The sequence below is a fragment of the Vipera berus genome (assembly GCF_964194415.1).
Source record: "Vipera berus genome assembly, chromosome: 3".
NCBI classification, from domain to species: domain Eukaryota; kingdom Metazoa; phylum Chordata; class Lepidosauria; order Squamata; family Viperidae; genus Vipera; species Vipera berus.
The window spans coordinates 46,323,484-46,445,976 of NC_138204.1; the positions used below are offsets into that span (position 1 = coordinate 46,323,484).

Genomic DNA, 122,493 nt, shown 5'->3' on the forward strand with positions numbered 1-122,493 from the left:
GCCTCAAACAGGAAAAGAAAACAGAAAGCCCAAGAAGGTATAAAAACCCAATACTCCCAGCAACATGTAGTCAGCTTTCCGAGAGTCATGCTTTTGTTTGGCTCTACTTTTCAATAAACTACAACCTTCTTTCTAAAGCAGTCTCCATTTTGTTTATTCCCAGCTTGGACTGGACCCTGGTGAAGATTTTTCTTTCAACAATTAAAAACCTCCATCCCAACTTTTGAAACTTTATTATCCCTCTCCCCAAAGATGGAAGAGCGGTGGTTTAATGGCCAAAATGTATAATCTCGATCTATCATTCCTGAATGGAAGCAGATAATTTCTTGGATCTCCACAAGATTTGCCATATTGTATCATTTAATTGCTTATCTGACTCTGACTCCCAAACTTCTTTTCAGCCTAATGTAGGTTACTGTACTTGTATCAAATTTCCAACAAACCTGAGTTTTGATGTTGCTTCTTCATGAAATAATTGATGAATGATATTTCAAAATTAGATAGCAGGCAGTGTTTAACAAATTGCAACACTCTCTTAAACTCATAGAAATGAAATTTTGTGAGACCTCTATCTCTTCCTTACCATAAGTTACCAATTTTTATAAACATTTGTTATTGCACATAAACTCTTATTTTTCAAGTATACTATTCTATCTTGGTTATGAAAACCTGGTTGTATCATCAGGGAAATTAGTCAGGAAACAACTGGCATAAATAAATTACCCCAATGTGTAACCTTTTGAGTCTTTCCGAATTTTTTATCATCACTATGGTAAAGAAGTAAAAAAACTTTGAAAATACCAACTATTTTAGCGAGAAGTTCAAAATCAATCTCAAGATGAAAACTGTAGGTGTATGTCTTCATCCGTAGCCTCCTTTCTTGGTTTCAGGTTAAGAACGTATTTCTGGTACATTCTCACTTTTGTTTAATTTTTAAACTGAAAGGTTTTTTTTAGAATTGCTGGATTTCTTCAACCAATTGAAATAGTACTAAGGAGAGTATAGAGTTGTTGAAACATAAAGTGGAAATTACTATTTCAGTACAACTCTAATGTGATTTCTTTATGATTCAACTTAGATAGGATTTAGAGTAAACAAATAACTCCTACAATGCCAGACGCTTACTCATTAGTAAGTAGAATACATTCAATGAGTCAGATTTCCAGTGAACTACAATACAGTATATAGATTCCCTTTATACTGTATTTTATTTGCTCCTCGGTGTAATTTTATTTTTGTCCACTTGGGAGCAGTGGAAACAATAAAGAATGTTAAAATAAAATTCAATATTATAAATGTAAATAATTTCAATAAATTTAAATAAATAAAAGTATAAATGTTATTGCAATTGTACAATACTACTACCAGATCTAGTCTGCATAAGTCCAGAATGACTATACACAGTATTAACATCCTTATGAAACCAAGTGACTAAGGACAAGATGTTTTTAAGCATTTTGCCTGTTAATACATCCTCATCCTCATCATCAAGCAGGCATTTCAGATAGAAATATGAAAACAGTATGAAAGGCTGCTAGACAAGAAAATTGCAGAAGTGTACTAAATGGCATCCTTATTGTGTACACAGAACTCTATCTATCTATCTATCTATCTATCTATCTATCTATCTATCTATCTATCTATCTATCTATCTATCTATCTATCATCTCCTACATGTTTCATGGGTGGGCTTCACTTCTAAGTAAGCTCTGTGTGCACAACAAGGATGCCATTTAGTAGACTTTTGCAGTTTTCTTGTCTAGCAGCCTTTCATACTGTTTTCAGATTTCTATCTGAAATGCCTGCTTGATGATGATGATGATGATGATGATGATGATGATGATGATGATGATGATATCCATTCAGTCATGTCTGACTTCAAAATTCTGTTGGCCAGGTCTTCTGATCTTGCACTACTTTTTGAGTTTTTCTATGCTTTGGTTGGTGTCAGCTTTGATGATGTCCAGCCACTGTGTTCTTTGGCAGCGTGATTTTCTTTTACCATTAACTCTTCCAAACATAATTGCTCTCTCAAGTGGAAATGTCTACTTAGTTATATGAAATTTCTCAGTCCCTTCGCCTATGAGGAAAAGTACAAGCTGCATTCAATCACTGCAAGATAAATGATAAAAATACCATTTTAGAATATATGTTAATTTGAAAAAAATGAATTATTCTTGTTTTCAGGATGGCTCAGGTTATCTTTGTGTATATATTACATAGTTAAATACTTGAAAGCAATAATCCAAATCTTTCTTTCCAGATTAATGGAATGTACACCTATGAACAAAACAAAATGCTCTATTCCTTTCTGTTGTGTATGTAAATAGTTGCAAGCAAGGGATTTTGCAGACTGCACCAGAGCTAGGTTTGAGCGGGAGATTCCGGTGCAATCATTGGCTGCAGTTAGCAAGAAGCGGGAGAATAAACACCTCTGATTGGTTACAGTTCAAATAGTTCCACTATAAAAGGTTGCAACACTTGACAGTTGACAGTTGACAGTTGTGTATTCAATAAACTCGTTCATTGCAAAAACCACTCTGAGTCCTCGTCTATCAGAACAAAACAATTGGCGACGAAGGTGGGATAGACAGAAGACCAGAGAATCGGCGAATTGTTGCGCAAAGGCGGCAGATTCGAAAACGAGTCACAGTCAACCGGCGGCCGCGGTGAAATAAAAAAAATTTCTCCGAATGGCGCAAATAGGGTCCTTGAAGGAATTCGACCCAAACTTCCCCGAGGATTGGGAAGAATACATCGGTCAAGTGGAAGGGTTCCTGCTAGTAAACGGAATCACCGATGACCGGAAAAAGGCGGCAGCATTATTGACAATTTGTGGCACACCGGTCTACAGAATCGCTGTCGGACTGTGTCAACCGCAACCAGTCTCTAGCGTGCCTTATGCCGACCTTTTAGCCAAACTAAAGGTCCACTTCACCCCCAGGAGGTCTGAGCTCTTTTGGCGCCGCATCTTTGAGAAAAGGAACCAGAGACCGGGGGAATCCATTCAAAAATTTGTCGCTGCCGTCAGGGAAGCCGCAGTACGGTGCAAATACGATAACTTAGAGATAAGAATTCGGGACCGAGTTGTAGTGGGCTTGCGTGACGAGCAGCTTCAAAACAGGATAATCGCCAAACCCACCGGCGATCTGCAGGAGGTGATAGACGAACTCCTAACGTACGAGTCTACCGGGTATCGCGACCCCCCCCACAGTAGCATGGCAGCGGCGTCCGAGATCAACCAAGAGGGCTATGTGGACTGCGGGGAGGTGGACCAACAGTGGGAAGACGACATCGCCGAAGTCTCGAGGCGATTCGGAAAATTGGCGCCAAGATCGCCCAGAAGTGAGGGGCCTGATCCAAACCGCCGACAACAACCCGCAACTCCGCAAAGACAGGCGACCGCGCCACAACGACCATGGAGGGACACCGCAACCAGACCGAGAGACAACGACAGCCAAAACCGGTGCGGCAGCTGCGGAGGCAACCATCCCCGAGCATCTTGCCGATTCCGAAATGCAAAGTGCAGGGCGTGCGGGAAGACGGGCCACATCCAGGCCATCTGTAGGAGCCGCGCTCGGGACAACCGCCTGCACGAAGTCGATGTGTGGCCCGAAGGTAGGGTAACCCCTTACGTTAGTGGCAAAGAGACCCCTAGTCCCCGGGTTAAAATTCAAAATCTAGGGGAGGTGGCGCATGTCTACCGCCGGAAAAAAGGGAAAAACAGCAATTTTCCAGAAGGAAAATTAAAAATCATAGTCCATCTGCAAGGGGTTCCTTGCAGAATGGAAATAGATTCAGGGGCTTCAGTGTCAATAATCTCCAGTGAAACCCTGGAGAGGATTGAACAATTAAGTGGAAGGAAAATTCCACTTAGTTCCACAAAAATTCAGTTAACTGACTTTCAAAAAAGCCCCATAAAAATAAAAGGAAAGGTTAGCCTTAGAGTAAAATTTAAAGGCTTTAAAGGGGTCTTAGATTTAATAGTTACTGAGGGGCATAGGACTAGCCTAATTGGCCTTAACTGGTTCCCAGCCCTGGGCATTTGGGTAGGGGGAATAAATTCAGTAATTAAAAATAAGACCCTCGAATCAGTCTGCAATGAATTTGCAGACGTATTCGATGGGTCTTTGGGTAAATATAAAGGGCCCCCGATTAAATTTAACTTAGACCCCTCAGTGAAACCTATCAGGCTTAAGGCCCGTAGGGTGCCTTTCGCTCTAAAGGAAAAAATCGAGGCCGAGCTCGACAGGCTAGTAGGCCAAGGGGTCCTAGAACCTGTTGAGGGCGGCCTGTGGGAAACGCCGATTGTCACACCCCTCAAACCTAATGGGGATGTGAGAATCTGCGCTGACTATAAGGCCACCCTGAACATTGGAATGAAAAAGCATGCTTACCCGGTCCCGACGGTGAAGCAGGTCCTCGCGACGATCCAGGACGGCGCCATGTTTGCCAAGTTAGACTTGGCGCATGCGTACTTACAATTGACAGTCTCTGAAGAGGCTGCAGAAGCACAAACGATTGTTACCCACAAGGGGGCGTTCCGGGTCCACAGACTGCAATTTGGTATCGCAGCAGCTCCAGGCATCTTCCAAGAAGTGATGGAGAGGACCTTAAAGGGCATACCTGGTGTATGCCCTTACTTTGATGATGTCCTGATAGCTGGGAAAGATGAAGAAATGTTAGTAGAGCGGCTGGAACAGGTACTGGGCAGATTTAGGAGGGCTGGATTGAAATTAAAAAAGGAAAAGTGTTCCATTGGGGTTAAGTCCACTGATTTTTTGGGCTTCAGGATAGACAAGAATGGAATACATCCTACCCCTGACAAAATTAAGGCAATTAAATGGGCTCCTGAGCCAAGGAACAAGGCTGAACTACAAGCTTTCCTTGGGTTGGTAAATTTTTACCATACGTTTGTACCTCACAAGGCTGCCATTGCAGAACCCCTCCACAGACTTTTAGATAAGAAGGCTCCTTGGCAGTGGCAGAATAAACATAGAGTTAGTTTCCAAACGTTAAAAGACATTCTTTCCAGCCAATCAACTGTAACCCACTTTATAGAGAATAAACCCATTTACCTAGCGTGTGATGCTTCACCTTATGGTGTGGGGGCCGTGATCAGCCATTTAGACAACCAAGGGATACAAAGACCAATCGCATATTACTCCCGGACACTAACCAAGGCCGAGAGGAATTATGCGCAGATTGATAGGGAAGCATTGGCAATTGTGGCAGGAGTAAAGAAGTTCCATGACTACCTTTACGGTAGGAACTTCACCATACTGACTGACCACAAACCCCTGTTGGGACTGTTTACCACAGATAAACAGACTCCCCAAATTATGTCACCCCGAATGCTGAGGTGGTCCATTTTCCTCTCAGCATATTCATTTTCTCTTCAATACAGACCGGGCAAAGACATGGGTCATGCTGACGCCCTGAGCAGGTTGCCCTTGAACATCACTGAGGATGACCCTGCCCCTGCGGGACAAATCATGTCCCTACAGGACATCCCAGACTGGCCCTTAACAGCTAAAGATATAGCTGTGGCAACAAACACTGACCCTACTTTAAAGAGAATAATGGCCTGGGTTCTAAGTGGGTGGCCTAATGCCAATCCGGATGCCCAGTACATTCCATATTTCAGAAGGAAAGATGAACTGTCAGTTCATTTGGGTTGTTTATTGTGGGGAAACCGTGTGGTTATTCCTGAAATTCACAGGCCAGCCATTCTATTAGAATTACATGAAGGCCACCCAGGAATAGTACGCATGAAGGCGTTGGCTAGGAGCCACTTGTGGTGGCCTGGGTTGGACAACAACATTGAGGAATGCGTTGCCAATTGCCATCTGTGCCAACGCTCTAGGCCAGAACAACAACACATTCGTACGCATAAGTGGGAGTTAGCGAGGAATCCTTGGTCCAGGATTCATATTGATTTCGCTGGACCATTCCAAGGGTTAACGTTTCTGGTGGTTGTTGACAGCTTCTCTAGATGGCTAGAGGTAGTACCAGTCAGTTCTACGACTTCTGGTAGAACAATACAGGTATTAAGGGGCCTCTTTGCCACTCATGGGTTACCGGATGTAATCGTGTCTGATAACGGGCCACAATTCACCTCTGTTGAATTCCAGGATTTCCTCAAGGCCAACTCGATTAAGCACAAGACATCAGCACCCTTCCACCCATCCTCCAACGGCTTGGCAGAACGTAATGTGAGGACCACAAAAGACGCTTTAAAAAGGATCATCAGAGGTGACTGGCATCAAAGACTGGCCGAGTTCTTGCTGACCCAACACACGACCCCATGTACTGCCACGGGCAAAAGTCCAGCTGAAATGAGGTGGGGAAGAAGACTAACAACCAAATTGGACAGATTACACCCTGACAGACTTCCAGCAAGCGCTGAACCGGACATTCCTAATAGAACATTTAAAGTGGGGGATCTAATTTGGGCTAGGAACTATGCACCAGGGGACAAATGGTTTCCAGGGGTGGTCACTGAAATTTTAGGGCCCCTGTCATACACTATTGAGGGGGAAGGGAATAGGGTCTGCAAGAGACACATAGACCAGTTGAGGAAGAGAAATAGTGGGTGCGCACCAGAAGAAGGGGATCTAGGCATATTTGGGGGGAACACTACACCTGGGTTCAGTGATAACAACCTGCCAGATAGTGGGGTTGCTGATTTGCACAACAACTCAGTCCCGGGTAACCTCCAACAGCAATATAGTCAGTATGATTGGGAAATACCCCTGCGGAGTAGGCCAGGATCAGACAATATTCTAACACAACCAAACCCACGAAACAGCAATAGGATAGTATCAGAGCCAGTTAATCAAGAGCACGGGTCCAATGGAGACAATCAGCCAAGCAGACAATCCGGTAAGGGTGTCCTTAGCAGTCAGGGCAATAGATACCCTTCTAGAATCCATAGGCCACCAAAATACTTGAAGGATTTTGTTCAGAAATAACAACAACTGGGGGGTAAGGGGTGTTGTGTATGTAAATAGTTGCAAGCAAGGGATTTTGCAGACTGCACCAGAGCTAGGTTTGAGCGGGAGATTCCGGTGCAATCATTGGCTGCAGTTAGCAAGAAGCGGGAGAATAAACACCTCTGATTGGTTACAGTTCAAATAGTTCCACTATAAAAGGTTGCAACACTTGACAGTTGACAGTTGACAGTTGTGTATTCAATAAACTCGTTCATTGCAAAAACCACTCTGAGTCCTCGTCTATCAGAACAAAACACTTTCAATTCAACATCAGAGAAAGAAAGGGTCTCAAAAGTTAATTATTATTCAACCATAACCATCAAAGTCAGGTCATCAATCACTCGTGGGAATGACAGCAACTTCAGGTGACCATAGAAGAGATCAGCCAAATGGTTGAATACTGATCATACTTAGTTTCAAACACATAAGGGTCCTTTTTCTCAATGTAACATTACCATTTCATTTTAATTACAGTAATGCATTCCGGGAACAAGTTTCCACAATGATATTGTAGGTGTACAGTTAATACAGTTAATATTAATCCTAATTCTAGTGCTAATTCATGCTTTGGGAATTACTTCTCAGCATGGATTCAGTCAAGATACACTTCCTTTGTCCCTGACGTTTATTTAGAATAGAACAGAATAGAGCTGGAAGGGACCTTGAAGGTCTTCTAGTCCAGCCACCTGCCTACACCGTCTCAGACAGGTGAATGTCCAGTCTCTTCTTAAAAATCACCAGTGATGGAGCGCCCACGATCTCTGAAGGCAAGCTGTCCCACTGGTTGATTGTCCTCACTGTCAGGAAGTTTCTCCTTAGTTCCAGGTTGCTTCTCTGTTTGATCAGTTTCCAACCATTGTTTCTCGTCGTTCCCTCTGGTGCTTTGGTGAACAACCTGGCCCCCTCTGCCTTGTGGCAGCCCCTCAGATACTGGAACACTGCTATCATGTCTTCCCTATTTCTTCTTTTCTTTAGACTAGCCAAACCCAAGTCCCGTAGCCGTTCTTTGTATGTTTTAGTCTCCAGGCCTTTGATCATCTTAGTTTGTTTGTTTTTTAGTTTATTTATTACACTATCTTTATTATTTTATTTTTATGATGGCCAGGAGTGCTCCTTTATTTGAAGGTGCTCTAGATAACATTCTCTTTCAACTCCCAGTTCTTGGGGTACCATATCAGATTTTCTTTAAAAATTAGTTCCTCTTCCCTTTCCGTTTCCCACTCTTGGGTCTCTTTCCCATCCCCTATATTATTTCTCATCCTGAATTCCAAGTAACGTCATTATATTCCTCTTCACAACCTGTTTTCCTTGTTACCTTCTGGGAAGAGGCTCCATGGTATCCGAAGCAGAACATCCAGATTCAGTCACAGCTTTGTTCCATATAGTATTAACCTTGTGAACTCTAAAGCTTCCTCCTTCCGTTACGTATTCAAGATGGACAGTGAATAATATTTATATGTGACTTATATGTAAGGGTGTATGTCTATACATATGCTGTATATGGTATGTTTTAAATGTGTGTTATGTATGTGTACACTTTGAGAGGAAGCAACTAAATTTCATTTTTTTAATGTGTGCCATTGTGACGCGGTGGCTCAGTGGGTTAGGACGCTGAGCTTTTGTCGACCATGGTCGGCAGTTTGGCGGGTCGAATCCCGAGTGCCGCGTAACAGAGTGAGCGCCTGTTACTCGTCCCAGCTTCTGCCAACCTAGTAGTTCGAAAGCAGGTAAAAATGCAAGTAGAAAAATAGGGACCACTACGGTGGGAAGGTAACAGCGTTCCATGCGCCTTTGGCGTCCAGTCATGCCGGCCACATGACCACGGAGACGTCCTCGGACAAGTGCTGGCTCTTCGGCTTTGAAACGGAGATGAGCACCGGCCCCTAGAGTCGGAAACGACTAGCATGCATGTGCGAGGGAACTTTTACCTTTACCTATTGTGCCCACAAGAAAAAAATGACAATAAAGGTTAATCTAATCTAATCTTTGTTGTTTTTCTTTAAAACTTTTTTTATTACGTAGGATGTTAAAAGATCTTCTGTACTTTCATTTCTCCAGAAACCATTTAAGAGAGGAAGGAAGATGTTGTAGGAGTAAGAATGAACCTACACAGATTTTTCAGAAGAAAAAAAAAAGTTGTATTGCTTTGATTTAGTCTTTGATGCAGGTTTCTCCTATTTATCTGATGAAATGATTTTCACAATAGATATTTTAAGGTATCAGAGCACTCTCTCTTGTTTTGTAAGCTAGTACAACTGGTTTTCCATACCTTTATTCTTATTTATTTGATTGGACCTATTCTTCATGTGACATCTGGATCTAATATAATGTCTATTAAAACTTGTGTTCTGGAAACTAAAAATATTTTACTGTTTTGGAAACCAAAAATATGATGCCTAACTGGTTTCATATGATACAAAAGAAGCTGAAAACTAACAGAGATAGCCGGAGCTGGCAGTTAACGCAAAAGGACTGACATGAGGCTGATAACAGTGCAGCATAAAATTGCATCATTTATTTTATTCCCAATTTTTTTTAAAAAAATATTAACAGCTTATAGTTTTCTTGTACAATTGAGCATTCATTTTTTCCCAAGGCGTTTTGCACAAAATGATACGGATTTTGCTCCAAAACTGCAGGCGTTTTCTCGTTTTATGACAAGCTTAAATGAGATGCCTCAGAAGAAGAGAGTACGGCAAAGGGGAAAAAAAAGTCGCGAGCCAACTTTCTCATTTACAGTAATTTTCTGCGTGTTTGAAAAGCCACTAGGAGAAAGAAAACTTCCTGTGGCGTTCGAAACCATCTTCCCAGGGAATAAAGCAGGGGTCTTCAAACTTGGCCCTTTTATGACTTGTGGACTTCAACTCCCAGAATTCCTCAGCCAGCAAAGCTGGCTGAGGAATTCTGGGAGTTGAAGTCCACAAGTCATAAAAGGGCCAAGTTTGAAGACCCCTGGAATAAAGCAAAGGCTTTTTTTTCCCCCAGGCAACCTTAGCGTGTGCCCAGGTTTGTTAAAAATCAACCTCCATCGCCTCGAGGCTGGAATGGGAGGCGGGGTTTGGGTCCTCCAAACTTAAAAGAGACGGAAAACCGAGTTGCTTTTCTGCGTTCCACAAACGCAGCCGGAGCGCCCGAAGTTGGCTCCGGACGGCGGCGAGCTCATCGAGTCGACGCACGAGGTCCCCAGAAGGGGGCGCGTTTCCTCTTCCCTCCCTTTCCCCCTCCATTGTCTCGCTGGTTCGCATCGCCTTTCTCCCCGCCTCGTTCGCTCTGCTCAGAGACGCATTTGCAAGCCCAATGGGTTCATTTCAGCAGCGGCAGCTAACTTTCCGAAACGGCTGATTTTTCCTGCTTGGAATTTTTCATGCCCAGCTGCTGGAGGATTAGCGGATCGTCCGGAGGGCTATCCCGGAATTATCTCCCAGGGGAGCCCGTAAAGACAGAGGCGTTGTGGCAGCGAAAGGCAAGCGGAATTCTCTCGTTCGGCAACTGCTGCAAGAGGATCAGGAAATCAGGTAAGAAAACGACTAGCTGCAGAGGGCAGGGAATGAACTCGGGGGAATGCCTTTGTGAAAGGGGCTGGAGCAGGAAGGCAGTCCTTGCAGCTGATCCACGAGGGTGAAATCCGCACTAGGAAAAACGTGAAAATAAGGGCGGGGAGGGAACTGTTGCAGCCCAGAGTCGTTTAAACCTGGACGAGCAGGTTGTAGACATGGAGGTTGATTCCAGCTTGCTAGTGAATGGCAGAGAGGCGGATCTTGCCCAGTTCCTGGAACAACCTCGTCCTAGCAGCTGCAGAGGTAGATGGGTGTTTTTTGTTTTTTTTAAAAAAATGGTTTTAAAAGGATGTGCTTAGATTTAGAAGTAAAGATCCTCTCCCGAGTTAATGCTTCTACCGCATCCTATCTCAAAGCTAGTGGCTGAGAGTGACGTGGGGAGATAAGATCACAAAAGGGGTGCGGTGAAGAGTAAAAAAACCTAATACTTTGAATGTGGACCGCATTGTTACTCTTCTGCTGAACCTTTTCAAGCTGGTTCAAAGTCCTAATACAATTCACCCTCCCCCTTCCTTAAACAAATATCTGAAGTAGCCTTCTCCAGCCAGCATTCTGGTATCCTCATGAATAGGCTAGACTACAGCCCCCATCATCCACAATTGGGCATCAGAGGGAGGGAGGCTAAAAAGAAATGAAGATGAATTCCTTATATTTGAGGAAGAATGCAAGGTTAGGATTTGGTTCACAGAGTTGTCAGCATATTGTTGGAATTTCCCACCAAAAAAGAGATTCTTTCATAACTATTCCAGGAGTTCTATACATCTGCATTATGAATATTATTAACCCTTAAAGTCTAGTGCGATTTATTAGGATTTTACATTAGTCCTAATTAAAAAGATGAACAGCAGGATAAAATCCTCAATTACAGAGTGAGCACTAATTTTATTTGCAGAAGGAAAACAGGAGCTCTTGACCTTTTTTTTTTTTTTAAAAAAAAATGCCTCTTTGGACCAGACACAGGTTGCTTGTAACTCATTTTCTTTATGCTCTCCAGCCCAGCTTTGTAAAAGTTAAAATAAAAACAGGAATGTGAAACAGGATTTGGAGTTTATAAGTACAAGGCTATGTATTTAACAGGTAGATGAAAAAGAAACCCTGTGGCCTTGATTTAAGCCCATGGACATTATGTCCTTCACAACTATTTCTCTTTAACTGTATGATCTCTTCTTCACTGTAGTGTTAGTAGCCTTGTATTTTAGTACTGCATTATGTCATTACAATGTAACATTGAAGCAGTTCTAGAGATGTATTACTCTTCATTTTAGTGATTACTGAGAAGGTAATCACCTTAGCACAAATAGTTGCTTTAGGTGTTTTTTTTAATCTATTGGCTTAAAAGCCAAAAAAAAAAAAATTAAATTCTGATTATATGTTACAATGCTTTCCTACTTCCTAAGCTTTACGCCATCTTTCCTTCAAGCATACAAATAATCTCATCACATGTAATAAATGTATTTATTAGCCCCAAAGGCATAATACAATCCTCTAGGCAATGTAAATAAAAACTATACTATTCAACAAAGACAATTCTAGGATTCCTCTAATTGGTGGTAATGACATGCGACAGAGGGAGAAAGAGAAGAGCCCTGGGAAGTTTTGCTATTGATTTCCACCAATCTTTAGAAGAGGCCAGTCTCTTTATTATATAGGTTCCCCCCCCCAATTTTAAGGCCAACTTAGAAGAGTTTTATCTGCAGTGAAATCTGCTTGGTGATGAAGAATGCTGCCCCTCCCCAACTGATAGAGCTGTACGGGTCAGGGCTCACAGCTACATTGCCATGGATTTTTAGCAAACAAAAGACATAACATGACTGGATCAAGCTGAACAGTTCCATTTATTTCAAGGAGAAGTAGCAAGCATTTGGCTTAGAATAGCAATGGATTTTAAATCCATCCAAAACTTCATGTGAGTCTTTTGCCAATCTGATACTCTCCGGTGTCTTGGACCAACTACACCTGGTTCAGTCAGCATGAGTCTATGAAGTACATGACTGTTGGGTACGCAAAGACTGCCATATTTATCAGCCAGTATGCTGTCATCTAAGGCAGTGGCCCCCAGCCTTATAGGCACAAGGGACTGGTGCTGTGGAGAAAGGTTTTTCCGTGGACCAGAGGGGGTGTGGTTTTGCATACTGCCTGCATCCCACGAATGGGTCGTGTTTCTGAGGCCCAGTTTCTGGTATGCCATGGACCGGTGCTGATCCATGGACCAGAAGTTGGGAACCCCTGATCTAGTGGTTCAGATAGGAAGATTATTTTTTCTCCCCCCCCCCATTAAACACCTGTTGTTTAGGTAGTAGAAGCGAATCTACTAAGTTGGAGGAAGTGAAAATTGATGCAGATATAAATGCTGAAAATTCGCCTCCCCAGACTGGGGGGTGGTATGGGGCTTGTTGCTATATCATTTGCCCTTTTTTGTCGTTCTTAAACAGGAATTCTCTTTCACTTTTCTCTCCTCTGTCTAGTTATCTTTTCCTCTAGTTTATCCAGATCTGTTCTTTCCTTCTGCCATCTGCATCCTGATTCCCCCTTCCCCCCTTTTTTTTCTATTTCTGTTGGCAGTGGAAGGGGCCTATATGTGTGTGTGTGTGTGTGTGTGTGTGTGTGTGCTTCTGTTTGTGTGGACAGACTGGTTCGTTTATAGAGGCAGAAGATCAATTTAATGAATGGATTATCTTATTTTACAGGCATTGAATGTTATTTAATCATTAATTTAATCAATATCTATTTTACCTTGGAGTTTCCCTTTGTGGAGATAGGTGTGCAAGGATGCACATTCCCACATACATATCCAAGTACATACAGTTCCTTTGCCAGAGGGAAGGAATCTTAAGGATTGATTTCAGCTGCATCTGGCAACACCCAGGTTCTCTACAAGGGAAATCTGGCATTGCATAAAATTTCTGGAGGAATGTATTATTTGATGTTTCTGCTTAATGATTCTTATGGGTGGATGAGTAGAGGGAATTGTTTTAATTTCAGGATTATCTTCCTTTTGGGTAAAGGTGAAATATTGTTAGACATTTTAAGATTTACAGTAGGCAATCAATATGATAGGCTTGTCAGCTACTCCATAGCACAGCTTGTCCATTCATTGCATGCAAGATAGTAGTTGCTTTGCATGCCACAAAAATTCCAGTTTTGGGGCTTCTGCAGAAATGGCTGGGAAAGACAGAAGCCTGGAAGGTCATTACTACCAGTGTAGAGCTGATTCCACAAGCTTGCTAGTCAATCTGTTTTTAAACATTAAAAGTGTAACTAGGAGCAGGTGTGGTAGTGAATATTTGCTGGTGGCTGCCTACTCTAGAAATATCCAAAGAAGAATTTTTGTATACAAGAGTATTAGAATAATAGCCTGGATTCTACCCTTGGAGAAGGATTTCTGTTAATGGCAGTGTTTAAATGGATAATGCTGTACTAGGCAGAATTGACTGCAGCACTTTGATGTATTTTTATTCAGTAGGAATCCCTGAACAGACATGGAGTACCATGTTAATTATTGGAAAGGGATGGTCTGTGCCACCTAAAATATTATGAATGAATGATTCTGTTATTGGACAGAAGTTTGTTCCTGGAGGCACTGTTTGAACAATGTTGCACCTATAAAGAGGAACACTTTTGTTTTCTTTTATACTGAGATAAAGGGAACAGACACCTTGCAAAAAAGCTGATATATTAGTTTTGTGCTGATACATTCAAGAAAGACCGTTCCAAGTTAAATACCGGCTGCTTCGACTGGGAACTAACTCAAAGAAGAGCTTTTGTGCGCTCTCTCTCTCTCTCTCTCTCTCTCTCTCTCTCTCTCTCTCTCTCTCTCTCTCTCTGTGTGTGTGTGTGTGTGTGTGTGTTTTTGTGTGTATGCATATGCAGCACAGCTTCCTCCAACATGATGCTGTCCAGAATATTTAGATGTGAAATACCCATCAGCTTTAGGCAACATAGCAAATGATCTAGTATTATGGCAGATGTGGAGTCAAGCATTTGAAAGGCTATTTAAGTTGTTCTGAGGAAAACAGCTGTTTATGGGCTCAACAAGACATAATTTTGCCTTTGTATTTTTTTTTCTTCTGTTCACCAGCTACAGAATGAACCTAAATTGTTAGGCTTTCCTTATCTGGCCAGGGATGATGGAGAATACAAGTGCTGTTTGTTCATGTGATCTGTTCCATAGGTACAGGGAAGAAGGTTAATCACTTTCTCCACAGCTTCTCTAAGAACTCTGACAAAACAGCTGCAAGTCATAATAAGACTGGTTGGTGAGGACAATTGTGTTAGATGAACTGGAGATAATTTGCTTGGGTGAAATGGCTGCTGGTCATGTGCAAAAGTCTGGCCTGTGAAAAGACCAGTTGGGGATGAGAACAATATCAAGCATAAAAATTAATTAATTACATAAGAAATTGCTTATTACAGCCATAAGGCCAGAAGCAATTACTTAATGTTTTAGATATGCCAATAATTTAGCTAATTAAAAGTATTTGTGTTTATAATTAAATTTGAAGACACGTTCCTCTATTTTTAATGCTTAGGATATATTTCTGCATCACTGCAGTCTCAACTACTCCTGTAATTTGTACTAATGTGCTATTTTACATTTATATGTATGCAAATACACTTGTCCTTTGGCTCATCATAGTACTCAACTAGATTTTCAAGGTTCCTTAGCAGGTGAAGCATACTGTGTCCATCTGGAAAGAAATGCCAATTATTTTGATGTTTATACACTGAGGAGTAATCAGGATTTGGCTGTGACTGTCATTACAGAGCAGTTGGAAATGTTGATCCTGTGCAAAACTGGCCCCCTTTGTGTCTTTGCCCGAGAGATGCAGCTAACTGTTTCCGCAGTGCAAATTGTCATGCGTGTCTGATTTGGGCCGAAATCTCTGCATAGAAAATGAAAGCTGTGCAGAATTTAATTCTGAGAAGTCATAGAGTGACCCAGCAGTGAAGCTCACATTTGCTTAGCTTAGGAGTGCAACTGACATGAATGAGTTGACTCTGGCAAATCTTTCAAGAGGTTGTATGATACCAAGAATTTTTAAAATTGTTTTTGCAAGAGATGAGAAATGCTGCAGGAGATGCTATGTACCCTCTAAAACTTTCTATTTAATTTTATAATACAGAAAATACTAGAACAGAGCTTTTCAATTTTTTCACCCATTGTACCACTTTTAAGATATGGCAACATCCGAGTACCACCAGTCGCCCAGCAAGGTGTCAAAAACTTGATGGCAAAAAAAGGAAAAAAGTGATGAAGTACAGGTAGTCCTCGACTTACAACAGTTTGCTTAATGACTGTTCAAAGTTGCAATGGCACTGAAAAAAGTGCCCCCCAAGCCACAGCCAAGCAAGACACCTGCCTGCTTGCCCAGCGGTGCTCTTCCTCCTGTCCGTGGTTTTCATTGTTGTGAGCATTTCTGTTGAGGATTGGGAGCGGGGGTGGGGTGGGGGTGTTTGGTTTTTATTCCCCACCCCCTGCTGGGTGGTTACAGCAGGTTCTGGTCACTTCACATGACTCTGTGACACTATGACTGTCATAAATGTGAATCATTTGCCAAGCATCTGAATGTAAATCACAAGACCCTGGAGATGCTGCAACATTCCAGCTGATCGGTGCTTCGTCTGGGCTCAGAAGCGCCAGAATCAGCGCTGAGCTACAGCTGGAGCCTGGTGCTAATCCTGGTGCTTCTGCTGAGCCCTGACAGCCCCAAAGAAGCGCTGATCCTGGCGCTTCCGCTGAACCCTGACAGCCCTGCAGCTCCAGCCATCTCTCGCTCAGGCTTGTGCAGTGCTGCCACCGGTTCAGCTCATTCCCCTCCCCCGCTAGTTTTCTAGGATGGTCGCGTATCACCTGCCAAGTGCCGGTGTACCACAGGTGGTACCCGTACCACTGGTTGAAAAGCCCTGTACTAGAATATGGGGTCAAACATTCAACATACATGGTGAATGAATTAGAACAAATGAAAATAACTTCTTACCTACAAATAGTCTATCTTTTGAATTCACGGCCACAGTACATAGCAATGGTCCCTAGCATGGCCTTAATGGTTAATGGGAGAAAAGACAAATTTGTGGGAGATAAGGCAACACTGGATATTTCAGTAGTTTTGTTTTCTATATAGTTCTTCCACTTGCAGGCTTCTTTAAACTAGCTGCTGAGGTTATGAGCTTGAGGATGCTCTTGTACTTGTGCCTTGCATATGGGCTTTACGTTGTCATTTGATCCAATCCAATCCAGGTTTTCTAATATTTTTATAAGATTAAAATAATGCAATGCAAAATATATTACCTTAATTAATTCTAAGAATTAGCTTATTAAGCTAATGAAGCTTAATATGTTGCCTGTTTAGCCCTAGAGCAGGCATGTCAAACTGCTGGGCCACGGGCCGGATGCATCATACTGAACCTGCGTGCACCCCATTGCTGGCAATGGGGAAAAAGTCGCGATACATCGCGCAACATTATCTGACGTCGCGGGTTTGACGTGCCTGCCCTAGAGTATAGTATGGCATTGTTCTGATGGTGCATAAATAATGTTGTTAAACTCCCTGATTGAGAAGTATTTTAAAAGAGGTATTCTGATGTTAATTCCAAACAGATATATTTCTAGATTTGCAAAAATATAATTAGGCATCTAACTCTGAAAGCAAAAAGAAGAAAATGGCTGCATCTCCATCTGTTGTCAATGCAAAAACATCCGATGGTACGAGCGTTGACATATGTTCTGTTAGGAAGGATGGGCAGGCTGTGTGATAGTTACTTTAAATCAATTACTTTGTAATGTTTTCTTACAAAGCAGTGTAATTACTTAAGCATATTTGGATATCCCAGTATGAACCAGATACTTTAGATGCCTCAAAGAAGGCAAAGCTGCTGAAAATAAGCTGGTTTTGAAATTATATCAGACACTGAAAAATGTTTTCAAAATTGAAATTACTGATATTTACGACTTATGGAACAATTAGAATATCTAGGAGTAGAATATCAGTGGATCCAAGGTTGCTTTTTTGAACTTGAAGTTGAAATTAATCCAACAGAAAATTTTATTCCAAGTCTATTGGTCTTTCTATTTTTTTCTTTTTGTTTGCTTTGCTGTTATAATTTCATAATTGATTTGTTGGATATTACTATTTTTATGTATCCTTTTTCCATATCTATCTTTTAAAAATTGCAATTAAAATTATTAAATAAGCCTTAACAAAATCAAAACACTCAGGAATTTCCTTTTTGGGGGGCTAGAATCTTGTTTAGTCTTAGTGCTGCTCTGATTTCATAATTTTGGGAATCAGGTGGTTTTGTACCTCCCTACATCCTCCCTCACAGTGGCTGCAAGTGATCTTCATGCTTGGCAGTTCGTGCTGCCAGTGGGGAGAGGGGGAGTGGAGAATGGGGAACAGGCTTGACTGTGAATTCCCACAGACTTCAGTACAATCTTTCTGCTTGACTTCCCATGTCTGTCTCCTGAGCAGAGCAGGTGGTGCTCAGCTGCTATAAATACAAGAGATTCTGGCCTCAGGCTGTTCACATTTGGGCTGCTGTAGCACACAACTATTCAGACACATGTGCCTTCTACCAGATGGGTTATAACCCTCCCCCCACCACCACCACTCACTTTTAAAGGGCTTCCTTTCATGTGGTTTCCTGCAGTTATAAGCCAAAATGGGGCAGGGAGGGGAACCAGAGAGCTACAGAGGACAGGCGTCTGAATTTGCTGCTACTTCTGTAGAGGATCTTTTTTTTTCTACATTATCTTAGCATCCTAAGATAAGACATTGCATGCCTGCATTGGATATTAGATGGTCAGCTATTTTTTTTTAAAAAAATAAATAAAATAATGCTGCTGAACTTTCTGGGCAATTGGCCTAGATTCACAGCAGATCAAAAAGCTTATCAAAAGACAGAATTCAATACATTTGGAGGTCTGAGGTACCTGTGCTTCTGAAATAGACTGCTTATGTATGTATTTAAATAAAGAATTTCTGTAACAAATGTTAAACAGCTCCCATAATGGCGAATGGGGCACACAGTGAGGCTCTTCTGAGGTCTGCAAGATCCCAAAATAAAATATTTTTAAAAATAACAAGATCACAACCATTGCATAAACATGGTGCAGCAGCAGAGGAAATATTTTCTCATTCCCATCAGCCATTATTCAGAACTGAATAATTCTGATTCCATTTCTTCCCTTTTGTAATTTTCACGTTTTCCACATTGTGTAGAGCAAATTCAGTGTCAGTACCTTTAAAATATCTTGGATGTATTTTTTTAATGGTTTTGTAAAAAAAAAAAGGATCCATCTGAGTATGATTTATTGATCTCATTTACATTTATTTTAGACAAAGTTTTGCCTATTCTCAAGCCATTTGATTCCTCAGAATACTATATATGCAGGGATTTTTGTTAGATCCACAGAGTTGGCATGGCTTGTAGCAGGTATGAATGAATTTGCAAGCATAGAAACAAACATTATTTTATTCCAGAAGGGGATAACTGTCTAGGCAGCATAGCACTCAATGGGCAAAAGCTTTGTGCTGCATGGGAAGATTCTGCTGTGTCCCCCCCTCCCCCCGATTTAAATTGCTCTTAAATCAGAAGAAAAGTAATTTTATGGGATGTTATCCTCTGATCTACAAAGGAAGACTGCATTACTCTGTAATGGGGATTGATCTTGATCAAGGTGTATGCCTTGTGGAATTCTTGCCTTGAGTCCCAATGTCCCCTTCATTTTTATAGGATGATCATGCAAAGTGTACAGTACATGGCCCCAAACCATGCTTCTTGCTTAAAATCACTATTTACAAAGCATAATTATCCGTAGATGTACAGTACACTTGGTGATGACCATGCATTGTTTGTGTTGGAGATGTAAATTGTTTCCTTCTAGTTTTATTTGCTTATTCATTTATTTGTATCCCACCTTTATTACTTTTACAATTAGCTTAAGACGGCAACACATCTTCCTCCTCCTCTTTAGTTCCTCCTTCCAGTTACACTGGAATTGGACATACCCCCATCCTAGAGATTTCAATCACTAGTTAATTTGTCCCTGTGACAATGTCTTCCTGAAAATTCTATCCTCTATAGGAATTATTTAAGGGTTCTATTAAAAAACCCTTATAACACACAGTATGTTCATATGTTACAAATATCCTCTAATGTGATTTAGCTCCATTTTGCCTTAACAGTTGTACAAACATAAATTATAGTTTATTATTTTGGCTTATTTGGTAAATCATGATTAACCATTCCGTGACTTAAGATGATAAAGGTACCAAAATGTCAGTTTGTGGTTTGTGTCTCTAAATTGCTGCTATCTCTTCAATGTGTTTAGATATAATGTGTGATGAAGAGACAGACCTTTTATTAATTACAATACAGTTAGACTGCATGTTTTCCAATACATTCCTTAAGAATATGAAGCTCTTGCCTTAGTTTAAATCCTATTATAAGCCAATTAGGAGTTTAGATTATCCTCCAAGGGTAAGCATCCTCATTCATTTGGTCATTATGATTTTTCTATTCTAATGACTGGTGCTTTTTTAATAAACAAGTACTATGGATTTGTCTCGCCTAGATGCTGAACCCAGACAAGCTTAGCTGGATGTTGCTACTTGCTAAAACTTACCGTATACATACAATTCAGAATCCCTAAGAAGGGAATGGCTACCAACTAGGTAGTAGCATCTGGCTAAACTTGACTGATTTAGAAAAGTCAAGCAGAGTCAGGCTTGGGGGGTTGTCGAATGGGACCTCATCAGGAAATCCTAGAGCTGTAAATTACATAAAAAGTAAAAAAAAACAGCCTGAGAAGAACCATTCCATATGGCTTCCCAGAAAACCACATGAATCTGTCCATGAATTATTGAGACCCGTGTTCACCTTGGAGGGAACTTTATCTCTAATTGTTATGAACTTGCAATTCAACCTGAAGAATACTGTCACAGGCAAAATTACTCCTTATAACCTTAGTAATTGTTAATTTAAATATTCATTTCCCAGATTCTAATGAGATGGCTTTCAACAAGAAGTGGAGGATCATTATCAATCCTAAAAAAGGACCTAGCTATTGATGAAATCCAAAAATTGCTCCTAATATCATGCTTGCTAAAATAAAAGGCAATTGTCATTGGCCCACGTTTTTCTGAAAATGACTAGAATATAGTGTGCTCTATAAATTATAGTTAGGGTTAGGTTAGTGTTTATCTCACACACACACACACAGAGAGAGAGAGAGAGAGAGAGAGAGAGAGAGAGAGAGAGAGAGAGAGAGAGAAGGTTCTCATTTATATGAATATTTTAAGAGAGAGAGAGAAGGTTCTCATTTATATGAATATTTTGACCTGACAGATAAATTCTGAATGAGTGAAAGGATGCAGGTGCTTGCATTCCCTCTTTGTATTGTTCCAATTATGAGACAATATATTAGAAAATGGAAAGGACTACCTACTTAGTTATTTTCAATTTTGTATTTCCCTTTTTCAATAGCTTTTCAAAAAGGGGTTAAAACATATAAGATGGCTGATGTAGAACAGACAAGCAATATTGACTCTTCTAGGAAATGAGGCTGTTGTTTTTTATGAAGTCAGAGAAATGGTCCATTTACTTCTGTGTGGCCTACGCTGACTAGCTCTGACTTAAATATGCAAGTAAAGCACATGCTCTGCCATTGAACTATATCCCCCCCATCCAATGAAATAACTGTTTTGTTAATAAGATTTATATTCACCCTTATCCAGAAACCGCACTCACCAGAATGTCTTTTCACATGCTTTTTGGAGATGGAACCAAGACTGAAGTGGTAATGTGTCATCGATTTGTTAAGTGTGGAGCAAGCAGGCCTCCCCAAGAGAATATACTAATTAAAAACAGGAAGGCAAAACAATCTTCCCTTGGAGCTGATTTCCTGGTCTAGTCTACCTAGTGGGATTGATACCAGTCTTAAAATAGGTCGAACTGGGGAGTTCTTAATCCTTCTATCTAGGACCTTGCTACTAAGCCCAACTTTAGAAATGTATTTATTTAGCATATGGTAAGCCCAGCTTTAGGGACGCGGTGGCTCAGTGGGTTAGGACGCTGAGCTTGTCGATCAGAAGGTCGGCAGTTTGGCGGGTCAAATCCCGAGTGCCGCATAACAGAGTGAGCGCCTGTTACTCGTCCCAGCTTCTGCCAACCTAGCAGTTCGAAAGCACGTAAAAATGCAAGTAGAAGAATAGGGACCACTCCGGTGGGAAGGTAACAGCGTTCCGTGCGCCTTTGGCGTGTAGTCATGCCGGCCACATGACCACGGAGACATCCTCGGACAAGCGCTGGCTCTTCGGCTTTGAAACGGAGATGAGCACCGGCCCCTAGAGTCGGAAACGACTAGCACGCATGTGCAGGGGAACCTTTACCTTTACCTTTAAGCCCAGCTTTAGGAAAATAGATAGAAAGGTACCTTAGATCTTACTGTATAAAGTCCAGAAATACCAAACTTAACAAGTGTTATGCCAATCCTGAAACGCAGGGAGTATACATGGATTCTTACACAAAGTGATTTTAATGAGAAATTCCTTTTTAAAACTAAAAAAGAAAAACCCAATAAGGCCAACCATCATATCAAAAGGATATTTGAACAGTAGTTTTTACCTTGTTTTTCATTATTTACATACTGTAGGTGCCCAGTGATTTGTTTATTTATTTTATTTTTTATTTTAATTCCATTTATATCCCGCCCTTCTCCGAAGACTCAGGGCGGCTTACAAGCTTAGCAGTTAATATATTTTTAAAGTGTTAGGTCATCTGTGCCCTGTATTTGTTCCTATTTTCCCTTGCTTGGTCAGGGTGGATCTTGCTTAGTCAGTCTGCTTGTGAGGTGCCATATGGTTTCAGAGTGACTCACCAGATGGGTGGCTTTTTCACCATCTCAGTTAAGATATTTAGTTGCACTACCGTAGATACTTGTGCTCTTTGTACACTGTAGCTTTACTACATCTGGTAGTTGGAGTAGTCCTTTTCTCCTTGAAGCTGAGGCATTTATTGGAATAAGCTGAGAACAGTTTCTAGGCAGTTCCTATAGAAGTACATGGTTTTGGAGGATATGCATGGCAACTAAATTTCTAACCTGGAATGTTAATGGATTAAATTCACCGCAGAAGAGGAAGAAAGTTTTTCAATACTTAAAACAATTTAAGATAGATGTTATATGTTTGCAAGAAACGCATATTAGAGTTTTGGATCAAAAGTATTTATTGAACTCGAGACTGGGTACGCAATTTGTTGCCTCTGCAGAGAATAAGAAAAATGGAGTGGTTGTTTATGTTAAAAGTGCCTTAACAGCAGACTTAATTGAAGCAGATAAGCATGGACGATATGTTATGATTGAGCTGTTGTTAGAAGGTAAAAAGACGCTTTTAGTTGGATTATATGCACCTAACCAACAACAAGCTGATTTTTTTAGCTTACTTCACACAAAGATTACCCAGTTGGATTATAAATCTTTTATTTTTATGGGAGATTGGAATGGTGTTTTGGATGTACAGCTGGATAAGGCTGGAGTTTTTAAGCGCATTCCAAGTCATGCAAGACTGCCTAAATCCTTTTTTGAAATGAAGGATGACTTGGAATTACGAGATATTTGGCGTGAGAGACACTTCCAAGAGAAGGATTATACCTTTTATTCTGACAGACACCAATCTTTTTCAAGGATTGATTTTATTTTGTTGACTAATGACTTTTTTCTGAGATCTAAAAAGGTGAAGATTTGTGCGAGAATTATCTCTGACCACAGCCCAGTTTGGTTGGAGATTGATGAGGAGAAGAGAGACAGACGCTCGTGGCGTGTAAATGAGAATTTGTTTAGAAATCAGAAAAATGTGGAAGAATGTAAACAGCGGATGAAGGATTTTTTTGAGATTAATATGAATAAGGGTACTTCTATGGACATGGTTTGGGATGCTAGCAAGGCCTATATGAGAGGGGTGTTGATATATATGAACAATAGACATAGACGTGCAGTGGAAATTAGAAGGAAACAACTGGAGAATGAAATAAAGGAAAAAGAAAAGGCTTTGATTTTGAATCCAGAGGATGTGAAGATTAAGGAGGCTATTAGATTGCTAAGAGGACAATTTGATAAATTAATGGCAGATCAAGTGGCAACTAATCTGCGGTTTGCTAGGCATAATACTTTTTGCAACGCTAATAAACCAGGCAGATGGTTAGCTTATAGACTGAGAAAAAAGCAAAGGGCCTCTAATATGGATAAGATTGAATATAAAGGAAGGGTTGTGTTTCAACAGAATCTTATTAAGGATGCTTTTCTGGATTTTTATTCGAAATTATATACTAAGGAGGAAATTAATATAAAAGATATTGATATATATTTGGAGAATGCTAGCATCCCGGTTCTTACGCAAGTACAAAAAGAGGGGATTAATCAACTGATTACAGAAGAGGAAATTTTTACAGCTATTAAGGAACTGAAGGTGGATAAAGCACCAGGCACTGATGGCTTGACTGCGGCCTATTATAAAAACTTGCAATTAGAGATGATAAAACCGTTAAAGGAACTGTTCCAGACAATCCAGAGGGGGGGAGAGGTGCCCCCGTCTTGGAGAACAGCTTTTATTTCTTTGATTCCGAAGGAAGACCAGGATGCTACTCAAGTTAAAAATTATAGACCGATATCGCTTTTAAATACAGACTATAAGATATTTGCTAAGGTCTTGGCTAATAGACTGATGAGGGTCCTGCAACAGGTGATTCACGGGGACCAAACGGGGTTTATTAGTGGTAGGCAAATGAAAAATAATGTGAGACATATAGTTGATGTGTTAGAGTTTTTGGAAAGGCACAACCAGATCTCTGCAGCGCTAATCTTTTTAGATGCTGAAAAGGCTTTTGATCAATTGAATTGGCAATTTTTGTTGAAAGTCTTAGATAAAATGGATTTTGGCGAAAATTTTTTGCAGCCGATTAGGGCATTATATCAAAAACAAACTGCCCGAATCATAGTTAATAATAGCTTGACAGCAGTATGTAATATTGAGAAGGGCACAAGGCAAGGGTGTCCGTTATCGCCCTTGTTATTTGTGTTAACATTGGAGATACTATTGACCAAGATTCGGAATTCAGAAAAAATTAAGGGAATTCAAGTTGGAGATCAGGACTATAGATTGAGAGCATTTGCCGATGATCTGGTTGTTACAGTGACCCAGCCAGAGAACTCTGTTGTGGACCTGATGGAGATAATAACACAATATGGCAAAGTTTCTGGATTTAAAGTAAATATACAGAAAACTAAAATTTTGGCTAGAAATATGACAGTTTCACAGAAGGCTCTCTTAGAAGGATTAACTGGATTTGAGATTGTTAAAAGGGTTAAATATCTGGGGGTGATTTTGTCGCCCTCTAATACAAAGCTATATAAAAATAACTATGAAAAATTATGGGGAAAAATTCAAAAAGAATTGGAGAGTTGGCAAAAATTGCAATTGTCTTTGTTGGGACGGATTGCAGCAGTGAAAATGAATGTCCTGCCCAAATTTTTATTTTTATTTCAAATGATACCGATTCTTAAGAAAGATTCTAATTTGGAGGAATGGCAGCGTGGTATCAATAAATTTGTCTGGGCAGGGAAAAAGCCACGAGTTAAACTTAAGATTATGCAGGATACTCGTGAGAGAGGTGGCCTTAAGCTGCCCAATTTGAAATTATATTATGAAGCTGCTGCATTAGTAGGAATAAGCGATTGGATTAATTTGACGCAATTGAGGTTATTAAATCTTGAGGGCCATGATCTGTTGTTTGGCTGGCATGCATATTTGTTGTATGATAAGAAGGTAGATATTGTGTTCAGGATGCATATTTTAAGACAGGCATTGCTGAGAGTTTGGAAGAAGTATAGACATAAGTTAAGCAGCAAGATACCATTGTGGGCAATTCCAAAACACGCAATAGAAAATATACATGCTGGCTTTAAACATGATGTGACTACGTACAAGGAGATTTTAAGTTTGGAAAGGAATATTTGGTGCTTGAAAGCATATAGCCTGTTGCGAGAAGAGAAGGTTGTCCAAACTTGGTTTCAATATATTCAGTTACGGGCCAGGTGGAAAGAAGACCAGAAAAATGGATTTATAATGACTGATGAAAATTTGATAAAGCAAATTAGAAACCAGGGACCAGCACATATTAAACGGATATATCTTGCATTGCTGGAGATTGATTCAGAAACGGAGCTTGTTAAAGATTGCATGATAAAATGGGCCCAAAACATTCAGGAAGTTATTACAATGGACACCTGGGAGAAGATTTGGGTGAGGAATGTAAAATTTACTCAAGCTCAAAATTTAAGAGAGAACTTTTATAAAATGTTTTATAGATGGCATTTAGATCCCAAAAAGCTTGCAAGTATGTATCCGAAATACCAGCCTAAATGTTGGAGATGTGGTGATGAAGATGCAACATATTTTCATATATGGTGGACATGTAAGAAGGTTAAGGCTTTTTGGATAAAAGTCTGGTGGAATATGCAGAAGATTTTTAAACGGAGGATAAAGTTTTGTCCGCAATTTTTTTTGTTGGGAATAATTGTTGACGCTACAGTTGTGGACTCTAAGCTGATGTTGAACTTAGTTACGGCAGCAAGATTTTTGATAGGTCAATATTGGAAGAAAGAGGTACTGCCGACTATAGAAGAATGGACTTTAAAGGTTTCCGACCTGGCAGAGATGGCGAAGATTTCAGCCTATTTGAAAGATCATTCGCAAGAACGTTATATTATGGAATGGAGAAAATGGATTGAGTTTATCCAGAACAAGTATAGGGTTAAGAAGTTTTATGTAGCATTCGAATGAGTCTTCTTTCGTTCCTTTTTCTTTCTTTTATGCTAGTTTTTTTTTTATATACATTTATTATGGTTAAGGTGTGTTTTATCCTATATAAGCTAGAGAGTGATGGATTTTAGAATCTATAGTCTTTAGTATATGGTAGTTTATGATTGCTTTTTTACATACATATACCTTGTATTTAGCTCTGGGAAGTCGGGGGGGGAGGGGGGGTGGAGGGAGGAGGGGAGGGAGGGACGTTGGGGGGAGGTAGGGGGGGTAGAGGGAGGGGGAAGGGTTTTTTTTTTTTTTTTTTTTTTTTCTAATGGAAAACTGTATTTTAAAACTTTTCAATAAAAAAAAAAAAAAAAAAAAAAAAGAAGTACATGGTTTTATTATCTCCATTTTTACACTGGTACAGACCTCTCTACAAGTAACAAAGTCCACCTTTATTTTGTTTTTCCTGCGATTTCCAATAAGATAATTAACAGTTCATACTAATAACTGGATTATTGTTCATATGCCTTAGAGACATAGAAAACCAACCACAAAAGTCATTGATTTTTTGGATAGAGGATGATTTTCTCAAAAACTTTAGACAAAAAATGCTGATTAATTGCTATCAACAACTATCAGTCTAGAAAACTTTAGGTTTAGTATAAAAATGATACTGATTCACTTGCTATTAAATGATGTATCCCATTCTTTAAATATCGTCAGTGACTGATTTTATGAAAGCATTGAATTTGACTCATTTGAATCCAAATTGGCACTTGTGTCCATTTTATAAAATGTATGCAGAAGTAGCAAGATTGCCATTGATAACTAAATCTTCAATTTCATAAAATCTGCAACCTTCCTATTCCTTGTATAAAGCAAATTGATTCTCCTGATTAAAGATAATCAAGAAATGAAAGGAGTTACTAATGGGTTCCAAGAAGACTTAGAACAGAATATACAAATTATTCCTCTTTCCACAGTGGTTATGTACTTAATTTATTAGCAATATATTTATATTTATAATCGCTAATAATTTATTTTATTGATACTTTGATGCAGAGGGGAATTGTTATAATTAAGCTGAGGAAAGGGGGAAACAAATTAAATAGACTTTTAAAAGCAAAATTTCCTTTTTTAAACATGCAAAACAGAGATGAATACCGGACAGGATATGTTCTTATTGAAATCTCTTCCTTCTTCCCTGATAAACAAGGCTGTTGGTCTGTAAAATTAGAATGAGGCCATCTCTAGGGATGGAAATAATCTTACAGGAGTTGTTACCTTAGGGAAGAGTAGACTCAGGAAAATAAGAGCTTTTTGTTACAGCTGTTCTCTACAGCATTGTGGTTAATAGTTCAGCTCATTTAAAAATGTACTGGTTTTCATGGTTTCCAATAGGAATCAGGTCCAACATTTTTGCTAGAAAACTGAATATTGCAGCATTTTGAACTGCATCCCCTTGTAGATCCGGATGGCCCTGACCTATTAATCAAGAGCCTTGTGTAATCAAGAGCCAGTCCTTAACTGTTTCCCCATGCTCTGAAGCCTGAAGGCTAGGCAAGCTCTGCTGTTGATGTGGCTTTATGATTGGGAGTTATTGTTTGCCTTGTGTACCGATAAAGGAGAATATTTGTAGCTCATGACTGAAATGTGGGGTCCTTAGTGCTCTCTGAGCTTGGTTGTTTTCTTGCAAATGTTTCATTACCCAAACTAATAGCATCGTCACTGCTAGCAAGGAATGGTGTTTACTCTCAATTTGTATTCTAGTGGCTTGCCCTATCTGTGTTGGAGATTCTTTGGTTGAACTGTTTACTGTTAGTTTGTTGGCAGTTCCTTGATTGGGGTATTGTTTACTTCTTTGTTGGTCTGATATTAATCTTGGTGTTAATCTATATGCTCATCTGAGTGTTAATTGCTGGTGGGGAGGTATTTTGGTCTTTTTGTTCCTTTTTTGGCTTGTCAATTGTATCTTTTTCACTGTATGTAGAAATTATTTATGTGTCTATTCATAGCTAATTTGTCAAAGTGCCAGGCTTCCAGGAATTCTCTAGCATTTTTGGACTTGGCTTGGTGTGGGATGGTCACAGTTAACCAGTTAAGTCTGATTAATGATCATGTGATATTAAAAGAGTGTCTTTAATTTCATGTCTTCTGACTACTAGTTGGTATTCATGGATGCGTTCTGCTAGTCTTCTGCCTGTTTGTCTAACATAGTGGCTGTTGTAGTCTGTATACAATATGCTGTAGATGATTCCTGTTTTTGTTGTTTTTTTCTAGGCAAACTCCATTCCTTGCTAGCACTACTACCCTCTAGTTTGGGTAATGAAACATCTGCAAGAAAACAGCCAAACTCAGAGAGCACCAAGGACCTCTAATTTACCTTGTGTGCTATGGGTTATTCTCAAAACTGTTGGTTTTAACTTTTTTATGCCACCAAGAGTCCTAGGTGTAAAGTGGGCAGCCATATTTGAATAAAACTTTAAAAAAAACCTTTTTTGTGGTATAAAGTCACAGATGTGAAAACATATTATAAATTCAGTTATGGAGCCTACAGTTTAATAAAACCAAATTGTGGCTACTTTCTTATTGTTCTGTCGAACAGTACCCTATGAATAGGCTAGAAAGGGTCACAGACAGAAACTCAGTTCTTTCCACTACCCTGGAGCCACAGATTGCCCATCACAGGCTTAGAATGACAATTGTTTGAAAGAAAGACCATCCATGGTAAATTTCTTTCTCCAATCTAAAATATGAACAGGGGCCCTGCTCCATTTATCCATCCAGCCTAATGTGATCACTCAGGAATGGACCTTCTCATGATATTTATTTTTATACCATCTTTGTTATTTTTAGAAATAACTAAAGGTGGCAAACATCTTCGTTCCTCCTCTTATTTTTCCTACGCCAACAACCCTGTAAGTGGTTGGGCTGACGAGCCCAAAGTCACCCATTTGGCTTTTATGCCTAAGGCAGGACTAGAACCCACAGTCTTTATAGTCTGATGCCTTAACCACTGGACCACACTGGCTTTACTGTAGATGTCTATTTTATAGTTATTTTTCCCTACCAGCAAATATATATTTATTCTATTATGCTTTTTGATTTTTAATTGCCATGGACCTTTGTAATCATTCATAATCTTACTTTTTAATTTTTAAAATTTTAAAATTTTAATTTTTAATTTTTACTATCTAACATTTATTTTTTAGTATCTTTAGCTGTTTTTATGTTGCAATTCTGAACCTTTTTGGTTAGAGTGATACCTGATTGATTCAACTGAAAATGCAAAGGGTGGAATCTGAAGTATTTTATCTGTATTATTGAACAATAGAACATTTCTTCTTTCCTCTGCTCTCAACAACCAAGAAAATTCTCCACTGTATAGTTGTTTAAAACTAAGTCTCACATTTGATCTCTGTTCAAAATTTTGTGTCCTATATTTTTATGATACTAATGTTGCTGACATAACAACCCACTTTACCTCAGCTGCAATTTGGTACTAGCTCCTAATTCATCAGCTGAACCCTATTGCAACAGAGTTGGCCATTTAACTCAGTAGAAAGAATGAGGTTGATTCAGACATTCTGTAGGGAAGCTTTCCAACTCTTAAGCCCCTGTGAGTTCTATTCGTTGACTTCACACGTCAAGCTAACCATTACTTGTTTTCATCATGGCTTAAGACACAAAAACCTGGTTTATGTAGCACACTAAGCCATAAGCCATGGTTTATAAACTATAATTTCTGGTTCATATAATCCAGGGGTGTCAAACTGCTGGCCTGCAGGCCGGATGCATCATAGCAAAAATGCGCCCATCCCATTGCCGGCAATGGCAAAAAAGTCATGATACATTGTGACACATCACGTGACATTGTGAGTTTGACACCCTTGATATAATCCCTTAAACCCAAACCACACATATCATACTATGGTTTGATTATACATAATTAAATATATGTTGTTATTATGTATTCATAAAGCATAAGCTTTAGTTATTCTGCTTTGTGTAGAGCCGCACCTTACTTCACTTTGCTTTATGGATTTTAGAGGACATCACGGGACATCACTTCTCTTTGGCGTTGCCATATTTTGTGCATGTTTTAGCATTTGTTGCCTTCATTTGCCCAGCTGGTATTTTTCCCCTCTAAATCTTGAGCTGTTAATGTGTTGCTGTGTTACTGCCTAAGAACAGTGTTAACAGAATGTTAACTGGGTCCTTCCTTTTATGTTAATCACAGCAACTATGATTATTAATTAAGTGCCTAGAGCATAAATTGATGGAATATCTTGACAAGGCTAAGGAGTTTACACTTTCATTGACACCTGCAAAACAAACCAATTCTTTCAATCCTTGCCAGGCTTCCCTTAAAGTGTTTTTAACACATGCTTTAACAACTTCATCTCATTTTCCATTACTACAAATTGAGCAACACATACATATATTTACATTTTCAGATGTGCTTATTTATCTGCTATTTATTACAGTGTTATTCTCTGCAAAAGAAGTTGAAAGTGCACACTTGTTCCCCACTTCCTTATATTTACAACAATAATATATACGTCTAGAATTGAGGCTTCAGAATACTGATTGAGACCACATGCTTTTGCTAGTCCTCAAAGCAGATCTGAAGTTTTACAAGTTGTACAATGGAATTTTATTCCATTTTTTATAGTGTATAATTTCTATTCTTCCTTGAAATGACTGGAAAGTTTTATACAGATAAAAAAATAAATAGAATTGAACAACATAAGGCAGAATTTGAAACTGAATTATTATGTACAGATGATGAACATGTGATTGCTAAAATGTATAAATTTCTGTTGAGATTTGAAATGGAAGAACGTGTTAAAAAGTACATGATAAAATTGGCTAAGAATCTGGTCATAATGAATAGATCAATGTTAGAAGACTGAAATTCACACTGTGTTCTAATTTAAGAGAGAACTTTTATAAAAGGATGTATCATTGGTACATATGATTATAGAAATTATCTAAAATATAGAAAGGTGCTTGGAAATATGTAAAACATGAAGGGAGTTGCATAGTGGACTTGTAAAAAATAAAAAATGGATACAAATACACATCATGATGCAAATAATTTTTAAGATTAATATTCAGATGAAAACAGACCTGTTTTTATTGGATTTATGAACAGTCAATTAGAAAAGACTTCGGGGATATTGGTTTTGTATATGGCAATTGCAGTGAGACTATTGTATGCACAAAAATAGAAAGACATTAAAATATCCACAATGGAGTAGATTGTGAAGATGGTGGAATCTGCAGAAATGGCAGAGTTGATCTTTTTGATCAGGAATAAAGCAATAAGTACTTTCATAAAAGACTAGAAAACTCTTATGGACATTTTGGTAAAAATGGGAAAAATGAATTGGTGATTTATGGTTTCAAGCATAAAATATTTATTCAGACAGTATAAAGTTAAATTATGGAATTCAGTTTTTCAAGATATGATAGCAACTTGAAAAGTTTTTAGGATAAGATTAGATCAATTCATAGAGATTGAAGTACGGTATATGTTATGGTAACTATTTTTATGCACTATATCAGAAAAAATATGTCTCTGAACTCTGGAAATATAAAGAGATGGTGCCTCTTGTCAAGGTATAAATCACCTTAGTAGAGGGCGAAGGACCGTGCTGTTTGCACATTCAGATTCAATGTTTGCACATTCAGATTCAATGTTGATGGCCTTGAATCTGAATGTGCAAACTACTTTGCTTACCATTCAATTCATCTATGGTTGAATCAATAAATACTTCTAAGCTTTTTTTCTCTTGCTAGTAAGCACTTAAATGTCTACTATATCTTGGGATCACATACCTTACCACATTCTGCAGGAGAAACCTATAAACTTGAATTACTTGATGAATTACTGAACATGAACATAATAATTCAGGATTGGTTTCCTAGGAGGGTAAATATTTGTTGACTGTTTGGTGATTGTGATAGCCATAGCAGCATGTTTTCTCCAGTGCTGATCAAACACATGAAAACCTTTCAGTAAAGCAGACAGATATTAATGAAACTCACTCTTATTGCCATGTTCTTCTGGTCTCTTCACTTGCAGGTGGCTGGTGGCACAGTATGCCTTTGTTCCTAAAACCTGAATTGAGCATCCAGTAGTCCCTGGTTTCAGCATTAGTTTTCCAAGAGATGTCTGCAACCAGAGGAAATGGAGAGCACTGGCAATCTTTGGAGTCTGTGGGGATTAGCCGTAAGGAGCTGGCTCTTGCAGAAGCCCTGCAGATGGAGTATGATGCCCTGTCCCGCCTGAGGCAAGACAAGGAGGAGAACCAGACAAAGCAAAACACTGATCAACCTCTGATTTCTTGGGATGATCCCATTCTGGATTACAACATACCTGCTATAAGGAATGACTGCCGTAATATTAAGGTCATGCGAGGCCTCTCTGGCTCAGACTCAACTCTCAATTATAATTCGCTCTCTGACCAAGAAGTTTCAAGAGCTTTGGGGACCAACACTACCTCATCCAGATTGGTGCCTGAAGCAGAAAGTCAACCTTGGTTGAAAAATCCTCTGTCTAGTGACTATTTGTACATCTTTGAAAGCACAGGGAGAGACTTCCTCGATGATCCCCTCAATAGTACACCTTGCCAGCACAGCAATGGTGGTCGGTCACCCAAGAAGCTTTCTCCTCCCCCACTGCCACCTCGTATTACCATCTGGAACACTTCTGAAGCAAATCAAGCTTCCCTCAAAGGACCCCAACCCAATAATATCAACATGTTCTCCTCATCTCATGAGAGAGCTGATGGAAAATTGTTAGGTCGTAGAATCTCGGAGGAAGACCAGTATAGCACAGTAGATTATGATGGCATCAATGATGCTATCACCCGACTCAACCTCAAGTCCACTTATGATGCAGATCTTCTGAGAGAAGCCACTTGGAGTTGGAAGGAAGGTAGAAGCATTTTTGAGAAAGAAAGCAGTGGGAAGCCAGTTGCTCGCAGCAAGACCATGCCTCCTCAAGTCCCTCCCAGGACTTATGTCTCCAGATTTGGTGGGTGGAAGAATGCTGCTCTCAACAAGAACCGGAGGATATCAGCAGATCCAGTAAGACCATTTCATGTAAACAAAAAGATTTGTGTTTAGGGATTCTGAGTCCTTCTGCCAGAATGTGGTTGAGAGCATCACATAACCTTCTTAATGTTCTATATATCTATGCTTTATGTATGGATATTCAGTTCAATTCTTTTTTTTTTGGAGGTAATAAAAGAAATATTTTTAAAACTATTTTTAGTCTTCTAAATCAATCCATGGGAGTTGTATCATGAACGACTCATAATTTATAGTATTTCTGCATCAGTTCTTAGGGCATGAACAATATCTGTTCCAATAAATCATCCAAACCAACTGCAATTCTACCAGTTAATATAAAATTAAAGAGACTCTCTTCCAGCTCCATCATTTGGCAATCTATAATATACAATTGAAAATAGATAAAATTGCCATGTAGATCCATACAAGGTAGTTCACCAGGACCCTACTGAAATAACAATTTAAGTTTCTTATTCCAGTCTAAATGTTGGCTCTGGAATTCACTTCCCACTTGTATGTTTGGCTGCACCGAAGCTTGACACAATATATGTCAGCAGCCTTAACTGTTTCCCTTGGAAGGGAAGGACCATATATGTCAGTGAACCTATTTATATGATCCACACAGTGGCACTTTGAGGAAAGGCAGTGTCCAGTTAAAACGCCGTGAAAAGAGGAGTTTGTCCTGGCTGTTTACTATTTCCGAAACTACAGAACATACGTAACAGTCTGATATTTTAGAAATAGAATGTATTTAAATTGCTACCGTATTAGCACACAAGTATCAGGAATACTGTGTACAATATATGCCAGCATTTTCTTTTCACTACTTTTAATAAGTATGTTACAGCAGCATTCGGAGGAATAGGAAAAAAAATTCTTTAGCCATGAGTCATGGGAAGTATTTTTACCAGTTCATATGGGATTGTGAGTGGACAGTGTCATATTTTTGAATATAAGAGTAAATGAGAAATACCTCTGAAACATAAAGAATATAAATACAAACAACTTCTCCAAACTTTTGGGGATTAACTTTCTGTGCATCTAAAAATGGCAGAAGCTTGCAAAGATCACGTAAGTCATTCTCTAATTTTGATGTACAAAAGAACATTAAGACTGCCCATGAATGCCTATTGTGTTCTGTGCCCACCTCCCCACATTTCTCTGTCTATTTAATGGGTTAATTGCTCTGACAGTGGATCTTTTGTTTGCTTTGAAGAAGTGAACGGAAGCCCTGGGTCCATGTGTGCATTCCATTTGGTTGAGCTTGGCATTCAGTGTTCTATCCCTACTTCTCTCTCATCCAACTGTGACATTTGGGAAAGAGGAACAAAATGAAACATTTTGAGAATCCTTCTTTAACAATTGTTCTGCTTGGCTGGGCTTTTAGTTACAGTATTATGAGGTTTGGGAAGGTTTTTTTTATTTTTAGTTTAAAAGTTACACAATATTTATTTATTTATTTATTGATTGATTGATTGATTGATTGATTGAATTTATAATTTAAAAAGAGCCTTGGTGGAGCAGTGGGCTAATGCCTCCTTAAGTAACACCAGCTGCCTGCAATTAGTGCAGGTTCGCATCCCACCAGGCTCAAGGTTGACTCAGCCTTCCATCCTTCTGAGGTAGGTAAAATGAGGACCCAGATTGTTGGGGGCAATAAGCTGACTTTGTAAAAATGCCGCTGGGGGGGGGACGAAAGCCCTAATAAGCAGGTATATACATAGAATGAAGGCTATTGCTAAGCACATTGTGCTTTAGATTGTAAGCCGCCCTGAGTCTTCGGAGAAGGGTGGGATATAAATGGGATTAAAAATAAAAAAAATAAAATAAAAATATACCGTCCTATTCCCAAAGGACTCAAATATACTCTGCCCCACCACATATATATCCGGAAGGAGTCTGAAAATGCAAATGTAATACCTATGCTGGATACCATGTGCAATCTTTATTTAATCTATAAAAACAATCATGATATGTTTATTCAGAAGTAATTGCAGACTGAAAAACAGAACTTGTATATGTATCTGAACAATTCTCATCTGAAAGAGAATTTTGAGTTGAAATTCAAGCCTTATATCATGTAAAGCAGGGATGTCAAACTCGCAACGTCACGTGTCGCAAAGTATCACAACTTTTTTTCCATTGCCAACAATGGGGTGGGCGCGGTTTCACTGTGATGCATCCGGCCTACAGGCTGGCAGTTTGACACCCTTGATGTAGAGTAAATAGTAAAATCTTATTTCTGCAGTAGACATTGGGGAAAAAAACCAGTGCACTTACAATTCATTACAAATGTAAATCTTCTACATCTTCTGTTTTGCTACAGATATAGTATAAGCTGAGTGAGTGACTTTGAGCCAGTCACACATACTCAACCCAATCCACCTCACACAATTATTGTTGTGGGGAAAATAGGATGAGGAAGGAATATTAAGTATGTCTACTGCCTTCAGCTATTTATAAAAATAATAAAGGCTGGATAAAAATAAATAAATAATAAAGCCTAAGGTCAAGTCATATCCTGATTAGACATTGGATCAGTCCATATTCTCTGATCCTCACAATTTGTAAGCCAGAAAAAAATGGCAAAAACATTTATAGCCTAATAAGACCTTTGTTAACTTAAAGGGAAATAATTGTGTTTATGTTATATATAAAACAAAGCCAAAAGTTGCTCCTGCCACATTCTTTGGTATATCTTTAACTACTATGTAAAATAAATGGTTTAGATGCACATGGGGTGAGAAATATATACTCAGAATTTTAATTTATTGATGGTGGTGTTTCGTTTATTTCTCCCTACTCCCCATCCACTTTTGGAATCAGGGCACTTCTCGGCATTATCCCGTGTCCAGTGGTTATGAACTATTTGAGGTGTCTGAGGAAAAAGACGAAGAGGTTGCTGCATTCTGCCATATGCTTGATGTGTGAGTACCAGCCTATGATAGAAAATAACTCCTCATAGTGCCTTTCCTTGCCTTTTTCTCTGCCTAACATTTCTTCTGCAATCAAATTGTGCTTGTGTGTGATTTTCTCTGTCTGTCCATGTAACCAATGACCTAATCATGTAGACCAATTTATTGCTTAATTCTTGATCCTTTAAACCAGGGGTCGGCAACCTAAAAAAGGAAAAGAGCCACTGGGAACCGGTTCCATCACAAATTAAAAAAAGTGGGAGCCGCGTGCGTGTGTCCATGCACGCGCATGCGCAAAAAAAGTTTTGCGCATGCGCAAAACGGTTTTTTGCGCATGCGCGGACTCACGCGGTTGCCATTTTTTTAAAAAAGTGAGATGGAACCGGTTCCCGGTTGCCCGACGGCGACGGCCCGTCTGCAAAGCTGCCGCTTTCAGCAGCTTTGCAGACGGGCCGCGGCAGCTTCCTCAAAGAGCAGCGCCCCTGCCCATTCGGAGAGGTGCGCGCGCACCTCTCAGAATGGGCAGGGGCGCTGCTCTTTGAGGAAGCTGTAGCGGCCCGTCTGCAAAGCTGCCGCTTTCGGCAGCTTCAGAGACGGGCCGCTACAGCTTCCTCAAAGAGCGGCATCTCTGCCCGTTCGCGCGGAGGTACGCGCGCACCTCTCCAAAGGTTTGGGGAGGTGCGCGCGCACCTCCGCCCATTCGGGGAGGTGCGCATGCACCTCTCCAAACGGGCGGTGCCACTCTCCATTTGGAGAGGTGCGCGCGCACCACTGCCCGTTCAAAGAGGTGCGCGCGCACCGGGCGGCTGGGAGCCGCAGGAGACGGCTCAAAGAGCCGCATGCGGCTCCGGAGCCGCGGGTTGCCGACCTGTGTTTTAAACCAAAAACATGCTTTTGGTTTAAAGATTATGTTAGATTGTATTTAAGTAATTGCTTCACTGAGCGGTATCTTAACCTGCAAGTGATTGGATGAACCTAGGGGAGATTCTGATTCCTGCCATAGTTCTCAATCATGTAGGAGTGATAGAGGAGAGAAGGCATTTGTCCATACTTTGTAAATCAAGGAACTGACGAATGTCACAAGTAAAATTCAGTGTGTTACCATAATAGTTCAGTCTGGTGCAGCTTCATTCTGTGGTTTTTAGTCTAAGGGAGACACTGTTTTCAGAAGGAAGTCAAACTAATATCTTTCATAGACACTTGCTCTACCTGCATGAAAATCTTTCTGTTTTGCTATCCTTTTACAAAATGTAACCATTTTTCTCTCCATGGTGTTTGTCATTCTTTTTCAGCATGTTTAAAACTAACACCTTGTCTAGATTAGCACTAACAGAGTCTACATTAGCACTAACCTGCTCTCTGGGGATCCTCAATTGAGTATTTGTGGAAATAATAATGTCCCAATATTTTGAGTCACATAATTTCAGTGTTTAAGGACTAATCCATTTCCAGGCCATACACACATTTATGTGATTCCATGGTGCATTGGAAATGTATGGTGTATTTAGATGGGAGTCTCAGACAGGGTGTTAACACAATTATATAGTATCTTAGAAAAGATGAAAAGAACAAATGTGAAAACCCAATTTAGCAAAGTCTTAATATCATGAATTAAATGATATGAATTAAAAATGTGGAACAAATGAGAAAATTAAATGCAGATATTTTTAAATGATGAAAAAACCCACACAAAAGTCTATCAGCATGGCACATAATTATACTTATTATAGTAGTTTATATACTAATTGTACCCATTTTGTCTTGTCCACAGATTGAGATCTGGCTTTGGTACCAAGGATTACTCCCTCACAGGTTATGTCTGGAGCACTGTCAATCTAAGCCCTGAACATCTTGGCCATGGGATTAGCTTGAAGGTGACCGTAGTTTACGATAGTCTACAAGAACCTCTCACATTCACTTGTGACTGTAAGTTTTTGGCTTGTAGTAGGAATTTTCTTCAATCTGTGCCAGTAGTGAACATGAATGTATGTATCATGAATCATAGTCTTTACCATGCTTCAGCATATTTGTATTTATATTATTCTTTTGTTTAATGAAGCCAGGACTTGTACAATTACTTTAGTTTGATCTGGTTAAGCTAAAAAACCCCATTTTTTTTGTTAATTACAAGGTATCTGCACATTAAAATATACTTTACTTATTGATACTATTATAGTATTTAATCTGAAATTGCTGAGGGTAGATTTTTACAACAGATATTATTTTCCTTTTCAATAACCGAAAGTCTATCTAATGTTTTTATAAGTTATTATTTGGCTTTCCTAATTCATTCATTTAGAGCAGGGGTGTCAAACTCAATTTCATTGAGGGCCGCATCAGCATTTCGGTTGCCCTCAGGGGGCTGGGTGGGTATGGCCAGGGGTGTGTGGCCTACTGGATGGGCGTGGCTAGAGTGCGTATGGCCTACTGGGTGAGCATGGCCAGCTCTACATCGTTCGCATCAAGGGTGCCTATGGGGGCCTGGACAGGAGTGGGACAGATCTAAGGGTCTCTGGTGGAAGGAGGGTCTCTAGGCCAGGGCCAAGGCAGTGGGGGCCATTCCCTCACTGTTTCCAGGATGGCTTCGCGGGCCACATGAAACCACTTTGCGGGCTAGATCCAGGCCCCGGGCCTTGTGTCTGACATGTCTGATTTAGAGGTTTTAGTCTGATAGCATTAGTGGGCTGTATGGAGAGACATTGACTCTGATTCTTGCACACTGGATAGTACACTATATATTTTATTGGGAGGATATGTAGTTGGATGAATCTCTGACTTAGTCCTGCACTAATACTTTCTCCTTTTTAACTCAATAAACTAATTAGCCATTCTCTAAATATGAAGAGTCATGTTTTCCAATAAAACCAGTTCTACTTGAAATGCAATTCTTTGTTCTTCTTTGGTGATCCATATATTTCAGACTTTTCTCGGGCAATAATTTTCATCTTTTTAAGGCAAGATTACTAACTGAATTACATCTGATGAAATGGGATCCATTTCCATTTCATAATGTAAATGTGTTTTATTTTCTTTCTGAATTTCTTAGGATATTTTTATCCTGCAGACATGTTAGTTTATGATTCATGCCTTATCTTCTGGGAACTCTGGGGTTTGTTTTTTGTTTTTTTGTTTTTTGCCAGAGGGAAATTGTTGTTAGGACCATGCTAAAATTTCCAGCTTTCAATTAAGTATCAAACTAGCATAGAATACTTATTTTTATAAATTGGCCAGATTTGACTATTTGGTGTCTTGCCTCATCAAACTATCCCTCTTCCTCTTTTCCTTTATTATTTTTTGTTAGGAAAAAAATGTAATTTAACTGCTGAAATGTGTTTTTTTTAAGTCTGTGACCTTTTGTAGATCCTAATTTATATTTTAAGATTTATGCCAGGCTCTCCCAAGATGACGCTGTTTAGATATAATGAATTATAACCATTCATCATTTCTCTCCTGTTGTCCCTACCATGCGCACCTACAATTATAACTTCTGTAATTAGCATACAGCACAACAGCCACAAATAATAGGAATTAAAGTCCAAAATTTCTGAAACATACTAGAATAACTATCTCTATAGAAAACTACATACAAATTATTTTTTTATTATTCTACTTTTTAGAATTGACAAATTTTTTATTGTCTTGGATACTCTGATCTTTTGACTACAGTCATGACTCCACTAAAAAGAATATAAAATAAATGTAGGTAGTATCTTTATTTGGATACCACATCAGTTTAAAGGAATAGATGCTTTGTTGCCTTGGTAAGCAGTAGCATCTGGCTGATCTTGGTTGATCTAAAGAAGCCAGGTTAGTCCTGGTTAGTATTTGGATTGAGAGCCACCTGGAAATTCCAGGTTGTTGGTTAGAAGAAGAACAGGAACCTATTTCCATAATATTGCCAAGAAAGCATAGATAAGTAACCATGGCTAACTCAAGGACAGATTTATTTAATCTTTTTTATATGGTTTATTGGTGTCAGTTTGCATTCCCATGATGGAAATGGCATGAATTCTTCACTGATGCCAGAAGAAATGAAGCAAGTGGAATAATTATGTCTAAAAGGGGATGATAGATATGAGGAATTCCATGGAATTTTTGCCTTGGAAATCATTATGCTGACTATTCTTTCCTTTCCTCCCTCTTGCCTATCCTTGCAGGTTCCTCCACAGTGGACTTACTCATATACCAGACCTTGTGTTACACTCACGATGAATTATGTGACATTGATGTGGATGATTTTGTTCTCAAAATATGTGGTGTAGAGGAATTCCTCCAAAAGTGAGTGGTAATATAAAAACTTAGGTTGTAATCAGTGGAATTTGGTTTTGAATAGACATATGAAATATTGTCATTGGCCTGATTATTTTTGTTTCTGTTTTGCCTTCATTATCATTTTTATGCTTTAACCAGTGAACAGTAAAGAATTAACATGACAAGGATTGCTGCTTTAACTGTCTTTATAACTGTCATTTCCATACTAATTGTTTATAGCGTCTTTTAACATCATCTGACTATTAACTATGCCAAAGTAACAGTAATGAAGATAGGTTTTATATTGCTATGCAGGTGGTCCTTGACTTACAGCCACAAATAGGACTGGAATCTTGGTGTTTGAGCAAAGCAGTCATTAAGCAAGATTTCATTGACTGCTTCACTTGAGGACTGGCATTTCCTGTTGCAGTTGTTAAGCAGTCTTGCAGATTGTTAAGTGGACAGAGTCCCAGATGAGTGTGGAATCTCTCAGGATGGGAGGCTCAGTTCAGGCCCTGTGGGAGTTCTGTCCATTCAGAAGCTTAAAATTGTAAAACTTCAAGGAGGATTTTTAGCTCCTGAGTAGAGAGATACTTGCATGGGCTGTGCCAGGCCCCAGGGCCTCCTCCACCCCGCTCCTTGAGGCACTCCGTACTCTGTACCCTAAGCACCCTACCTCTCTATTCAGGGTCTGACAATTCTGCTTGGATTTTGGCTCCCCCTCTTCTCTGGGGATGGCCTTAAAGAACAGCCTGGTGAAGGATGTCAGTTCTTTGCCTTTTTGGATTACTGAAATCCAAGCAGGCAAGGAAGTGAAATCGTTTGGCAGGTAGTTTGTTCAGCCAGCACCCAGAGGGAGTCCTCTTTGCAGGTATTGGCGGCTTGCAAGCTTCCCTGCCAGCTTTCCCATTGACCTTCTGTGGAAGCCAACAGAGAAGAATGTATTGTGGGGTGCTTGGCAGCTAGTTACAAATGTGAACAGGTTGCCAAGCACCAAGATGACAATCACATGACTGCAGGGGATGGGGATGTGACATTCTGTGACAGTGGGGAAGTACTTTCGAGGTCATAAAGCACCATTTCCTAGGCCATCTTTAATTTGAACTGTCATAAATTGAGGACTATCTAGTTTGCAGGTGTTTACATATTTCTTAAGTTACTTAGCATAAACCCACAAAATCATGTGTTAGACTTCTGAAGACTAAAAGTTACAACATATTATAGAAAAGCTATGATTTGAATTTGTTAGTGTTTCCATGACATTAATCCAAATTACACAGCTTCCATGCTGAATACTCCTAAAATACTCTGGAATTATTTTAACATTGGTAGTGTTGTGTTGAGGATATTTAAGTTTGCATTTTCTAAAATAATTTGGTCTACAAGAGATATTAGTAGGCTTTGGAAAATACAATTAATGTTTGGTTTAGGAAATGCAGGCTTAGTAGGAGAGCTATTTCAAGACATGCTGTGACAGCACTGATGCTTAAACACATTAATGTATGAGTCAAATAAGTTGCTTGGGGAAAAAAATCCACCTTCAGTTTATACTTTAAAATTTGAGCAACTGCAATATATGGGATGTCTATGGAGATTCTTATCCAGGTCATAGTTGTTCCAAAGGTGCTTTTGCTAAAAGGCAACTGGACTTTTTTGTAATACAGTATGTGGGAAATCTATAAATTTCTTTTTTTGCAATCAAATAATTATAGCTAAAAACTGGGGCTATTCTGTTTTTTTGCATGTCCATTGACAAAGATAGTCAAGGGATAGTTAACGATGCTGGTGTGCAAGCAGAGAACTACTCAAACTTTTTTTTGGTTTCTAGCAAGTTTTGATTGATAAATTGTGTCAGTCAAAAGGAGACATGAATATCCTCTTACATTTTGTTTTTGAACAACAAAAATCACTTCTTTTTCATTTCGTTGGAATGATGTTGTTTTTTTTAAAGTAAATGGAATAATGAAAATGCCATATGTTTTCAAGGGAAAATCAGTAAACATCCTGATTGGTGAACTGTCAGTCAACTAACTAGGAGCTAGTATTCAGCAGACCATTTAGACTAATCTTCAGTCTTTCTTGACCTTGGTATGCTGTATTTCTAACCAGACAAATTACTCATTTATACACTGAGACGTTCAGAGCAGCCTTGTAGTTTTAAACTTAAGAGCTTGTGGTCCAATTACAGCAGCTGAATATGCAGCCTGGCAAGAGCAAACTGATTATTACTGAGACCAGTTCATTAAGGAATGGTCTCTAAAACCACAGCGGTCTTAGGAGAGAACCATTCAGTACGTCAGAGAGAGACAGAGAGCATATGCACTAAAAAGAAACAAACCTCCCAAATTCTGCAATTATGGGTAACTGTGACTGTTTTTTAAATGCATTCTTGTGGAAGTCTACAACCATCAACATACTCAAACTGAAGCCTGGCTTTCTCTTCATTGGTGAAAGGCAATAAGTGGATGCATGCACATATATGTGTGCCTAAATGACTAAGAGATCTCAAGTCTATCACTGTGGGAATCACTTAATGCATTAATACATTTCAATACACATTTTGAGCATTGGAAATATCTCATGGATGCCATCAGTACTAAGGCTTCTTGTAGAAAGAATTGAGTGAGCCATTGTAGAGGAATAGAAGAGTGTCCTGGACTTTAAGCCAAAGGAATAATAGAAATTCTCCCAATGATTTCTTACTGAGATTTTGAAATACTATTTTTACATGGTAGAGATGTAATAAGCTATAAGCAAAAGAAATCTTCCTTTTATGTAACATCACTTAATTAAAAACAGAAGCAAGAGATTTGCAGCAGCAGAAGAAAAAAAAAATGACACTGCCAACCTAGAACCCACAGGCGCCTCTTATTTTGTTTTGATTCTCCTTCCAGCAAAATCTGGCACCGCATTTATGGAAAGGAAAAGCCCTGTTTTATTACTGGATTCCATATCATAAAGGAGGGGAAGAAGCAAAGCTGCTTTTACCAACATATGCCTTCCAGATGTGTTGAAACTACGCTTCCCAGAATTCCCAGTCAACATCTGCTTTATTGGCTGAGAATGGTAGGATTTGTACTACCATCATTTTAGGAAGGCAATTGTTGAGGAAAACAGCTGTAAAGTGTACTGCTGTATGCCCATCTTCTTGCTGTTGCAGAAGCCATTAGATGACAAGGCATTAGGCTGGGACTAAAGAGATCAGCTTAAGTCCAAATCTCTGCTTAAAATGGTTCTTGGATCCCTCCTACATATAATGTCTGTCTGATCATGGCATTGCTCTCTTACTGTTCTTACTCTGATATTTTATTCTTTCCCTTCTTGCAAATTTGGAGCTCTAATTCATTCTTCCTAGATTAGCCTTTTTTATTTTCGTGTTTTGTGCTATGCTGAACTACAAACCCCATCCCCCAGTCAGCCTGGCCAATATTCATGCCTGCTTAGAGTAATGGAAAATGCACTTCAATAAAGCAGAGTACTAGATTAGGGAGAAATGGTTTAAAATGACCTTTTTTAGTCCCAGCTAGAGGAAGCTGTTTGTTTTACTCAGATACACAAGTAATGATGAGATGCATCCATTACCAGGGGCAATTTGAACAGTGAATTTTGCTTCCTATTTTACAAAATGGCAGTATACAACCTGTTACTCACTTGCTAAATTGTGATTTTTGTATAAGACGGTTGACACTTTCTCCTCTGCTTAATGCAAGGGAAACTGCTGTCTATCGTGCTTGTATACAAGGGCAGCTTTGTTAGCCTGCAGGGAAGGCATCCTTCTGCCTTCCTTTTCTTGCCTAAACACCACCTCACAGAATCCTTCCCATGTGTGGTGCCTTATGCCTCTGTCAAAAGAGAAAAAAGCAGCAGCTTTTGTATTTGAAAACTAAATCATGTTGGCTGTAGACTGCCATTTATTGTCCCTGTTTTGAAGGTCAAGCACATTAATCTGTACTTTGTGGGTGTTCCTTGAATACTAATAAATGTACAAATGCTCAGTGTTTTTAGGGAGACTAAACAGTCAGTCAAAGCTATGTATGTATAGCCTGTAAAAGCTGCTCCTACACCACTGTGTGTGCACACGCACATTGAAATGAGCTGTCTTGCCCCTTCTCTGCCCTGCCACACATCCGCCTCCTTGGCAGGACACTGAGTGCCGGATGAGGAGAGCAGAAGTTCCTTGTTGCCCCTCCATCCACATGGAAATAGCTTTGATGAGCTGGTATACAAATGCCCTGTTCTATTAGCAATGCCCCAAATGATCCTTAAAAAACATGTTTTTCCTAAGCTGTTCTAGAATGTTTTGCTTAGCTCTAATTTTGTTCTCACTGCCTAATACAACCTGGAGAAGGATTAGCAAAGCTGAGAGTAGATAACAGCAATGATTCACATGCCTTTCACCCTAAAGCTGTTTTGACCTGCTTAAATGAGAGTTGCGAATAATGTAGTGATAATCAGCCCTATGATGTGGGTCAACCCATTATTTATTTATGTATTACAACACTTTTATCTTGTCACAGTCAAGTGACTCTTAAGGATTAACACAGCATAGAAAAAGTGCTGAAAGGATCCACAGTGGGAGCAATATCAGCATGAAATGAAAAGAACATAATGATAAAATAGCAGCTCAGTAATAAAAGAGGCCCAAAATACCACTGAAATGGTTCAGTGTACTTAGAATGCTCTCCAGAACAGTTCTTTTTTCAGCATCTTTCTCAATGCAGTCAGGAAGGGGGCAGCCTGATCTTCACCGGGAGGCTGTTCCATAGAACCAGTTACTGGTACTAAGAAGCTGAAAATCTTGGCCCAACTCCCTTTCCCTCCTAAAAGTGGGACATAAGAGGAGTTTCTCCCTAGAGGACCTGATAGGCTGGGTTGACCCTGGTTGGTCCAGGTGGTCATACCTAGGGCCCAAGCCATAAAGGGTTTCATATGTTAAAACTGGTAGATTAAGCCTAGAAGCTAATTGGTCTCCAGTTCAGAGTCTGTAGCAAAGGGACTTCCACCAGATGTTTCTAGCTAGCATAAGGGCAATCTGATCGGATGGTAATTAAAGCATGAGTTTCTGTTGGAAGATGTTCTTGCTCCTTGTAATGGTGCAACTAACGTGCCAACTGAAAGTCACAGTTTCTACCTGTAGCAACCAGAGCCATGAATCTAGAAAGATCCAAAAGTCATGAATTTGTTCTATCAAGGGTAATTTCTGCCTGCTCCAAGCTAACGTTTGTGTTGATGGAAGACCTCAGTAGACAAGTAATGCCTGTTATGTGGGAACTCGGCTTCAGTCAGGTCTGTCCCATCCAGATCCTGGGAATCTAACCTTTTCCCTATAGCCCAAGGGGTAATATAAAGTCATTTATGATTAGCATACTGATGACAATGCATCCCATATTGCTGGAAAACCTCACCCATCATATTCATGTACCTGTTTAGTAGCAATTTAGTAAAATATTAGGGTTCATTGTATCAAAACAAATAAGGCACCAAAAATAAGACAAACAAATATTCCCCTTCTTGCTGTCGAGCAGGGTGAGCAAGTATTCTGGTGTTAGAATACTTGCTCACCTCAGTGGAGAAATGCATGTTAAGCATTTTCTTTAACCAGAGCAATGTCATGTAGCCTCTCTGTCATTGGCACAGAAATGTATAGGAAAGAGTGAATGAAAGGAAATCTTCACTGTCATGTGACCCCTGAACTATAGTTCCCACATCCTGGTAGATCCTTGCTGCTGCAAATGCATTAGAAATTATCAGAGGCAGAATTTCCTGCTGATTTTTGGCAGGAAATAATATAAAACAATGGGGAAAAGTTATGCGAAATGTCAAGTAAATTTAACATGACAAGAAAGGGAGGTGGTTTGGCATGTACAGATTCTCCCCAATAATGGGAGGGAAAGAAGGCCCCCTAACTTACACTCACATTAAATACCCTCTCAAATACTGATAATAAAACAATAATTTTAAAAGACTGGCACCTGATGGTAAAAAGCAATCCATCTCTGCTTTAAATTATCCTTGCCCTTCTTGTATTTCAGCCTGTATAATAATTTTTTTTGTTCGCTTGTTACAATAATGTATGGTGTTGATGGCAACATTGAAACCAAAGGCAAATTATAGCACAAATATTTTGGAGTGAATCAAATGATTTTATCTACCAGGTGTTAAAAATAGTCTTCCCAGCAATCCTGCAAGTGCTCTCTCAGCTCTTCCCCACACAGTGGAGAATGGGTTGCCCTGAACTGGGCTGCCAGGCAACACTCATAGGACACAATGTTGCTCACACTTGGCTATCTCCAGGGGAGCACCCCAAACAACCCTCAGTTTCCCACCCCCCAAAAAAAACCCAACAGCAACCCTCCTACCCACCCCCATCCCAACCTTGGAGAAGAGGCACCCACTACCCCCTGAGCCCAGCTACATCTAAGTAATACACACCAGGTATATAGAGGGATACAAGGCTTTGTGCATAAACTAATTTTCTGAATAGCTGACCTCTTCTTTCAGACAACTGTCCCCAGGGTAACTTTGCTGCAGTTTTGGCTTAAAGCTTAAGCAACAATTTTATAGCTTCTTTTGCTTACTCAGCAATTACCAATAAATTGTTTTTATCCTCAAACCAGAAATGCTGTTGCATATACCCTTTTAGAGTATTCCAACGTTGAACACAGATGAAAGGGAAGAATGCCTTGTGCATGTACAAAATGTTGCCCTCATCTTACAAAATGCATTAACAGCAATATTGAAAGATAAAATGAGAGAGTGTTGTTCTGAAAATATATTCTAAACAAAGGAACAGTGTATTCTGTTTTGTTTTTATAAAAAACATTTTTTAAAAAACATTTGAGGAGAACCCTGGGAAATTGACAACTTTCTTCACCAGCTTTTAAGCAAATATTTTTTTAGTGAGGAAAAGAAAAAAAGGAATAGACATGGTAAGACATCGTAATGGGGACATCATAACTCAGACATCTTGCCTGTTTCCATAAATCTATGTAACTGTCATAATTCACAACCCTGTAATGCTGCTTAAATTACTTGTGATGCTTTTTTTCCACAAGGACTACCCAGTTAGCATTCTGCAAAGCCCAACATGTAGGAGTGATGTTTTCCTAAAATACAAGTCAAACTGCATATCTTGTTCTTGGAAATACAAGGAATGCTTCTTCTTGATTTAGTTGAAAACCCAGATTTATCACAATATTTGAAGTTGCTCTTAGCTACTAAGTTCTCACCTGCAATACTTTTTTTATTTTATTCAAAAACAAAAAGTTAAAATACAAAACTCCAGAATATACACATATGTATATTGTGTATGTTTATATGTGTTAATTATTTTAATGTACTTTTTTCAGTGTTTTGTTTGTTTGTTACCTGCAAGACTGAATGTGTGGTGGCTTAAATGTACATATCTTGCATCTTTTCCCTTTTTTGTTAAGATTGTGCCCCTATAGAGCAAGCTAATAATTCAGTTGGCCTGTGATGAATAATTTTTGTCTTATGCATTCCAGTGTTAGTATTAAAGGCAAGGGTATATGTAAAAATAGATGTTGTAATATATACAAATGCTTCTTATCAGATTCTAGACCTCATCATTTCCCCCATTATTATTAAAAAGCAAATTCATGAGACTAAACTAGATTTGAAATTGATTTGCTGCTGATTAAAGATTGTCCTTGACTTACAACCATAATGAGCTTGGAATTTCAGTTATAAGTCATTGTGCTCCTAACTTGAGGCACCATGTGCCATGAGGCATGATTTATGACCATTTTTGCAAGCAAGTCACCACAGTCATTAAGTGAATTACTGTGGTACCTCAGAACTCATCGTTGATTGCTTTGGGGAGGTGCAATGAGTACCAAAAATGATGAGTACCAAACACATTTTCCCATAAGGAATAATGTAGTGACAAAACAATTGACAAGTTCTAGCTTGTGTGTCAAGTATCAAATAAACTATGAGTACTGGGACAAAATTTTCACATCAAAATACATTGAGTATCAAATTTGGTGAGTTTCAAAGCAGTTTAGTACCAAGATTATGTGGTTGTTAAACAAATCCAGCATATCCAATAGGCATTTTCTATCAGAAAATGGCAAAAAATGTCACAAATCGCAGAACACATGATCACAGAACACTGCAGCAAGTCATAAATGTGAGGTAATTACCAAGTGCCCAAACTACAATCACATGACCATGGGGGAGGGAAGGTGGAAGTCATAACTTCAAGAATGGATTGTAAAAGTCCAATGTAAGTTTGAATGGTAGTTAAATGACCAGTTGTAACTTGAGGACTACCTGTATTTGGATAATTGGGAAAGAGCTTAGAATCTGGAATGTAGAAATTTGCCTAATAACGGATAGATTTCCTTGGCTATCTTGTTATTTGGCCTGCTCTAACAAGCAACATTTATCCTGAATCTCTGGCAGGAAGTCTTTGATATTACCTCTTATATTTGATTATTTTACCCTGCCCTTTGGGAGCCCCTTTTATTACAGCTGGTCTAAAGATGCAGGTTTGGACTTCCCATCAGTTGTCCTTGAAATTGGATAAATAAATAAACAAGGAAATAAATTCATATTCTTTATGAAAAAGCATATGCTAAAACACTGTTGTCCTTTATTATCAATGGGCCGAAGCAATTCTTTCTCACTTCCCCAAATGATCAAAAAACACCCAGGGAGTACATGTTTGGATGATCTTACAATAGACTATCTCCTTGCTTCTGTAGGATGCAGAATGATTGTGGGGCGAAGTACCAGTGGAGCAAGGCAAGGAGAAAGGACCAAAAGCCCCTGGTGCCTCCTTTCCAGCCTTTGGATGATAGATGGGCAGTCCAGAATTACATACTTAATAATTAGTTGAGTCCTAATTCACTGTGTCCAAGAACAGAGGGGCATACTATGTGATTAAAATTTAAAAATTATCTTTTGAAGCAATTAGTATATGTGAATTAAATGTTACCAGTGTGTCAAATGAATGTTTCTTACAAGTCTGTTGTAGCACTTCCTTGAAAGAAAATACTATTCTGGTAGCACATCTGACATTTTAAAAATCTTCTTTTCCCAGACTTTGAGTTTTGTTTTATTCTGCTTTTCTTTCTCCCCTTTAGAAGCAACACACCCTCTCTTTCTCTTCCCCCCCCCACCCCTGACAATCACTTTTTTGTAATGACAGCTGTGCTGGATGGGCAGGCCAGGATGTAGGGTGGAGAGAGATAAGTACTAACTTTCCTTTTAGACTAGGAGGTAAAAGGGCCAGATGTCCTGTTACAGAGACCATAAGGTGACCACCCCTTTCCTCCAGAGCCCTTCCAACCATTCATTTTTCTGGAAGAAAAACTAAATAGGCCACATAGCCTGTCTCAGGTCTTCTAAGTCAGCCTGATGTCTTTGATAACTCAGAGCAGAGGAATGGCTTTATTATTTGCAAATTCTGTGATTTCTATACAAAGAAGGTATCTTATTCCTGTTCTTGTCCATCCCCTTAGAGAGCAAAATGACTTGGTCTGATCTTGAATGTAGGTCAATAGAACAGTAGGGTGTTGTATTAAACTTTCTATTCCTAGGCTTCATTCTAATGCAAGCAGAAGCTCAAAATTTGTTTCCAGGACTTCATAACATTTGGTTTTAGCAGAAGCATCTAAATCTCAAATTATTTTAGTAGATACAAGTGTCAGGGAAATTGTGGTGTAGTCATCTTTGGTTTCATGTTCCTTTTTCTGTCAGGTTATTTTTTTTTCTTTATTTTAAATCACATACTACAAAAATTAAACCAAGTATCTTTTCTTTTTAAAAGGCACGTTTTAACTGCTATGTTTTTTTTTACTGGACAATGAAAAACTGTGTGTGTATCATTGCAGAAGCAACATGGATTATGTAATTTGTTTCACTTGTGTTCCATTGCAGTTAGAAGTTACTTTACATAATTCATGTCAAAATTTGCACAATGGGATCATGACCTACAGTATATCTGGCACCTATGGGTAGGCCACTATATATCTGGTTAATAGGAATTTCAGAAATCTTTGCTGGTGGAATAATCTCAGTAATATACAAGGAAAAAAAGTCCTTTACTTACATTTTCTATATTTATTTTTTATCATTCCAGCAAACAGCCACTAGGAAATCATGAATATATTCAACACTGCAGAAAGTTTGACATAGATATCCAGTTGCAACTGATGAAGAGGAAGGCTGTTCGCAATGACCTGGCTAGGACGGTAAATGTCTGGCTTATAAAAATGAAAACAGACTCTGACAAAATGGTTACATCAGTCAATGTATATGGCCAGTTATTTTACAAAAAAGGGCTCTGGGTGGCATATAAGGGTTAAAAACAATTGACCAACAACCATAATGTCCAAGGTCACTAATACAACCCAACTCATAACCACCAGAGCTTGTCTAACCATCTGCCCCAAATTACCTGAGGGAACAGCCAGGTCTTTAATAGCTTACAAATAGCTAAAAGGACTGGGGCCATCTGGATCACCAAAGGGATGTTGAGCAGGTGCTTCCGCAGAGAAAGCTTTACTCTGGGGTCCAATAAGATGACATTATCTAATGAAAGGGTCCTGAAATATGCCCTCCATGCTAGATTAGTGAGTAGGCAGACAGTATGGAAATCAGGTTGTCCTGCAAATAGGCTGGCATTATGCCATGCAGGCTTTATAGGTAATGACCAGCACCTCCTAGAAATCCACTGGGAGCTAGTGCAGTGGTGCTATTATATAGGCCTACAAAGAAACACCAACAGCTGCAGCTTTTGAATGCTTTTCAGCTCCATTGCAGAGCGCATTACAGTAATCCAAATGGGAGTTTTACTGAGGTATGAGTCACTGTGAGCAAAGCCTCCTGGTCCAGGAATTGGTGCATGAGATAAACCTGTACAAATATCCTCCTAGACATGCCTACCATTGATTCTTCAAGCAGGAGACATGAGTGTAGGAGAAGCTCTAAGTTGAACACTAAGATGAAAAATCTCTGGATCATTGTGGGGAGGGGTAGTGGTTGGGGGCTTTAAAACTACTTGGTCTTGCCAGGGTTAAGCAGAAGCCTTTAATCCAAACCCCAACACCCTCATGGCATTGGATAAGAATCTTGATGGCATCACCTGGCTGCCTCAAGGCAAAGATTTACAGTTTCATTATCGAACAGTAGCACAGGCAGCTTTGCAGCAGGCAGCCTTAGCAAGTGTAACAGAGAGGTGTTGAATACTATTGAGCCACTGCCTTCCTTAATGTAGGTGAATGATGACCAAAGCCCTTCTACACTCAACCACTATGTTCATCTCCAGGAGAGGCCAATCAAGCAGACCATCACGAGGTAAAACAAATATGAATGAAACTGCAGTGTAGTTTGCAGAGAAAATATATAAAATAGAACTTTTGTGGACTGTATAGGCTAATATCAAATGACAAAAAGACAGATAAAGAGACATAGCACTATTTGAGTTCTTAATGTGGGCCAGCCATGTTTGCAGGCCATATGGGGAAAATCTGGTAGGACATATGGCTAGCACGGAAATGTTCCATGTTCAGAATGTTCCATGTTCAAATATGGCTGAGAAAAACTCATGACTGAAAACGTGAAGAATTGCCAATCAGGACAAACAGTTCTGAGCTAGAAATGTACATGCAGGCTTTGATTTGACATAAATCAATCCTCCACATGAAACAAACTTTTTTCCATTTTCCATACTGAGCTGTTCATTGTTGCTTCTTCCTATAGGCAGGCCCTGACCCTTCTTTTTGATACCTTCCACAATGAGGTGGATGCATTCTTAGCAACTGAGGTAAGATGGTAGTCTTCAGATTTGGGGAGGTGGGAGGCAATATCTTGATGGCAAGCTCAGTTTCAGGAAATGGCAAGCACATTGGACCCTCTCATGGCTGGATAGGTCAGTAGCAGTTCCACAGCATAACCTCAGAGCCCTGTGCTGAAATCAGAGTGGTAAATCTCAGCAGCAGAGTAGCAGCTGTTGAGACCAAATGGTTGGCTTGGGTTGATGCTGCTACTACTGCTATGTTTATCATCCTCAAAGTAAAGGGCATGGAGTGGAGAGGTTGCCACACATGAGTAAGTTTCATTGTTGCTACCACTATTAAGGAGCCCATCCTGACTGGGTACTCCTGAGGTCTTGCCAGATTTGGTGCTAGTCTTGCCTGAATTATGCTTTTTAATAATATTTTGAAGATCGTACTTTGCTGTATTATTTGATGTGAATGATTGTTGCTAGAAATGTAAGTATTATATTTTTGTAATCTCTAGGATATGACATTACCCATTCAAAAGGTCACAATGGGTAGCCTAGCAGTTCTTCACCCCTTCTAAGCTACTCTCATCTCTAGTTTCCAACAACCACCTCATTGTAAGGCTTACAGTTTTCAGAATTTGTACCATTGTGTTTATGTTCTTGCTTCTTGGCAGAGCTTGTTTGAATAACAGCAGAATAAGAAGTTTCTGGACTTTGTTTATTAATTTATTATTCAAATTTGTATAGTCGCCCATCTTAGTGTTATATAATAAAGATATGCAGCCTTTGGGGGACTGAATGCGACATTCAGTCTTCCAGAACATATCTAGGGCTGCCTGCCCACAGTAGACAGGTCTAGAATGCATGAACAATTGTAGTACGTTAGTCAGCCCCAAGGTTGGCTCTTGAAGAAACATATAGTACATGCTTGCAGAAGAGGTGCATCACTGTTTGGGCAGCACCAGTAAAAATTAAAATCAGACATGAACAATGAGAAGACAGCAGCTGAACCTGGGCTGCCATGGCTGTATTTTAGTAATGGTGGGCAGGATGGATATAAGAAACAATGGGTGGTAAAGTGGCAGTGTGCAAGTGTTGCAAGAAGGTTCTCAATATTACTGTGCAAGATATTTCAACATAAAATGACTGATTCTCATTCCTGTAATTCATAGGTTTACTGCTACATTGGTGGCACATTTGTAGAGCCCAGAGGCTCCATCCAGGCTTTTGGGGATAAGGGGGCAGGTACGCGGTGGCTCAGTGGGTTAGGACGCTGAGCTTGTTGATCAGAAGGTCGGCAGTTTGGTGGGTCGAATCCCGAGTGCCGCGTAACAGAGTGAGCGCCTGTTACTCGTCCCAGCTTCTGCCAACCTAGCAGTTCGAAAGCACGTAAAAATGCAAGTAGAAAAATAGGGACCGCTACGGTGGGAAGGTAACAGCGTTCCGTGTGCCTTTGGCATCTAGTCATGCCAGCCACATGACCACGGAGACGTCCTCGGACAAGCGCTGGCTCTTCGGCTTTGAAACGGAGATGAGCACCGGCCCCTAGAGTCGAAAACGACGCACGCATGTGCGGGGGAACCTTTACCTTTACCTTTTTACCTGCTATTTATGGGTTGCACATCTCTATTATAAAGCAGTATAACATCTGATATCTTCTGTGTGCTTTGCTTATTCTTTTGAAGATACCAAAATAGCATTATAGTAATAAAACAAATATGTTTTGTGATAGTGTGAAGAAAAGAAGTGATAAACATATTTCACCCACTGTGGTTTCCTCCAGTCTATTCCCCTACATCTCATTGCTCACAGTTTGTTTTATTTCCTTTCTGAAACTGATTAGAGAAGGGTTTTTTTTAGTGCTTCTTTAATGGTGCCATGTCTGCTTATAAAGATAGGCATTTAACACAGTTCTTGCTCAATCTACGTACATTTTCCTCATTCCATCTTGACTACTTTATGGGAGTCACGGTTGGGGCTGTCAGCATAAGGGTGCTTGGGATAGCAGCCAAGAGGCTGTACTACATAGCAGTATGAACTATCAGTCAAAAGCAGGAAAAAAGAAAAGAAAAAGAAAAGAAAAAAGTTGGGTGTAGAGAAGTGAGTCTCAGGTTCTATTTTTTACAATTGTCAGCAGAGAGGTAGAAAGTTCCTCTTTGTTTCAGTTTTCCTTCCTTTTAGAGATAGTTGTATATGTATGCATAAATGGGTTTTGTTTTTGCTGCCAGGTTCAGATCTTTGTGAAGCTTTGGCCTTTGCCCAGCTTGTTCTTTCCAGTTAGAATAATCTGTGTTATTCAGCTTTTGATGCAGAGATTAGAATGTTTGTTCTAGATTCATATGAGTCACTGAAGTAAGGGATAGGGAAGCAAGATCCTTGGAGTTCTTGCAGAAATAGCTACATGGTCAGCACTGCCACTGCATTTAAATATTCTCCTTATCTTTATCTTGTATTTTCTTGCTGTTACAACAGTTACTTTATGTTCGTAAGGACACAACTGAATAGCTATGATACAAAAAAGGGGAAAGAGGGAATTGAGGAAGAAGAACATGAATTTAGAGCGGCAGATCCTTTTAAGGAGATATACGGAAATCTTCAAAAAAAAATTAAATATGAAGTTAGCATTTCCTTTGACTCTTCCTGTTTCAAAACCTATTGTCATGGTTCCGACAGATGAAACCCTTCAAAAGAACTGAGGCATTGTTTTCCTTAAAGAATCCTTTATTCGGGAAACAAAGTATCGGAACTACATAGTTGAACCCAAAACCTAAATTCCCCTCCCCTGGTTACAAAGTAACAAAGTACAATTTCCACCCCCAATAAACAGTCATAAATGGCATTCCCCAATTAGCTTGAACCGCGGGCTTGCTCTCCAGCCCCCAAAATGTTAACAGGTCTGGACCCAGTTTGTCCTTGGATTCCCACCACAGAGTTATTATTATTATGACTAACTGAACTCTCATTCCAATCCCCCCTCCCAGCACCAACTAATTCTAAAAACAGAGAAATTGGCTGCATTTTCATCTGTTGTCAAAGCAAGAACATCTGATGTTAGCAGCGTTGACCCCTATATGTTAAGAACTTACAGAAGTATAAAGAACTGTATAGAATATGACCCTACTCAATTGAATGGGACTTACTTCATAAACTTGCATTAACAGAATTTGTATCTTAATGACTCACTCACTATGTCATAGAAGTCATAGAATAAGAGTTGGAAGGGACCTTGGAAGTCTTCTAGTCCAACTGCTTGAGCAGGAGACCTATACCATTATAAATAAATGGTTGTTCAATCTCTTCTTGAAAATCTCCTGTGATGGAGCACCCACAACTTCTAGAGGCGAGCTGTTCCAGTGATTAATTGTTGTCACTCTAGGAAATTTCTCCTTAATTCTAGGTTGTATCATTCTTTAATAATTTTTCATCTTCTCTTGCCCTCAAATGCTTTGGAGAATAAGTCAACCCCCTCTTCTCTATGACAGCCTCTCAAGTAACTGCTACCATGTCATCCCTAGGCCTTCTCTTTTCTAGAGTAGACCTACCTACTATACAGTAGTTTCCACACCAGTTCACCATACAGTTAGGCCCCAGGTCCCTATTCATCTTTGTTACCTACAAAGAAAACTTGCTAAAAGCCATAGACAGACTCAAAATAAAGGGGTAAAACTAATTACATTTGTTTAAAGCAGACATGTCAAACTCGTGACATCATGCAACGTATCAGGACGGTTTTGCCATTGCCGGCAATGGGTTGGGCGTGCCTTCTGTATGACGCATCTAGCCCATGGGCCAGCAGTTTGACACCCCTGGTTTAAAGGAATGAAACCTACGGAAGCCAACACTTTGGACTCATTGCTAGCCTTTGTGAAACAGACTAAATAACCAAAGCACACAAACTGAGCCTCTGAATTACAAAACACTGTAAAAACTGTATAAAAATTCTTATGGTAATCCATTCAAGCTGCCAGCTGATCAGGAACTCACTGGTTTCCAAAATAAACCCACCTCCTTTCCGACATGCTCGTCTCCCGCCTTTTCATTTTTTCATCATTGCATTCTCCTGGCTGGAGAAAACGAACCAGGGGACCTTTTCTTACAGCAACAGCTGCTTCTTCTTCCCTGTCTCTTTTTCCTCCCTGCCTGCTGAGCTCTCCTTCCACAGTTTTTTCTCTGTCCCCTTCTTTTTCCCTGTTGTCTGTTTTCCCCTTTCCTGCCAAAACCACGTCCTTTTATATCCTCTCCTCTCTCCACCCCCTTTTCTTCAATTCACCTCCAGCTCTGCACTGCTTCTGGAAGCGCCAATCAGCTGGAGCCCTGCCTGCGCTCCTGGGGCTTCTGCCAAGCCCCAACAGTCCTCAAGCTCCAGCTGCCTCTCCCTCAGGCTTGGGTCACTTCAGCTCATTCTTCTCCCCCACTACACTTCTCTAGGACAGTCACATACCACTTGTCAGTGGTACTAGGATACCTAGATCCCTCTCACAGATACTGATGTTGGACCAGGTATCACCTATTCTGTATTTGTATGTTTGGGGGTTTTTTTTGCCTAAGTGTAAGACCTTACTTTTTTCACCACCAAATTACATTTTTTTGGACAGGACCCAGTGTTCAAATCTGCCAAGATCCTTCTGAGTTTGACCCTATGTTCTAAAGTGTTGGCTATTGCTCCCAGTTTGGTGTTGTCTAGACATTTCATGAATTCCCCTTTTTACCCCTCATTAAACAATTTATGAATAACCTGAAGAATCCTGGGCCTAAGGCAGAACCATGAGGTACCTCACTGCATGCTTCCTTCCATTTAGATATAGTTCCATTGAGAACTGAACACTTGAGTGTAATTGGTCAGCTAGTTGTGAATCCATCTAGTGGTGATGCTGTCTATCTCACATTTTTCTGTGTTACCAAGAAGTAGGCTGTGGTCTACTTTGTCAAATGCCTTACTGAAGTCTAAGTAAACTATGTCCACAATATTTGCCTTATCCATTAATTTAGTCACTTTGTCAAATAATGCACTAAGATTTGTCTGGCATGATCTGTTTTTAACAAACCCATATTGGTTTTTAGTAAAAGCTTTGCTCATTTCTATGTGTTCCCAGATCCATTGCTTAATTATCTTTTCCAGGATTTCCCCAAGTATTGACATCAGACCAATGAATCTGTAGTTTCCTGGATCCATTTCCCCTCCTTTTGAAGATTAGAACCACATGAGCTCTTTTGCAGTTCTCTGGTAGTTTCCCATTGCTCCAGGAGTTTTAAACATTTGATTTAGTGGTTCTGAGATCATGTCTGCCAGCTCCTTCAGAATCCTGGGATGCAATCCATCTGTTCCTGGCGATTTGAACTCATCGGGAGTGGATAGATATTCTCTTACCATTTTCTTTGACTTGTATTTCTATTCTGTCTTCTATGGTACTGCTTTTGATTGGTTAGTCTCTCCCCCCTTTTTGTAAAGATAGATACAATTAAGCAGTTCCCACTTTCTCCCTGCTAATTGTCACCTCCTTGCCATCTTCTCCCATTAGTGGACTGATCATGATTGTATCACTATGATAATGTATCTCTATGCTCAAAATGTTTAAGGTCAGAACCTGCATCATTAGATTAATAAAGAGTTGGTGGTTTTATAAAGAAATGTGTGCATGGTGAAGGAAAAAATAATACTGAACAGAAAATAAATTATAGTGCAAAATTAAGCATATTTGTTTAATCTATCCTTCTATCCAATCTAAGAAAGAAACAATTGATAAGCTACTTGGGACAAATATTATACAGCTTTTATGTAAGTTGTATATATGAGAATGAGAGAAACATTGGATGTTTAACTATTTCTTATTCTGTTTTAGAGTTTATCCATAAACAATTTCAAACGCTTATAGAATCCTAAACAATTTATATTTGATTTTGTAAAGATTAAGCTGTTAAGTCCTCTGTAAAAAGGAAAAATAATGCTTTTATAGAAATTTCACAGAAATTGCTGTGAAAGTGATTCCAGTTTCTACAGAGCACAGTTTTTACACTTTGCATCTTATTTTTCCTGTTTGATTCACTTCTATTCCTTTCTTTCTGGTTTTGCTTTATGGAATCCTATTTTTTCAAGTGCTGCCCAGTGAAGGAAAAGAATTATAAATCTTTCTTCCACATCCTCAGCAAATCTGATCCTTGCAAACTACCATATTTTCCGGCGTATAAGACGACTAGGCGTATAAGACTACCCCCGACTTTTGAGAAGATTTTCATGGGTTAAAAAGTAGTTTTCCCTATGTGGTGCTCCTCAGGTGCCTTAGAGTTAACAATGCTCAAAATTGTTCTGGCTGAGAATTTTAATTTTCACACATCTGGAGAATGCCAAGCTATGGAAAGACTGATTTAACCAAAATGTTTTGATTCTCAGCATCTTAGGCAAAAAGAGACAATGACGCTTTTATCTTAGCTGTTTGGATATACAGAGTCTTGATGTTTAACATTCATTGTTTGCTTCTGATCTTTCTAAATAAACAGCCTATTTTTATTTGGGCACAGCTTAGCAAGCCATTAAACTGTGACCTTATTTTTATTTTATAAATGTCCTCAGTAGCAGAATCTTCTAGATATGTCCAGCTCTCTCCAGTTGACTGACATACAAAAAAGATGCATTTCTAGTATGTTGTGAGCTTTAGCACACTTGTAGTTATGAGGCAATGTAGGAATACAGTACTATTGACTTGACTGGCTCATGTAGATTTTATTTGCATATTTGTAACACTCACACTTATTAATAACACTCTTTGGTAGTCCCAAAGGTGCTTTTTCCAAAAGGCAACTGGCCTTTCTTGGTGTTTTTTTCCTTTGAAAATGTTTTCACTTCTCATCCAAACAAGCTTCTTTAGTTGAACTAAGAAGCTTCTTGGATGAGAAGCAAAACATTTGCACAGGGGGGAAAAAATAACCACCAAGAAAGTTCAGTTGCCTTTTGGTAAAAAACACAACCATGACCTGCATGACTGAGAATCTCCACAGGCATTCTCTTTGGTATGATTGTGCCTGTCTAGACAAAGTGAACAAACTGCTTCTGCCAGACATAAGTAGGAAGTCAGAGCTGCTTCTCAATTAGGTGAAGGTTTATCAAGAGCTTTTGGCCTCAAGATCAGCTTTGCTCTGCCTCGCCTAAACCTTGTCTCCTCTCACCTTGGTGCCCCCTTCTACTTCAGCCACACGCACTGGCTGTTTCGGCCAGGAGCGACGAGCATTGTGGCCCAACACTTCGGGAAGGCACCAGGTCTGAAAGAAGGCGGTTCTTTCCATAGGTTAGTTAATGAACAGGGCGGCGGAGGAGTGGGGGGGGAAGAAACAAGCTCAGCCCTGCGCCGCAAGTTTAAGATTCACACACACACCCTCCCCAAGGCCGCCTTCTACTTCAGGGCGGAGGGGCGACCCCGGGCTGCTGAAGCCCCAGCGCCAGCTTTCCGCTGTGGTCTGCCTGTCGCAATTCCTGAGCTGTGCCTTCCCGGGTGGGTGTTGCTGTAGGTCTGCCGCGGCACCACGCCCTGAAATCAAACTCCCAGGGTCAGGTGAAGCTTAGCTCTGCACGAACATGTCAGGTCGGCCTCCGCCTGGCTTCCCACGCTCCCTTGAGCTCTCGTGCTCGCGGAGCGCCAGCGGCTCGGCACGCGCTTAACTCCCGCTCCCTTCCTCCCCCCCCAAAAAGGGCTGCTGCCCTAGGATGCCGGTAAGCTGGAGCCTCAGCCTCGGTTGGGCTGGTCGGTTTATTTATGAGGAGGCCGTCTTTCACCGTTCTCGAGCGCTGGATTTGTCCATTTCCACTAACGTCTCCGCTCCCGAGGATTGATTTACTATTTTCCAGTGTATAAGACGACTGGGCGTATAAGACGACCCCTGACGTTTGAGAAGATTTTCATGGGTTAAAAAGTCTTATACGCCGGAAAATACGGTATATACAACAGAACCTTCTCTGGACTCTTATCCAATAAATACCTGCATTCTACAGACATAGGTGCAATAAACAACAGTGCCTCTTAGTGGCAATTCTTTCTATGGTTTCTGGAGCAATCACTTGAATTAAATTGATGGAAGATGTTAGTAGTATTACATGTCTTCCAAATTCTACATGAAGGAGTTGAAACGCATTAAATGTAGAATTTGGAAGTCAAGTGATGCTACCTTTTTCTTTTTAAATTCAAGTATGACTTCAGATATGTCTTTATGTTGAAATGCATATGTTGAAAGACGTATCTGAAGCCATATCTGAATTTAAGACAGAAAAGGTGGTAATAATTTTTTCACAACATTCTGTTTAGTTTTTGGTCACAAAGATAGTGAAGAGAAAAAAGGACCATCTCAAGTTTAACTAAGTTACTGCCTTTTATTTGTTGAAACTGATACATTTCTTTTATATATTTTCTGTGCTAAAGCTCACAAAAGCTCAGTAGGGTTTGTCAGAGGTGAGAAAAAGGGACAGACTCTTCTTTTCTAAATTAGAATGTTTACTGTAGTGGTACTTTTAGGCAAATAATATATGCATATTTCCAATAGATACAATGGCCTTGATTTAACTAACTATATATATAGGTAGTACTACATAAATAACTCCAAACAGAAACACTTACCTGTTTCACTCCCTCCTGCCCTCCTTGACTCATGCAACTTCATTGAGTGCTTTCATTTATTTGTGAGAATAGGAAGAGAGAAAAATAAGTTTCTCTCTTTGATTTTGACACCTTTGCCAAGGTATCCTGCTCTGAAGACGTTCTTGCTGTTGCTTTTGGGAAGAAATCTCCCAATGATATCATAGGAGAGGAAATACTTGAATTCCACATCCGTGCCTGCTAGATCTTGATGATTGTCAGGCTCCTAAGCCAAGTGTTAACACAAAGATATAAATAACATAATTGTAGCTCATTCTTTTCAATGTTTCAATTATTCATCCAGGGAGATTTCCCACTGAAAGCAGAGCGGGTAGTCCAGTCTGTCATGGCCATTTGCAATGCTTTGGCTGCTGTAGAATCCCAAGAAATCACTGCAGCCCTGAATCAGCTACCACCTTGTCCATCTCGCATGCAGCCCAAAATCCAGAAGGTAAGAAATAAGAGTCTGAAGTTCAGAAACAGCGAGCTTGAATCTGAACATTAGAACCAAATAGATGAAAATGACAGGAGGGGAATTCAATGTATGCGAAGATAGGAGAAGAGATGCTACTGCAGCTGCTTTCCCCCCCCCTTTTAACTACAGTAATGGTATGTTGCATTCTATCCACTTACTTTCTTGAACTGTTTTGCTCTCTGCAAAGGAACCATTGTTCTTTCTACCTCTTTTAGAGAAGGTGAATTTATTTACCTACCAACATAGCTTTCTGTGCCTCTCCAGGCAAGACACTGATTAATATGTGTATAAGGTGAGAGCTTAAGTAACTGAAGCTCAATCCATTTTGGATACTTTCTTCTATGTTATAAATGCTGGTTCCAGCATGGCGCTGAGCTTAAAATAAATCACGTTATGATTTAGTGTAATGTGTAAACCCAGACCAGCTAATGGAATAGTTTAAGATTAATTAAGTGATTGGTAACTTATGGCTATAACAAGATAGAAAGGGGAATATTCCCTCATTCTTCACGACTGGTAACTTAAGGCCATAACAAGATAGAAAGAGGAATATTCCTTCATTCTTCACTATCTTGACCTGCATGACAGATATGGTGTATGGCTGAACTTTAAGCCATTAGCATTAGAAGAACAAATGGAACTTGAGGCAGACCCTCATAGAGGATCTATTTAAAAAGTAGCATTTCCAGTCTGAACCTTTTTGAGCTTATGGACAATAATCTGATCAAAAGAAATACCCATTTCCCAGGAGATAATTAAAAAATGTATCTGGAAATATGCTTACTTAAGACATTAGAAATTATCTCTGAGTTTACATTGACAAGTCAAACTGCGAGCCTGCCTCAGTTGCATAAATGGGTAAAGAATCAAGCCAAACTCTGTAGATAAATAATTTTAGCAATGTTCTTCCAGATATGTAGATTTCCGTATGTAAATCCCCAGCCCTCTTAGTTGTTGCTAAGAATTCTGGGAGTTGGTCCATCTGGAGGACCTTAAGTTGTAGAATTTTAGCATTGAGAATAAAAAGATCCACTTAACATTGGAGCAAAACAGTAGGATGAGTGAACCTAACTATTTGCTATGAGGATTTAATGAATAAACTCAGTTAGGATTCCTCATTACCTCATGGGTTGTTTTCGGAACTGAAACATGTCTGTGTACTGTATATAAGGTGGTTGACTCATTAACATTAACTATTTTCAATTTTGTTTTTCCTTTCTGAACAGGATCCAAATGTTTTGGCCATGAGGGAGAACAGAGGTAAAAATTTCCTCTCTAATTTGTGAATTCTGGAGTTTTTAATATGTTGTTTCCTATAACAACAAAAAGCAACAACAGTGATATCAACAACAATCATGGTGTATATTAATTTTCGGAGTCCTTTGAGTTTTTGTTTAGAATGAGTACATAAAATGGAAAATTCCTTTGAGCAAGCTCTTTGGACAGCTGATTTATCTTGGTCATAGAAAACAATAGTGGAAGATTCTCAAAAAATGCTAATTATACCTTTGTGAGGCGATGTTTGTTAGTTATAATATTTATTTTATTTATTTATTTTATTAGATTTATATACCGCCCCTCTCCAAGGACTCGGGGTGGTGTACAGGGCAATTAAAACGCTAACAACACACAAAGTATAAAAATTAAAATAAAATTAAATCAATAGCCCTAAGTAATAAATACATTCTAAAATTTAAAATTTTTAAAATTTAAACTCTAAAATCCAATCCTTCAGTCCAGGCCGGCCTGTTCAAACAACCAAGTCTTCAGGTTGCGGCGAAACGAGTGAAGGTCGGGAGCCATCCGAAGCTCAACTGGAAGCTGATTCCAGAGGGCAGGCGCGCCCACAGAGAATGCTCTCCCCCTGGGAGCTGCCAGTTGACATTACCTGACCGACGGCACCCTGAGGAGGCCCTCTCTGTGGGAGCGCACAGGGCGATGGGAAGTTAACGCCGGCAAGAGGTGCTCCCGTAAATAACCCGGACCCATGCCATTTAGGGCTTTATAGGTCATCACCAGCACCTTGAATCTCACTCGGAAGACAACTGGAAGCCAATGCAGCTCGCAGAGCAGAGGTGTTACATGGGAGTATCGGGAGACCCCCATCACAACTTGCGCGGCTGCATTCTGCACCAGCTGGAGCCTCCGAGTGGTATTCAAGGGCAGCCCCATGTAGAGAGCGTTGCAGTAGTCTATCCGAGAGGTCACGAGCGCATGAGTGACTGTGCGAAGGGCATCCCGGTCCAAACAGGGCCGCAAGTGGCACACCAGGCGAACCTGGGCAAAAGCCCCCCCTAGTCACAGCTCCTATATGATCTTCAAAATTGAGCTGTGAATCAAGGAGGACACCCAAGTTGCGAGCCCTATCTACGGGGGGTAACACCTCACCCCCTATAGATAAAGATGGAATAGAATGGACAACCCGAGATGCCAATACGCACAGCCACTCGGTCTTGTCGGGATTTAGACGAAGCCTGTTCCTCCCCATCCAGACCCTCACCGCCTCCAGGCAACGGGACATCACGGAGAGGGCATCACTGAGTTGATCTGGGGTGGAAATAAAAAGCTGGGTATCATCAGCGTACTGATGATACCCCACCCCAAAACCACGAATGATCTCGCCCAGCGGCTTCATATAGATGTTGAACAGGAGAGGCGAGAGGACCGACCCCTGAGGGACTCCACAAACGAGAGGCCTCGAGGCCGACCTCTGCCCCCCTGTCAACACCGACTGCGAACGACCCAGAAGGTAGGAGGAGAACCACTGTAAAACAGTGCCACCCACTCCCAACCCCCTGAGGCGCCGCAGTAAGATACCATGGTCGATGGTATCAAAAGCCGCTGAGAGGTCTAATAGGACTAGGACAGAGGAGCAACCCCTGTCCCGAGCCCGCCAGAGATCGTTCATCAGTGCAACCAATGCCATCTCCGTGCTGTACCCGGGCCTAAAGCCCGATTGGTAAGGGTCCAGATAATCCGCTTCCTCCAGGAACAGAGGGAGTTGATGCGCCACCACACTCTCAACAACCTTCGCCAAAAAGCGAAGGTTGGAGACCGGACGATAGTTATTTAAAATAGCTGGGTCAAAGGGCAGGCTTCTTGAGGAGGGGCCTCACCACCGCCTCCTTCAAGGCAGCGGGGAAGCTGCCCTCTCTCAAAGAAGCAGTTATCACTGCCTGGAGCCAGCCTCGTGTCCCCTCCCGTGCTGGATAAACCAGCCAGGAGGGGCACGGGTCCAGTAAAGTGGTGGAACAAGTGGTGGAACTCAGCCTCCCCATGATCCTGTCCACTTCTTCCGGAGTCACAGGATCAAATTCTTCCCAAATAATATTCCCAAGACCGCTCGATTCCCCGTCGTCAGACTCTGCCCAGTCGGAGTCCAATCCGGCCCGAATCTGAGCGATATGAGAGTTCTTTGAAATAAGAATTCTTATTAAAAGTTGTTTTTTTTTTAATCAAAAGCAGTGATACTGTGATATTGGTTAAAACTTCTACCATTTTCTCAATTGAACTAGATTCAGTTTTCACCCATAGGGCAAGCCTTATGAATACTGGCTTGTTTTGAACATTAGACACATCACAGCTTTATAGAAAAGGAGCATTTCAGGGAAGAAAAGAGTAGTGTTCAGTTCAGTGTTAAAGAATTTGGCATTGCCCTTGCTTTTGTTCTTGTTGTTGTTGTTTGCTTCCTTGTTCATTTGATTTTTTTTGTGGCCTAGCAAAACTGTTTTTTATATAGATGTTAACTGTAAGTGATAATATGGACATTAGTCAAACAATTACAGGCAGAAAAGAGGGCAGCCTCTTTTCACAACAAATCATTAGGATGTGTTACTTAAGATATGAGAAATTGTCTTTTGGAAGCCATGAGTTGGGTAAAGATGAATCAGGAGTCAACATGAATACTCTTAGACTAATTTCGCACACTCTGATAAGACATGGTTTCTTTAACCAGCTTGCCTAAAAAAACATACTTGGCTGAGTTTGCTTAAATATTAAGCAAAAAACAAACTGCCTTCAATGACAGTTGCAGGATTCAGACGTGCTAAACCAAAAATAAACCATGTTATGTGAAGCAATACAAGTAAGCAAGTAAACAATTTATTTGTTATTTCCAAATGTTTTTAATTTTTTATGCAATTTTTTTCTGAATTCTAACAATATCTAAATAAAATCCTCTCTCCAACAGAGAAAATTGTAGAAGCTTTGACAGCCTCTATCTTGGATCTGGTGGAGCTCTATTGCAATACTTTTAATGCAGACTTCCAGACAGTGGTACATGGGAACAGAAAGCATGCATTCTCCCAAGAGGCCCGACTGCTTTCCTGTTCGCTGTCTTTCACAGTCTATGCTACTCATCGTATACCCATCACCTGGGCTACAAGGTAAGTAAGAACATATTTTTTATAGAAACTTGGCAATGTTTGTCAAAGGACAATAGCATTTTAAGCTAGACCTAGGGACTAGGTTGGAGACATCAATCTTTAAGCCCACCTTCAAATGAGGAGTCTTGCTGGGTGACCTTGGGCCACAAAGTGCCTTTTAGCTTTGTCTGCATCACATGGATAACAGTGGAAAGGGGATTGCGAAAAAGATGAAATGGAATAATAAAATAATAATGTACAAGTCTACAGCTGTTGGAGGGATATGGGGATGCTTCAATCCCACTTTGAAGTGGCCAGTCAATTGTATCAACAGACAGTCCTTTCTGGCATATGAGAGAGGGCATCTCTCGTGGTTCCCAAGCTATGGAATGTGTCCCCAAGGAAATATCTTTGGTCCCTTTTCCCAGTTTTAAAAAGAATGCCAAAAACACATTTCTACTATTAAGTTTTTAGTTTTTAACTAAATTGATTTTAATGATAATGATACTGATCTTAAGTTAATTGTATTGTCATGCTTTTATGTTTTGTAGATTTCTTTTTAATTGTTCTAAGTTGGCTTGAATGTTGCATGAGATATAAATCTAATAAAATAACCAGAATTGTAGAATACTGTTTTCTATGAAAATCACCAGTGTTCATTTTTGCTATTGCGGGGTAGAAATCAAAGACAGCATCCATAAGAGAACTGTATATATTTAATAGTACATATTCTGCTCCCTTCCCCATGACAAGCTGTTAAACGTACCTTTAAATAGGGTCTATTCCCCTTGAAAGAAAGAGGCTAGTTGGTCAGATGAGCAACTAAGAGCTATATACTAGATTCTTTGTTCTCCTGCAAATCTTGTTCTGGAAACTCCCTGGGATACTCCACTAGCATAGTCCACAGGCACCCTCATTCTGGGGATAGGCTCTAGAGACAGTGACAGATAGCTGTTTCTCAGCCTGGGCTTCTCCTCTTCAGCCAAGACTGCTAGTGGAGGGGACTCACCTAATGGATATAGAGACAATACGAAGTGTGGGGGGTGGGGGTGGATGCTTCTTTGTAAACACTCTTTGCTCATGTGTTTTCATTCCAATAAAAACAGGGAAGCAGTGCCTGGGAGTAATCCACCTCCCCAGCAGAAGGAACACGTGGGAGGAGGTTGTCGAAGTTAGCTGCCCTCCCTCCGGGAACCTCTTGCTTTTGTTCCATCCTTAATGTATTCCACTGAATGAGTGACTCTGAACAAAAGCAGTAGCCTGGGAAATCCAAGCCTGTCCTGACCTTTGTTACTCAGTAAGCCCTCCTAGCATCATCGCTCGGCACCTGTCACAGGGCTGGCCCTCTGACAGAGCACCCTGTGATGGCATTCTAAAAGGCGTATGTCCCTCCACTGGCTGAGGAAGAAGTAGGAAAACATTTCTCAAAAGATGATAACCCAGGAAACACCCTGTTTGTGGGGGTGAAAATCTGTGGGAGAATTGTCCCTTTCTAGCCGTCTTCCTCCTCCTCCTCCTCCTCCGTTCAAGTATCTGAGCTGAAAAGTGTCTCATAAGGCATCTTTCCGCGGGATCTGGATCTGTTCAAAGTGTGACTTAATTTAGGTTAAAAAAAACTGGTTTGCTTTAAGCAACCCAATCCTGGCCACGACTTGAATTTAATGTGTTGTGTAGAATTTCTGTGCCCAAAGATGCCCCTTTGTTTAGATGCCAGAAAGAAAGACTCGGGATTCTTAAGAATAACAGGAAAGATTATAAACTTTAGAATCTTGAAAACGGAAGAGGATATTATTTTGGTTTGTCATACAGTCAGCCACATGTTTAGATTGGATTTAGCATTTTTATCCACCTATCAAGTCCTTCTCAAGGATATGGGATAAACAGGTAAAAAAACCTGATGGTGTTAGAAATAAGGTCACAGGAGGTAAGTTTTCCGAGTAAAGTTGCAATTGCTAATGATTTTGTCGATCCCGGGGGTGTTCAAGTGGTTATTTCCTCAAGCATATTAATCATACACACATGTGCCCACCCACCCAGGGAGAGAGGGAGGGAGCTGCTAGTTTTATAAAGCTTTATAAAGCATGAAGACATTTGTCTCTTGACCTCCAGTATTTTCATTAGTATGTCACATAACCAATCATACAAAACAAAACCAGTATTATTTTGGTATGGAGGAAACGGGAAATTCTGTGATATTATAAACGTAGGTGTAGTATTATTATTAATTGTCCTCTTCATCTCAAACATACAAAAGTGGCTAATAATAGCTTTTAAAATTAAAAAAAATGTAGGGAAATTTATTGACAGAACTGATGCTAACCGGGCAACACACTTTCTAATTCTCATGGCCCTCTCTCAAACCAACTTCGGATAAAAGATCTTTCAAGGCTTCTGAAAATTTCTTGGCCTTTAATGAGTCTCAGGTGGAGAAAGGAAATTATTGCTGAAAGTCTTCTACTAATTGGGGATTCCTCTGGTTGCATGAATAATCTTTGGGCACATTATAGACCGAACATGAACCATCTGGAGTTTACTTTTATTAATTGCCCCTTCAAGGTTACCAAACTGAATAGGACATTTCTGGGCTTGGGAATAAAATAAAGTCTCACCTGTGAATCAGTTGCTGAACAAGAAATAAATCAGAGACATTTCTTTTCATGTGAACCTCCTGATTTTTCTGCATTGCAGTTATGTTTCTGAAAGCCTCCATTTTCCTTTTCTTTGTTTTGCATTGTGAGATGATGAGAATTTGCTCATCTGACTTTCATTGCCATCCATCTTTCTACAGCTATGAAGATTTCTACCTCTCCTGCTCACTCATCCATGGGGGAAAGGAGCTTTGCCCCTCTCTGCAAACCCGAAAAGCTCGTGTATACAAGTACTTCTTTCATCTAATCATCTGGGACCAACAGTAAGGCATCATCTCTTTAATCTCCATTTGAAGTATAAAAATGGGAGAGATTGTGTACATTCTTAATGTACAAAAGGGTGGATTTTTTAAAAATGGTTTTCTGTGTAACAACTACTGCTCAGTGGTAAAGGATATGGTATGCCAGTCCCCAGCATCTCCCAAGAAAGCTAAACCCATTTTTAAAATCTCGAGACCATGTGTCAGGAACCCCACAATGTCAGTGAACATTGGAATAGTTATAACTGAATCATCAACATACTGATAGGGTGTGTGGGTGTGCACGCGCACGCACAAGGATCCCTTCAGCTCATTCTTGATTCCTGGTGACCACATAAACAAGTCTATGCATTGGCAGCATTTTCAGAAATAGCTTGCTGCTGCTTTCTTCTTGGGGCTGGGTGATAGTGACTGGCCTAGTCACCCAGTGGGATTAATGCTAAAACTGAAATAAAACTCACATTTTCATGTCTTGCAGCTTGGTACTTTAACCACTAGGCCAAACTGGCTTCAGGCTGGCAATGCCTCATCCTAAACTGGCAGATAACCTCTTCTATAGTGTATATTAAATACAGTGGGGGAAATAGAAACAGGCCCTGTGGCATCTCTCATTGGAGTACTCAGAAGCTCAACTATTCTATCCCCTTGTGCAATAGTGTTTATAGGAGTTCTGGCGGCACAGTCATTAGAATGCAATATTGCAGGTAAACTCTACCCACAGTCTGGAGTTCGGTTCTGATGGGGATTGAGGTTGACTCAGCCTTCCAGCCTTCCGAGGTTGGTAAAATGACCAAGATTGTTGGGGGCAATATGCTAAACCGGTCAGAGAATGCTATAAAGTACAATGAAGTGGTATATAAGTCTAAGTGCTATTGCTATCACTGTTGTTCACTCAGGCAGGGCCTAAACCCCTGGAAAACTGCAATCCACCATCAATCTTCCAGAAGAATACCATTATTAGTGCTATCAAATCCTTCTGAGAATTCCAACAGGGCCAAGAGCTGTATATTCCAGACCTGACAAAGATAATCTGCCAGAGCCAGTGCTGTTTCTGGCCTATAGTCAGAAACAGTTTGATCCCAGAACACTTTCTTCCTTCATCAGAACACAAGGTGATTTTAGAATGAGCTGGTCCACCCCAAAATTTAACTTTAGAATGGGCTAGTCCACCCCAAAATAATAATAATGTTGAAGTTAGACAATGTCAAATACATTATGTCATCCAGTAGCAAAACAAAGCAGCCTTTATAAAATACATAGTGCCTAACCATCCATTGAACTCAAATTCATGCACTGATAGTTACTATTTATCCTCCTTTTTAATGAAAATTCTGCTTTATGTAATGAGCAGAGAAGCAATATAGGGAGGTGATTGTTATCTATTTTCTATCTGTTATTTTTCTATTCCACATCAGGGCTTCCACAGTGCTGCAGATCTGCTTTTTGAGGGCACAAATAGAAGCAACTCTACAATGGGACTTATATTTCTAATATTCCAATGCTACGATCTAAAATTGTTCTAAAACATACAAAAAACATAAAAAATCAGAGGGCCCTATGTGGCTTGAAAACTGGAGGTTTCTCTTCCATGCTCTGAAGTAATTGAGGTATTATCAAATAACCAAAATCCCCTATCAATAACAAGTTTACAAAGCACGTAGCACATATTACTTTTAAATGAAGCTATTGTTCCATGGCTTCTGTACTATGGTCTTTTATTTTTTACATGGGTAACCAATGTGTGGCTTTCCCACCAAGTATCTCTTGGAAACTAGCTTGCAATATTGGAAGAGGAGGAATGTAAACACAAAGAAAGAGGCTTTCAGGCATGGCTTTCAGTGGCTTTTTGGCACATGTCCACGATGTGTTTGCAAACTTCAATCTGATTTTAAAAGGGTTTTTTTTTGGGGGGGGGGGTTGTTTTTGTTTTGTTTTGGTGAAAGGGGATGGGTAGGCTCACAGAGAAACAGATGGTGCAGAAGTGACAAACTGGCCTGCTAAGTATAATTTGCCCCTAACTGCTTTTGTGATTCTGCAAAATAAACCCTGCATGCTTGGACAGTTCTTCCCAAGGGCAGATGTCTTCATTTGAGAATCTGACAAAATAACTTCCGAGGGATATTGGATTGCAAAGCAACAGAGAGGGACAGGTTTCTTCTGTGACGGTCTCTGCCAGTGGATATATAGTGCACTTTGGAGTTGTCAAGGTGGGGGATAAGAGAACTTGATCCAAAAATAGCTCAGACAGCAAGAAGTTTGCTGCCCACTGTTCAGCTGCAGATAACACTTAGTACTTTTATTAGGCCATCAGAACAGGCAGTATGAAAGCCTCAAGACACACTGGAGACCACCATGGAAAGTGTGGCCTAAATTTCTCTTGGTAGGAGTGCTTTATTCAAGCAACTAAAACGGACTAAACTCCAGAGCGAAAAAGCTGGAATGAGGCGCCTACCATGTAGCTGTTTCTGCCTACCCCTAGCTAGCTGCCAGAAGGGTTTACAGACATGAAAAGTTTTGTATAGCACCTTTGGACTGTCTTTGGGTCACTATGAGGCTTCCCTGAACAGGACTACCCTCCAGCCTTGCTTATACTACAGGATCAGCCTAGGATTCGGTTGGAAAACCTCTTCTTAAGGTAGCTGTATAGAATGGAGGAATGGAAACTTTGGAAGGAGGTTAGTGTGCCCTGCCCTTCTTTAATTCAGCCCAGAAACCTCCATATGGAAATTTGGCATAGAGGGGACTTACGTGGACTTACGTTTTTTGCAGTGGTGATTCCCTCCTATCTGAATTTGGTTTCAGTGGTGTTTAGCTACAAAGTCCATTTTATATGGTAGAACTCACCTCTGATATCTGGGTAGCATTAATAAATGTATTTCTAAGCATATGCTATATGTCATTTTCTCAGCATTAATAATCACTTGTCAGTTATTGAAGACAGGACTTCTAGGCAAAAGAGATAGTGTTTTCCGCATTTTTTTCACCACTTAAAATGTTTGAGGGATGTGATTCTCTACTTGATATCTTAATGACTACCAGCACTATCATTTTTTATTTAAAATGAAATACCACAGTTGTTCATTTGCTATAATGTTGAATGCTTAACTTGCACAGCCTTAAATTAACTCTTGATTCAGCTGTGGAGCTGGCTGTGATCAAATTACTTCCTTCAATTCATTCAGTTCCTGTAAGATTATAATAGTATTGAGAAAAGGCAAAGTAAAGCTTTCAACTCTTTAATCCTGCTAAACTGTATATTGAATAACAAAATGTTTAGTGAAGTGTGAGGATAATTGTCATGTTTGTTTCAATGGCTAGGCAGCTATTTAGTTCTTTATATAAGACTTCATGTCCTACAATTATAAATTCTAGTATGCGTATTAGAAATCTCTAGTTCAGATGCTAATCCTTTGTCATATAAACATTGCACTGTATATTGTTGCCCCAGAAGAACACAAAACTTTTTCTTTCCTAGTAATTTAGCCTTTTGTCTCTGAGCCTCAAGAAGAAAAATCCTAAATAGTAAAAATCTCCTCTTCTTCTTAGCCTTTTTCCATATGAAGAATTAACTTTTTCTTTCTGCCAGAAAAGAGTCACTTCAGCCAAGAACTCATGTTGTCTTACCATGCTTTCCCCACTCACCCCTCTTCCAGTGCTGTGCAGCAGAAGCTTAGATGAGATACTGATGTTGCAGCAGTGATAGTCTTTCAGCGTGACCTACTTCTTCTTTGGCAGCAGCTATTCTCCGGAAATATTCTTGTTTTAGCAAAGAATCTATATCATTTGGAGCCTGGGTGGGCATGTCCCAGACCACTGCCCTACTTTTGCTTTGCACATTCTTTGATAAAGGGATTTAATACATTAAATACATTAATACAAACATTATAGTTAACTAGCACAAAACAGAGTAGAAGAGGGAAAGAATAATTTGTCACAATTTAAGTCTGTCAGACAGACTTAAGTTTTGAGAAAGCTGGCTTGAGAAAGTGTTACACCACATGCACCAGTGTGCTCATCTTTTGTGATACCTGCCCATCCAATTCAGTCTGCCATTTAATATGTTGCAATGTCCCAGAGCAGACTTTCTCAGCCTGAGTGCCCCCAAGATTAGACACTTGTAACACCCAGATTTATCTAGCCAGCATACCCAATGGAGAATTATATTCCAGAACAATGTTAAATGGGGAATACTGGGAGAAATTAATAGGAAAAGTACAAGTACTTATTTTACTTTAGGCTTGCTGAAAGGAAGCCAAAACAGACCATGTTGCTTTAGCACTTGCTTGCAATTGTCACATCTTTAGGGTTGGGACCTGCTAGCTAACATGCATACATGGCAGATTGAAACAGGTTTAACTATTTCCTTATCTAGGAAATGCTGAACTTTCTCAGCATCTTCACCAAACAATGATCTTCAGAATCACAAGAGAGATCATAAAATTAGAACACAACATTGTCCGTGAAACTCTAATTTGTCAGATATATGATGCACTGAAATCCAGCCACTTGAGTGTACTATGATCTAACACCTCTACACTATTATTTCATCTCCTGTGCTAATTGATTTATTGCATTTCAGTTGTTTGAGGTGTTACTTACCCTTTGAAACCCAAGGAATAACAATAAAAGTTAGTGAGTTCAAATGAGGCTTGGCTTCCCTATATCCTCTGAGGTAATGAAGTAGCCTAGACCCTCCCTAGACAAGAGAGATAAAATGGCATTTATTTGTATTCTCTCACATTTATAAGGATTCAGATTTGAGTAATGAATTATCTTTGCCATATATTTTGTCTAAGCCTCCCTAATCTTTTCCAATGGCCATTGAATGAAGAAAGGAATGAAGGAGGGGATAAAGGGGAACATAAACCTAGTAAAGATGAATTATGGATAAAAGATTGGATTAAGATAAGATAGATAAGATAACCTTTATTGTCACTTTTTACTGGGGACATGCACACATTAAAAATGAAATTTTGTTGCCTGCTCTGAAAGAAAATATATATCAATCCATACAAATACATAACACACATATACACGTGCTATATACATACATACATACACAGAGAGAGAGACATACCTATACCTATATATTAATCACTGTCCATTTTGTATATAGCAGAAAGAGGAAACTTGAGAGTTCATAAGGTTGATGCCATATGGAACAAAATTGAATATTTTGATTGAACCCTGATTGTCATGAAAAAGCCTTTTGCTACTCTCTTTTTTAGTATTAGGTACCTATTAGTACTGTATAGTAAAATGGAAATCACAGAATATGCAAAGGTCTGGAATATGTGATTATTCAGAAGCTGCTGAGCTACAGCTTCATGAAACCCCCTTCTAGGAGGTTTATGTAGTGTGAATTTTAATTCAGCAGCATCTGTAGGGCCATAGGTTCCCTAGTTCTGGGACTGCTCTGAGCAGCTAGTGAGATAATTATTTTCTGTGATGAAAATTCTATAGTGGAAATTCAACAAAGCATTGCATTTGAAAACAGAAGTGTGAAACTATAATTTTAAGCTAATTTATTGTAATCTCTTCCAGGATATGTTTTCCAGTTCAGATGAATCGTCTGCCACGAGAGACTCTTCTGACCGCCACGCTCTTTGCTATTCCACTCCCACCTCCTGGGAGCTCTTCAGAGACAAACAAGCAGCGCCGCATCCCAGAAGCATTGGGCTGGGTCACTACCCCTCTCTTCAACTTTCGGCAGTAAGTGTGCCTGCTCCTATTGCTTTTGTGGGAAGAATAGTGAATGCCACTCAGGCTAAACAAAGCAGCTTTTCAGAACATCTTTTGAGATGAATTCTAAGGAGTTCACTGTATTATAGTAAGCATAGAAAAGGAATCTGGTTGTAAAACTGAAAAACGCTTCTCAATTAAAGTTCAACTCATCCTAAAATATTCACTTAAATTGGCAGATGAATGCATACTGTATAACGATAACCATATATATTCATTAGATACATTGATATGAAGGGAAAAAATTGCTAGGTCAAAAGGACATGATTTAATACCTTATTTTTAATTGAATCATTGGTGAATTGAATCAAACTTTCAAATAATAAATGACCCAATGTTTCCTATTAATTGTTAGCTTTTTGTTGCTTAACACCTAAGACAGGAGTCCCCAACACTTGGTCCGTGGACTAGTACCAGACTGCAGCATGCCAGGAACTGATCTGCACAAACAAGCAGAGCCCCATCCGTGGGATGCAGGCAACACACAAAACCACACACTTTCCGGTCCACGGAAAAACCTTTCTCCACTGAACTGGTCCCTGGTGCCCAAAACATTGGGGATCTCTGACCTAAGCCACAGATATGGAGACACATAAGGAGTTGGGAGCGTATGTGATGCATGTGTCCATGAAAAGATTGCCAAGAGAGACTTGCCAAGTCACAAAATAGCCATAATGGTTGGGATGGTCATTCATAAAACAATACTTTAGTGGATTAGCCCCTCTTACCATATGCTCTATCATCCCAGCATAATTTTCAAGAGACATTCCTCCAAAGAAATAGGATGTCTTCTGAGTTATTTTTTCTTTTAAAAAATGTTTTACAAAATCAGATGTGTCAGGAAGCTTGGTGAGTTCTAGAAAAATGTTTGAGTGCATGTTAGTTCCTACAGGCATCAAGTTACCTACTTCTAATCTGGATCTATTTTGTTGGTAACTATCCATTCAGGGAAGAAACAGTGGCCCAGAAAAAGCTGGCCAGGATGGCTCAAATGACTGTATGATTACCCAAGAGATATAAATATAGCAGCCAACTTTCCCCTGTATGTTTTTTGCTGCAAACGTAATCCAAGATTATTTTTAGATTTTGTCCTGTATAACACAAAATCAAGATATAAATACCTGTCAATTTACGGAACTGAAAAAAACTTCTTAAATATTAGAATAATCTATCTTGTGGTAAAACAGTGGTTCAACAGTGGAGCCAAATTACCAGAAGAATGGAGAGCTTTCCTCAGCTGAATATGTTCAACAAAGGCTGGACCACCATTTTGGGAGATACTTCATTTGGGCTCCATTCCCATTAGTCTGAATAAATAAATATTGGTCAACTACACCTGCAAATAATAATTATATTCAACAAGCTTGGATAAAAGATCTGTTTCTATACCTCTTTAATGAGCATTTTGAACCTCCTTGCAAACAGTGACATTAATATTGCTAGTATAAGAAAGCAGTTTGAGTTTGTTTTGGTAGATTCTGCTGCAATTGCTTCCTCTTCTAAATTAATGTGCTTTATACAGGATCCCAGCCTACTATTGGTGAGTTTGCTTCTGTTTTTTTTCTTCTTTTCTTCACAGAGTCCTGACCTGTGGAAGGAAACTCCTAGGTTTGTGGCCCGCAACCCAAGGTCCTTCTAGTGCCAGATCAAGTGTTCCCAATTTTAACCAGCCAGATAGTGTTATTCTACAAGTGAGTTTCCTGCTATAGTTATGGTTTTTATGACCTAAATTCAGACAAGAGGAAGTTATAATGACACTGTGTCCACAGTCTGCTATTGAAAACATCCAAGTACAAGCACCCCTACTGGGCTTCATTTAGAGTTCCACTCTCCAGAAGTATATAATAACTGACCTGTGGAAATTTTGTTCTTATTCAGGTGTTTAGTGATGATTATGTTGCATGACTTTCAAAACAGAATATCTTTGATTAATCTTAGTTGCAGTCCAAAAGTATCAGCATAGCAGTCCAGTTTTTCAAAAGGAGAAATGAAGACTCTATTCTTCTCCATATGTTGTTTAAACAGTAGTGCAACATAGCAATTAAGATGTCAGATTAGGACTGGGAATTCCAAAGTTCTGGTCAATCCTCAGTCATAAATGCTTACTGATTTCTTTGGGTCAGCCTGCATCACAGGGAGTAGTAGCAGGGAGAAATGAAGGGATATTCCCATAGAATCTGCATTAAGCTCTTGAGAAAAGTCAGGATGTCAAATATAACAAATAATCACCACTACACAAATAACTAGCATCTTTCAAAGCTCTCTATGCTGGGTGGGACTGGTGGGAGTATCATGCCATCATCTGGAGGGCCATATCTATCCTATCCATGATGTAGTAGGATACAGGGATAGCAATGCTGAAGGAATCCTCATTAGTTCTTTGGGTTTCAGGATTTACTTTTTGAATGAGGGAAGCAGAGACTCCATTATGAGCCAAGGAATGAAGAGAAGGAAGCTGCATTTAAATGAAAAATAAAATGTTGCGAGAATTTGCTCTTAGTATGAATAGTGTTTTACCCAAACCCAATAAAAGAAGAATGCATATCTTTCCACAAATACAAGCAGATTTGCACTTGTTAATTTCAAAGAACTGCATATCTTAAATTTAAATATCTCAAGGATTGCCACATAGAAAAGGGAGCGGATGTCTGCACAGTATTGCCCTAGAGGGCAAGACCAGAACAAATGGCTTAACAGTAGAAGAGGCTGCCAAATGAAGTGTGAGTTCTCCATCAGGCAGAGAAGGATGAAGTTGCTTTAGGGCAGGAGTTTTCATATATGATCAGCCTGTGAAATCTTATTTTTTTAAAAAATTACAGCTCCTGATCATGAAGCAAAGCTTTAGAAAATTTGGTGTGTTTGAATGAATTTTTTCTTCCTTTAGTTTATCATCAAGTCCTCTCAGGGCAGTTTGAAAAATCCTACTCTGGGAGATTCTGCACTGAGTAGAGAATTAGATCAGATGACCTTCATGGTCACTCCAACTCTATGATTCTTTGATTAATTTGTGTTCATAGATGGCCATTTAAAAACTGTTACATTTTCAGTACAAAAAAAGCATCTTAAGGCCATGAAGACTTGGTTTTGCACCCAGGTTGGGGCCCCAGGTGTGTTAAGGACCCAATTGCTTACCTATATTAACATCCATGGTTAGAATTCTAGTTGGTTCCATATATATTTCATTTGAATTGTTTGAATTGTTTTTAATTTGTTTTGATGTTCTGTGATGTACACCTCCCCGAGTCACTTGTTGTGATAGCTTGAAATCTGTGATTAAAGTCCTTGATGCTAGTTCTGTCCTGAAGCTAAAACTTGGTATCCATAAACTTCAACAAATGTCTTTTCAAATAGCTAACTTTGCTCTGGCAAACCTCAAATAAATTTCTGCCTCTACTAATCAGAGAGTCAGTCGTGCTATTCTCTTCTGTTGGATTTTTGTTTAGGAAACCTAAGATCATTATTATTAAGTTACCCTTTAATACTCTTTCTTGTGAATACATGAGGGGAAAAAAACAATGCTGGAGTATAAGAAGCTCGATATAATTGTTTGCTCTTTCATAGAACTGTTTTCCTTTATGAGGGAGTGGCAGTGCTATTTCTCTGGCTCTTGATTCCCTAAGTCATTCTGATTCTATAATAAAGTACAAGTCCTTGTAATTTATAATGCCCTATGCGATTCCCAATATTCATAATACTCAATACAACTATTTTTTCCTTTTGGATTACTTTGTTGTCTCTTCCTCCTTTTCAACTCTAGTGGATATCTTTTCTTCTCTCTCCTCCCCTGTGTTCTTTTCACTGGTATTTATGAATAGCATTTTGGTTATGAAATGAGATGGCAAAGTCTGCTACTTAGGATGTGGACAAAAGAAATGGAAGGCAAGGTAGATGTTGTTAAAATGAAGTCTTGGCAGATAGAGAGGGAATCCAGCTGGGCTGGTTTTGGAAAAAAAAACCTTCTCTCTTGGGCCATATCATATATCACACCACTGACTTGGAGTAAAAATGAGAGCATCTGACCTCACCCTTCTTTGCTCCATTTACTTCCCTTCCCTGCTGCTGCAGTTCTCTGACCAGCTTATTCAGTATAGATTTATTTGGCCTGCAACTGAGCAGTTAATTTTACTTTTCCACAGTTCCTTACAAATCCATTGCATTCTTCATGAATTAACGTATTGTTTTTATCAAAGCTGCTACTAGTTGTGCATTGAGCATGCTATAAAAAAAAGAATGCATTTGTGTGGGCATCACATCTTTTTTCAGAATTGGATCTGGTTGCGACTTTCTAACCCACAAAAAACCTGATTGCATCTCCCATCTTTTATCTTCCTCAACTCGGAGGAATAACTTATTAATCTATATAACAGCAAAAAGGCTCAGATTCCACAAGAATGTTAAGGTCTTTGGCAGACCGAGGCAACCCTAAAACACTGACATTTAACTTCAATTTGATTTTCTAAGCAGTTGCAAAGATGAAGTGAGCAAAAAGCTAACTAAAGTGACACTGACAGAAAACAAAGGGCAAATATGAAAGAATAAGGATGTGAGTTCAAATTTGAACCTGTTGTTGTTAGCTGCGAAGTCGTGTCCGACCCGTCGCGACCCTATGGACAACGTTCCTCCAGGCCTTCCTGTCCTCTACCATCTTCTGGAGTCCATTTAAGCTCACGCCTACTGCTTCAGTGACTCCATCCAGCCACCTCATTCTCTGTCATCCCCTTCTTCTATTGCCCTCAATCTTTCCCAGCATTAGGCTCTTCTCCAGTGAGTCCTTCCTTCTCATTAGGTGGCCAAAGTATTTGAGTTTTAGCTTCAGGATTTGGCCTTCTAAAGAGCAGTCAGGGTTGATTTCCTCTAGGACCGACCAGTTTCATCGCCTTGCAGTCCAAGGGATTCGCAGGAGTCTTCTCCAACACCATAGTTCAAAGGCCTCAATTCTTTGGCGCTCAGCCTTTCTTATGGTCCAACTTTCACTTCCATACATTGCAGCTGGAAAGACCATAGCCTTGACTATACGCACTTTTGTTGACAGGGTGATGTCTCTGCTTTTTAGTGTGCTGTCTAGATTTGCCATGGCTTTCCTCCCCTGCATATCTTAGGTTGTTGATATTTCTCCCGGCAATCTTAATTCCAACTTTTGATTCATCTAGCCCTGCCTTTCTCATGATGTGCTCTGCATATAAGTTAAATAGGCAGGGCGACAGTATACAGCCTTGACGGACTCCTTTCCCAATTTTGAACCAATCGGTGGTTCCGTGTCCAGTTCTCACTGTTGCTTCTTGGCCCGCATATAGGTTTCTGAAGAGACAAATAAGTTGGTCTGGTACTCCCATCTCTTTAAGAACTTGCCACAGTTTGTTGTGATCCACACAATCAAAAGCTTTAGCATAGTCAATGAAGCAGAAGTAGATGTTTTTCTGGAACTCTCTAGCTTTTTCCATGATCCAGCATATGTTGGCAATTTGATCTCTAGTTCCTCTGCCTCTTTGAAATCCTGCCTGTACTTCTGGTAGTTCTCAATCCACATACTGCTGGAGTCTAGCTTGTAGGATTTTAAGCATAACTTTACTAGCATGAGAAATTACAAAGTATTTTGGAAGAAGTGGATTGTCTGGAATTCAGGGCATGGGATAGGGGGCAGCAAAAGAAAGATTATCTTCACTTACTGTTTCAAAACTGTTGACCACAGTATCCTTTTGGAGCATTTCTGAGGGTTGGAAGTGGGGGGCACCATAATGTGATCGTTCTTTTTTCAGAATGGGCAGATACAGTAAGAGTTGAGCCCTCAAATGCTCCAGGATGAGGTGTACTAGAGAAGTGCACTAGTCTTTCTCATACTGTTTTAATACCTACATAAAGTCACTGGAAGGTAACCTATCAATTTGGGATGAAGTATCATCAATATGTTTTAATTTTTTGTATTCTGCTTATGGTGCAGAGATTCGGTTGATTGTGGCAAGTTAAACATGTGTTTTATGTGTGTGAGAGAGAAAGAGGGAGGGAAAGAAAGGAAAGGAAAGGAAGGAAGGAAGGAAAGGAAGGAAGGAAGGAAGGAAGGAAGGAAGGAAGGAAGGAAGGAAGGAAGGAAGGACAATATCAAGTTATATAGCGTCTCCTTGCATTGAATGGGAAATGTAATAGATGGCTTGAGCCAATGCTTGCAGACTCCTATGTTGGAAAATGGGGGGAAAAATTAAATCCCAATCCAAGCAAGACAAGGGAGCTATTAATTGAGAAAGCTACTGACTCTAGGACAATACAATAAAAGAGCAAACTCATAATCTAGAGGTCCTCTTGGAATCATAGTTCTTGCTACAGGAGCGGGTGGTGATTGTGAGTTTGGGGTGGGGGCACGAAGGGAGGCTCAGCCAATCTCAATGTATACATGGTTGTACTTTGACAATAAAGGTTCATTCAGCTGTTGAAGGCAGAGTCAAGGAAAGACATTGACCAACTTTATCTGATATTCCAGTTGCAGCCTTTCCAAAAACAGAACAAACTGACAATTTTCACTCATATCCTTGCCACCTTTTGCTTAGATTGCTGTATTTTGCTCTACATGGGGATATGTTTGAAGACTACTCAGAAGCTTCATTTGGTGCAAAATGAAGCGATGTGTGTGCTTACTGGTCGATCTAAACCTTGCCTTCCCACATACTATAGGTGCTGGATTAGTTACCAGGTTATTTCCAAGTGTGTTTTCCATCTGTGGCTTAGATCCTTGGCCTTTTGGAGATCACCAGTCCCAGGTAAATTCAGTTTATCCAATCTAGATAAATAATACTGAAGTTACCAACCCAACAGAAAGTACAGTGGGATAAGACACAGAAGTGAGCATTTTCAGTGGGGACATTCTCATTCTCTGGAAGAGCCTATCCATAAGGAAAGTGGGGGCTGCTATTCTCCTGGCCATCTTGAGACATATCAGGATAATTTTCATGGAAGATCTTTGAGATTGAATACCTTGAGCCAATGCTGGAATGTGAGAATTGTTTAATGTGTTGTTGCATATTGTTAGAATGCAGTTATTGAAGTGATCTGTTATATAAATGCATGAATATTCAAATTTCATATTTATAGCTGGTTGTAATTCTTTCTTCAACATTCTAAACTAGCATTAACTAATTGTTATACTGTAGAAGAAAAGGGGAGGATTGAAGTTAAAATTTACTTTTGACTTTCTAGTGAAATTACAAAGACTCAAAGTAGGGATTCTAATCCAAAGGTTAATCGTTCTCTTAGCCACAGTGCTACATTAGTTTTCCAAAGTTACTTGACCATTCTGGGGCCTTCTTAATAAATAGGGCCATACACTTAAACCCTAAATTATTTATTTAGTCTGCTTGTCTGTCTAACAGATTATTTTATATTTCACCTATTTATGTAAAAGAAATCATGAAGATGATATGTCTGTCTAGAAGATTCTTTATGCCTCATATCTGCAGGAAGACTGGACACAAGGAACAACTGCACATTTGTGGTCAGTTAGATTAGCATTTACTGTGGAGACAGGTCTGTTGGCGTACTCAGTGCTGAATAATACATTCTTTTTGCATATGGTGTGATGTGTATTGCTAGATTAGTGGTTGCGCCAAATGCAGAGTGCAGATTAAACTTGGCAAATCAATACTCATCTAGTTTTGTGCTAATATGGTGAATCACCGTTTGAATGCATGGTCTCTGGTTGCACAGTCATTTGATTCAGTGTTTGCAGTTTCCCTAGTAACATTAGTATGGTCAGGCTAAAAGGATAGGCGGTTAGCTTTAAGCCTTTCTTTGATTCTTCTTCCTGGTTTATTCTTTGGTGTTCCTAGTCATCAAGCAACTCCCAGAAACTGGAAACTGGGGTAGCTTGGCTTTACATTAATCCTATAACCTTAATCCAACTCAAATCACTTTTGCCCCTGTCTTTATTGCTTTGAAGAAAGTTTACTTTTAAAAGCACAAAATATGAGAGAAGGACAAGTATAAAAGCGCTACAGTAATTGTCTGGTTTAAAATGGTTTAAGTGGAAATACATAGTGCTACATCTTGACTCCTATTACTAGGAAGGGGCCATGTACTAGTTAACTATTTTTACCAGAGACAATCTATAAGATGGGTTAGATTCAGAAATACAGTGCATAATGTAACTCAGGTCAATATACTGACCTGCACATTATACCTTCTGAAATGAATAATTAATGAACAAACTTGCATGTTTTGGTAAGGAAGAGACCAGGGAAATGGAAAAACAGTAACATATTGCTTCAATTGCAAGAAACCTTTTTCAGAAGTTACAGTATTTGTAATTCTGTAGATGTTCATACTACACAGATATATGGATAAATTAAGCAAGGTGAATAATTTAAGCTTCTAATTTTTCCCCTTTTCTGTGAGACGTGTTACAATCTCTGTGCTATCTAAATTGATACTCAGATTGGTAATATTCTAATACAACTAGAGAAAGCTAAGATGCTTTCAGGCTAGCTTCATGAAGTGACATGGGAAAAGATTGCTTGCAGTTAGATTGCCTTATAAATCAAGTGCATACATTTCTAATATATAAAAAAAACATTTTTGGATACTGATCAAGTCTCTGTCCTATTCTCCTCTCTCTTTCTCTTGCAGATTGACTTTCCCAGCTCATCATTTGAAATTAAGTTTACCAGCCCACCAGCAGCAGATTTCAGTCCTAAGTACAACTTCAACACTCTCTTTGAGGGAGACCAGCGGAAACTAAAGGAGGTTATGCAGAAGGAATCACTTTATTGGTGAGAGGATGGCTTCTGATCCATGTCCATCCAGGCTGTTGATGAAAGACAGTCTGAAATATTCATATTTTTGAGTAAACCAGATGACCTCAGAGAAGGAAGGTTGAGTGGAAAACTGCCACTCCAGCATAAGTCCTGCCTCCTTACCCAGAAGCACCCATTCTCTGTTCAGAAGGAAGTGGCAAGCAAGTGCTATCCACCTTCCTCTGCAAGAAGTGGCTTCAGATGCCCTTTGTTTTTTGCCAGTAAAAAAACACAGGTGCCAAGTAATTTTTAATCAAATGTAGTTAGAAAAGGTGCTGCCAAATTCCTTCAATTTTTTTTGCTACCATAAACTAACATGACTTTCCTCCTTTTATGGCCAAACTCTTAAGCTCCCCATTTTACCTCGGAAACCCTTCTCCCCAAAAATAGATCTTGAAACATAGCTCAGAAGATGCCATCAGGCAACTAAAATTGCACATTTCTCCTTAAGACCAGGGCTTTTTTTCTCATAGAACGCTCAGAACGGAGTTCCGGCACCTTTTTTGGATGGAACCTTGTAGGGTAGGCAAGGCGGGTTGTATGACATGTGTGAGTTCCGGCACTTTTTTCTTTTACAAAAAAAGCACTGCTTAAGATAATGTGTCCATCTTGCTGTTAACATGTTTCCCTTTTCTGTCTAGAATTACTTAAACAAGGCTAGTTAGATATTTAGGTGGTTTGTGTTTCTCTTCCCAGCTAGCCTCATATATTATGGGAACAGTGGGGCACAGTGTTGTATGTTTCAGCCTTCTCAACCTGCAGAACTCCATACATTTTGATCTACAGTTATCACCGTCCGCAGCAAGCACAGCCAACAAGGACGTTTATCTGCAAACCAGCATTCAGAAGCATGCAGAGTTGAATGGGTTCCATTCTTTCACTAAGAATGCTTCCTTTCCACAAAATATCTGTTGAAGAAATCATTTCTTCCACCTGCCAGCTTTGTTTTTACTGGAACTAAGCAGCCCTTCTTAGTTTTATAGCATCTTTTCCCCTATAGGTAGGAAGATCAGGTGGCATGAACTGCCCATGGAACTACTATTTTTACTTTACCCAAAAGCATGTTGTGCATTCAATTGGATCAGGCAGCAAGGGAGTTAATCCCATTCATTTTTTTTTCAGGGTGCATACTTTGGGAAAGAAACACCCATTAACAGGAAATCCAGACTTGGGCCATCAGTTGTCCCCTTTCATTCATGGAAGGAGGAAGATTATGATATATGTATATGTTGAGGCAATGATTTACAGAGTAACATAAGGTAAAAAGAGAAGTTTCCTATCCTGAGAAACATCTACGCTAAAAGCCCACAGTAAGAGTTCAAAAGGATAAAAGTACCACAGAATTAAATTAAAAACTACCGATGAACCGACACCAGTGATGGTGAACCTTTTGGGCTTGATCTGTCAAAAATTAAGACAATGCTTACCTTGAATTTGCTCATGTGTCATACATGAGCAAATGTCATGTGTCATACACCTCACCACCCAAAACCAAAGAGGTCTCTCTGGACATTCTCCTCGGGACTCTCCTCTCCAAACCTTCTGGAAGTCACAAGGGCCCTGCTCTTTTGAGCCTCAGGAAATCATGTGATTGGATGCCTCAGAAACTATGTAAGAGCAAGTCCCTCTCACGTGTTTCTCAGACTGTCTGGAGGTCTGGTGTGCCAACAAAAGTTTCTTAGGCTCACCATTACTGGCCAATGTTCTGGTTTCATCAATCAGAAATGGAATTTGAAGAGAAGATTTTCAATATGGTGCCCTCCAAATGTTTTGGAATTACAATTCTTGGAATTTCCAACCTTATTTTCAGTTATTTTGAGTTTTCAGTTATTGAGCATGGTGGCTGAAAATTCTGGGAATTCCCCAGCTTGGGCCAATTTATAATGGTAGCCTTGAGTTATAGTCTCTGCACACATTTCTAACTTTTTTGCTTGTGGTGTACTCTGTAGATTTGGATGCTCTAGTGTTGCTCTATATTTAAAGGACCCTTCTTCTAAAAATTCCATTATTCCCTTACATGTTATTATTTTTATTACAACACACAGTGTTCTTCTATGGAACTTGTCTCTTAAAATGAGGTGAACCTGTAACAAGGGAGTTTTGTAATTAAAGGCAACAAGCCCTTCAAAGTTTAATAGCTCTGTGCCTCTTCATGTTAGACAGTCTGGTGTTGCAATTACATTTTTATTACTTCCTCTACCACCACCATTATCATAAATCAGGTTGGGGGGAGTAAGGGGGAAACAAGACTTAGAACAGTGGAAATTCAGTAGATGGAGTATTGTCTGCGCTATAAAAACAGTAAATGGAAGAGGCTATTATAAAGATAAGGGGTAGATTGGAAGCAACTACAGTCCCTGTTTCTCTAAGCTGTTAACTGAAATGTCTTTTGGAAAGATATTTATGCTAGGTGGTATGATCATATCCATTAAGTTTTTACTATCTCCATAAATTTTTGCCACTATACTTGCAATGTCTCTATATTTTAAGTGGAAGCAATTGTTCAGTGGTGTAATGTGGACCAAACTAGCCTTTCCTGATATTGCACAGGAGGCAATCAAACATAATTTCCTGTCTGTTCTGGGTCATTGCTAGGGTGGGAGTTTCTCATGGGTGGGCAACAATTTCACTCTCCATCTTTGTTCTGGCCCCAGTGAATTAATTTCCTGGACACAACTAAAGAACACTTCTGAGAACAGAGGTAGCATTATTATATGTGGTTTCCCTTCCTATCTAGCTTTGCCAAGGCCTCTACAAGCTGCTTCCCCTCTTTTTCAAGTAACAATGCAATTGGGTTGAAATAGATGGATCTGGATCCTAACCACAGCCTATTCTAACCATGAACTCCCTCCAGAGTTTCCCTGCCTTTACAGCACAGAAAGCTTGATCCCCCAGGAATGGAAAAGAGTCTCCACCCCAGGAAACTGTTTCCATGAGTTTCAGTTGGAATGTGTTGAGAGAGATGGCCTTTCCCTCACTGCTGAATAGCCACTGGTCAGAGTGGCTGTTTAAGCTTCAACCCCTTCTCCCAAAGGAGGTCACCGATTTCAATAAAATGTGCATATACTAGTTGATATGCAGGGATGCAGAGATAGAAGCCATTATTTTAATTACAAAATGCATAAAATGTATCAGTCCATAAGGACTGCTTTCAGTGGGATTTGATTTGGACCATATAAACAATAAACAATATCTATGAGCATCGGCAGAACATGTTTTCCTCTTCAGTATGTACAAACCATTGCCAGTCACATAAAATGAGGATGAACAGATCTTCTGAGATACAATCTGCTGCAGTTTTTGAGTAATCCTGATCCTCATACAGGAAATGTAACCTATGTTACTCCATTTAGAAGCATGTTGTTGAACTGTCAATGTGAAATTGTGGAAAGGACAAGGCAGAGTTGTATGCAAGACCGGAGATTGTTTACTCTATGGAATGACCCCCATTACATGTAGTCCTCAACTTAGAACCACAATTGGGAGCAAAATTTCCATTATAAGTTGTTGTAGTCATAAATCGAGTCAAACCTATTTTATAACAATTTTTATGGTGGTCAGTAAGTGAATCACATGGTTGTTAAGTGAATCCAGCTTCCTCAAAGGGCATTTTTTTGCCAGAAATCTTCGGAAAAAAAAGGTTGCAAATCATCATCAAGTGACTGCAGGATGCTGCAACCAGTTAGTTGCCAACTGGTAACTGGGATTGGGATCACACAACACTCCCACAACTAGTGTAAGTACAGATAGTAAGTCACTTTTTAGAAGGATGTCGCAAATTTGAACCTTCGTTAAACAAATGGGTGGTAAGTCGAGGACTCCCTGTACTTGGAAGCAGCTTCTTCGTGAACTTTGTACATGAGGTGATTGACTGCAGCTTTTTTCTTCAGCAGCCCTTTGGGAAGACTGTCCTTTTAATCCCATTAGATAGGAGAGGGAGTTGCTTCATGGTCTCTCATTAGCCATCTGATCCTGTCTTCTTTCTTGGAGAGAAAATGATTTGGCTGCTAATTGAAATAGAATAGGATATTTCCACATGAATTTGCTGCTCTCTGGTGGTTATACATGGCAACAGGATCTTTGTGATCCCCTGTGAACCAATCTCACGGTATTTTTCTGCAAATAAAAATTGTATGATCAAATGGCATAATGGCTTTATATACAGTCTTTTGATAGCATATAGCATTAAGGTCACCTACAATGCATGTCACATTTTCTCAGTATGATACAGAGATTAAAAAAAAAGCCAATCCCTATTCATGCATTCATAATCTAGTAAATATGATGGAGAAGAGAATGGGGGTAGCAACACAATACAACAAACAGTTCTTGAAGTTGTAGGAGCCAGCAGTCTAATCTTGACAGGTGAGTCTGTGCTTTTAATCTAAAAGCAAACCAAATATTCACTTTGTCCATCAGACGTCTAATTGCATAGTTGTGAAAAAAAATCATGTAAATGTTATTACATGGAGATTATTTGCTTCTCATGTTTCTTTCTCTTATCCCAGGCTAACTGATGCAGACAAAAAGAGATTATGGGAGAAGCGTTATTACTGCCATTCTGAGCCGGGTTCGCTGCCTCTGCTGCTTGCTAGTGCCCCAAGCTGGGAGTGGGCTTGCTTGCCTGACATCTATGCCCTGTTGAAACAATGGACATACATGAATCATCAAGATGCCCTTGGACTCTTACATGCAGGGTAAGTAAGAAATGTTCAAAGTGCACAGTGAACAAATAGGGTGATCCTTGTGGGCCCCTTGTCTAGATGGTTGATTTGTGAGAATTTTGTATTATTTTTCTGGATAGTTGATTTTCATATTGCTTACATATTACTATTTTTAAATTACGTACTACAGTATAGGCTACAGCAGAGGAATCCCATCTTCTTGGCTGTGAGATTGTGAAAGCATGTTGCGGTTGTAATAACAGCTATGAGGGGAGGGTTGGCATGGTGGCACAGATTGCTATAAGAGATGGTATCATATTGGGGGTTCAGTGGGTTATAGATATTGTTGAAAATTATTCTCATTTTGGGGCTTGGACATTTGTTATAAACTCTCTTACTGATATGGCTGCAGGTTCCCAGATCAGGAAGTGAGAAGGACGGCTGTACAGTGGATTGATTCGATAACTGATGCTGAGCTATTAGATTATCTGCCCCAGTTGGTACAGGTGAGTCGATGTGCTTATTGAAAGAAGTTCCATGGCTTTAGCTGGGAAATTATTGCTATCAATTTGAGAACATGCCTACGAATGGCTTGCAACTCGATACAGGGTTATGTTTAGCAAGGAAATTGTTATGTCTTTTTGTTCTCCTAGGGTAGCATTTCTCTAAATGATAAGGAATGTCATAGCTTCCAAAATTTTCAGGATGGTTGCTATGCTGAGAAATCAGTTGTAATAAGCTTATTTTGACCAAATAAGTCTGCTAAAACCCAGATATTTTTATAAGTAGATCAGGGGTGTCAAACTCGATTTCATTGAGGGCTGCATCAACATTGTGGTTGCCCTTGGGGGGAGCGTGGCTGACTGGGTGGACATGGCCAAAGTGGTCACGGCTGACTAAGTGGGCTTGGCCGGGGTGGGCATAGCCACCTCAATATTGCTCATGTCACAGCACCTGTGGAGGCTGGGCAGGGTTTGGGGGAACGGGTGGAGTGATGGCCGGGAAGCTCATTCCACAGGGTGAGGTGAGGCAAGGCAGGGGGCGGGGCAGGGGTGCTGCCACTATGGGGCAAGGCAAGGTGAGGGGGGGCGGGGGGCTGCTGCCAGACACCATCGGCCCCGACTGGTCATCTTGGTCCCCTCGCGGGTCTTGCCCTTGGCACACGTGGGGAGCGCGTTCCCCTTGTATACCCAACGCACTGCCAGCAGCTTGACCAGCGGCAACTTGCTCTAAACCGCAAGCAAAAATAGGATGGAATAGGTATATTTGGCGGTCTGCATCATGTGCCTCCCCCCAACTCTACCTGCTGCCAGTGCTGTGCCTACTGCTGGAGGGCTGGCCCAGTGGTCGCAGCAGGCTGCGGAGCATCCGTGTGGGTGGGCCGGTCCCTTGCTGTCTCTGGGGCAGCCCTGCAGGCCAATATGCAACCCACAGGTCTTGTGTTTGACATGACTGAAGTAGATCATATCTTCCAGATCATACTTTTATATTCTGCATTGAATTCAGAACACATTTTGTTTGGGGCTTTTGCTTTCATAGTTAATAGTTTTCAGTTTCCTTCTTCCGTGCTCTGGCACAGGATGGGCAAGTTCACAAGTAGCTCTCATTTTGCAGTGCCGGATCATCCATAACAAAGGTCAGCAGTAAAATATAAAAAATTAGCTTCACAGGTTTATTTTTACTTTTGAGGCTAGAATAAGATAGTTGGGGAGATATTTTGCCTGTGCAAGATAAATTATATTGATTTCTACTCTAACCTCCTCCAAGGCTGAGATAAATAAAAAAACAACGTTCAATTCTCCCCAGCTAGAAAGATCTTGAGAACATTTTCTCTCTGTCCCTGCAACTAAAATAGATTTTAAAAATTAAAATAAAATAAAGCTTCTTTCCACTAAGAAGCTATTGTCTTCTGTATGGTACATCTGGATGTACCATATTCCCACAGCTATAATACAATTGGATTTATTCCTCCTACAGTTGTTAAAATGACAAAGGTGGTCTGTGTGTGGATATGTATGTATAAATATTTTTTTACTTTTTACTGTGCTGTAACAACTCTGGTTGTACAATCATAAAGGTGCTATCATGTTTTAAGTGTCCCCTCTTTTTAAGTGTAAAGAGTAATGTAGTAATAGCATTCCATTAATGGATGTTTATGAGTGTCTCCTTGGGGTCTTTCCAAGCAGTTTATTGGGGAAAGCAATTTGTATTTTCTTGCATTGTGCATCACTGCCATGCTTTTGTAGCTTAATGCATATTTTATAGCTTGTATCTCTTTTTTTCCCCTCTGGGAAACCAATTTGTTTTCTTTTTCTAGGCTCTCAAGTATGAATGCTACTTGGACAGTCCCTTGGTGCGGTTTCTTATGAAGCGAGCCATCTGTGATCTAAGGATCACCCACTATTTTTTCTGGTAATATTGGTGGGCATAATGAGGAAAGAATGAGACACATAAGAGAATAACTGCTGCTAGGAAAAAAGGAGACTCTAATTGCATTGTTGCTAGTAGACTACAATGTTGTTCCATACTACTTTTTTTATTCCTTAACGGATATTGCCCACTAATTATTAGGCTTAGTTCTTTGGAAAGATTTTTATCTACATATATAATACATAGGGATGTTTCATATAATTCATGTTCTGTGGATTTCTTGATGGTCTTTGAATTTGGTTATTTACTTGCAAACATTTTATTACCCAAGTAGGTCATATAAGTATGAGTGATGATGAGGCATGTTGTAGTTTGCCCTGATAATTTGGAAAGGGGCATAGTATTTACACCCCTAAACTATGAAAAACAGCAGAGCAAATTACTGTATGTAAAGAGGCAACAAACAGACAACTAACCTCATGCAGACTTACAAGTTTGTTCAGTGACTGAAGCTACAATGGCACTGAAAAAGTGACTTATGGCTGTTTTTCACATGACCATTGCAGTATCTCCCTGGCAACTGACTCATATTTATGATGGTTGCAGTGTCCCAGGGTCATGTGATCACTTTTTGCGACCTTATGACAAACAAATGGAGAAGCCAGATTCACTTAACAACTGTGTTACTAATTTAACAATAGCAGTGATTCACTTAACAACTTTCTTCATGAAAGCAAAGTTGATGACCATAGCAAAAGTCAAAGGACCTTGAGCTTCTTCAGAATCTCTACAGAGAAGGAAAGAACAGACGACCACCCACATGTGCTCCAGATGCTGATCCTTGCAAGGAGAACAGGACATGGTTAATAGGCAATTTCACTTGGAACCTGCCTATTAACCATTTTAAAGTTATTAGAGCTCTTCAAAATGATAAGTTTAAAAAGTCACCAAATGATTTAACTTGACCTCTGAACAAAGAAAAATTAATTGCAAGCTGACTTTCAGAAAGAATTTGAAATAAATAGCAAAAAGCTAAGTAAGTTTTTGATCTAAGAAAGTTAAAAAACAGATTAAGGCTCCAGTTAAATTTGAAATACTGACTTTTACTATAATATTTTGGAATTAACTATAAAAATAATTGGCTTTTCTTGGAAGCTAGAATCTAGTAGCTATGGTATCAGTAGTGTCAGTAATAATGTCTGATTATATGGATAGATTATATCCAAAACATATCAATGAGGGAATGACAGATGTGGAGCATGTTTTATCTGAAGACAGAGAAAGTACCTAAAGTGGAATTACAAATGATTGGCTAAGAGAATTATTTGGAAAAGGATGCTTTATTGGATATAGAAAAGAAACTGGCTGGATTTTAGTGGGGAAATGCAAATGACAAACCAAGAGAATGACCTGGAAAATATTTTCTTATTTGATCCACAAAAGAGACATGTTAAAGCCTTGAAGACAATGAGAAAACAAGAACTGAAGAGAAATCAAATCCTATGATAATATTTGAATAAATTAAATATAAGACTGTTAGACATAAAATGAGGAAATATAAAGTTGGTTTATTTGATCAAGGTTAAAATAAGCCATTTATTTGCCAAATTTTGGCAATCCTTTATGGACTTTTTTTTTGCTGACATTAGGATTGAAAAGTTAATGTTTATTGATTTGCTTATACAGTGAATAAGGGATGGAATATGGGATTTAGAGATATTTGTAAATTTATTGAAGAATTATCTATATGTCAACTTTGAACATGAGCGTGGCTGCTTTTCAAAGTTGACACTATACTTGAAATGAAGGCTAGAAGTCACCTCTATATATTTCTTTTTTCTTCATCATATTCTTTCTTTTCTTTCATTTTTTACTTTTTCCTACTATTCTTTATGTTTAGTTTATATTAATTACTTCTATTGTAAACAAAGTCCTTAATTAAAATCACATTCTTTTTTAAAAAAGAAGAGAGTGCTAAGACCTCCACAGTTCAACCCTGAGCTACATATATTCTCTTCTATAGTAATTCTTATTCACTTTGAGTTCTATCTTAATGGAATCTGACAATTTACTAAAAAAAATCTTGCTTCTTCCTTCCTTGGCAGCTTGAGAAGCATTTGATCAAATGCCTAAGCAGTTCCAGAACACAAAATATTTAATCCTTTTAATGGCTCTTTGAATGTTTCTCATTATTCATTTTTATATTCTATTATGCAAATGTTTGGAAAACCCTTTGATCTTCCATTTTCACTTTCTTTTCTTATAGCAAATAAAATGTGATTTTAGAGTAAGCCATTGAAAGGAGGGAGCATGTTCACTTAGTCTGCATAGGAGAAGAGAGGGAGAGCTTTTGTTTAGTTACTTCTACTAATGTAGATAATTTGAAGTATGGATCTATTCTACACAAAACATTGCTATTTCCAATAACAAAGTTTCTTAATTCCTAGGCTTCTGAAAGATGGTTTGAAAGATTCTCAGTTCAGCATTCGTTACCAGTACCTGCTAGCAGCTTTGTTATGTTGTTGTGGAAAGGGTCTGCGAGAGGAGTTTGACCGTCAATGCTGGCTTGTTAACACTTTGGCTAAGCTGGCTCAACAAGTCCGTGAGGCTGCTCCATCATCGCGACAGGTATATGGGTTTATGGTGACTGGAGGAAAGAGCAGAGGGGAATAAGAATGATAGACTTAATGTGCTTTAACAAATAGTAGAAATGATGATAGAAGAAAAGGAAATCTTTATCTAAAGAATTATCTAACTTCCTCATAAGAAGTTAAGATATGTTTCAACTTCTTTTACAAGGCAGTATGCTATAAATGATGTAATAGTACCGGCTGATCAAGATTTATACCCTGCATAATGTTCCCTCTATTTTCTAAGATACGTTTTAATGTTCTTACCTATGTCTATAGGTATCTAGTACAGTATGCTTTGGTCTTGGTTAACTGCAACATGGAAACAGGATCCTAACTTCTTTCCACTGTCTTAACTACATACATTCCAAAAGATTGCAAGTGCTTTAGAAGCTTACCCCTTGGAAGCAGAAATTGCATGGTAGATCCAAGTATTAGTTTACTAATACCTGAATACAAATTTTAATTTGCTACTATTTGGGGATCAAATGGGACTTGTTATTTACAATGACTTCATTTCAACTGAACAACAGTGAATAACAAGAATATGGGGGGGGAAACCACTTTCCACGTGCACAAGAGTCAATTCACGATTTGGCACATGTGTAGCTTAGTTCAAAGCTATGAATATATAAAATTGCTCATCAAAAGTAATAAGGACTGGTCTGATGAGTTCACAAATAAGAAGGGCTACTTGTAAACTATTTCAAGATTTTTTTTTCAAAGTTGTCCATAGATCTAATTATTTAGAACTTTTCATGATGTTGTGGCTTGTTTCAGCCAAGTTTCGCACTGTATTAATTTAATTATGGGACTTGTATGCCGCCCTATCTCCCGAAGGACTCAGGGCGACTAACAACAATAAAACAACAATAAAAACAATGAATACAAATATTAAAAGAGATTAAATTTTACAAAGCCCCACTAAAAACCAATAAAAATTAAAACAAAATTAAAAACCCCGTCGTCAGTCCAGGTCGGCCAGTTGGAAAAGGTATGTCTTTAGGTCGCGACGAAAGGACCGGAGATCTGGGGCCATCCGAAGTTCTCGGGGGAGCAATGCTCCCTCAAGCTAATGACAAGAGCAGACACTTTATGGAGAAATGCTTTGTAGAAGTGAAAAATGACCTGGGTTGAAAAGGGACTGGAAAGGGACTTGTAGTAAGCTGCAGTTAAGAGCTTACAGTTTTGTTTTGTTTTTCCTTTAGGTGATCCTTCGTGAGGGACTAGACGATGTCAAACAGTTCTTCAATGTCAATGGCTCCTGTCGACTGCCACTTAGCCCCAGCCTGCTGGTGAAAGGAATTGTGCCCAGAGTATGTTGTTGACTACATAATAATTTGCTATACCACATCTTACCTCTTTAGTATGAAAATAATTGGCTTACATCACTTAACCTACCTTATTATTTCTGGTGGCTTTGTTTTACTTGGGCAATAGTAATATCCATGAGGAATAACACAATACCTTTGATCTGATCCTAAATCTGCATTGCATAGTAATTCTTCTCCCAATGCTAGGGATCATCTCCCATATTGCTATGATGCTTGATTGTAACATTAGTTATTCTAATCACCTCCCATTTTTGGTCTCCATTTGTCTTTGCTTGCAGGATTGTTCCTATTTCAATTCAAATGCTGTCCCTCTGAAGCTCTCTTTCCAGAATGTAGACCCCCTTGGGGAAAATATCCGTGTTATTTTTAAGGTAAGCATTAGGCTGGAGTAGTTTAGCTTTTAAGGAAGATGATTGTTATATTAAAATCATTTGTTAAGTGAGTTTTTCCCCATTTTATGACTTCTCTTGGCATGTTTGTTAAGTCAATCATTGCAGTTGTTAAATTAGTAACACAGTTGTTAGGTGAATCTGGCTTCTCCATTGACTTTGCTTGTCAGAAGGTCGCAAAAGATAATCACCTGACCCTGGGACACTGGAACAGTCATAAGTATGAGCCAGTTGCCAAGCATCTGAACGTAAATCACATGACCATGGTGATGCTGCAACTGTCATAAGTGTGAAAAATGGTCATAAGTCACTTTGTTCAGTGCCGTTGTAACTTTGAATGGTCACTAAATGAACTGTTGTAAGTTGAGGACTACCTGTACTATAATAAAAGCTAGCTGTCGAGTTTGCTATTAAGCTAGAATCCACATGGCATGGATCTTAGCCTGAGGACTACATTCCCAACTGTTGACTTTGCAGTGCTATGTTCCTGTAATGGTTGGAGCCAAAGCAGAAAGGGAGCAAGGCTAACTATACACATTGCTATATTCACAAGTGTATCTGTGCAGTTATAATCAAGCATATATCCGGATTTTCTCTTGTCCATGTGATGCTGTTTTCAAACTCCCCACCCCCACCCCCAGTTTCAGAGCAACTGTTAGAGACGTGATTGTGATTCTGGGGTAAGTTGGGGTAGACACATTTTTTAAAAGTGAATACAGATTTAGGTTACATTGCATGTTTTTAAAAGAGGAAAGATGTCTAATAACTTTCTCCTAATATTAATTATTTAAAAGCCCTGTAAATAGTCTGCTTTATATCGTGCTTTTGTTTTCACAGTGTGGAGATGATCTTCGCCAAGACATGCTAACTTTACAAATGATTCGCATAATGAACAAGATCTGGGTGAAAGAAGGTTTGGACATGCGAATGGTCATATTCCGTTGTTTTTCTACTGGCCGTGGTCGGGGTAAGCCTAGATCCAAGTATGAAACATTTTCAGTTTCCTTTATCTTCCTCACCTATATTTTCAGACTGATAGGATTCTTGGGGAACCATATGGAAAAGTGATTTCAAGATCAGAACAGAATTATTATCTCTTTGAGCAAACTGAGAATACAGAAACTGCCTTGCTAAATTAGTCTGCAGGTATTAATTGCCCAGTATGTCTATTCTTCCTTTGTAAGGCATTGCTGTAGTTTTTACTCAAAATCAATCTATTGCTGCCACATTATAACAATGGGTTTATGTTTCCAGTCTTATTTCCTTATCTCTTTTCTATTATCCTTTTCACTGTTTTATTTGTTTCAAGTTTTAAAATGTGTTTGGAAATGCTTAATGTTTTTGGTATTATAATTACTAGGCAGATTAGAAGTATCAATAATAATTATTTGTACACAGTATCTGTTGATCAGAATGAAATGTCCCTAAATATGGAAGGTTTTTTCTTAGTTGTTTCATCCATTGAAGACTATATAAGAGTTTATTTCAATAACGTCTGATAGAAAATTATTCCAGTAAGTTGATGCTGAGCACCTGCTTGAGTTTATGAGAGATGCATTCTTTATCTGCAGCAAAGTGTGCCTACAGTTTAGCAGCACAAGAGATGATTAAAGAATTTAGTCTGGATTTTGAATCTGAATCAACAGCTGCTTTCTTAGCAAAAAAGGAAGGTTGTCATTTATTTGAGCTTCTAAATTGAAGCTCTATTGTTACACAAGAAGGAGCTTGATAACCTCCAGTCCATGTGCTACCTTTGGTAGCCTCCTGCGAAGCCCAGCAGAAGCTGACTAGGTGATTATGGTTAGTCATTGTTCTTCAGACCAACCTACTGTTGTGGGGAGAGATAGGAGAAGGGAACACTGTATATATTGCATCAAACTCTTGAAGAAAAGCTGGGACAGAAAACAAATATAATTGCTTGCCTACATGGTCCTTGGTAGATGAGCAGTTATTTGAAAGCAATTATCTGTTCCATTATAGCACAGTTATGAGGGAAGGTCTTGTGGCTTCCTCTTTCCTTCCAGCAGCCTCTTGATTTCCTGATGCTAATGATATTGAGAAACTAACAGTCTTGGACAGAACAGCTGAGACAGAGGAGAAATGTTCCCCCCTTCCAGCAACTGTTTAAATTACCATTTCCTGCCATCTGAGGGATCTTGGAAGTTCCCTTCCTCTAAATTATCTATTAAAGACTGCCTCAAAGATGTCTTTATACAGTATGTGAGTCTGTCCCCGCCTCCCCCAGGCAGATTTTATGTATGGCCCTGAGATGGTTGTGCATTCCTTCCATTTAATAAAAACATCAACTTAGATACCATTGGACTCTATAGCCCAAGATGTTTGAATGGCAATATGAATATCTTTCCTCTCCTATAACCAACCACATTTCCATCAATTGTGCATTACAGGGATGGTGGAAATGATCCCCAATGCAGAAACTTTGCGAAAAATTCAAGTACAGCATGGTGTGACAGGTTCCTTCAAGGATCGTCCCCTTGCAGACTGGCTACAGAAGCACAACCCAAAGGAGGATGAATATGAAAAGGTAAAGAAAAGGAACTAGAGAAACAATAAAATCCTTTGCCTGAGAGTCAAAACCACAGAATTATGTGCAGGAATTGTATCAGTATGTTCTCTCTACATTTCGTAATTGTAGTAATTACAAAAAGCAAAATAGAGGCACTGTAATTTAGATTTGTTTATGTGTTTTCAGATGCATTTTTATTTGTTTCCTTAGTACAAATTGGATCAAAAAGAAGCTAGTTTTATTTTATTTGGCATTATAATGGTATTTTAAGTCTCTGAAAATGAGGAGCAATTTAAAGAATAAGTTTTCTCCTTTACAAATTATATCTTAAAATGTTTGGATGCAGTGGTTAGTCACACACATTATTTTAGCAAATGTATTTATTCTGTTAAGTTTATTTGCAGAAAGATTTGTAAATGAGAATGCCAGATACAACTGCATGCCCTCAACTTATTCATATCATGTGTTTTTATTTTCTTCACGCATGCACACATGTAACCCCCCTTTCAACATTTAAGAAATCTTTCTCCACCCATTGCTTTATCTAATTTTCCCCACTGATTCTTTTCATAGCTATTCTAAATAAAACTTCATCTTTCAGGCAGTGGAGAATTTCATTTATTCCTGTGCTGGCTGCTGTGTAGCCACTTATGTTTTGGGAATTTGTGACCGGCACAATGACAACATCATGCTCAAAACAACTGGACACATGTTCCACATTGACTTTGGAAGGTTTCTGGGTCATGCCCAGATGTTTGGCAACATCAAAAGGTGAGGGATCTTCTGAAATGCTATTCAAAGACTCTGCACAGCTGCTTTCAAATTATCAGAGGATTTTCTGAGAGTGCATATTCATTCCCACAAATCATCATGCCTTTTATTTTTTTATTGTATTATTTATTTTCTACTGTATATCCCCATCTCACATAACAATTCTGAGTGGCTTACAACAGGTTATTCTAAAAATTATTATTATTATGGTTGGTCACACAGTCAACCAGAGGTTTAGACTGGGTTTTTAATACTTCATTTATTTCAACTGTACTACTAAAACTCCCATGTTGATTGTTTGTATCCTGTTTGATTGTTTGTAACATTCAGTTGGCAAAACAGTGCATCATGGGGTAACAATTTTTGAATGAACATACCTCAAATAAGTTAATTTACTGCCCACTTCAGCTTCATTGTGAAACTGACAAACGATGAGAAAGGAAAGGGGGCACATTGGTTTTTCACATAAGAAATTCTTTTCCAGCTGGATGGATTCCTGGAACTACACATGAATACATTCCTAGAACATTCTATTCTATACATTCTAAGGCTTGTATTTATTTTATACATTCAATGCCATAAAGTAAGGGGTACTGTATACTGAGATTGTTATAGAATTCTTGAGTTGTGCAATCTCTCTGACCTGAGCCAATAATTAAAGTTTAAAAAAAAGGTTCTCATAAGCAAATGACGAACTTCGCAAATCTGATTCTGTAGGATGACAGAAGGCAGTCTAAGAATACAATGTTATTAACATGGAAATCACCATAGTTACACTTCAGAGAAAATACTGTTTGATATAGAAATGCAGCTCTTGGCATTTAAATCAGCCCAGAGCTTCTTTTTAAATATTTCCTGTAAAGGAATTCATTTGTAATGTAATACCTAAAATATTTCACTTAGCTGTCTCTCCATTATTTGGCAACAGAAATGAGGCTAAAATTAATGTGAAAATAGTTTACACAAAATATTATGCTAATATAAGCCCAATATATAATTATGTTAATGTTATCCATAGAAATTCAAACTAAATAATGAAACTTAAGTTTTTTCAATATGCTGCCTTAGTTGATACCAAAGAATTGGCTTAGCAGAAGCAGTGGCACACTGAAAATTTATATTTTATGTTAATTAAAACATAATTAACATTAAGTACATAATAAATAATTGATTGCTTTTTCTTTCTGCATTTTAATATTTTTTACAATGCAGCTTTCTGCTTCCATGTCTGTTGTCCTCAGGCAAGGCCTGCAGTTTTACTGGCATTAACCAAGACTATAAAAAACATTAAAAGAATTCATCAAGAAACGGGAATGCTGGCAAAAGCTCATCTTAATGACTTTGGAGTGTTTTGCCATTTATATATTTATATCCTACTTTTATTATTTTTATAAATAATTCAAGGCGGCAAACATATCCAACATACCTTCCTTCTCCTATTTTCCCTACAACAACCCCCTCTGAAGTGAGTTGAACTGAGAGAGTGACAAGCCCAAGATTACCAAGATGGCTGTCAGGCCTAAGGAGGGGAATGGAATCGAAGTCTCCTGACTTCTAGTTTGGTGCCTTAACCACTAGATCAAACTGGACTAACAATTATTTATTAACAAATTAATGAATGGTCAAACATTTCCTGATATTTCTCTTTGTTTTTGAGATATAAGCATCACGTGATAACCAAAGCTCTTCCACCTCCTTCTAGATGCAAGAGAACCAAATGTTATCACAACAGTAACATGCAACAGAAAAGAAATCTGCATTCAATTTTCCACCAAAGAAGTTGTTTTAATTTGACAAAATTAACTTTGATTCTAATGCAGCCTTAATTCCCAAATTCCTTTTTATTCTTTTTGTTATTTTTACTATAAGATGAGAAAGAAAAAAATGAAGGATAGATTCAATATTGTGTTGAAAGAGAAGAATACTATCATATCTTTGTATCTGAAAACAATTATTAACCAAGAAAAGCATACAATACTGTAAAAGGTCATATTAGAATAGATGCAAATACTACTGATGCCTATGTCTCTAAGCTATTACATAACAATAGAAAAAAGGAAAATTAAATTCTAATATTGTTTTCTAAATAATATTTCAAAAGTTGATAAAAATCTTGCTTAAGTATGTTTGAATTATAAGTAGGAGTTATTTTATTAACTTACTTGATGAATGAGTGTAATTAGGAATGAAAAAGTAGTAATCCTTGAAGTAACTACATTTAGCCACCTTGAGATATATAGATGTACCTTCTCTATAGGGACCGGGCTCCATTTGTCTTCACATCGGACATGGCTTATGTTATCAATGGTGGTGATAAACCCTCCAGTCGCTTCCATGATTTTGTGGATCTCTGCTGCCAAGCTTACAACCTGATCCGGAAGCATACTCATCTCTTCCTCAATCTTTTGGGACTGGTGAGAGAACATTTCCCCTCTCTATTGCTCATGCCCTTCAGTAACATTGCATCTGTCCAGTCAGCACATTGTAATTGTTGCTGAACCCTTCAGGTCTAGTTGATCATTCAGGGTGAGCTTTGGAATTTTGCATGTTCTCCCTTTTTCAAGCTTTGAGCAAAGATCAAGACAGAAAGTACATAATCTCATCTCCAATGATTGTCCTGCCCAAATATTTCTTTTTTATTCCTGAAACCCCAAAGATTAAGGACTTGCTTTTTTATTTTTCCTTAGACTATATTTAGCATTTTTATCCAGCTTCCCAAGGACCTGGGTTACTCAGATGTTGTTGTTTGATAGAGTTAAAGGTATTGTCATGAGATGTAAGCTGTTCCAAGTAAAGCTATCTTTGGAATTGACTAATGGTGATTTTGTCAATGCCGTTGGTGTTCAAATGGTGCTCCAATTGTTCTGGGTTTGCACCCAAGGCACTCTTGAAAGGATTTGCCAGACATACCTAACAAAAATATCCTTTTGCTAAATCTGATTGATTTAGCTATTGATACTATATTTGCTTTCTTTTGTCATAGTCATTTTACTTTATTTGCAGGTCTCTGTATTTTGTGATTTCTCTTGTTCTTTCTCTTCTACTCTGCTGTCTCTAGATATTGCAGTGACAATTATCCAGATTTTTTTGTTGTTCTTATCAATGATTCTAAAGTCTGGGGTGTTGAGTGGCAGGTGCTTGTCTGTGAATTCTAAAAATGTTGAAGTCCTTAGTGTCTTCATTTTCTATCACTTTATCTATTTTGTGGTCCCATCATCTTGCTTTCAGGCAAATAGTATTTTTTTGCATGTTGTTATTAACTATTATTAAAGAAAGGCTGGAAATTTCAGGGAGTGGATGTTCCATTTGTAAAACTGGATTGCCCATAGTTCATATTTTCAATAGTTGCACCTCTTCATTTTCCAATGTTATTTTTTATCTCTTTTTCACTCAGATGCTGTCCTGTGGGATTCCTGAACTCTCTGACCTTGAGGACCTAAAATACGTCTATGATGCACTTAGACCACAAGACTCTGAGGCAGATGCTACCACCTATTTTACCAGGTGAGAAGATATTAGTCTTAACACTAATAGTTAGGGAGTAAAAAAAGTAAGACCCCAAGTATCTGTGTCCCAAAATCTCTTTCGCTAACACTGTTCTGGGATCTTTATAAAAATCATAGAGTAGCACAGTCAACTTTATATCACCATATAACTTAGAAGTTTCATCCTTTGATGCAGATTAATAGAGTCCAGCCTGGGGAGTGTAGCCACGAAACTCAACTTCTTCATTCACAACCTGGCCCAGATGAAGTTCACAACATCAGACTCCCGGCCAACACTGTCATTTGCCCCCCGTGTACACACAATCAAGACGTCTAGCCGTATCGTTGACATTTTTCTCTGCCGACATGAAAAGATCTTCAATCCCAGCAAAGGATATGTGAGTCCTTTTTATGGCCATTTTGTTAGGGGGCACTGCAGTAAACACAATGCTAGGGCAACTGCTCTAATGCAAGGGATAGTGTATATCAAACACAGAAATATGTGGAATCTGCAGTTGAACCATATGAATTTTCATGTTTGATTTACAGATTTACATTCTGAAAGTGAAACGAGAGCACCCTTCTGAGGTCACATTCATTCAGCGCACATTTGAAGAGTTCCAGGAGCTGCACAACAAGCTACGACTCATCTTCCCCTCTTCACACCTCCCAAGGTCAGTCCCCATTTTGCTTATAACCTTCATTTTTCCTTGATGCTTTACTCAGCCCAAGGAATTAACTGCAATTTCCTGCAATTAATCAGGGAAACTGATTATGTAACTACGTACAATTCTCCATATGTTTTCCTATGTGAAATGCCATTTTTATAAAAAAAAAATAAAAATAAATCAAAATCTAGGAATAAAGTAATAAAAAGGATAATTTGGTTCTTCATCTGTATATTCATGATGAGGCAGTTGGTCTTTTTTCAGGAAGCACATTGTCATTATTATTATCTTCTGGGGTAAATAGGAATGAGAAAAGCTGAAATTATTAGATGGGTTTATGTATATGACCATATATGCCTATTTTGAGCCTATGTTAAAAATAACCTAAGAAATGCCTTTTTGTGAGGCCAAAAAGTATTTCATTCTTGGATGTTTGTGAGGATGGTTCCTTCTTAATAGCATACAGTAGTGTTGCAAGCAATCCTAACCTAATACCTTTCTTTTCATTGGTTTTTTTTCTGGGACACACCATTTTCTGAACCTTTTTACTCCTGGCTGAAAGTATGGAGAGAAATCAAAATTTGGCATTCTCATCTTTTTAACATGAAGCAATTCCCTTTCATGTACAGGGTCTTTAAGGAGTAACCAGATCTGTAAATCCTGCTGCTTCAGAAATTTTCTTAATGGTTGGGGTCACTGCTTAAAGGTCTCTTTCTCCCCCATCCAATCCAATTTCCCAGCTTCCCTAGCAGGTTTATAATTGGACGATCACGAGGAGAGGCAGCGGCTGAGAGGAGGAAAGAGGAATTGAATGGCTACATCTGGCATCTAATTCATGCAGCTCCAGAGGTTGCTGAGGTAATGTGGATGAAAGGAGATTATACTAGAAAGACTAAGGAGAATCTATAAACAAAGGCTTGAATATATAATTTTTATTTTTTTTTTATTTTAATTCCATTTATAATAGTTCTACCTGAGTTATTCTGCAGTTGTCCCAGGATTCTTGTCTAGTTTTGCCTGATCATTCTGCTGAAAATTTAAATAGCTTTTCTCTTTATTGCCAAGTTGTAACTCCTGAAATTACTTTAGACTGTTATTACTGAAGCATGCTGGGCCCTAGGATGCATCAAGAGTGCCCTGATGTTTGATATTCTGCTAGGCTATTTGCATTGCAGAAGAGGAAGACAAGGCTGATATCTCTTATCCTCACTCATGTGGTCCACATCTTTAGCAGTGTGAATTGAGGGTGTGTTCCTCACTGCTAGGTTAATAAGATTGGTGATAAGAAAAATGCCAAAAATCTCAGGTTACGTATATTAGCTGAATCTTAACTCTTGGTAATGTTGGAGTGGGGGCAGAAATAAATGACACGTTATTTGCAGAATAAGACTATTGTCTCTAACATCAAGATTTTCTTTCAGTGTGACCTAGTATACACATTTTTCCACCCTCTTCCAAGGGACGAAATTGCTGCAGGCACCAATCCAGCACCAAAGCCTTTAAGTAAATATCAGTATTATACAAGTGGTAAGAGTTATCTGCTTCAATATTCCTTTTTGGCTGATAGCTGGCCCTCAGTAAAATACATAAAATAAAGATATTTTCGTGCAGCTTATCTTGGGATAAAGTCCATCATGCATTCCTTTGGAGGAAGAAAACAATATTGGTTATTTGACAGAACTTACTATTTCTTCCTAAGAATTTATTCAGAGATGGTTATATATTTTTCAGGATCTGAACTATACTTATAATGATCAACAAGAGGCAATACACAAGCAATTTTATTATATTTGGAATTAATCAGATGTACATAGGGACATATATATTTATGGAGTTTAAATCCTCTCCTGGAAATTGCATTCAAGAATCTTTGTTATTTAGATAACTGGGTACAAGTCATAATCTTTGAGAGCTGTCCTAGTCCTGGTATTGGAGGAAGAGATATATTGTGTCCTGATATGTAGAGTCTATATGTAGAATGTTATATACAGTATAGCTTCATTTTGCAAGCTGTAACCCAGGGGTCTTCAAACTCGGCCCTTTTATGACTCATGGACTTCAACTCCCAGAATTCCTCAGCCAGCATGCCTGGCTGAGAAATTCTGGGAGTTGAAGTCCATGAGTCATAAAAGGGCCGAGTTTGAAGACCCATGCTGTAACCACTTATCAACAACACTTAACAATAGTAATTGGGATGAAAATTTCCATTTCTAAGCATTGGAAAGCTAAGCAGTTATAAAGCACAACCTCATGTGACTTTACCTCTTCGAGATGAAAATTACAACATGCAGTCTCACAGTTAAGCAGTCTCACAGTTGTTAAACTCAACATCATGTGGTCGCCATTTATGACCTCCTATTGGTTTCTTCATTAGCTATGCTTATAGGAAGCTGCGAAAGAAGGTTGCAAATGGTGTTCACATGATCAAGGGATGCTGTGACTTTGTAATTGTGAGTCAGGTGCCCACTACCTGGATCACAATCTTGTAACTGCAGGATGTTGCAACTGATGTAAGACAAGGATCTGTCTTAAATATTCATTCACACATAACTCTGAATAGTTTCTAAACAAGTGGTCATTAAATAAGCACCACTTGTATATTCTATGAAGTGTTTTTTATTTTTATTGTCCATCAGACAGCAGTACACAACCAATTTCACTGTGTCTGGAACTCATCTGATATACATTAACTACAGATCTTATGGGCTTCAATCCTATCCATTCAGTTGTGTCTGATTCTTGCTAATTTTATGGGCCAGGTCTTTCCACATCTTCCAATCTTGCACTACGTCTTTGTCAATCCTATAAAGGAGGGATCCTCAACCCCTGGGTCAAGGCCCATTAGGAACCATGCTGCACAAGTGAGCAAAGCTTCATCTGTGCATGCATAGGATCTAAGTAGCACACGAAACCATGCCCCTCCCCCTGGTCCGTGGGAATTTTTTTTTCCATAGAACTGGTCCTGGTGCCCAAAATATTGGAGGTAGCTGCTGTAGAGAACTTTGGACTTTTAACAAACATGATTTCTTATATTGACTCAAGCAATTCAAATGAAAACTGATTTGTAAATTAAAATGAAGCAACGTAAAGGATATTGTTTTACATTGATTTTGTATTAATATTCTTTATAGTTTAGATTTTTAAAAGATTTTCAAAATATAACAAAGAAATATTTTTAGAAAAGGTACAAACATTTGTTCTCTGTAGTTTCTCCTATCTCTGTTACTAAGCGAAATATAATTTTATTTCATATTCCTTTTTGTTAGATGCTGTATGGTCCCAACCAATTGGAAAAGTGGGTGGAGAGGTGAAATTGTCAATCTCTTATAAGAACAACAAGCTCTTTATAATGGTGATGCATATCCGTGGCCTCGTAAGTGTTAACAGTAGCTACTCTAATGGTACTTCTAACCAGTTTTCTGTGAAATCTGCACATTTATGCAGCCCAAAGATCTGATTAATCCAATTGACTTTATTTCTGTCTTTTAGCAACCTATTCAGGATGGCAGTGATCCTGATCCTTATGTTAAGATGTATCTTCTGCCCGATCCTCAGAAAACCACCAAGAGGAAAACCAAAGTTGCTCGAAAAACTTGCAATCCAACTTATAATGAAATGGTATTTGCTTGTTTACCTTGTATTAATGAAGTAGGCCTTGCATAGATTCAGAAATCCCAAGTACAGGCAGAGTTTGAGCAGATAAAGTGGTCAGCTAACAGATTCTGAAAGCTTTGTAGAATCTGAAAAGGGATGAATTTACTTTTTGAGCTCACTGCTTGCTTTATTCTGGAGATTTAACATTTAGAGAGTGGATTCAATTCAAAAACCTTTGCTGAAACTGTCAATTTGCTTAGGCTCGAATATGGACCATACAGCTACTTTTTCATCACCATAGTAACTGCAAACAGTTGCCAAATGAGGTACTTGCTAAATGAGGATTACCTGTATTCTAGGAGAAAGTTAAAAGGGATGCGGTGGCTCAGTGGGTTAGGACGCTGAGCTTGTCGATCAGATGGTCGGCAGTTTGGCGGGTTGAATCCCAAGTGCCGCGTAACAGAGTGAGCGCCTGTTACTCGTCCCAGCTTCTGCCAATCTAGCAGTTCAAAAGCACGTAAAAATGCAAGTAGAAAAATAGGGACCACTATGGTGGGAAGGTAACAGCATTCCATGCAGCTTTGGCATCTAGTCATGCTGGCCACATGACCATGGAGACGTCCTTGGACAAGCGCTGGCTCTTCGGCTTTGAAATGGAGATGAGCACCAGCCCCTAGAGTTGGAAACAACTAGCACGCATGTGTGGGGGAACCTTTACCTTTACCTTTTTAGGAGAAAGTTAATGTAGATATGAGAAGGCTAATGTTCTGCAACTTTTGATATCTTCCAGCTTGTCTATGATGGAATTCCTAAAGGGGATCTACACCAGCGGGAGCTGCATCTGAGTGTCCTGAGTGAAGAGGGCTTTTGGGAGAACATCCTCTTGGGCGAGGTTATAATCAGACTACGGGATTTAGATCTAACACAGGAGAAGATAGGTTGGTTTGAACTGGGCTCTAGGAGTCATGGGATCATGTGAGAAGCAGGAAGGCAGCCTTAGAATCTTTGGAATTACTTTGGCCCATGGAAGTCCCTGGGAACTAGTGCATGTTCCAGGAGTTGTATCCTGGTATAAAACTGAAAGGATTTAATTTTCTGCGAATAAGAAGATGGACATTTTGTTTCTGTGCAAATGAAGAGTTAATTTCCTGTGGAGAGTGAACATGTTGGAGTTAACGATAGGGAATCCTATGACTTGAAATGGCTGCTGTAGACTTTTATCTTTGAATACATTTACCTTGTGTCAAGGGAGCAATGACTTAACTGAGGGGGAGGGTTTAAATATTAAAGACTTCCCCTCCCCATTGAGATATTTTTTATTTTTTTTAATAATTTGAGTCCAGATGTGAATTGTAGGATGGAATCTAGATGGAGAGAATCTTTGCAGAGTAATGAATGTTATAAATTAAGTTCTTATTGGACTTTCATATGGTATTTTTTATTTTAAAGGAACATTTGCATAAGTATGTGTGATGGGTTGGGAGATATGTGGATTCAGTATGAATGGAAGATTTAAACCCTTATCTCTGGGACAGGAGCTAGTGTGCTCCAACACAAGCCATCATGAAGACATTGCTTCCAAAGGAGAGCAGTAGTACTTGCACAAGCGTAGAACTTACATTTTTGATTTCTTATGATATGTAATCTAAAAAGCATGCTCTCCTGGATAAATATCTGGACTCCTTTGGAGAAGGCAGAAGGCAGAAGGCAACTATTGTTCTTGATTGCAACCATGCAAAAACAAAGGCCTTGACCTTAATGTGTCTAAAAGCAATGTCTTATTTTTTCAATCTTAGCTTTTCTAAATTGTCTCTTACATCTATGGTGTTCTAGTCAGTCTGAAGAGATTGGATGGGATAATTTGTGCTAAGTCTTAGAAGAGTTTTTCATTTACACAACCAAGGGAGTCATTGATTTCCTCTTTCATAATCACCAGTGTCAAAGAACTGATTCTTTAGGTTAGCCAATGATCCCTTTACTGATCAATTGGTAAAATGTGGTCATTTATTTTCAGGCTACTTAATTGAAATAAGTAATGTATTAATGAGTCTAAAGCTTTTATTCATGACAGGCTTTCTTCCAACATGGCAAGTGAGAGGCAAAGTGGCTGGAACTTTTGAAAGTATTTGTGTTTATGACATTACTATAACAACCCTTTAAAGCTGTTGACAGTGGCAAATTGCATTGTTGCCCTTTCTCTGAGAAGTAAAAGTTTATAGAAAATTATGTGGGGTTAGGGAAATTATCAACTATGAAAACTTTTTTCTCTTAAGAATAGATAATTGCTGTTGGGTTTTTTAAAAAATATTTTTAAAAGAGACAAAGAATTTTTCCACACCACAAGCACTTCAACATCACTACCTTGCCTCAATGCCTACCATCTCTAGCTAAACTGTTTACAGTGGAAACTCACAAAAATATTGGCATGTTTCTCAGGATATGAAAATGTGAACTCAAATGTTTTTAAAAAAATAGTTATTCATGCCAAGTTCTGTTCGGAGGAAAAAGCAAACTTGTGGGAAAAATCATTTTTTCACTTTTGAGCTGAAAGCTTCTTTTTACTTTGTGTAATGATGTAACTGGATTTCAAAAAGACAATTACATGAGTGAGTTTGCGGCATGGCCTTTGATTATATCTTCCATTCTATAGGAAATGAGATAAAGATGGCATCTTATGAATACTTGTGTCTTTCTACTTTGTAAAATGGTGACATTGGAAATAAATAAAGGAATTGGAATGCAATAGAGATTGTAGTATATCCATTTTAATAGCAAAAGGATTGAAAATATATATGCCTTTTCAAATAAATATGTCAACAACACGAAATATTGTAAGATTTCCTCCAATACCCTGTAAAAATGGTTGAACTATAGCACATTCTGACTTGTTAGAAAAGTAAGAATAGAAAATGAATAGCTCACTCCCAAGTATTGTTTCCCACTTTAGATACATTTAGTGAAAACTGGTAATACTTTAAAATTTCATGAAGAACTATTCCAAACTCCTCGTTCATAGTATTCTGTTGCATAAAATGGAAGCTAAACTCTTGGAATAGTTCTTCATGAAAACAGAATACAATTTTCCTTGAAAAAGAGCTTTCCATATAAATAGAATCAACACAAAAAAATACTCAGAACAGATGTAGTGTGTATGATTCTGTTTTTGATTCTCTGGTTACTGATGGCTCAAGAAATGACAAGAAAGGATTTCAAATGAATGCCTTGGTTATTTCACTTCCATTTTTCTCTAATTTCAATATTGGAAAAGACCTATGCCTTTGTACCAACATATTCTTATATTCTACCCAGAGCTGTACTAGGTCTGTGTGATGTAAGAAGCCTGCCTCTCTGAAGCTATATTAATGAAACAGTTGAATCATACCTTCTTATATTACTTTTTTCTGAAGAGATGCACAAGGGACATTGATAATACCTCACATTATGATGAAAGCCATGTTCAACATTATCTGATCAAGATTCTAGAATATACAGGGAAGTTTGCAGTTGCAGTCTGAAAAAAAGGCCAGTAAAACAGGTTCGCTAACCTCCCTATGTTCTAAGATTCTTATATTTGCCATTCCAAATTGCTCCCAATTTATTTAGCCATTTTATCTTCTTTAAGACTAAATGATGTGTTTCACATTTTAATACTGTTTTGATATTATTGTACTATTATTCTGATCGGTGACCATGATAAAGACAAACTGACATATGCTGCTGGAGGCCACTTGCCCATTCACAAAAATATTTTTACACAATCAGTTACAAAGTAATATAGTAGTTTATTGAAATGCTGCCTGCCACTGCCTTTATCTTCCCTGAAATATATTGCCTTTTATCCCAAATTGCATTTTTCTCTTCCTGGACATGTGGGCATAAGAATAAGACACTGAGCTGCATGTGATTAACAATTTGTTAAAATTCTGGAGAAGTAGATAATGCTGGAAGCTAGTATTTGGCTTCACAATATGCCAAAATCCTTTTTTAATTCAAAGGATTTATTTTTAATGAAGTCAGGTAAGGCAAGGAGTGTGGCCTGCATAAAGATAAGGTAATCCCAGCTACATGTTAGGGAAGCTGGAGTCAGAATGACTGAAGATAGCTATGAATGCTGGTTCTCAGACTGATGGGAGTTTTAATTCCTATTTCTCAAACTGTCAAATCGGGTGCAATCTGCTGCTTCTCTATAAAACAGACTAGCTACCTTTCCATAGACATATTTTCTTAATCATTCTTATTAATCTGAATTCAGATTTGTTCTTGAAATGAACCATTTGCAGTGTATGCTATTATTAGAGATCTAACAACAGTTAAAAGTTGTGAGGACCCAGATTGTTGGGGGCAATAAGCTGACTTTGTAATAATGCCGCTGGGGGGGGGAAAGCCCTAATAAGCAGGCATATACATAGAATGAAGGCTATTGCTAAGCACATTGGTTTGTGCTTAAAATTGTAAGCCACCCTGAGTCTTCGGAGAAGGGCGGGATATAAATGGGATTTTTTAAAAAAAAAGTACTCTGGAAAACATAACAAATTGCCTTTTCCAGGTTTATCAACCTTGGCAGCTCTAAGATGGGTGGACTTCAACTCCCAGAATTCCCCAGTCAGCAACCCTGGCCTATTCTTGTATTGCAGAAGGATACTCTGCTTTCAAACACTATATTCCAGTGGATATATTAATAGCTGAAAACACAGCATCCCAAACACCAAGGAATTGAACTCAAAAGAACAAAAAGCACGTTTCTGTTTTTAACAATGAACATCTGACTACTGTTTGGGAATCTTTCAGTAGTAGTAATATCTTTATCTGTGCAATTTATACATTTTTACAAGTTACAAGATCCAAATTAAAAGCTTTTTTGTTTGTTAACATTGTAGAAATCTGGGATGAGTTTTATGACTGACAGAAGGCTAATCTAAGCTTGACTCTGTGTTAATTTAATTACTTAGCAACATAATAACATCTATAGCACTGATTGCATGGCTATTGCAACAATATTATAACATAGGAAAATAAACACTGGTAACAATGGATACTTCCAATGGCCCTCTTGGCCATTATATAATTTTCCATGGGTTTGAGGTTCATACCAGGCTTTATGCGGCATGATAACATCTGCACTCGAAAAATGAGCAGGATTAAGATTCATCTGGGGCCATATTAAAGCTTCTAAGTGGTAAAATAGATGCTGTAGATCATTTTGTCTCTTAAACCACCTCTAAATTCCAAGAACCGCACAGAAGGGATGCTAATAGATCACACTTTTTGCCTCCCTATGCACTTGATTTAATTGATTTCTGTTTGGGGAAAAGAGATTCAAACATTTGCTTGGAAGCTGCAGTTATTGAATTATTTTTGCTTATTTAAGGCATTTGGTATTCTTAAGCATACCAAATATGTGCATTCTTCAATAAGATAAACTGCCAAATAGTCTCCTCAGGAAAGGCAGATATAATTAATCAAGTCACAGATCTAAAGAAAGTTTTAAAGAAAAGTCAAGTTTCACACCTATTAGTATCTTTTTTGGTAAGATGGTGTATTACAACTATCTCCTTATTAGTTTTAACCCATCAACTAAATTCTGAGATTAAAAAGCATGTAATCAGTGCTTATCTAATCAGCACTATTATTTAACATACTTAAAAAATGTCAACATATTTTTTGGAAATGGCTGCTTATTCTTTAAATATTTCCTAAATTTTTATTATGTGGTTCTTGTATATTCAGAACAAGTTAATGGGTTTCTTTCTATCCTTATGTTTAAGATTGTAACAAAGTAATCTAGACATAGTAGTGGTTAAGGCTTCAAGCTTGAAAGTGGGAGAGCATGAATTCTAGTTTGGCCTTAGGCATGGAGCCATTTGGGTGACCTTGGGCTGGTTGTTCCTCTCAGGCAGTGGCAGATCACTTCTGAAATCTTAACAAGACAACTGCAGGGATTTGTCCAGGCAGTCACCAAGAGTCAACACTGACTGAAATACACAAAGGAAAAATTTAAATATCACTGAGGTTTATTTAAAAAAAAACTACATTAGGATAGCTTTAAAAAAATGATTCTCAGTAAAAAAAAGAAAAATATGCAAAAACTCCAGCTACACACTAACTTTTAGTAGAAACAAAATAAATAATATTTGATCTAAACTCTCAGTTGATTCTTCGCTATTGTTGAAAGAAAAATGCAGTTCAATACGGGAATAAACAAAATGAAGACTGCTTTAGAAAGATGATTGCAGTTTACTGAAGGGCAGAGCCAGACAGAAATGTGGCTCTGGGAAGGCTGACCACATGTTGCTGGGAATGGAGGGTTTTTACACCTTCTTGGGCTTTTGTGTTTGGAGTTGTTCCTGTGGCATGAACTTTGACCTGAGGTTCAGTGCTCCCTTCTGGTATTCTGATGGTGGTGGGTTAATCCTAGTATGTCCTAAAGGTCATATCATACTTCCCTGGGCTGTGGCTGATGGCTATGGTTGAGGGGTTGTTGGTTCTAGGGATCTTTGTCTTTCTAATCCCATCAGCTCCAAACTTCCTGGCCACAGTCTTTCTAAAAGGATTATCAAATCTGCATTTCTAAAAGCTGGCCTGCTTGGTTTCTGCTTGGGGGAGGGAGACTTGGGGCTGTCTTTGCCTGAGATTTTTCTTTATTCCTTTGGGGAAATATAATATTCTGTCCTTTTTAATACCCTTCCCCCAAATATTTCTTTCTCTAGGAGGGTGGGTGGGTGCTGGCTTCCAACACTATTCTTGAAACAAGGCTAGCTTATCTCTAGTGGTTCCACCAAACTAAGCAACCTTTGAGCTCGTCTAGTTAATATTATCTTATTACTATTTGCTGAGCAACCTAACCTTTGCACCAATCTCTAAAATAATATTTTTCCTACACTCTGTGCTCTTTTTCATAAAGGCTTCACAGGTTTTCATAATGTCAGATTATAAAAAGCAGGGTTACAAATCATAATGGCTAGATCAAATTTGATTAAGCAGGGTGTGTGAACCAGGCCATCTCAAAACCTATGGGCGGTATGTTTTGGCTGCCTGTGTTATGTGACCGCAACAACAATGCTTTATTAGCCTAGTTAAGTGTTTGTTATATGAGCACAGCCTATGTGTTCATCACCAGTTCTCAGGAAGAAATAAAACACCCATCTCCAAGTTTAGAAATGGACTTGGAAATCTGGGTGAGAAGTAGAATCTGCAACGAAATTTTGCAATGAAGGTTCTCCAATTCTGAATGCTAGTAAGCTCTCCAGCGATCCCCGCCCCCAGCGGTTATCCTGTGTTTTCTCCTCCGATCCGAGTTAACAAATCCAATGTTCAGTTTTTCCTTAGCAGTTCTTGTGGTTTCTCCTTTCCTTCCCCAAATATATCGGGAATGGTGTCATTGTAACTGAAGAAACGAACAGAAGACGTGTAGGATATCTCCTAAATTATTTCCGACAAAGCTAGCACTCAAGACTTCTTGAGTCAAGCGAAACTATAAAGTTTACACCAAACGATATGCAGGAGAACTTCACTATAATCTGCTAATTGTACTACTTCTAATCGTTCATTACTGGGTTTTAAAAAAAACACAACTACTGGCTGATGCAATCCCCGGGCAGTGGCAACCTCCCAGTTACCCTGTTCCCTCTCGGCCGGAGGCGGGGCTAGGTTTGAGTAGAGGACTAATCGCAAACTGTCAAATGCCTAGATTACCCGGATGCTGACGGAAGCCCCACCCACCGTTTCTGCTTCTCTTCTGGAAACCGTAGAGCCGACCCTTCTTTCCTCAAGACGAAATGAGCGCCTGCGCGTTTGGTTCCCTCCTGAAAGGGGTCTTCCGCCCTCAGCCTTAACCGCTCTTCTCTTTTCCCAACTGCCGCCATTTTATTCTTCTCGCGGAACGTGCTGTGAAAAGCCAAAAGGGCCGCCCGCCATTCGCTGAAAAGATGGCATGGCCCAGCTCGGGGAGAGGCCTCTTCACCCTTAGAAATCCTTCAACTGTCACAGGCCGACAAAAGCGGCCGATTCACATCGGGGGGAAGCGCTGAGGTAAGGAGCATCCCGCCCATGGAGCCCCTGAGGGAAGGAGAGCAGGCGGCCCCTCGCCTCAACGCTTGCCCGCCCTCGTTGCCGACTCCCCAACCCGACGCTCCGTTTTCATTGCTGCGGCTCTTATCGCAGCTGCTGCAGCGCCTCCTGCCCGGTCCGATTAGTCCCCTCTTCTGGCTGCCTCCCGAGGTCCACGCCACCGCGCCGGAGACTCCGGTGCCAGTGTGGGAGACTAGCGGCCTGCCTCCATTTTTCGCCGTTCAGCACCAGCTGCGCGTGGTCTCTTCCTCCTACCTACTGAGTAGCACAGACAAGAACTCCGTGCCCGGCGCTCTGCGAGCCCACTTTCCCGAGATCTTGCAACGAGTCCCGTGGCAGCCGCAGAAAGCCGTTCTTGACGAGCCCGACTCCGATTGCGGCTACCACAGCTTGGAAGTCGAGGAGCAGCTGCGGGAGGCCTGGGCCCCAAAGGAGCTTGCTGGGGAAGCCCAAGAAGAGCGGGATGTCGCGAAGACCTCGCAGTCTCTGGATAGGAAGAGTGCTGGGCGGGAAGCGGCTGCGGAAGTTGGCTCCAATGTAGAAGCCGACCTGCCGGTGGTGGCCAGGCCGGCGTGTCCTAACAAGCTGATCGATTACATTCTGGGGGGCGCTTGCAGCGGGGAAGAGAGCGAGGGGGAGGACAACGAGGAGGAGGAGGAAGAGGATTGGTACGGGGAGGAGGAGGAGGAAGACGAGGACGATGGCTTTGACAGCGAAGGAGCCCTTTCAGAGTCGGAAATAAGCCAAGATGGAGAAAGCAATGATCTGTGGAACTCCTTCTGTAGCCCCGATCCGTACGACCCGTGGAATTTCACAGCAGCTCTGCTGCCTGCTGAGAAGAAGGTGGGAGAGGAAGGGTCTTCTACAAGAGAGTCAAATGAAAGCGAGGAATCTTCCTCTTGGAGTGAAAGTTCTTGTGAGGAAGACGAATGGGAGTCTGGTAGCCTAGATGAATCTGAAAATTTGAAATTGTGGAACTCTTTTATTAACTTGGACGATCCTTATAACCCTTTCCATTTTAAGGCACAATTCCAGACTGCAGGAAAGAAAGGGAAAAGTGACTTGAAAGGATCCACCGGTTTAAGCCTTAGCCCCTCTCAACGTAGTATCTTGTTTAGCTGTCAGCTTCACCTGTTTGATAATGGAGGCACTGAAAATGCTGGGTATGGCATCCTCTCTAAGGGAAAGCATAAGAAGAAGAAAAAGGTATGAGTATTTTTTATTTGTATATTGTTAATGCTGGAAAGATTCTTTTAAGGAGTGAATTCATTTTTGTTCTGCTTGACAAAAATATGGGATAACCTTTGCAAAAGATAAGCATATGGTTTATGTAGTGGATTGAATTTCTAATGAAAGTTAAATCTTGAATTATAGTTTGTATTATCCCATATCCTAGTAAATTGCTTCATTTTTTCAGATTATAAAGCCTTTTTTTAAATTGAGAGTTTTGGCCTCAGGTACCTAAGTTATAATAGCAAATGTTCTGCTTGTTAATTTGACAAAATAAAAAAAGATTTAAAAATTACAAGTATTTGGTGGTTTTAGAGTCTCCCTTTCATATGCTCTTTGGAACACTCCTTGTATTTCAGTTACTCTTTATTTTGTTGTTTTAATTAAAACGGAGCATTTAATGCAAAAAAGGCCAGGCTCTTTGATTTAAATGTGACTAATGGGAATTGTGTCATGCATCCTCTAGTATGTACAGCTTTTTTGAACAAAATCACAATTCAGCCACTTGGCTTTTTCTGAGGCCATGTTAAGACATCTCTCTTCCCCCCTTTTCTCCAGCTGATGTGTTACTAAATTGGAAGTGGTACCATCTAGTGCAGGGGTAGGCAACCTTGGCTCTTTTATGACTCTTGTGGACTTCACCAGTCATAAAAGAGCCAAGGTTGCCTACCCCTGATCTAGTGCAAGTATGTGTGGTTTTCTGCAGCTGCCTGCTCTTTGTAACTCCATTTGGTAAAGCAGATATAGTACTTAAAGTAGTTCTGTTGAATACATGAAATTCCCAAGCATGACTTTCAGATTTTTCAAAAGAGCATTAATTATATTGTACTTGAAATAGAATATTCTGCAAAGGTTGTTGTGGCAAATTGTTCTTAGATTGAAAATTTGGAATTAAATAATTTTAGTCTTGAAAATTATTGTTCATTGCAGTGTTTGTCTTTTTCTGAAGAAAAATAACAGCATATGTAACAGTGTTATGATTTTAACATAAGGGATCTACTTTTTATTAAGACAGTTATATTTTCTTAATCTCAAGAAGTATAAATCTTATCCCATCTCCAGTTTTATTCTGATATTAAACATGTGAACTAAAGTAGGCTTAGAGATGGTTGTTGGTCAAAGAGCATCTAGTGAGCTTTATGTCTAATTTAAATATGCTTTTATATACAGACATATGAATTGGACATGCTTTCCCAGTTGTAGACAATCTGGTGTCTGCCACATGTTTTGAACTGTGAATACTATATGCTCTAGCTGGCATGACAGATGTTGAGAATATCCTGAATTATCCAAAACATGTTATTCATGCTTTAACCACTAGTTTGCACTAGCTTTTATGAAGTACTATAGTGGATTACTGTAAAAAAAATAGTTACTTATCAACTGCTCTAATTTAAGTATATGTGACCAATTTATGGTGCTCTTCTAGAAGTCTTTGTTCCCCTTGGTTGACAGATTAATCTTATGAATTTTGTATCCTATTCTAATGATATTTTAGCATTTTGCCATTTTAGTTTTCCCTTCTGATTAAACAATACAGCTTGCATCTAATTTATATTGTCTAGAGCTAGAGGAAATAAAGATGCAATAAATATATTTTCAGAAATACCGAAAGATATAAAATTGTGTATTTTAAATTATCCTTCCCTGTAAATCATTGCGACTACTTTCAAAACAAATTTCAAGTCCCTTGTGTATCTTTCTACTGACACAGAAAATTAACAAAGATCTGTATGCAATATATAGCATAATATTACATGACCTGGTAATGGTACCCTAGAGAGAATTGTACAATGATGTAAAAGGCAAGAAAGGATTAAGGCACAGAGGGAGAAGCTGATGTAACTTATCATTTTGTATGAAGGTATTATCTTGGAATAATTAGTGCTATATTAAAAATGCCAAGTAATATAGGACAAATTGTTTTATTAGGACCACATAAATACAAGCTTTTGACTTGATTACAAAAGAAGCAAGTGAGAAAGATTGTTAAGCAAGATAAGTATTCTAGTTTGCAGCTTATGACTTCAAATTGTGTTGCATTAAGGAAGGAAGGGAGATGAGTTATAGTTCTTTGTTAGGTTTTTACTGTTTTAACATTTTGAAGGTCCAGTACGTTAATATATTTTATCAAATTTCCTTAAATGGCTAAATTGTGTTGAACTTTAATTGCTATAAATAGAGTTCTTTTTACAAACAAATGTCATATATAACTAGTGCTTTTATAAATCAATTACTTGAGCTTAACATGAAAGAAGCAACAAAAGTTAGGTCAAGCCAAAAGCTAATTAAGAAACAATAGCAATACAGACTACAGTAGAGCACAGCCCACTCCTTGGTAAGACAGAACAATGTAGGATAGAAAATAGCAGTAGCAGATGGATTCACAATTGGCTGATCAACCCCACTCAGCATGTAGCCCTTAATGCAATTATATCTACAATTAGAGAAGCATGCAGAGGGGTACTTCAGAGTTCTGCTTGGTCTCAGTGCTTTTTAACATCTTCATAAATGATCTAGATGACAGGATTAAAGGGGAGCACATGAAATTTGCAGACAATCCCAAAATGGAGGGAATTGAGAATGCTTTGAAAGATAGATCTTGACAGACAAGGCCTATCCAGTAAGATGCAGTTAGTTCAATGGTGAGAAAAATAAGGTCTTGCACTTAGGCAGGAAAAACTAAGTACAGTATAGAATAGGCAGTACCTGGCTCAAAAGCAGTAACAAAGGGATCTAGGTTTCTAAAGGACCACCACTTAACTATGAGCCAGCAGTATGCTGCAGCTGCCAAAAAACCCCAATTCAGTTCTAGGCTGTATCAACAGAGGGACAGCATCAAGATCATGAGAAGTTATAGTACCACTTTATATTACACTAGTGTGGACTTGGAATACTGCATCCAGTTCTGATAACCAAGGTACAAATAAGATGCTGAGATCCTAGAAAGAAGGTCCATAAAAGAGCAACAAAGATGATAAGAAGTCTGGAGGTTAACTGTAAGATGAACATTTGTTGGGAACTAGGTATGTCTAGGCTAGCAAAGAGAAGGACTAGAGGTGATACGATACCTGTCTTCCAGTACTTGAGGGACAATCACAAAAATGAGGGAGTTGACTTATTCTCCTGAGGACAGGACAAGAAGCAACATGTGGAAGCTCGTTAACAAGAGAGTCTACCTGGAACTAAAGAGAAATTTCCTGACAAAGCAATTAACCAATGGAACAGCCTGCCTCTCAGAGTTATGAGTACTCCATTGCTGGAGGTTTTCAAGAAAAGATTGGACATTCATTTGTCCAGGATGCTATAAGTACCTCAAGCCTTGGGCAGGGGATTGGACTAGAGCAGGGTTCCCAACCCCTGGTGCATGGACCGGCACTGGGCCGAGGCATGCCAGAAACCGGTCTGCGCAAACAAGCAAAGCCCCATCTGCGGGATGCAGACAGTACATGAAACCACATCCCCTCCGGTCCACAGAAAAATCTCTCTCCACGGAACCAGTCCCTGGTGCCCAAAAGATTGGGGACCTCTAGACTAGAAGATCTCCAAGTCCCTTCCAGCTCTATGGTTCATGGTTAAGAAAAATTCATAGCATATCAAAGTATACATCCAAACACAGCCAATTTTTTTTATGTGAAAAGTTTCCATACAGCAGATAATTTTAATAAATAACCTAGCAAGAAAGCAGTAACAGATATTAGATTGCACCACAACATATAAACATCAAATTAAATATATATTCTCCACAGCAATCTCTTCCACAAGGGCATTTCTTCCTTCTTCTTCTTCCAAATGAATGATAGATATACCTTTTAAGTTTTTCTTTTAATATCAAATATATTATAAAAAAGCATCATGTAAATGTCTGCTAATTTCATATAACTTTATACTTTATATAGGTGACTTTTCTTGAAGAAGTTACTGAGTATTATGTAAGCAATGAGGAAGATCGCAAGGGACCTTGGGAAGAGCTTGCACGTGATGGATGCCGATTCCATAAACGAATTCAGGAGACTGAAGATGCTATTGGATATTGCTTAACAGTAGAGCACAGGCAGCGAATCCGTAATAGATTCCAGGAAGTGTGTTATGAAAGTCCTGATATTTTTTAAACCCTTATTAATTATCCAGGGTAATACTTTTAATGATGTTTATGAGCATCTTTCAAGACATCTGTTAAAAATGATAGCTGCCTCTAATAGTATAAAATTCAGAATTGGAGTAATTGTAAAACTGTTTCTCAATTGTCTGCCAACAAATATGGTATAAAAACTGGATGCAGTGTTTAAACAAGTCTTTTGAACATCCAGCGTGTGCATAAGTGGTCCTTTCTAATGATAGTTTATCTATTTTTACAAAAGCCAATCCAAACATGCCTCCTTGTGCATGTGTGTGTATCTGTGTGTTCTGTCTCATTCACATATATGAGGAAAGAAATGTGTCAAATTTTGCACTTTTGAAAAGGGAAAAATATTTTCAAGTGTATTTATTGGGTTTGAACCTAACAATGCAGTTCTGATTTAAAGTTTGTAAATTGCACCCTGTACTTACATTTGTATATACCAGAAAATTGTAATAATATTATTTCATATAATTGAAATGAATTTATACAATAACCCTGTCTACTTCTCATTGGTCTTTTTGTTTGTTACATATGTGATTTTAACAAAATTCTTTGCATAAATATCTTTTACATTTTAGAGATTATTTAGTTGGAATAGAATGCTGTATATTTTACAGTAAAATTGCGAACAGTATTGGACTGCTAATGACAGGAACCACCATTAACGTGGTTAGAACACATTTTCCCCCACTTTTGGCATTATACCTGCCTAATGGATACTGTTTTCCGCTACTGTGGCTAGATCACCAAAATTCTGTAGCAGTTCTGTTTATTATTTCAGAAGGAATCTGCTGTCAGTAAACACTGTAGTAAGGAAAATACAAAATACACTGATTTGATTACAGTCTGCTCTAGAAATTTCAAATTTATAGGAAAAAATCATAGAATTTAATGTTTGTAATGCTGATTGGTTACAGAGATTTCCAAAATAATCAGTATAAACCTAACAGCAATATAATCATTTCTAAGGATAGTTCTATAAATATTTTAATGCAGTAATTATTAATGTTATATATTTAGTCAGAATACATGTTTGGATTATTGTATGCTTTCCAAATAGCTCCTATAAATCCAGTATTCAGAATTATTGGGATAAATACATTGGTTTAAGTTATTGATTAGTTTTAGATGTACTTCTCTAGAAGGAAGGAAGGTATACTGGTAATATCCATTGTTGCAATATGTACTTAACACAATAAGAAATGGCTTTACTTTTTTCTGTTTTACGTTTTACTAACCTCATATTTGTACAATTCTTTATTATAATGACAAGCACACTGTGGTTTAGTCCAGGTAAATTCTAATAAAATAAATAGTCCTTTAAAAAACATTTTCAATATAACACAAAAGTACATTTTGATATGTAATAGTCTAGATAATTCATATGTGGAATACTTGATATATGAAAAAGGTCCCTGTGAAGCACTGCTATAAAATTTCATTATGCTATCTGAGGCATTTCCAATTTAGTTGCACACTTGTGTATTTGGAACTTAATTTCTGTATAAACACACATAAGATAAAACCACAGAGGATAGAAACATTTTCCATCTTGATACTGTTTTAAGTATTGTCTTTTATTGGTCAGTTATTGAGTACTGGAAGGAATGATTCTGTTTGTCAGTCTGAAGCCATTTAAAAGAATGAGTGCAGATTCATGAAATAAAAATTCATGGCTTTTTTTCCCCTGTAGAATGATTTAATGGTGCTATAATGAAGGATGTCTTTATAAATTTAAGTAACAAGGCATGGAAAACTAATTCTAAAACTTTAAATCAAAACTATTTATCAGAACTTTATTTTTATATCATTTTAGAAAGGTAAACCAAGAGGCAGAAAACTTTGTATATACAGGCTTAAAAAGATTTGATTGTATCATTGTGATTTATATTTAAATATATATTTCTGTGTATAATAAAACACTTTAAAACTAATCTATAGATTGTAATAAAGAAATTTTTCATGTTTAAAATGTCTGGAAACTTGAGCCATGATACTGGGCTGTAGCTCTTAAAAGAGAGTATTCTTTGGTAGTTTGGGAGTGCTGAAATGCTTTTATAATTAGATTTTATTAAATACTTGGAGTTTCTAAGTATTGTTAAGTATTCAAGGTATGGTATTTGTTTTATTCAAGGTTCTCTTAAAAGGGTGCTGGAATGAATTTCTCATTCTCTTGGATTTATTCCTGGTGTATGCACATAAGCTGACAGAAGAGTTTAAAATGGCAAGAGAAATCCAATAGACGTTCAAAATATTTAGAATTAAAAACATTGGCAATAATAATACACTTGACTCAGTTCACAAATTGGATTCTCTCAGGAATGCTCCAAATAGCTTTGAGACAGTACTCTTGTGTTTGATGTATCAGAATTGTTACAGTAAATTTAAATGATGACACCACCATATTAATGTTTTAATGTATTTTTCTCGTTGCGCTCTGCAGTCTCAATATAATTATCTTTCCATAATTGCCCAGACATACAACTCGTTTAACAAGTTAATAGCAAAAAGGGGTCAGATGGTTTGTTGTCACTGAGTTGTGGGGGGGGGGCACGAAGGGAGGCTCAGCCAATCTCAATGTATACATGGTTGTACTTTGACAATATAAGGTTCTTTCATTCAGTTGACAGATTCACAAAATAGATACGAATGGAGTTAAATTAATTTTGCTCACTTTTTTTATTTTTCCAATCCTGAATTTGATACATGGGATTTAATATGCATTTTTTCATTAATCTGTATCAATATTTAATTTAAAACTTGTGGGATGAATATCAAAAAGACAGTGCTAAGGGAATTGCAGAATAAAAATAAATCTTGAAAAAAGTTTTAAGAAATCACCCTTGAATGCTTACATCAGGGGTCCCCAACCCCCGGTCCTTGGACCAGTACCAGTCTGCAGTATGCCAGCAACCGGTCTGCATAAACAAAGCCCCATCCACAAGGTGCAGGCAGGACACAAAACCCCGCACCCTTTGGTCCACGGAAAAATCTCCACGGAACCAGTCCCTGGTACCCAAAAGGTTGGGGACCTTTAGCTTACATCAGAGGTGTCAAACTCAATTTCATTGAGGGCTGCATCAGCATTGCGGTTGCCCTCAGGGCCAAGTGGGTATGGCCAGGGTGGGCGTGGCCTATTGGGTGGGCGTGGCTAGAGTGCATATGGCCTACTGGGTGGGCATGGCCAGCTCTACATTGTTCGCATCAAGGGTGCCTATGGGAGCCTAGGCAGGAGTGGGACAGATCTGAGGGTCTCTGGCAGAAGGAGGGTCTCTGGGCCAGGGCCAAGGCAGTGGGGGCCGTTCCCTCACTGTTTCCAGGATGGCTTTATGGGCCACATGAAACCACTTTGCGGGCCGGATCTGGCCCCCGGGCCTTGTGTTTGACATGTCTGGCTT

General features: G+C 39.1%; 2 protein-coding genes across 2 annotated transcripts; both read left to right on the forward strand.

The window, feature by feature from the left end:
• Nucleotides 1-10,294: 10,294 nt before the first annotated feature.
• PIK3C2B (phosphatidylinositol-4-phosphate 3-kinase catalytic subunit type 2 beta) lies at nt 10,295-110,377 on the forward strand. Its single transcript, XM_081322261.1, has 33 exons — nt 10,295-10,510; nt 32,447-33,453; nt 36,265-36,365; nt 38,125-38,279; nt 40,511-40,631; nt 50,713-50,824; nt 51,850-51,929; nt 52,335-52,398; nt 61,282-61,428; nt 62,679-62,712; nt 65,642-65,837; nt 68,605-68,727; nt 74,269-74,436; nt 76,046-76,157; nt 83,077-83,219; nt 87,752-87,940; nt 88,320-88,413; nt 90,225-90,319; nt 92,725-92,905; nt 94,116-94,223; nt 94,520-94,612; nt 95,468-95,597; nt 97,039-97,175; nt 97,759-97,928; nt 100,186-100,342; nt 101,323-101,432; nt 101,610-101,811; nt 101,963-102,087; nt 102,822-102,939; nt 103,503-103,584; nt 105,348-105,454; nt 105,571-105,699; nt 106,466-110,377. The coding sequence occupies exons 2-33, from the start codon at nt 32,533-32,535 to the stop codon at nt 106,652-106,654; spliced, it is 4,893 nt and encodes a 1,630-aa protein (XP_081178387.1). The 5' UTR covers nt 10,295-10,510; nt 32,447-32,532; the 3' UTR covers nt 106,655-110,377.
• Nucleotides 110,378-113,333: 2,956 nt separating this feature from the next.
• Nucleotides 113,334-121,500, forward strand: PPP1R15B (protein phosphatase 1 regulatory subunit 15B). The gene is made up of 2 exons (XM_081322622.1): nt 113,334-114,948; nt 118,872-121,500. The coding sequence occupies exons 1-2, from the start codon at nt 113,722-113,724 to the stop codon at nt 119,082-119,084; spliced, it is 1,440 nt and encodes a 479-aa protein (XP_081178748.1). The 5' UTR covers nt 113,334-113,721; the 3' UTR covers nt 119,085-121,500.
• Nucleotides 121,501-122,493: the final 993 nt, after the last annotated feature.

Excerpts from the sequence above, each read along its gene's own strand:
- PIK3C2B (XM_081322261.1), top strand. The coding sequence starts at position 32,533 with ATGTCTGCAACCAGAGGAAATGGAGAGCACTGGCAATCTTTGGAGTCT. Across the intron at positions 38,280-40,510 it reads TCTCACATTCACTTGTGACT|GTTCCTCCACAGTGGACTTA; the intron begins GTAAGTTTTTGG and ends CTATCCTTGCAG. Across the intron at positions 100,343-101,322 it reads TCCTCAATCTTTTGGGACTG|ATGCTGTCCTGTGGGATTCC; the intron begins GTGAGAGAACAT and ends TTTTTCACTCAG.
- PPP1R15B (XM_081322622.1), top strand. The coding sequence starts at position 113,722 with ATGGAGCCCCTGAGGGAAGGAGAGCAGGCGGCCCCTCGCCTCAACGCT. Across the intron at positions 114,949-118,871 it reads AGCATAAGAAGAAGAAAAAG|GTGACTTTTCTTGAAGAAGT; the intron begins GTATGAGTATTT and ends TACTTTATATAG.